We start from the raw sequence: 102,656 nt of genomic DNA on the forward strand, positions 1-102,656 counted from the left end.
AATGACTAACATTTGCATGAAAATATCTCCAAAAGGATCCAACAACACCAACCTCTTCAGTTCAGTAATTCAACTCAACAAAAAGATTAATTAAAGTGTTCTACTGATGTCTTATGCAAAGGTAGAGTCAGTGGCATTGTTTGTTGCAGCTTGTGAACACAACATCCAAATTGGGCCCCTCCTCCTGGGCTCACTGTCCCCGGAAGCACACACTCACTGCAGGTGAGTAGTGTGTAAGTTTCCTGCTTGTACATAAACTGCAATACCGCATGCTAGCACAAGCTAACCACCGATGTATGACATCTGCATGTCCAACAGAATGCAGGCCAATTCTGCAACCATGAGTGAGAGCCAACCCTCGTTTTTGAACAAGGTTTATCCGTGTAGCGTTTCGTCTCACCTCACTATGATTATATTTACGTTATAGCCGCTACTTCCACATCAATCATATTAGCTGGGGGTTGAATCACAAACAACAACTGAATTGTTTCCACTCCTAAACACACCTGCACACTGACATTGGCAGGGGGAAGCACATCCACTCCACACTCAGAAAACTAAAACATTAAAATGCAGGCAAAGGACAGGGCGTCTGGAGACACAGTCACCACTACAGATGTATGGAGGCCCACTCAAGTGATGATTGAGTAGCATTACTTTTGTCTAAAGTCTATATTTTATTTTTCAGGTAAAAGCTACTGTCTTAATAACGTTTAACCGTTTTGTAAGACTGGTTGTAGACGCTTCACTCATCACTGTGACTTGTACACTAACTCAGATTGGCCATCTTTGAAGGTGCGCAGGCATATACACTAGCTGAAGCTTATTTATAAAGCTCTTCTATGAAGGTAGATATGTTGCAAAATAGGAGAGTTTGTAGAATGTGATGTGAGAGTTTGTAGAATGTGATGTGAGAGTTTGTAGAATGTGCCACACTGAGCTCGGGAGAAGACCGTTTAGTTTTGCTGCTCCCACTGCATGGAACTTTCTCCAAAATGACTTGAAAATGGCAGAGCTCTTGAAGCCTTTGGCTCGATCTTAAAAGATAAAAAATGCGAGACAATTGGACGGTGCCTGTGTTTCTGAATTGTTCCCTGACAAGATTCTGCACTTTATCTGTAAATCAATTTGCACATTGTTACAGTTTTTTCCAATTGCTAACACATTAAAATGATATGCATAGCACAATTGTTTAAACTGACACACAGAGAGCAAAACCTCTTCTCAAGTCTCCAAAAGTCTAAACACATTTTCTGCTTTACACACATTTTGAAATTCAAAATGGCACTTTTTAAATGCACTGACCACGTTTCTCTGCATAAGACACAACAATCTGACATAAAGTCACAAGTTTGCCATTTCAAAACACTGCCATTCAAAATGACACTACATGAGCTAATTGGCCAATATATGTGCCACCTGGCCAAACACCTCAGTGGTTAACTGTTATCACTTCAATCAGGAAGTAAGAACTATGAAAAGACCACAGGTGAGCACCTTTTTTTTTACAACAGTGGAAGACGTTGAAGAGAGAGGAAGAGGAAGAGGGAGGGTGAGAATGAGAGGGGGAGGAAGAGTGTGAGGTAGGGGTAGAGCTGGTAGAGGAGTTCATGGCCAAAGAAGAAAACAACTTTCAAATGAAATCAGAGCAACCTTAGTTGATCGTGTCATCAACCATGGGCTGACAATGCCAATGACAGAGAGTGCAGCCCAACTTGAGCCGTTTTACTGTACTGGTATATGTAGCACTGACTTGTTTTGTGAAAAATAAAAAAATAAATGTTTCAACAGCATGTGTGTGTATCTGCAAATATTTCTGTGCATGTGAACAATCTGAAGAATTTTCTACAATTTGAACTATTTTAGTATTATGGCAAAGCATACTAAAGATGAGAGTGCTTTTCATTATGCCCAACAGTGTGTAGTTGGTTAGACACAAATCTGGTAATATGAATGAAGTGTGTGCCATTTGGTGCAAAAGTTTGATTTTGATAATGCTATATGTAGTTCTGGTTGCAGTGCTTCATTTTGCAGGATATATGAGGTATTTTGCAGTTTGGGTGTGTGGTTTTGTGAACCGTGTTAAGTATTTTGATTAAACCAGCCTAGTTTGCAAAATAGTGTTTCAGCAATTGGAAAAAACGAATTGTTGTTCTCTCTTAACTTATTGTTTGTAAACTGTCTCTTTATCATGTAATGCTTTTTATGACGTGTGCTGCTGCCCTCTTGGCCAGGTCACCCTTGTGAAAGAGATCCTGATCTCAATGGATTATTTATCTGGTTAAATAAAGGTTCAATAAAAATAAAAAAAGCATGTTTCTTTGTGTTGTAAAGTTGGGCATTTTAACAACGGGATCAAAGGTGAATGACTCATTAGAGACCGTCAGAAGAGGCAATTGGAGGAACAGCAGTTTTTAAAACTTCAACAATGTCTTTTCTTTTTGCTTACTTTTTATGTTGTTGTTTGTTGGCAAAAGTAAGTCAGGGGGAATGGTTTATATTTCATGAATTAAATGACCTACAGGACATTGCATTAGGTAATTATTTAGTCATCACTTATTGTACATTAACATTTAAGGATATAGCCTTGAACTTTACCTCAACCTGTGCACTTCCTTCCCAGAGTAAAGGGAATACAGCAGAGTAGGAGCCATTAAGGTGATCCACCACTCGTCCAGCCACACCTGCTTCAAGTGCCGTGTTGTGCAATCGGGTTACAATTGCATCTCCTCCAGACTTCTTGGGGTTACCTTGGAAGTCATACATTTTTATCAGAACTTCCAGCTGGTCTCCTACATGCCGCTCGTCTCCAACCCCCCCTGGGAGAATGGTGAAGGTGCTGTGGGCGGCATTACTTGTCTGATTCAATGAAAAAGGAACTGGCAGAGGAGGAGTTTCAGGCCAAGCAATGGACTCCAATATGAGACGTTCCTCCTCAGCTTCTGCAGAAGACGGTGGCTTGAAGGTGCAGAAGTTGTCAGGCACTGGAGAAGCAGTGTGGGGAGCAGTGTGGGGAGCAGTGGGAGGAGCAGTGGGAGGAGCAGTGGGAGGAGCAGTGGGAGGAGCAGTGTGGGGAGCAGTGGGAGGAGCAGTGGGAGGAGCAGTGGGGGGAGTAGAGGTCACTTTCTTGTTGATGATGGCAGAGTTTTCTTTATAATTTAGCTGGAAAGGAGTTGAAAAAGAAGGATGGTGACAAAGATGCATCAAACAAATTTACTAAAATAAAATAAACAAAAAAAAAGATGGAATATTTATCCAAATAAATTTGTATTATTAATAACTGTTTATTTTTAAAACTTTAATCTGCCGGAAGTCACTTAATTATTCTTAACTTGACCTAAGGACAATAGTCGTTTACATTTCTTGATCTTACAGCATGCTCTCCCCTTATGAACATTTCATTTACAAATGTACTCTTATTTACTCTTTTTAATGATCAAAGTTGTGTTTTAATTTTATCGAATTATATATTGTCTACTTTTCCCTCTCAAAGTTAGATGTTTCTGTATCTGGCACATTATTAATTTAATGGTGGATTATAGACATTTTATAAGACCAGGCCGATACAGGTAATAACTTTATTTCTATAGTTATGGCCTAAGCCTATATGTTATATATTTGTGACATCTAACAACAATCTAACAATCTACAATCTAACAACACCCACTGCCCCCCCCCATTCAAATATTTTTTAAAAACCCACAGAAATGACAAATTAAAGGCGTAGGCCTACCATAAAATATAAATGAACCAATGCAGGAATGTTTTCAGAGCCGTATCTACAGTGTGTTTACATGGACGGGACGGCTGGCCGGCTGCTCCCCTCACTCAGTATAAATCTACTGCATATAGCTCTGTTTACATTTGTCAATAATTCAGTTTACTTAGTCCGATCACTGTCCACTTATATCTCTAGTCTACTGTATCTATTTTGTATTTTAACTTTAGTGTTTAATTTGGTATTTTATATTTTTAGTTCAAAGTTTTTAGCCTTCTTTGTTATGCTCCTGCTCTGGGTGCCTTTGAATTGCCCCCAGGGGAAAAATAAAGTTTCTTGAAATCAATAGAATTGAATTTATCCTGCTTCATGGAATACCCCTCTGGTCCTCACAGTTATGACATTATTACCCTCCTGATGTCACTTGTTGATGAATAGCCAGCCTGTCTCCTCAATACAAACTCTTTCAATCGGCATATATGAAATAACTGTGCTGGAGACTGGGGCGCCCCACTGTCCATATTTTAGTAATTCATTGTAAGAAAGGCTAGAAGCAGAACCCAAGTAATCTCCATGTATAAACTTAAGGACTTGAGTGGACATACAAAATGTAATAATGAAGTAGACAGCTGATATCTGTGTGTTTTTATTTGTAGGGAGTAGATGAACACCTTCATTGTTGCACTTCTGAACAAACTTACATTTAATGGATTTTTTTACATATCACTTTCATTTCAACATAAATCTTACTTAACAACTATGGCTGTATTTTAAATTCAACTACTTTTTGTATGTATTTTCCATAGACTGTAAATATTACTGGACGAACCCTGACCCGTCTGTGACATGAGTCATGAAAATGAGTCCAATCGACGGCCGCATCCATATTGGATTTGCAGTCTCAACCTAACTTCGGATCAACCTAACGACAGCAGTAAGGCGGGACCAGCGGGACTTAACTCCGCCCATTCAGCTCGACGTTAGCAGTCCACTTGACAGCATCGCTAACAGCTAGGCTGCTATCATCAACTATTCCTGCTCGTCCTGAGAAAACTCTACAAACAGTAAGTTAACATTTAACTTTTATACAACACAGTTAAAACTAATTATATTCAACACAAATATTTAATTAAAGTCTTAAAACTACTCTAGTCTTTAAATATACAATCATGGTTATTAGTTATTTGTCAGAGCAGTTAGACTGTCGTTGTTAACAGAGAAATACATTAACAAAGTTTTATCCATAAACTGTAAATAAATATGAGACATCCAGAAGAAATCAATATTACAAAGCATACAGTTCATGTTACTGTTCTGACAAAAAGAGGAATGTCTGTGTCTTATATTTACTGATGTCAACAGCGATGAGGTGAACATGACAATTGAAAAATAATTATTTAGTATTTATAACAAAACATTTGTGTTCTATTGAACTCCGTGAAGTCATGGAGTCTGTGGACAGTGTCAGCTTCACACCAAAAAAAAAAAATAGTGTTTAAGACAGGTATCTATTATGATGAGTTGCAGCTACCTTGTTCAATATTATTCCTGCAGATGTGGCTCATAACAAAAAAACAGCCTGAGCTGTCACATGTAGTTAACTGTACATTTTGTCTGAGGCATTAATTGAACACCTTTGTATTTCTCCTATAGACACAGTGTGGATTATTGGTGACTGGTCCATCGAGGTTCCCAGAGAGCTGCAGAGACAGAGGAAGAAACCTGAGCCTCAACAACATCTGCATTTGTTGGTTCTTCTGAGGTGGACTTCAGTTGCTTCTCTTCAACAGCTCGCTGTGAGGGAGGTCTCCCCCGGATGGCCTGAGTGATGTCACCCACAGGCTGAGAGCTGGAGCTGAGACGGGTTTTAAACCTCTTGACAAACCGTTACACTGCGCCCGCCTGTCAAGCTGGTCAGCTACAAGCCTTATTGTGAATAACTCTTATCCTTCATCAAATCAAAACTGATGAGTCATCAAAACATTCACCCCCCGTACAGTGTGTGTCCATCGAGACATGAGCTAATCACACCTATTTGTTTGTTTTGTACCAAGCTGTAAACATGTTCATCTCTGCTATAAAAACAGATTTTTTTTAATGTTGTTTTTCAGATTAAATAAATATTTCTATATAAATGCACTCCTTTATGTCTACTTATGTGTATACATTTCAGATTTGAAATGACAAGACTAAAATGTGCATTAATGCTCAACTCAATAGCTAAGGGAAGGAAGTCTACTTTTACACAACTTCTTATTCTTTTGATAAATACTAATGTAATTAATTTCTGAAAGTGGGATGGAACAGAGTCATTGCAAAAATATGCCCTTAAACACAGCCCCATTCTTAAATCAAGATACATGGAGAGTAAATAAGATCAATAACTTGTGAATAAAAACACAGTTAAAAATGATTTAGAAATGTAGTCTTCCCTGATCAATATCACATAATATCAACTTCTCCCATCTAAACTGGACAAAGGGTTTTAAAATGGGAAGAAAATAGTTTGATTGCGAGTTGTTTGGAGGAGATCTAGTTTTATTTGAACAGCATGAATACAGTCTTCCAAAGTGCAAACCCTCCTCCTCCTCCTGAAGCCTGTGGAGCTCCTTCATGTACTGCTGTCTTATCTGCTGGCCATCTTCTCTCACCAGAACTTTGACTGTTGAAAAGTCATTCAGAAGAAGCTTGAGCATGTGACATGGATCCAGGAGAACATGGACTTTTAGTGAGAGGTCTTCAGGATGGCAAAGAAAGAGAAAATATCAGTTATTCATTAAATCATTTTTTTTGTTCTCATCTATTCTTCTGTATTCATCTGTGTGTAAGAGTACATTTATAAATTCAACAGTGTACTACCCAGACAACAAAGGTACAGTATTCAGGTAATCAACATCTATTCAAAGTTAAGAAGATAAACATTATTGTAATCATGCTGTTTTCAGCTCTCTCACTCACACAATGATATTCCACATCAAATTATCTCAGATTTTGTGAGGAAAAATTAAGCAGTTTATTGTGGATAGTACTTCATCTTAACATGAAACAAATATAACCTGAATTATTTAAATCATTAACAGGTCCCAACTCTCTGTGCTTTAGTACAGAACATACAGTAACTCATTTATTATTAACATGAGCTCAGTACATGGCTGTATTCTTCAAACTATTTCTTATACTTTATATCTATGTGCTTTATATATTATTTTCATTCCATATGTTATTTATATTTTATATTTCTACAGCTATATTCTGTGTATGAGTTCAGTGAAAATTAATCTGGTTATTAATATAGTTCTTAATGGTTACAGATGCTCTTACAAAGTGAATTTTTTTAAATTTGTTAACAGTTTGCTCAAATCTTAAGACACTACATCAACCATGTAACTTTAATGTCATCCTCTATAACCTACACAGCATATTAGGTTCAGTTCAGTTTATGTTACTGACGGATAATTACTACACAAAGTTTGTTTTTTAATGTCCACATTTACGTGGAGTATAACATTCATCATAACGTCAGATAACCATATTTACAGTCTGTGGTTAACCACCGAGCTGAACCGTTAGCTTCTAACATCACACAAACTCATTATTTTCAACATCTTAATAACAAACATTTCTAAACCATTGTAAATAATGAGCTACACAGTTAGTCGACTGGTTTACAAGCTAATGCTAAACAAGCTAGGTCCGTAAATATAAACACATGAGTAAGCAGTAAATATAACACTACTATATCACTTACCGAAAAAAACTGAAGCATCAACTTGTTGGATGGTCTGTTAACCGCACAGCAAGCCATGTATGTTGTCAGATATGTGTTAAACAAACTCTCCAAACGAAGTAAGAAAGAGGAGAACTCAGACGGATCAAGCTGTTAGCCTCCTGACCTGCTGACCGTGCAGAGCTGTCAATCAAATCTGACACAACCAAATATGGGCATAGTCGTTTTCCTTAATAGAATAAAATCCGATGAGTTATAAAAAAAATTCACCCCCCCCACAGTGTGAGGAGAAGGGGCCGTCAACTTCTCAGATATATCTCGTTTTTTGAACCAGGCTGTAAACATGTTGATTCCTGTGGTAAAAACGGGCTTTTTTGGCTGTGGGCTTATGGCACTTCCGGCGCTTCTGCAGCCAGCCTCAAGCGGAACCTCGAGGAACTGCAGTTTTTTGTACTTCCGCATAGGTTTCTTTTTTCGAGACCGGAGGTTGCCCCTTGGTATTTTCACGATAATGGGTAAAATATGCATTTTTCAAATCCTAAAACTTTTATTTGTTTATGGAAAGCATCTCGCGACCCCCCTTTCAGTGTCTCAGGAGCCCCCAGGGGGGCCCAATCCCCACTTTAGTACATTGAAAGACACTCAATGACCACCTTTAAAGTGTTACCAATAATCCCAGTTCTCACCTGCAGCAGGTCCATGTTTCTTAGTGTAAAGAACAACACGTACATAAGGAGGAGGATGACACAGGTCTTCACAAGTTTCATGTTGACATGGTTACTTATAAAACCTTTTAGCCACATGGTGAGTCCTCTGGTACTGGATTAAAACAACAAAAAGGGGAAACAGACTCTGTGTTAAGTTTATCATATGAATTCTTCTGGAAGTCACTTAACTCAGTCATAAAAACCTCTGAATATTTATAGTGTCATCATGTCTCACTACCAACATCAAACTAATCTAGTCACTCAAGAATGTGATAATTATATGTTACCAAACAGGTAGTGTACAACAAAACAACTTTTTGGTGCCAGAGGTTTGACAGGAACATAATTACAATGTTCATACTGATGGTCAAATTCTCACAATCAGGTGTGCCAAGGTTACATGGTCTTATGAAATGTACTGAAGTCACTTGAGGACAAAAGGTTGACTTAAGGTAGGGTTAGTTTACCTGCAGGCACGCAGTAATGGAGGCACGAAGGAAACATGTACATTTAGTCTAATCAGTCAATCAATCAATTTTTATTTGTATAACCTCAACTCATAACAAGTGTTATCTCGACACACTTTACAAAAAGCAGGTAAAAGAGCTTAATACCTAACTAAAGATTGTTTTGAAGTAGACATTTTAACTGGTACTATTTTGTTACTTTATACTTTAACACATTTACATTTCAGATTCTAATTCTATTCCATTTATTCCTCAATGTTTTCTCTTCAGTTTCACTTGTTACTTTGTAGATTAAAAAATCAATGATTCTAATAATCATGATGTATAATTTTAGACAACATTAAATTAAGCTGTTCATTAATGAAACTGTTCAAATAGCTCATGCTTACCGAATGACGACACTTATTTTTGAGCATTTAAATATATTTTGATGGCACTGTACTACCTCTAAATGGAGGACTATTTTTAACTAGATTTATCAAACTGAACATGTGCTTTTTAACTGATGGGATCATAGATTGATAAAGTATGATATATGACATGGGGTTTTATATCAGAGTTTGAACTCAAACAGTGAAGAGTATTTCCTATCCCTAAAGTATCCAGTAACAAAACAAGTAAATGTGAAGAAGCTTAAAGCATGCAGCATAAAAGAGGTACAGAAAACGTTAAAAAAAATACCTTCAAAGTGGACACTAATGGAAACATGTTGTTTTCTCAGCGTCTATAAAATTAAACATAAGTTTCACCCAAACAAAATAAAGAATATTACAGCTTACCTCAGAAGAGATTAATTTGGAGTGAACACAGTGGTGAAATCTCTGTGATGTGACGGAAATCCAAATTAAAAAAAGTAAACCTTTTACTCAGAAAACAAGACAACCTGTCATAACAAGAAGCGTCAAAAAAGTGATAAAGAAGCTTCATAAAGTCATCAAGGTTAGAAGTTCTGTTATCAAGACGAATGATGCCCTTCATAAGAATGTTGCCTCCCTACATTTAACAGTTGGTTGCAATAATATAAACGCCAGCTGAACAACAACTGAACAGATAAGAAACCAGTTTGACAGTAACTGAAGTACGGGCCTGAAGCATAAACTCTGCAAAAACAACGCATCTCCATTGAGTGCTGAAATATGTCAAGGTGGCGGAGACACCCATATGGAAAAGAAATAAAAATGTTTTACTAAATGTTTATATCTTTAATCTGAAACTTAATACACGCATGACAGCGATGGGCAATATTTCTGGTTTTCATGATTTCATGGCAGATTTTGTCATCTTTTCTTCATGGTTCCAATTAACTGATATGTAAAAATTGACCTGAGGGCCTCATTGAGGGTTGATGGGGGCCACCAGTTGCCCTCCCCTGTGCATGACAGTCAAACCACGTAAAAGATCCAGAATCCAGTTTTTTTTAATATGAAATGTATATAACTCTTTAAAAAACCTTTTTGAATCCTTCTGTGATCATCAACATCAGAAAATGATCTTGTTTCGTAACTTGCATACCTACCACATGTGCTTTATATTTCACAATCTGAAAACTCTGGCCAGAGCACTATTAAATCAGATCATATGTCATTGTTGAATTTTAGTTACAATATATTAATCACATCAGCACACAACAAACAGTAGCCTTTATTTAAGACTGATCATTACTACTTACTACATACATGATGCTCTATAATCCCTCAGCTATAAACAGACACCTCCTTACACAACATGATGAGAGCAGATGGTGAAAGGTTGAGAATGACATGTTAAGAACATCCTGAACCACAGGAATGTGGTCTCTCCACATGGTTCGTTTGACTGTATTGAAAGGTGAGACTGTTTAGAGCGGTGCTCGTTCATTGTTCAGGTGAAGGTATACGTGTTCTTGTATGAGGGGTTAAAGTTATACTGGGGAGATGACTGTACCACAGTCATTTGAAACAACTGTAATTAAACCTCATCAATTTAAACACATTGAACACATCCCTATCTGGACTGCACAAAGACTCAGCCACTCTGCTGCTTCTCTTTTTTATACCCAATCATGATACTCACCTTTTTCCTGTTAACCTTATTAACTGTGAGATGTTCCATCTCGCCTGGGCGAGGGTGTATGATGATTGAAAGACCCGAAACACCCGATGACCCCAGGTTACATCACTGATGATGTGTTCAGGAGCATCCACGAGATGTATTCTATCAATAGCTGTTACTGAAAGACTTTCTCAACTCTTTGTCCCCTTGTTGCAACTTTCAAAACTTTTTTTAAACATGCTTTCAGCCTCAAATTTAAAATAGGAGTCCATTTTTCAAACATTGATAGAATTTCTCAGATTCAACATTTGATATGTTGTCTTTGTGTAATTTTTTAATCAGATATGGTGTTTCAACCTTTTAAAAAAATAATCATCACCTTCTATTTTAATTTTAATTTTACACAGCATCCAAACTTTTAGGAATCAGGGTTGTAATAATTAACAGCATGAATAATCGACTTGAAAGATTATCTGCATTATTCACAACCTTGCAATGCCATTTGTTCTGCGTTATGAACCATTATGAGGCACTATGCACCCAGAAAGTATTTTCTGAAGATCAGACGAACGTTGAAAAAAGTCATCATACTTCCCTGATATCATCAAGTCCCGGTAGTAAAGTAATCCAACAGGATTAAAGCTATGGATAGGATCAAATCTTGAAATCAGGTTGTTTAAAAAAGAAAAGGAAAACATAATCAGATAAAACCAATCCAATCCTGTTTTGTTCACTGGTAAAACCTTCAGTTTTTGTTGTCTAAACTTCTGACTATATGATTTCTTTAATACAAAAACTCAGGATTATGGTGATACCAGCTGAATGCTGGATTCAGGCTGGATTACAAGAAAATGTCAACTATGACATTACATATCAAATGTGTTGCAGCTGAGAGGTTCTCTCAACTTGTGTGGATTGTGGCGCCCCCCTGTGGACAAAGTATGCAGTGTAAGGTCCTCTTTAGAGCACTGCTGAACCTTTTAGGCCAAACAATAGAATACTTGGGCTATAAAAGTCACTGCTAAAATCAGATTGAGCTAATTATGTTTTTTAATTTTAATTTTTAAACAAAGATGAAAGTGAGTTGGACTAGTGATCCTGGGTAGGTAAAAGTGAAAAAGAGTGAACTGGACTCCTGGATATGAAAAACAATTGGACTACCTAATCCAGATCATTCTTATCTGGATTCATTTGAAACAACTGGGCTCAGATAATTCTTAAAGGATAACATCTTGGGGATATGGAGGTAGAGTGAGGCAGATGGTTCAGGAGGTATTTCAAGTATCAAACACAACAAGGCACTTCATATTGACTGTACCAATAATTCTTTAAATGCAGAGTCAAATGTCACATTTTAAGAGTATTTTAATGTCCAACTGAATTTACATTTGACCTTTTAACTGATCAATAATGTAAAAATGTGTGACCCTTTATTTTTTTTTTACGTTGATGTTTTTTGTAAGCAGGGGTGTGTTCAGACTTTTTGTGACTGGGTTGGCCCAATTGGTGCAACAACGTATGCAGGGATGGCATCAAGTATGTGTGTATGTCATTTATGCACTTGCCCTGTCTGTCTCCAGTACACATTTTCTTTAATTACTACTTACAACATAGTATCATACAGATGTTATTTAATGTGTAATATTTCACGAGACTAACACAAATGAGTTGAAATTTCATCTTTTTAGCTTGAATCTTTAAGGACTAAATTTAGCTCCATTAAAATATAGAAAAAGCTCCTCACAGCTTGTTGCTTCACAACCCATCAAGTTGATATTTATACAGGCTTTATATTAAGTTTATTATATGTCCCACCTCTGAAAATTAGATTTAATTTAAAATGTGTTTAATTTAAACTGTTGAAATAGGTCATTCTTCCCAAATGACTACACTTAAGTTTGGGTATTAAAATATGTTTTGATGGCACTACTTCTTTCATATATAAAAATATAAATAGAGGACTATTTTTAACAAGATTTATCAAACTGGTCAGATGTCTGTAACAGATGTAACCATAGATAAAAAAGTAACCAGTAAGAAACCAAGTAAATGTCATGCAGAAGTACAAAGCAGAAGGAAAAGGGTAAAGGAAAACTTTACAAATGCCGACAAAGTAAACTCAAATGCCAACATGTTGTATTCACATCGGCTAAGACATTAGTGTTAGGCAGGGTAGGGTGCGCAGCATCCTCTAGGGACGCTACGAGGGGCACGGGCACTCGGGGGACAATGGTTATTAAATATGTTTAAAACCTCCTTAAAAACCACACCGCGGTATTTTGATAAAAGCCCTCTAAGACAGTTCAAAATTTGGATAAAAGGGTGACTGGACCACTGTGGCGGCGCTATTGTTAATTAAAAGCCTCCGGTGTCCAAGGGCCTCTGATAAAACCATCTGAGGAGCATCCAGACGACGGCCACTGCTAAATAATATATTAATAACACTTAAAGGAAATAAAAGTAATAAATAAATAAAGGAAAGATCTTAAAAGTGCCCTGAAATGAAGGAGTTAAAGCCGTCTTAAAGGTCTGCATATATAAAGTGCATTAAACAATAAAATAAGTGCTTTCAAAAGATAAGTCAATAAAACACACACAAACCCATCAAAGTAAAAATATATATGCCCTCACTTGTTTTAAAACAGCTAAAACCCAACATACAAATCAGAAAAGTAAGAGCTTCTTTTTTTTCTTTTTTTTAAAGGAATTATATAAATAAATATATAATTATGTAAAAAATAAATAAATAACTTAGGGATAAAAGTGCAATGCACCGTCACTGGACAACTCCAAGGCTTTATTAAAGGAGCTTAATACAATTTTTGGTTTAAGAGAAGGACTCTCCCCCGACGGGATCCCAAGTTAAAATAAAGTAGGAATAAGAAATTTAAGAGAAGGGCCACTCCTCCCTGCATGGATTTAAAAAGTGCTATGGCACAGAAGTGTGCCGTTAAAAGTGCTTTAAAAAGTGCTTTAAAACCTGATCTAAAATCATAAGTTAGTGTTTATATACAATGTTAGTGAAAACCTCTAAAATTAAAACATAAATACACATAAAATCCATAAAGTCCAATACAGGGGGAGAGCCGGGTGAAAGAAAGGATTTAAAAATATAAATTAAAGGGGAGAGAATAAAAGGGTTTCCCGCCAGCAGAGGGAGCCCCCCTGATAAAAGCCTATAAAAGAGAGGCCCCGGGAGACCAGAAGGTCAGCATTTCTAGATCCTAAAATCTTTATTAAAAAGAAGGAAGCGGATCCACCCTAGTATTTTTCATTTAGACCAGTTGGGTCTATAGTTTTAAGAGGGTGGATCCACTTCCTCTCCGCTGCTTGTCTCTGGACAGTGGTCCAGTCCATGTTGCTCTCCAGGCCCATGCTCTCAACATTGTGTTGGCCGTGGAGTTTAAAATGTTCATACAAGACACTGGTGTCATTCCCGCTGTTCATTTTATACTAGTGCTGTTTGATTCTTGCTGTAATGTCGTTCTTTGTCTCCCCCACATAGAGTCTGTGGCAGGCCTTACATCGGATGGTATAAACTGCATTAATTGTACTAGGTTTCAAGGCCTGCCACGGGTTTGTGCCGATTCTGGCGTAGGGGTTAAAAACGTGGGGGAGACGAATAAAACCAATGTCCGAGTCTCGAGATGTCGTCCAGGTACCGGAAATACAGGAGGGGTTTGATGGGGAGTTTGGTGAAGGCCGTTTCCTCCCAGTGGGCCAGGTAAATGTCAACAAATGCTGGTGCATATTTCTGTTTTATCTGATTTGACACCCCTGGTGCATCCTAATAATCCTGAAATCTGATTGGCTATTCCTTTGTCAGAGGCCAAAAAACTATTTTAAATGAAACTATTTGGGCTATTGAAGGCTGGTAGTAGTTAATTTTGCATTTCATTATAGTGCTTTTCATTTTGTCATTACTTGAGATTGTGACTTTGCACATACAGTACATATTTAAGAATTAAGCTTAAAAGATTTATATGTTTCTACCCTTTTACTGCAAAAAGATATACACAGGAATATGACATCTTTGTTTAAAGGCTTGAGCACCAACATGAAATCAAAACAAATGGCTGTTTGGCCACACCTCCTCCATGCTGTAGCCTCCCTCTCTACTCCAGCAACACACCTCCGAGTCCAACCCCCCTCAACTCACGTTCGCAAGGAGTCAAGTTTCAGCAGTGGATAACATTTCCCTTGTAAAGGCTTTCTTACGGAAAAATGTCAAGTGACGAGGTAAGTAAGACGTTTTTAGTAATGTCATTGTTAAAGCGTTATTTTTTATATCCCGAAGATATGCACCTGTGTTAGGAGCTATTTTTTGTATTCTACTCCAGAGTAGGCGGAAGTAATTTGTAGCTTGCAGTTTGCACTGCTACTGCTAGTTAGCCATCTTTTACCATTAGAATAATTTCGGTGATTGTAAAATGCTAGAAACAGCAATGAATAAGTGTTTTCACTTGAATCCCTCTGAATGTTTGCCATTTCTTTACAGTTTGAAGCAGTCTTCTAAAAATAAAAGATCATCATTTACAGACTAAATAAGCCAATCAATTTACATAAAAAACAATTAAAAAGCTGTTGATAAGTATTTATTGAAATAATACTCTGAACATTTAGACAAAAAATGCAGGGTCATGACTTTCCTCAAATTGCCAGGAGCAGTGCTGTAAGTGGCTTAGTGCACACTTTATTGACACTCTGGAAAACCAGGAAAACATTTTTTGCTGTACAGATCCAAAATGGAAGAAAAAGTACATGAAAGTATGACTGTGATGATTTTGGTGATCATAAGTGATTTGGATGTAAAGAGTTTACCTGATGTCTGCCTCTGTCATAGACCGTGAGCCCAGCAGTGGCAGCTACAATGTCTCTTCAGGAACCTTCTACAGCTGCGTCAGTCAGATCACCATCGGTAAGTGCACTTTGGGGAGGAAAAAAGTTAACATGAAAGGAAAATCTTTGTACATTTTGCTATTGACTTATATTTAAACTGTAATCTGTATCCGAAAGTTAAAGCATATGTAGAGTGATGTTATTTTGAATCTATTGATGCAGTTGAGTCTGTTTTGTAATTGTCATTGAAAATATGTAAGCTACTTTTTTCTAGCTCAATATGGTTAATAGACTTGAGCTTATATAGTGCTTTTCTAGTCTTCTGACTAAGCACTTTTACACTGCATGTCACACCTACACATTCACATCCATTCACACACTGATGGCAGTGGTTGCTATTTAGTGAAACCATCAGAAGTAACTAATCCCATTCATTTGCATTAATATGCCACCGATGAAGCAGCAGGAGCAATTTGGAGCTAAGTGTCTTACCCAAGGACAAATTGGACATGTTGCTGCAGGAGCTGTGGATTGAACCCTTGACCTTCTGGTTGAGAGGCAATGGCTCTACCAACTGAGCCACAGCCACCCCTATGTGTAATACATTTTGTTTTTCATCAAAAATTGTATCTGGTCAAATAAGGTCAGCAAAGTCAGTGATCTCTTTTTGAGTTCCTTTTTAAAGCAACTCTAAGGGGGAATTCAGTTTGGTGCGCTTTGGCTCCCATCCAAGGTCGCTGAGTGCAACTGCACTGTAGAGAACTTTTGTTACTTTATGGCTGAAAGCTGCTCTGTGAACTAGTGCTGTAAAGCTGTTTGCACTTTTCACCAGAACCTTGGACCGCTGCCAGTTACATAGTGCTGAAAACAGGGCACCCAGGCTCCTCTTGGAAATCTGGCCGCCACTGGCCGCAGCAGCCGAGAAACAAAACCAGCCTGTCAGCTGCAACCGTCTCCCGGCTATATTGCTGGCCGCCGCTGCCAGCTCAGCAGCCGAGACATAAGGCCTGCCTGTCGGCGGTGGTGAGGACGAGGAGCCGGGGCAAACTGGTAATGTCGGTGTTCTCACTGTTTGCCTATGGACACAGACATAGAGTCTGTTTTCTGCCAGGAATTTCCAAGATACCAATTCCTTCTGGAAGAAATCTCGGAATCAGTTGAGCAAACGGCCTTATGTGTTGAAGTTAATATGTCTGTAAACCTGACCTTAGTGGGAGTGGCCTGCGGTGCTGTGCATTCTGGGCCAAAAAGACACTTTCTGCCTTTTCTCTGCCAAGAAGGCACCAACTTTAAAATGTATTTCACATTTCTACTACATATATGACCCAATGTCAATACAGATTCATGTTTCAACGGGTGAAGTATCCCTTTAATAAAGTTGATATCCGTGCTGCAAGTGTTGCTGGAGCTTTTTGACCTCTTCAAGCCTTTCACTCTTCATGCACCTTGGTAGTTGGTGAAGGTGTGCCATAAAATCCTCTGCTTCTTTGTGGAAATGGGAATGCTATTCTCCATGTCAAATGTTATTGAACTATTAGACCGACTTTGAAAAGACTATTTTATGGTTAAAAAAGGTAAATATTGTCGCTTTAATCTCAGAGCCTTTTCTGATTTCTTTATTTTTTATTCCTTTAATGTGTTTCAACGTATTTGAGGCAGAAAAACTTCAAATCATAAAAGTTCTGATAAGTCCACTTTGATTGATCTAATTCTAACAAATGTTCCTCATAAATTCTGAGATGATTTAAGTGATCATTGTGTTGTTGCTACTTGCAGGGACACTAAAATCCCCAAATGTAAACCACGCATTATTTTCAAGAGGAATTAAAAAACATTTTAATGAACAAGCTTATCACCATGATTTGTCTTTGGTTAATTGGGGGCATATAGGTCTGTTGTCGGAAGTTGAGCTAACTTAGACATTCTTTAAGAAAAATTTTGTGAAAATTGTAAATAAACATGCTCCTATCAGGAATTGCAGGGTGAAGGGACGAGAAAACCCCTGGTTTTCCCCAGAGTTGTCAGATACCATCCATCACCATAATGTGGCATGGACCAAAGCCAGAAAAAGTGATTTTGCCTCTGACTGGTCTATTTTCAGGCAACTAAGGAACAAATGCACTTCTCTTATCAAAAATGCTAAATCAGAATATTACTTATCTGTCACAACTGAGAACCTCAATAATCCACAGACATTTTGGAAAGTGATTAAGTCTTTATCTGTAATTAAAAGTCCTCAGGCTCTTTGTCTTTGACATTTGTTCTAAAAGACTCGGTCCCAGTCTATGATAGAACTGAGGTCCTAAATTGCTTTAACAAGCATTTTGTATCATCTGGTTCTTTGTTTGACTCTACAGGAGCTGCCCTTGTGACTCCCTGCACAGACCCCCCAGGGTTTTCAGGAGAACCCTTTAATTTTGTACCTTTTACTATGTAGCAAGTGCATAAAGCCCTCAAAACATTAGATCACTGAAAACCCCCTGGACCTGACTTGATAGAGCCCTACTTTTTGAAAATAGCAGCTGATTTTGTAGCACAGCCTCTAACAATCCTTTTTAATCTCTCAATCGAAAACAAAGAAATTCCATCCCTCTGGAAGTCAGCTTTTGTTACCCCCTTATTAAAAGTAGGTGATCCAGCAGCTTTAACTAACTACAGGCCAATATCAAATTTGTGTGTCTTGTCAAAAATTCTTGGATCTCTTGTGTGTGATCAACTAAAAGAGTTTCTAACCTCAAATGAGCTCTCAAAACTGCAATCAGGCTTCAGGTAAAAGCACAGTACCATCACTGTGGCTACAAAAGTAATCAATGATATATTTGTTGCTTTTGATAAAAAGCAGTACTGTGCTTCACTTTTTATTGATTTGTCAAAAGCTTTTGACACTGTGGACCATGCTGTCTTAAAGCATAGGCTTCTTTGTTTGGGTTTGTCAGATTATGTAGATTCCTGGTTCACAAATTATTTGAGTGACAGGACTCAGTGTATTAAATATGATGGTCTGTGTTCTGAATTTGTGGTTTAATATTAGGACCCCTCCTGTTCATTATGTACATTCATGATTTAGAAAAAAATGTGTTAGACGCTGACATGCATTTTTATGCCGATGACACAATTATTTACTGTTTTGGATCAGCTCCTGCCAAAGCTGTTGAATCTCTGCAGAAAGTTTTTGGTGTGGTCCAGCACACACTCCTGCAGCTAAAACTAGTCCTCAACACTGACAAGACTAAACTAATATTGTTCTCAAACACTAAGAAAGTACCTCAAACTGTCCCCACAGTGTCCACTTTTGTGGGAAATGTCATAGAGGTGGTTCATATGTACAAATACCTTGGTGTCTTGCTTGATGACTCCCTCACCTTCCCCATATTGACAATCTTGTGAAAAAACTGAAACTTAAATTGGGTTTCTTCTTCTGAAACACATTTTGTTTCTCTTTTGAGGTGAAAAAGCGGCTTGTCAGTGCAACTTTTTTATCAATTTTAGATTATGGAGACCTGATGTATATGAATGCCTCAGCTAAATGTCTAAGTAAGATTGACGCTGTTAATCATGCTTCTCTGAGGTTTAAGATTAACTTTTACTAATCCCTGCAAGGGGAAATTTCTGTTTTTACACTCTGTAAGTCATGCAACACACACATAGGCTGAAATATACACAAATGCACAAACAGGATCCTATGGACATGCACTAATGGAGAGATGTTAAAGTGATGGAGCTGCCCACTGGCTGGAACACTGGTGCACTTTTATTTACAAGGCCATGCTTGGGCTACTGCCCTCCTACATCTGTAACCTAATCACACAGAGAAGTGTTGATTCTTACTGTTTCCGTTCAAATGATCAGTTGTTGCTGTCTGTTCCATTTGCCCACACAGAACTGGGAAAAAGGGCTTTCATCAACTCTGCTCCTTCTACATGGAACATGCTGCAAAAAGACTGGAAAACAACTGAACTGATTTCTTTGAATACTTTTAAATCCAGACTTAGAGCACTTAAGACCTCCTTTACTTGTAACTGTGTTTTATAATTTTAATTCCTAATTGTTTTTTATAATTTTAATTGCTGTCTGTATGTTGTGAGTGTAACTGTGTAACTTTTGCTGCCTCTTGGCCAGGACTCCCTTGAAAAAGAGGTTTTTAATCTCAATGGGACTTTCCTGGATAAATAAAGGTTAAATAAAAAATAAAAATAAAAAATGTGTGATCAGATGACAACACAAACTGGGAAAGCCTCTGGATAATGTTCCTCTAAAACCTTTGTCTCAGCAACTTCACAAGGAGATGGAGACAGGATGAGGGTTGATATCACCTTATCACCTGCCAAGTCATTTCCCAAAAGAAAAGTAACACCTTCCACTGGTAGCTCAGGTGTCACTCCCACCTTAGCATATCCAACAAAAATGTTCGTCCGAACAAACATCCTGTACAGAGGAAGAGCACTGTAACCACCTCCAAAACCTTTCACAGACACATAAACCCCTAAAGCAGCTGTTTCAGGAAGATCTACAGCACCCTCTACCACTAGAGACTGCCCTGAGGCGGTGTCCCTGAGGACCATAACAGAAGCCTCAGACATGTCATGAAGTCTTCTGTCCTGTTAGAGTGATTGCTAGGTTTATCACGCCATGACTCTTTATGAATAAGGACATAATTATCCGCAGCCTCAGCAGCCTTTGACACTGTTTTCACCTCAAGATCATTCAAGTAGGTCTACATGACCTTTGGCAGGCTCTGTTTGAACTGCTCCAGCACCATTACTTCGTGTTCTTAAGTTCTTAAAATCATACACCTCGCTGGCTCTCAGCCACTTATCAAACGCTGCTTCCTGTTGTCTTGCAAAATCTAGATAAGTCTGTCCTGGACGCGGTCTGTCGGTCCTGAACCGCTGTCTATAGGCCTCTGGAACCAACTCATAACATTTTAGGACAGCCTGTCGAACCACATCATAATCATCAATCTGACTCTTGTCTAGCACAACATATGCTTCCTGGGCCTTCCCTGTTAGGGAGCCCTGTATGAGTGTGACCCACTCCTTTTTTGGCCAGTTACGCTGCAAAGCGATCTTCTCGAACATTTCAAAAAAAGATTCCACCTTCTCAGGATCAAACTTTGGCATCAAAGACATACACTTATTAACATTAAAGACCTCTCGCTGCTCCTGACATCTACGATCCAAAGCAAGTTTAGCTCTCTCGACTTCAAGTTTTATTTTTTCAAGCTCTCTCTCTCTATTAATTCTCTCTTTTCATGCTCTCTTTGTTTCTCTTGTTCTTTCTCCTCTCGTTCTCGTTGCTCACACACTCTCTCTCGTTTTCTCTCCTCATGCTCTCTCTCTCGTTCTTTTCGCTCGCACTCTCTGGCTTTCTCCTCAGGGTTACAATTTACCAGTATACTCTGCATGAGTTCAGGCTTTTTAGCCTCCTCCGGAGCATCTAACTCCAAATATTCCATCAGTTTCCATAGTTTAGTTTTACCCAGTTTAGCCAACCGCGAACGTGTCACATCATTTTCCAAGAAGTCCTCTGGTTTAAACTCGGCCATGTTCACCCAAAAATTAGAACACAGTAAAGGCATAATAGGAGAAGGAACAAATCACAACACAAATGCAGTCTATTGACCTGCACAAAACCTTCAAGCTACTTACATGCCCATACAATGCCCAATACAAACCTATAACCAGCCGGGCGCCGGCAAACAAGTCACCACAGAGAATCGCTAACCGTACTAGCCTCCGCATCACCCGACTTAGCGTACACTTCCGCGACTACCCAACGAGACACACACACCAAATCGTATGAAAACACCTTGCAAACAACACAGGCTACGCTTCAGAGAGAGAGAGAGAGAGAGAGAGAGAGAGAGAGAGGTGTCAGGCCACAGCACAGTTTTCACTCGTTAAGGTTCATCACAGACAAAACCTGCTCACATGAATATATGTGTCTGTGATGGAAACACTGTCATCTTCAGGTATTTTAGTGCCAGGCATTATAAAATGATAAAATGTTTCCAGACGTGCGCTTCAGTCTGATCAACTCAGTGTTGAGTTCCACTTTTTCAACTGAGTAAAATCAGTTAAACGACTTTTAATATGAGCGTGGCAGTCAGTTCTTCTATGTGTCCATACTATCGATACTGATCTAACTCTGTTACTGACTTTTTACGTGCCATGAATCTGTGCCTTCTCCGTGTGTTATTCAAGGAAGCATTTTAGCGCTGCTCTGCGGCTAAACCAGCGGACCGCTATATGACCGGACAGCCTGTGTTACATCGTTTTCGGAGAGGAGGACATTTTCATTATTAATGACATATTTACAGTCTCATGAGAGCTGGTGATAAATGCGCAACAGCAGGCTACTGTATTTAGAAGGGATGAAACTGAAAAGTGATCAGCACAACACTTTCCTAAAAATTACCTAAAAATGAACCATCTGTAAATAAAATCAGATTTAAATCTTAAATGACTGATTTTACCATAATCAGAGTTTAAATACAGTAAGTCGGGAGATGCATTAGGCTATACGCCTGTGTACGCAATTTACACCCAGTCTGGATTATGTGGAGACGGTCTGGGCCGTTATTCATGACGAAGAGGAGTTATTTAAATCTGGACGAGCTGCTCTTTGTGGCTCACTCCAGGAAGGAAGCGTTGCGATTATCAGCCGAACTGTTGTTTTACATCAGTGAAAACAGGAGAAGCTGGTAAGACGCGTGGACAAAACTGAATACCGCCAGGATGCGTGCGCAGTGCAGCAGTTCCCCCGGAGTTAAGAACCACAGCTCTGATTAAATTCTGGCAACAAAACTCTGAGTGAATAAAACTACAGAAATACCTCTCCTTCAGTCTCTCTGAATTCTATGTCACGGTCACCTCTCTTTTTGTTCAGCCTGATTACTGAAACGTAATGCAGGAGCAGCTTGTGCGCTTGGCAACACGTTTTTTTATGTTACTCCCTGCTGAGAAAATAGTTGTAAGTGTCCAGTTTAATTAATTTTGTATCATCATATTACCTTTTTACCTTGCTAATTAAACAAAGGTTTTTCAAAATTCAATGAAAATATGTATTAAAAATGGTGGTAAAAAAAGATGGTGAAGAACACAGACAAAAATGTATGAACACTTTGAGTAGAACAAACCAAGGCCCACTATTTATTTAAACTTTTATGTCTACTATTGTTTTTTGTTAAATCAGTCTGCTCTGTTGCTTTTTATCACCTTTTAATCATTTATTTTTCTTTACATTTTTTCTCACTTTTCTTTTTTGTCGTAGAATGAGCTACCAGAAATATATATCCATGTCTGTGTAGAAAGCACTTCAACACATCTTGCAAACTACAAACTTATGCAAATCTATTTATGCTTGTTCTGACAGTTTTTTTTCTCTTTGTCTTTCTTAAAACAATCAAATAAAAAGTATCAAAAATAATTAAATACATTTAATTTATAAAGAAATTCTCATACATTTGTCTTTCAAAGATGTTCCCCTTCTTCCCAAAACGTCTCGCAGGCCGGATGAAACCTGCTGTCGGGCCGGATTCAGTCTGCGGGCCTTGATTTTAATACCTGTGTGATAGATGGTTTAAGATTGGGGTGTGAGAAAGATGAGCGTGAGCTTTGTAGAAGAGCACTGACAGGACATTCTGGGGTATGAGAGGGAGGTTTGGGCTGCAAAATCATTTATTTTTCTTTACATTTTTTCTCACTTTTCTTTTTTGTCGTAGAATGAGCTACCAGAAATATATATCCATGTCTGTGTAGAAAGCACTTCAACACATCTTGCAAACTACAAACTTATGCAAATCTATTTATGCTTGTTCTGACAGTTTTTTTTCTCTTTGTCTTTCTTAAAACAATCAAATAAAAAGTATCAAAAATAATTAAATACATTTAATTTATAAAGAAATTCTCAAACATTTGTCTTTCAAAGATGTTCCCCTTCTTCCCAAAACGTCTCGCAGGCCGGATGAAACCTGCTGTCGGGCCGGATTCAGTCTGCGGGCCTTGATTTTGATACCTGTGTGATAGATGGTTTAAGATTGGGGTGTGAGAAAGATGAGCGTGAGCTTTGTAGAAGAGCGCTGACAGGACATTCTGGGGTATGAGAGGGAGGTTTGGGCTGCAAAGATTCAACATTACAGTTTGGAGTCATGACCTCCCCAGTACCTTGATTCAACTGCTGTATGCTGCAAAGTTAACATGGTAGCTATAGAAACCAGTTCCTCCGAAAAGTAAGACTATGTCGACTATGATGGACAGATAATCATCCAGCTCAGACCTTCGTGAAGGAAAGGCTGAATAAATAGTGCATCTACATTGAAAAAGCTAGAGTGAACTCTGCTGAAGTTTTGTCTGAAAGACTGAAGGAAGAGTAGAGGAAACTATAATGGGATGGAAGGATGTATGTGCACAGAAATTTTGTGAAGCATGCGAACTCCAGGATATAAAGAAAGCTGTGATAGCTTGAGAGAGATATGAGATGTCAGATACAGAAGGAGCAGGCACAGGGGGTGATAAGCTCTGTCCCCTACAAGGGTAGCTGCCTCTGGACATAGTGACAGTTGAAGGGGGATTCAGGGATTGTCAGATCTTGGTGTCTTGCTGATGGTTGAGATGAGGCCTGGGATCCAATGGGAGTTGGGGAGATTTAATTTGGGTAGGGTGATATGACCTTTTCATACTTCTACTTCGTTTACAGCTAAGCTGCAAAAAGGACAGATTTAAAAATACTTTTTTACCTACTGCAATTGCACTTTATAACGACTCCCCTTTAAGTAAGGACAGAAGACATTTAAACTTTAGCCTGAGCTGCCTATATCAAACTGTATTTTGCACCTGTATATTTGCACACTTTTGCTTTTTTATAATAATTCTTTATTTATCTATCATACTATGCACTGGCAGAGCTAGTATTTTGTACTGTTATCTATGAGTAACAGCTACTTATGCACATGGACCATCCATACCACTTTTTTTATCCTGGCTATGTATTGTGGGCTCATGTTTTTTGTATGGGTGGGATATGTATGTATGTATGTATGTATGTATGTGTTGTGTTGTGTGTTTGTATGTATGCTGGCTGCTGGAACACCTAAATTTCCCTGCTGGGATGAATAAAGTATATCTTATCTTATTTATCTTCAATACTATCCCCCAGCCCTCTGCTCTCATAATGTTGAGAAATTCTACAATTCTACAATTCACTTAGCAGACGCTTTTATCCAAAGCGACGTACATCAGAGAGTAATTACAACACAAGCAAGGATCTAGAAAAAAGGGAACAATGTCAGTAAGAGCAAACGATCAGCTTTAAGTCCGATTGGACACACAGGTGCTGACAGGCATTGCACAGAGGCAAAGCACAACATTGGCGGCAGTTCTTGAGAGCTCTAATCAGTATAGAAACCATCTTAAAAGTTATCGTTATCAAACAAAAACCATCGTCACAACCATCATCATCATCAATAATATCGAGACCATCATCATTAAGTTAGTAGGTATTCATGAAAGAGCTGGGTCTTTAGCTTTTTCTTAAAGGTGCAGAGGGACTCTGCGGATCGAATGGAGTCATTCCACCTCCAGGGGGCAACAGAGGAGAAGAGTCTAGTCAGTGTCTTAGGACCCTGTTGTGAAGATTGGATCAGACGCCTTTCATTGGCAGAGCGTAGTGTGCAGGAGGGACTGTAGAGCTGGATGAGAGAATTAAAGTAAGGAGGAGCCGTTTTTGTCGCTGTTTTGTAAGCGAGCAGCAGAGTTTTAAATTTGATGCAAGCAGTAACTGGGAGCCAGTGTAGGGAGATGAACAGCGGAGTGACATGTGCTCTTTTAGGAAGGTTGAAGACCAGTCGTACTGCTGCATTTTGTATCATCTGCAGGGGTTTGATAGTGCATGTAGGAAGACCTGCCAGTAGAGAGTTGCAATAGTCCATGCGTGATATCACAAGAGCCTGTACCAGGAGCTGTGTAGCATGTTCTGACAGTTAGCTGGTCATCCATCATGACACCCAGGTTCCGGTGGGCATGAGTTTGGTTGTTCCAAGCTGGATATTGATCTGTGGTTGCATAGAGGGACTGGCTGGGATGACAAGGAGCTCAGTCTTTGAAAGATTGAGTTGAAGGTGCCGTTCATTCATCCATTTAGAGATATCAGCAAGGCATGACGAGATTCTTGCAGAGACTGTAACATCATCTGGCGGAAATGACAGGAAGAGCTGGGTATCATCAGCATAGCAATGGTATGAGAAGCCATGAGAGCGGATTATTGAACCAAGTGAGCTTGTGTATATGGAGAAGAGAAGGGGACCAAGCACTGACCCTTGAGGTACCCCTTTGGACACTTCTCCCTTCCACGACACTCTAAAGGATCGCCCAGAGAGGTAGGACATGAACCAGCAGAGGGCAGATCCTGAGATGCCAAGTTCAGAGAGCGTGGATAGGAGGATTTGATGGTTGACTGTGTCAAAGGCAGTAGACCGGTCTAGCAGTAATAGAACTGAGGACTGACCCGCAGCTCTGGCAGCTTGTAGCGATTCTGTTACTGACAGTAGTGCAGTTTCAGTAGAGTGGCCCCGCTTAAAACCTGACTGATTTGGGTCAAACAGATCGTTTATGGACAGGAACTCAGAGACTTGCTTAAAGACTGTGTGCTCAAGTATTTTTGATAGAAAGGGCAGAAGAGAAACCGGTCTGTAGTTTTCAACCTGGGCTGGGTTTAGTGTGTGTTTTTTTGAGCAGAGGGGTGACCCGAGCTTGCTTGAATGCAGTTGGGAACACACCCGTTGACAGAGAGGGGTTGATGATATGCTTAAGCGCAGCATTAAGCGGAGAGGAAATGGTCTGCATGAGGCTTGATGGTATTGGGTCCAGAGGACAGGTGGTGGGCCAAGAGTCTAGCACAAGCTTAGAGACTTCATCCTCAGTCAGAGAGGAGAATGAGTCGAGTGAGGAACTTTTGGTTGGTGCCTTTGGGCTGAGTTGGTCAGGTTCAGAAAACTGGTTACTGATGGTTGCAACCTTTTCAGTATAATACAGGGCAAACATGTCTGGTGTGAACAGATCAGAGGGTGGAGGAGGAGGTGGTTGAAGCAGTGAGTTAAAAGCAGAAAACATTTTTCTCATATCTGTGGCATTGCATATCTTGTTCTGATAATATGTTGTCTTGGCCGTTTTCAGGCTGGAGGAGAATGAGACAAGTCTTTGCTTATAGTCATTGAGGTTCATTGAGGTTCATTGAGGCTTATAGTCACTGATTCAAGATGGCGGCGCCCTGCTCGGCTGCGGCTGCAGTGGCTCGTGATAGCAACAGGAATATAATGGCAAATAACCCAGTCAGTTCTGATAATTTCACAGTAAACCTGCAGCGTAGTTACTCTAAAGTAATATACGACCGCCAGGCAATTTTAGTTTTAGGTAAATCAAACAGTTTCAGTCCGGTAGATGCGACTACTCTGGACCTTCTACGTAGCCTCGGAATACTACGCCGGCTACAACCAGCGGCCTGTGAAGCAGCGGAGCCTCGTACCAGCGGAGTCCGCCAGCGGTGGAGACGGAAGCGGTGTGACCGGAAGCAAAAACGGGGATGCCGAGCGGGGCTAACAACCAAGCTAAAAGCTAACCCGCACAGAACGCCGCTTCCTTCCATCATGCTTTCTAATGTCCGCTCCCTGGAGAACAAACTGGACTACCTGAAGCTGGATTTAACTGCAAAACGAGAGATGAGAGACTGCTGCGCCATATTTCTCACAGAAACGTGGCTGAAACCATCCGTTCCAGATGAGGCAGTTAGCATAGAGGGGCTAACATTATTTCGGTCGGATAGGAGCAGCTCTCTCACTGGTAAATCCCGAGGCGGCGGTGTTTGCATATACACCAACAACAACTGGTGCAACAACGGTGAGATAGTCTCAAGTCACTGCTCTCCTGATGTAGAACTACTGACTATAAAAAGCAGGCCTTTTTATTTACCCCGGGAATTCACTGTTTTGATCTTCACAGCAGTGTACATTCCTCCCAGTGCAAACACCAGAGAAGCCCTGAATGTTTTATACTGCTCCATCAGTGAACTGCAATCTACACATTCAGAGGGAGTTTTCATTGTGGCAGGGGACTTTAATCAGGCCAATATGAAAACTGTTTTTCCTCATTTCCATCAATATGTGGATTTTGCAACCAGGGGTGGGAGCACGCTGGACCTGGCCTACAGCAACATCAAGAAGGCATTCAAGGCTGCACCCCGCCCCCACCTTGGCTCCTCAGACCATCTCTCTGTGATGCTAATTCCAGCATACAAGCCCCTGCTGATCAGATCAGACCAGTTTGATAAATCTTGTTAAAAATAGTCCTCTATTTATATTTTTATATATGAAAGAAGTAGTGCCATCAAAACATATTTTAATGCCCAAACTTCACGTCATTTGGGAAGAATAACCTATTTCAACAGTTTAAATTAAACACATTTTAAATTAAATCAAATTTTCAGAGGTGGGACATATAATAAACTTAATATAAAGCCTGTATAAATATCAACTTGATGGGTTGTGAGGCAACAAGCTGTGAGGAGCTTTTTCTATATTTTAATGGAGCTAAATTTAGTCCTTAAAGATTCAAGCTGAAAAGATGATATTTAAACTCATTTGTGTTAGTCTCGTGAAATATTACACATTAAATAACATCTGTATGATACTATATTGTAAGTAGTAATTAAAGAAAATGTGTACTGGAGACAGACAGGGTAAATGCATAAGTGACATACACACATACTTGATGCCATCTCTGCATACGTTGTTGCACCAATTGGGCCAACCCAGTCACAAAAAGTCTGAACACACCCCTGCTTACAAAAAACATCAACGTAAAAAAAAATAAAGGGTCACACATTTTTACATTATTGAGCAGTTAAAAAGTCAAATGTAAATTCAGTTGGACATTAAAATACTCTTAAAATGTGACATTTGACTCTGCATTTAAAGAATTATTGGTACAGTCAATATGAAGTGCCTTGTTGTGTTTGATACTTGAAATACCTCCTCAACCTTCTGCCTCACTCTACCTCCATATCCCCAAGATGTTGTCCTTTAAGAATTATCTGAGCCCAGTTGTTTCAAATGAATCCAGATAAGAATGATCTGGATTAGGTAGTCCAATTTTTTTTTCATATCCAGGAGTCCAGTTCACTCTTTTTCACTTTTACCTACCCAGGATCACTAGCCCAACTCACTTTCATCCTTGTTTGAAAAAATAAAATAAATAAAAAATTAGCTCAATCTGATCTAAGCAGGGACTTTTATGGATGAACCAAAGTATTCTATAAAGGCCTAAAAGGTTCAGCAGTGCTCTAAATAGGACCTCACACTGCATACTTTGTCCACAGGGGGGCGCCACAATCCACACAAGTTGAGAGAACCTCTCAGCTTCAACACATTTGATATTTAATGTCATAGTTGACATTTTCTTGTAATCCATCCTGAATCCAGCACTCTGCTGGTATCACCATAATCCTGAGTTTTTGGATTAAAGAAATCCTAGTCAAAAATTTAGACAACAAAAACTGAAGGTTTTACCAGTGAACAAAACAGGATTGGATTGGTTTTATTTGATTATGTTTTCCTTTTCTCTTTTAAACAACCTGATTTCAAGATTTGATCCTATCCATAGCTTTAATCCTGTTGACTTGATGATATCAGGGAAGTATGATGACTTCTTTTAACGTTGATCTGATCTTCAGAAAATACTTTCTGGGTGCATAGTGCCTCATAATGGTTCATAACGCAGAACAAATGGCATTGCAAGGTTGTGAATCATGCAGATAACCTTTCAAGTCGAGTATTCATGCTGTTAATTATTACAACCCTGATTCCTAAAAGTTGGGATGCTGTGTAAAATTTAAATATAAATAAATTATTTTTTTTAAAGGTTGAAACACCATGCCTGGAGCTAGTGCTAGCTCTGGGGCTACGTGCTCCAACTCATCCCTCTGCACCCGCTTTCTCAGCCTGACACTTCGTACTATTGCTGTCCCCGCTTAGAGAGTCCGGGTCGAACTTGCTGCTCATCTCTTTGCTACAGTTTAAAATAACTCCCTGTCTTCAAACAATGACACTTCACCCACGGAGAGCCCTCTGCCCCGGGCCTGACAAGTTCAAAATCCTGGCGGACGGAAGTCCTGTAGTCAAGCCGAGCAACAGTGCCGGTAGCCGGGCAGCCAACTTAACAAAGCTACTGGTCAACCAGACCTCATTTCTCAAAGTTGTGTGTTTTTTCCCCCCTACATGTTATAAAGTCTTGTTTGTGCACAATAGAAAGTGGGGCATAGCCCCAGAGAAACGCTGCTCCGGTGGTGGTGGGATAATAAATCCATTTCCCTCACGCATCTGTGAGCGACCTGAACGGGGATTCAATGAGAGCAGCCTGGAGCAAAGCCCGCCACCATGTACGGTCCTCCCCGGAGTCAAACGGGACATGTACCGTTTTTAAACTATAACAACAAATTCATAGACCAAGCAAACTAAACTGAAAATAAGCCTTTTCTCTCTTTTGTATAAAAAAAAAACATAGATAATATATTAACAGCGGACTTCAGTTGTATCCGCTGATTCTCAAAACATATTCGATGGGAGTCTTAAAGAGATACGTTTAAAGATAAAGATAAAGATAAACTTTATTGATCCCCTGTGGGGGAAATTTGTGCATTACAGCAGCTCAAGAAAACAGGGGACGAGAAATAATTATTAAAAATAAAAATAGATGTTAAAAATCAAATCAAACATATTTACATCAGTTGAATAAATAAAAAATACAATAATGGAAAATTGCACAGTAACTACACTGGAAAGAGTTATTGTTATAAAAAAAACACACAGTGTGTAGCATGAGGTGGTGATGCTGTTAAAGAGTCTGATTAAACAGTCTGATGGCAGATGGAATGAAAGACCTGCAGTAGCGCTCTGTCTTGCAGGGTGGGTGTCTGAGTCTGCTGCTGAAGGAGCTGCTCAGGGTCCCCACAGTGTCATGCAGGGGGTGAGAGGGGTTGTCCATGATGGATGTCAGCTTCACTAACATCCTCCTCTGATCCTCTCACCTGATCAGCTGTTATGGAGAGGCCGTCGGAGGAGGAGGAAGAGGAGGAGGTTGTTGGGGGGTCGTCTGAGAAGGAGGAGGAGAGGGCTGTTGAGGGGGGTGGCAGGGTACTCAGGGTACTCAGATGGAGTGTCTGAAAAGCGGGCTGGTCTGCGCTCTGGTGGGTGGGGGTGGGGGGGTTGAAGAACAGATTCAGTTCATTTACCCACTCCCTGTCTCCTGCTTCAGGGCCCCTCCCACGCCTTCTGCTGTGACCTGAGATGTTATTCAGGCCCCTCCAGACTTCTCTTGCATTTTTATGTTGTAAATGCTCCTCCATCTTTGCTCGGTAGCTGGCTTTCCCCTTCTTGATTTTTTTTTTGAGCTCCTTCTGCACCCTCCTCAGCTCCTCTCTATCTCCAGCTCTAAAAACTCTTCTCTTTTCATTGAGCAGGGTTTTCAACTCAGGGGTAACCCAGGGTTTGTTGTTGGAGAAACATTGTATTTTTTGGTGGGTACAGTGTTCTTAACACAGAAGTAATCTGTGATGCAGTGGGTTAAACTGTCAATGTCCTCCCCATGTGGGCTGCACAGCACCTCCCAGTCAGTGATGTCGAAGCAGTCCTGCAGCGCCTCAGTGGCCTCCTTAGACCACTTCTTCACATACCTGGATGTGGGGGGTTGTTTTTTCACCATAGGTATGTAAATGGGCTGCAGTCTCACCAGGTTGTGGTCTGAGCGGCCCAGGGGGGGCAGGGGTGATGATCTGTATGCATCCTTGGTGTTTGCATGTATGGTGTTTGTAGTGGAAAAATACTGTCTGTCTGTCGCCCTCATTTGAACTTAAAAGACTTAGATGTTTGTGCGTCATTTAGCAATTAAAAACTGTTTCTCTCTATGGCCTTGGTCTGCATCTCCAACAGGTACGCTCCTCATTATCTGAGTACAGCATGATCCTAAATCAGTGCCCTCCTGACAAAGGAGTTTCTGTTCTGTTCCACCGTACCAGGTACCTTATAAAGAAGCTTGCATACAGTAGATAAATCACCAGGCAAACTAGAAGAAGCTGTAGCCACTAGGGCAAGCTGAAACCAATGACCATGTATTACTCATGTATATGCAAAATACCTACACCCTGTGAATGTATAAATATGCTCTGCAACCGGGACTGCCCCCGGTCTTTGATGCACTTGTGACTGATGTTACTTTTGTCACTGATTACCCCTTTTGCAAAACAACTCTTACTATATGCAATAAAATACACAAAGACAAAAGACTTTGACTTGAGATCTTTTATTACCAACAGAAAAATCCACAACAAGGGAACGGATGAGGAAGGAGGGAAGGGATGAGAAGTAGGGAAGGGAGGGTGGGTAGAAGGATCTGAGACAAATGGGATGTGGTGAGGTGACCAGGTGTGAAAAAGCTGTCAGGTAAATACAGGTGTGGTTTTGGGCGTGATCCTGCTCCTGAACCTAAGTAAATACATTAACGGCAGTGAACACCTGTTAGTGAGCAAAGTTCCTTTTTGTTATCTGTTGTTTGAGCTGGTGTTTTTATTCATTATCGTCCAGATCTTGTAGGGAGGAAAGTCTTATGAAGAGTAGCCGTCATCTTCATAATTGCACCTTGATCACTTTTTGAAGCTTGTTATGACAGGTTGTCTTGTTTTCTGAGTAAAAGGTTTACTTTTTTTAATTTGGATTTCCGTCACATCACAGAGATTTCACCACTGTGTTCACTCCAAATTAATCTCTTCTGAGGTAAGCTGTAATATTCTTTATTTTGTTTGGGTGAAACTTGTGTTTCATTTTATAGACGCTGAGAAAACAACATGTTTCCATTAGTGTCTACTTTGAAGGTACTTTTTTTAACGTTTTCTGTACCTCTTTTATGCTGCATGCTTTAAGCTTCTTGCTTCTGATTTTTGTTTTTAATTGAACCCCTGTATCACATTTACTTGTTTTGTTACTGGATACTTTAGGGATAGGAAATACTCTTCACTGTTTGAGTTCAAGCTCTGATATAAAACCCCATGTCATATATCATACTTTATCAATCTATGATCCCATCAGTTAAAAAGCACATGTTCAGTTTGATAAATTTAGAGGTAGTACAGTGCCATCAAAATATATTTAAATGCCCAAAAATAAGTGTATTCATTTGGGAAGCATGAGCTATTTTAACAGTTTCAATTAAATTACTGCAGACATGGTATCATATATGCTGAAGTTGGGAGAAACAGAGGTGATGAGGTTAATTTAATGTTATCTGAAATTATACAGATATTAAATTAAATTATATAGAATCATTGATTTTTTAATCGACAAAGTAACAAGTGAAACTGAAGAGAAAACATTGAGGAATAAATGGAATAGAATTAGAATCTGAAATGTAAATGTGTTAAAGTATAAAGTAACAAAATAGTACCAGTTAAAATGTCTACTTCAAAACAATCTTTAGTTAGGTATTAAGCTCTTTTACCTGCTTTTTGTAAAGTGTGTCGAGATAACACTTGTTATGAGTTGAGGTTATACAAATAAAAATTGATTGATTGATTGATTTGATTGATTAGGCTAAATGTACATGTTTCCTTCATGCCTCCATTACTGCGTGCCTGCAGGTAAACTAACCCTACCTTAAGTCAACAGTTTGTCCTCATGTGACTTCAGTACATTTCATAAGACCATGTAACCTTGGCACACCTGATTGTGAGAATTTGACCATCAGTATGAACATTGTAATTATGTTCCTGTCAAACCTCTAGCACCAAAAAGTTGTTTTGTTGTACACTACCTGTTTGGTAACATATAATTATCACATTCTCGATTGACTAGATTAGTTGGATGTTGGTAGTGAGACATGATGACACTATAAATATTCAGAGGTTTTTATGACTGAGTTAAGTGACTTCCAGAAGAATTCATATGATAAACTTAACACAGAGTCTGTTTCTCCTGTTGGTTGTTTTAATCCAGTACCAGAGGAGGACTCACCATGTGGCTAAAAGGTTTTATAAGTAACCATGTCAACATGAAACTTCTGAAGACCTGTGTCATCCTCCTCCTTGTGTATGTGTTGTTCTTTACACTAAGAAACATGGCCCTGCTGCAGGTGAGAACTGGGATTATTGGTAAAACTTTAAAGGTGGAATTTGTATGTTTTGAGTCTGATTACAGGAGACTATTTACAACAGTCTCTTTTCGATGTACTCTCAACAAGATAACATTAATCTTTTTGTTGCAAATAAACACTACAGGGGCTGGGGGGTGAGGGCACTAGCATGGGCCCTACTTGAAAATGATGCTCACCTGCTGCACCCCCAAAATCCTAACCAGCTTTTCACCTTGTCAAAGGTGGGACAGATGATAATATAACATTTAGGTGGGGAGCATTTTTAATTCAAATATTTCACTGCTTCATTCCATAAAGATTCAAATTAAGACATCAGACTTAAGACATGAAATGTTGAATTTATTTTTTTAAATTTTGTTAATAATAGTAATTCTGAAGTTACAGGAGTGTCCACTAGAGTGGACATCATGCAACTCTATAATGCAAAAAATGTTTATTTATTTATCTTATAGTGCATAAACAACGATAATAATTCTTCCCCTTTCAAAATCACATTTCCAATTTTCACATGTCAACTGGGGTGGAGAGATCCATTTAAATTTAAGTTTTGAATATAATAATATAAAGTGTTTGAGTTTTTGAGTGTTCCTGTTTAAAAAAGGAAAAACATGCTTAATGAGCTCAAACTACCTGCTCAGTTTTTGCCTTAAGGCTGTCTGAACAGCATTTAATGGGAGAAAATAAATTTAGAGTAACCAAAACCATCACAACATCAGTTATTTTCATGATGAGCAAAGTCTCAGTATTGCCATTGAAATGTAGCCGGCAATGCACGATGCCCAACTAGTGGACAGCCGATCAATCATGATTTTCTCCAAAACTAAAATCAATATTTGGATCTTTTCACAATAACATTGCTCCTTAGTTTTTACTTTATGTTAAGAAAAAAACATCACCTGCAAGTTATATGGACCATCTACATTTTGGCACACTTACAACAGCTGGCCAATGGATGACAGTGTATGGGCTGACTTGCTAAAGTCCACTGGAGTGGAAAACAGCTTTTGAATAGCTGTCCATTGTAGTGACCAGTATGTGTGAAAAGGATAATTATTGGTACAGTCAAAATGAGCTGCCTTGTTGATTTGATTTTGATTTGATTGATTTATTTGGAACATGTAAAAAATGAAAAACAAAATAATAAAATAGCTGTAATTAAAAATATGTAAAAAAATAAAGTGAATTCACAACATAAGAAAGATAAATCATAGTTCATTCGTTTTTGATGCCCGAAAAGGAGTAAGAAGAATGATTTAATCTACCCCTTTTAACTCAATTTAATTTGTATGAATTATACCATAATATATAATATTAAAAATTGTAATTACTTGTATACCATAATGTAACTATTCTCATTACCATAATTATTTACAGTGTGCCATTACCAGTAATAAAACCCACAAACTATACTAAAGTAAATCATAAACTAAATAATTACAAACACACCCCAGTGATTGTATTACCCTTCCTCATGTACTATATGTTGGAGGGTCAGGTTTTAACCATTTAATTGTGATACAGTTGAGAACTGCTGTTATCACTATTTCTAAAAGGTATTTAATAGCTCTACCATCAACCTATCGGTTTTAGGCCCAGTATTTCCTCATTCGATCTTTTGATGAAATATTGTTTCCAGAGCCTCAGAAACCTCCTCCCAAAATGTTTTTAATGTTCAAAATATGGGTATGGGTGCTGATTTGTCTACCACTATTTATCCAACATGTATCACAGTATGCTGAGACCATTTTAACCACTATTACTGGTGTCCGTAAGTATCTCATTATCTTCCACTTCAATTCCCTCCATGTATTAGAATTGGCTACAAGATGTGCTTCAGTTCATATTTCTAACATTTTTCCCTCTGGTATGTCTACATTAATTTCAGTTTCCCATCTTCCTTTTATCTGCATTGCAATTTTCAAAGTCATACCTGAAAATACATGATAAAAGTGCAGCCTTGATTTTATTCCCACAACATTTCTCAAAGAGGTTTTTAACACAGTTGGACCCAGTATTTTATCCATTATTAATAGTTCCTTGGCGGAAGGTGTAGTCCCCTCTGCTTTTAAACATGCTGTGGTCCAACCACTTTTAAAGAAACCCAACCTTGATCCCACTGATTTTAACAATTTTAGACCAATCTCAAAACTTCCATTTTTATCAAAAGTTTTAGAAAAGGTGGTTTCAACACAACTTTTATCTTTTATGACTGAAAATAACCTCTTTGAGAAATTCCAATCCGGTTTTAGAGCTTGTCACAGCACAGAGACTGCCCTCCTCAAGGTAACCAATGACCTTCTTTTAGCAACAGATAGAGGGGAGGGCACAATTTTAATTCTTTTAGATCTTAGCGCAGCTTTTGATACTGTTGATCACACAATTTTAACTGATCGTCTCAGACATTGGGTTGGTTTAAAGGGTACTGCACTTAGCTGGTTTTACTCTTATCTTTTAGAAAGAACCTTCGCGGTCACCATCGGTAACTACTCCTCCTCTACCTCTAACATTACCTGTGGTGTACCGCACGGTTCGGTTTTAGGTCCCATTTTATTCTCCATTTATATGCTGCCTCTTGGCCAAATAATTGAACGCCACAATGTCTCCTTTCACTGCTACGCAGACGACACACAGATATGCCTTCCTTTAAGACCTGAGGATGCTAGGAGTCTAGTTGCTGTCAGAAACTGCCTAAACGATATCAACTGCTGGATGGCGCAAAACTTTCTCCAACTGAACAATTCTAAATCTGAAATCATAATATTCAACCCGCCAAACACCACTCATATCTCAAAGAGCAGCCTCGGTCCCTTATTCACCAATGTCCAACCCACCGCCAGAAATCTAGGAATAACATTCGATTGCAATCTCACCTTTGAATCCCATATCAAAACAGTTGTCCGATCAAGCTTCTTCCATCTACGCACCATCTCCAAAATTAAAACAATCCTAACCCAACGAGACTTTGAAAAGATCATCCACGCCCTCATCTTCTCCCGACTTGACTACTGTAACTCCCTCTTTTCCGGAATCACAAATAAGTCACTGTCTCGCCTCCAGCTAGTCCAAAATGCAGCAGCTAGGCTTCTTACTAGTAACAGACGACATCAAATCACTCCAATTTTAGCTTCATTACACTGGCTTCCTGTACGTTTTAGAATCGATTTTAAGATTTTACTCATTACTTTTAAAGCACGGACAGGGCTGGCTCCAAGCTATATAACAGAGTTACTGACACCATATGAGCCAGCCCGCAGTCTTAGATCCTCGGGTGGGAGCCTCCTGGTCGTTCCAAAGTCGAGACTTAAAACTAAAGGTGACCGGGCCTTTTCAGTCAGGCCCCCTCGACTTTGGAACGACCTCCCTGAGGAGATAAGACTTGCAGATTCCCTCAATTCTTTTAAATCCCTTCTTAAAACATACTTTTACAGACTTGCTTTTATGTGATGTCGTCTTCTTAATGTCTTCTCTTACTGGTTTTACTATTTTTATCTTCTTCTACTTCTTACTGTCTTTTATTTATGGTCTTATCTCGTATTTATGCTCATATCTTAATCTCCTCTTGTGTTTTAACTTGGTAATTTCTTATCTTACTTACTTTGTCTATTTATGTTTCGTATTTATAGTTCATTTTTATTTTTATTAATATTATAATTTTGGGTTTTTTGATCCTTTAACCACTTGTTTTTATTTCTTTTACTGCGCTTACCTTCTCATTGCTTTTTATTTGCTTTTATCTCTTAGTTTCTTACATCTTTTTAAATCTTTGGTCCTCTTGGTCTCAGCTCATGTTGTTGGGTTCTTGTGTTCCTGGGTTCTTATGATGGTTCTTATGATGGTTCTTATGATGGTTGGGTTATATATGTCTGGTTGTGTATCGTGCACTTTGGGTTCTTTTCTGTTGAATTGTATTTAATTATTTTTGGTATTTTGCATCTGTTATATTCTTACTGTTGTTAATGTTTTTCTGTGTTTGGTTTAGTTTGCTTTGTTCTTGCTGTTTGTCAAAGCACTTTGTAAACCTGTGTTTTTAAAAGGTGCTATATAAATAAAGTTATTATTATTATTATTATTATTACTTGTAATTTTCTCACCCCCCATTTCCTGTTTGTGCTATAAACAGAAACTCCTCAATTCAAGGGGCTCCAAGATTTTATTCCATTCTTTATGCTTCGTGGAAAATGTCCTGAACTGTAAATATATAAAGAAATCAGTGTTAGGAAGTGTGAATTCCTATTTAACTGTTCAAATTTTAGACTTCTATCCCTGTGGAGTTGCTGTAGCTTAGTGAGTTCATATTCTGACCATTTCCTAAATCCTGCATCTGTATGGAAGGGAGTAAAACCCTTTATAAATTCAATGTAAGTTAGTCCCGAGATTGCAAACCAAAAGATGCTTTTACTTTCGTCCACATATTTGTGACTCTGGTCCATTTAACCATTTGAATGTCCCCTAATGGGACGTCTATGAAAGCTAAGGCCTGTGAGGGAATAACAAAGACTTTTTTCAATGCTGAGCCAGAGTGTGTCTGACGGCCAAATTCCACCAGCTTCCACTGTCTCAGCTCGGCCAGTCCGGAGCAATCCGTAGCAGTTACACAAGGCTTCTATTTTTGCCAGATGCCGGAGCACGGTGCATCAATTTACCACAGAAAAGATTGAGCGGGAGGGGAAGTCATTTTCCATTTAAAAATAAATTGTACTTAAATTTGATGGTGAAGACATGTTTGAAACAGTTGGAACAGTGGCAACAAAATAGTATAAAAGTTGCAAAATGCTTTAAATAACAGCTGATGGAACATCTTACAGTTAATAAGGTTAACAGGAAACAGGCGAGTAACATTTCTAGGTATGAAAAGAGCATCGCAGAGTGGCTTGTCTTTGTTAAGTCAAGATGTGGTGGATGTTTTCTTGTCCACTGACATCCACATATTAAATCCCTTGCAATCCTGTAACTTTTTTTCTTGTGTAGAGATCATGGCAATATATTTGAAAAATCTTCCATCCTCTTTTAGTTCAATTTAGTCCATTTGTTTGATACATTGTTGTAACCAGCCTTCTTTTTCGACCCCTTGCCAGATTAATTTTGAAGAAAACTCTATCATCTTCCTCAAGAAAGTGACCTCCGCTCCTTCCACCGGTCCTGTGTTGGCTCCTTACATGCCTGACAACTTCTGCACCATCAAGCCACTGTCTTCTGCAGATGCTAAAGAGGAACGTTTCATATTGGACTCCATTGCTTGGCCTGAGACTCCTCCTCTGCCAGCTCCTTTTTCATTGAATCAGACAAGTAATGCCGCCCACAGCACCTTTACCATTCTCCCAAGGAGGGGTGGAGGAGATTGGCATGTAGGAGACCAGCTGAAAGTTATTATACAAATGTACAACTTCCAAGGTAACCCCAAGAAGTCTGGAGGAGATGCAATTGTTGCCCGGTTGCACAACAGGGCACTTGAAGCAGGTGTGGCTGGACGAGTGGTGGATCTCCTTAATGGCTCCTACTCTGCTGTATTCTCTTTACTCTGGGAAGGAAGCGCACAGGTTGAGGTACAGTTCAAGGCTATATCCTTAAATGTTAATGTACAACAAGTAATGCCAAAAGAATTACCTATTGCAATGGTATTGTCCTGTAGGTAGTTTAATTCATGAAATCTAAACCATTCCCCCTGATTACTTTTGCTAACAAGCAACAACATTCAAAGTTAAAACGAAGACATTGTGGAAGTCTGCAGCGCTCCTGGTCCGAAGAAAATACAAGGAAAGAAAACTCTCTGTGCTCGACCAACTAGTTGCCGACTACGCACAAAGACTCTTAAAAACATGCTGTGGAAGCAGGGAAAGTGATACAGACCTGTCTTCGGAGGAAGGCCAGCACTTGAGAGACGAGGAGCAATGGGAGACTACAGTCTTTGATTCCCTGCTGTTATCCCCCAGTTCTACTCCAATGAGGGAATTGAGTCTGACTCCCCCCTACACTTTACACCTGGGCCACAGGCCTGAGTCTGTCCAACACACGGCTGGTCACAACACTCATAACACTTTATGTTTACACTTTTTAATGGTCTGATGCTCTACAGAACACTTTAGCCACTCTAAAATTGCCTATGGGCCAGAGATGGTGTCAGAATTGTTGGGTTAGATAGTTGCAAAACTAAGGGTCCGGATATTATGTTACGAGCCAATTTACAGAGTACTTGTTGCAGTGGCCTGGGATTAGAATCCACTCTTGGCCTTTTGCTGTATGTCACCCCCCACTTTCTCCTCCCAACATTTTCTGTCTGTCTTCAGCTGATATAACAGAGAGAAGAAAACAAGTTCTACTGGCCAGCTAGTGGAGAGTTTACCATATCAACCAATCTCTCTTAAGTTAAATAAATTAGCAACTTCAGTGGGCTGAAGCAAAAAAAAAAAATAGTTATGAACTATCTAATTATACAGGTACTGTACATGGGGTATTTCTTGTATGTATAACTTTAAACTTTTGTTCTTTGTTTTATGAGGTGACCCTTGTCCACTCAAGTGAGGCTGTCACAGTTCTACGTAGGCTAAACAGAGATCATCCTGATAGGGTTCGCTTCCAAAGCGTCTTCCGCTCAGGCTCAATCTCTGAATCTACCATCTGTAATGTTTGCCTACGCCAAACCAGCCAGCCACAGTGCAACTACACTGACCTCCATACAGGTGACCCGTGGTTCTGCTACAAGCCAAAGAATCTGAGCTGTGATGCCAGGTTTAACCACATGAAAACAGGATATGATAATGTACTCAAGACCGAAGAGTTGAAGCTCTTTCAAAGGTGATGAAGTTTAAAAAACTACTTTTTTCACTTGATGAATACATACAAATATTAGAGCTTACTATGTATCTCCTGATTTAAATATGTCTAGTTAATAACAACGGACATTTATGAGTAAATCTAAAGGTATTTATATATCTTTAAAGCCCAAATATGGAGGCAGAGTAACTTAATGCAATTAAATCTTTACCTTTTGGTAAATCATGTTTTGACAGTGATTATATTAGTGTGTGTAAAGTACAATATATAATGTGAATTTTTATACAGGAATGTCAACCTGAAAGTCTTCATTCCGGCTTCAGGACCTGCCAGTGTCACTGTGTTGCCACGAAGGAAAGGTAAGCATGATCTTTCCTACTCTCACCAATAAAAATCAAAACTGAATGAGCTTGAGACCTTGACAGTTAAAGTGACTTGTGAAAGAGTACATACAACCTTTTTTCAATTCTTCTCAGGGCAACCTGCAGTCAATCAAGACAGTGGGAAGTCTGGACTCTCTGGGTATTACTACCAGGGTGTGTGGAGATCACTAGGTGGCTTTAACGTTAACCAATTCAACAACGACTCTGCAATCAGCCAGTGTTTGAAAGGCAAGGTGGTCCACATGTATGGAGACTCAACCATCAGGCAGTGGTTTGAGTACCTCGACGCTTCGCTTCCAGGTATCTGTTCCACAGTTATTGTAGGCAAAATTTGGTTCATTAATATTGCAACTTAATCTGTTCCTTCTGTCACACTTGCAGAGGCTAAGGCAGTAAACCTGAACAGTCCGAAGCCAGCAGGACCTTACATGATATGGGAAAATGCAAACAAAATCATGGTAACGTACCGCATCCATGGTCTTCCTCTTCGGATTTCAATAATACCAACCAGTAAGGAGTGTTACGTTTCCAAAGAACTTGATACGCTGGTTGGTGGTACCAACACAGTTGTAGTTTTAGGAATCTGGGCCCATTTCAGCACTTTTCCAATTGAACTTTACATCAGACGGCTTCAGAGCATCCGCAGGGCAGTGGTCCGTCTGTTGAATAGGGCTCCTGGCACACTGGTGGTCATCAGAACTGGGACCCTCCAAGCTATGCACGTTGGTAATGTGATAAGCAACGGTGACTGGTTCTCGTTTCAGGTGGACAAGGTGCTCAGAGCCATGTTCAAAGGACTTAATGTCCAACTGGTGGATGCATGGGATATGGTTCTTGCTCACCACTTGCCACACAACATTCATCCAAAACGTCCCATCATTAAGAATATGGTTGATGTTCTATTGTCCTACATATGCCCACAAAAGAAGAGATAGCTGTTAATTTCATGAAGGAATTTTAACAATTCAGGAAAAATGCAGCTCTTGTCAATCAGTTTGAAGTCAAATAGCTCTAATAAAAACAGGCGTGTGAAGATTCACATTAACCCAAACAGCTCATTGAGCCAGGTACTTGGAAATTTGGAAATTTAAATACATCTGAGCTCAAGTCTAAATTTACCATACCACAATAAGCTAAATTTACCATTTAGTCCATTTACTCCATAGAATTGTATGAGAAGTTACTATCTACCCATTAACTAATGGCTAACTAGTAGTTAATTCCCCATTAACTATGCAACAATTTGTGTAGTTACATTATCTATTAAATTATAATTAGCTACTCTGGAACATGTAATGAAGAAGTATTCACCATCTACCCATTACTAAATACCCATGACATGAATTTATTCAGCCAATTTACATGAAAACTAAAAAACTAAACTAAAATAATCCATTATGCCATCCAACCTTTGGCTGCTCAATTGAAAAAGAAAAGTCAGGAGAATACCTCGGCTTGTGAGGGAGCGTCTCCTATTCACCTCATTCAATCATGTAACTATCTTATTAAACATTAAGTGGACTTTTTTTATTCAATGTGTTAATCAGCTAAAGTATGGATCCACTGTAGTCAAATTATTCATGAGCTTAATTTATTATGTGAGTAAATGTTTTGTTGCTTTGATTATTAATCATGTCCTCTCTGAGGTAAAATTTCTATTGACAAAGAAGCATAGCATGTTTCCTTGATGTCTGATGATATAGTTAGGTCATTTTTATGATTTAATTCAGGAAATATCCTACATATGGGACCTTGAACTTGATCCTAGCCTGAATGGTTGGATAATGGACTTTTTACCAATAGGTGGCAGTGCGTGACAGTAAATGGTGTTCTTTCTATCCTGATCTTTTCTTCCACCAGCTTGTTGTCTGTCAGCCCTTCTGTACATTATGTACACTAATGAGTGTTGCAGCATTTGTGTGTGTGTGCTGTTGTATGTGTACATATTTCATATTTTATATGCTGCAGCTGGATTGCTTCTACAGAGTTTCGTTGTATAAATTTACAATGACAATAAAGATCAATCAATCTATCAAAAACAGACACATTGGGAAATGTGTTGATGTTACTTTGATTGTCAGCCTTCTTGATGGGGGAGAGCAGGGTTATGAGGCAGTTGTGGATGACTTTATGGCTTGGCATGATCAATCTTTTCTTCATTTCAATGTGTCATAAATAAAACACATGATTATTGTTTCAAGCAAATTTTCACTTTAAATAAGTAGAACAATTTGTCCATGGAGTCAGTGTTTTTTCTTATTACAAGCAAAAAAAACTAACTCCATGGAGTTTCTTCTTATTTCAAGTGAAAATTTGCTTGAAACAAGCAAAACATGTGGAAATCAAATGACTTTTTAGGTGATGTGTCTTATTTTAAGTGTAATGAGATTTGTTTTGACTAGAAATAAGACAAATATTCTTGGTAAGATTTAGAGTTTTTGCAGTTGACAGCAGTGGTCACCAGCTTATTTGTACAACTTTAGATAGAGGTAAGACTGGTGGGGCGCTGGTGGTGCAATGGTTAGGGCGTGCGGCCCATGTATTGAGGCTGTCATCTCAAGCAGGCAGCCCAGGTTCACATCCCGCCCATGGCCTCCCTCCCGCATGTCGTTCCCCACTCTCTCTCCCTGGTTTACAACTCTATTCACTGTCCTATCACTCCATTAAAGGCACAAAAAGCCCAAAAATAAATCTTAAAAAAAAAGAGGTAAGACTGGTCCTTTAACTGTGGTTAGAAAAATGTATATATAGCACTTTGAATTTGACACTGACAACATAGAACAGTACTGGCAATATAAACTCTTCCAGGTTTGAAGATCTGTATAGCATTACAAACACTGTAATTTATGAAATATATCTTTATTGAAATATTAACTCAAGTGTGACTTTTTTTCCACAGTGCCTTCAGCTGTCATATTTGAATTTTAAAGAGATCATACATTTAAAAGAAAAAATCTACCTTCTTTTACTACAACGATGCATCTGCCCTCCACATGTAGAACTTGAGGATTATATAAAAGATGACGCTGCTAAAGTTCTGAGTGAGTGTGCACGCACAGTTTTCTTTTGCTGTCTAAGCAAACAAAGCCGTTTTAGGCCAAATCCATTACCTACAATCCACTCTTCAAATACCTCCATTCAGAGATGAATTCTGTTCTAAAATCTCCATAGTCTTTGTAGTTAGATGCCAGTTCCAAAGAACAACTGCAGGTGTGAGCCAAAGGTGCCCTTGCGAACTGTGGCTGTTCTGCTGTGAATGTGACTTTAATGGTCTTAGATAGGAACAAGTCAGACCCTGTGCAGTACCTGAGGAATAGGCCAAGCTCCTTCTCATCTCTTTTTCTTACAAATCTCAAGAGATGATTTGAGGTAGTTTGTTCTTCCAGTGACATAGATCCTGGTAACTTGATGGTTTTGGTAATGTTTCTTGCCTTGGGTTTGAGATCATCCAGAATGTTCTTCAGTCCTTCCCAACTCATGGATTGTCCAATAGACCTGGGAATTGGCTTCAAACACTTTATGATAAATGCTGGTTCTTGTACCATCTCTTTGTGGGCTATTTCCTCCACCAGACTTGGCAGATTTTCTTCAGTTGGGAGTACACAGCAGTTGTGACTGCTGAGTATGCTGAGGAGTTCATCCATATCTGCCCCTTTGAAGTTGCTAATTGCCTCAGTTAGCACATTCTTCTCAGTTGCGCTGATATAGTTGAAGAAAGCCTCTAGTAGATTGTCTGAACAGGAGAGAGATAGAGCCTCTGTAAGGAATGGAGGGGGAAGTTGGACTGGAAAGAACTGAAATTTCTGCCATCCAAAGGCCATGATGCGAGCAACAGCAGTCCACTCTTTCTCTTGGAATTTGTGGTGCAAAATTGGGATAAAAAAAACAAAAAACGTTCAGCATAAAACACTATACTCTTATCTTATCTGGCTTGTATCTATTGGGTTGTATTTATATCAAATGTGTTTTCCCCTCTAAATTAATCTAGTTTTTTGCAACAAACAATCTTCTCATAATGGTGGTACGCAGTCTAAAAAGTTTGAGAATCACTGTTGTAGTTGGTTCCACAGGTCTTTGATGCATAAAACATATCCCAGAAATCAGTGAGGCAGTCTCTGGTGACCCCACTCCCAACTCCAGCCTCAGCCTCGCCACGTTCAAACACACGCCTGATTGAAATATTAGCATCCAGGATGCAGTTGTCTGTAAATGCTTCAATCATGTCCACAAGACAGTGTGCTTTGCGGATCACAATGACTTGCTTCTCCACGATATTCTCTGGATTTTCAAAGAAATCAATGGCAATTGTGCTGGTGGAACTTAAAGCCTGCTCAGAATCCACAATGTGAATAATATCTTCTTCCATCTCAGCTACCACTACTTCTTCTATTTGATTTTCAAAGACTGTGTTTGCGCCGCTTTCTTGTTGGCTGTTAACTAGCCAGGAATCTGGACTTACTGTGGTCTTGACGTGTAGAGGTGAGTATATCAGAGTGTCATCAAGACCATCGACAAGTTCACAAGGCATGTTGGTGTCATATCCAAGTACAATAACTTCATCATCACTGGAAAGATCTATAAGAGGCTGGCCTGATGTTTGAGAAGAAGGAGTAGCTTGGAATGTTGAGGTAGTATTGGGACTGCTCCAAGAGAAAGGCCTACTGCCGTACCGAGGTCTTTTGACAGGAGTGGGGGAGAGCAGTGATGGATAAGGATGGAGATGTATGTGTAGCTGGCCCAAGTGTGTTGGATGTGTCAGGTGAAAAGGGCATGTCTGTTGTTGCATCACTAAGCTCAGAATCACTACAATGTTTTGGCTTTGTACAGAGGTATAGTCTGTGGATCTTGTAATTAGTTTGCGCTAACAAACTTCAAACTGTGACACTACCCTCAAGGGGCTCCTCAGAACCAATGACATAAAGTATGCACTCAAAGTCTTCTAATTTGCCTTTCGTCGATGTACCGTTGGGGAAAGTCAATGTACCGTTGGGGAAAAAAGTGTTTTCCCTTTTTCAAGTGTGGTGGATACAGTATCATCTTTGCTTACAACTATCTCTCTTGTCCACCCCCAGTAGGCATTCTTACTTGTTTGTACATAATCTTGGTAGTTCAACCAGCCAAGTTCTATTTTCATTGTCTTCTATTCAGCATTCTTATTTCCACGGAGTGTAGGTGTGACGCACACAAAAGGTGTTGTCACATTTTATGTTTATAACTGGTTTGTTTTATTTTATAAATAATATAAAGGTGCACTTTAATATGAGCCATGTTGGCCAGTGAAATATTTATTTGAAGAAGAGTTTCAATTTAGAATAAACTGCACATATCAGTGTTGCCAGTAGGAGGCAGTGTGGCGCTGTGCTTCTCCCTTGGACGCTCTTTGTTTGCAGACTCTCGTTGCTTCTTCATTATGCTGAGAGAAGCTGCACTGAGCAGAAGCACTGTCGTCTTCCTCATCTTTCTCCTGTTTACACAGGTTTGTGAAGCTTTTAAAACATGTCAACATGTAAGAATTTGGTTTAAAACTAAAAGCAAGTTAAGTCGAATTTGAAAGTATGTTTTAAGAATGGTTTTGTGAAGAAGCAGGGACTTTGTGTGTACTCTGTGTCAAGTGCAGTCTAAGATGGCGCTGCCGATTATATCGTCTTTTTGGTTATTTCAAAATTCTGTCAAATTTTTTGCTCCAGTACATTTCATTTAGGAATAAATATAGTTAAGTATAGTTAATATTATTATGTCAGTCTTTGGTTCATGCATGTTTTTGTTTGATACTAGCAATGTGCTAGTTTCTCTTACCTCATATTTTAAGTAAAGGTAAACTATCTCAGTTTAATGGCTGAATAAAGATTTATTGAGGTAATTTTCTACTATTCGCATTTGGAAGTATGGTGAATTGTGTACCTATGTTGTTTGTGGATTCTGTACAAAATGCTGTAATATGCTGTCATGCAGAGAAAATACAAGTCAGAAAAAAATACATTTATTTTGAATATTAACAAATAAATTATGCTGAGAGAAGCTGCACTGAGCAGAAGCACTGTCCTCTTCCTCATCTTTCTCCTGTTTACACAGGAACCTTATTTGTTTATGGGTCCCAGCCTGAGATGGTGGATGGAAGTTTCATCTTCTCTCTTAGTCTATTTATTAAAGTTTGTTTCCTTTACTCTGTATTGTTTGGCCTCAGCCATGTGTGCTGGACAAAGGACTCAGGCCTGTATCGCAGTTCTCAAGCCTGACTAGAGTTATTTTGGAGGGAACTAAACAAAGGAGTCTTAGCCCAGCACCCCCCAACAACAACTAACAAATAGGTGTGAGGGGTGGGGGGTGTCTGAATTCTCTATCCTCATTGGAGGAGAACTGAGGTAAACCCCCAGCAGTTCCAGTCTTTAAAAGCAATCGTCAGGCATTGCTTCTTTCTCTTCAAGTGTGGTCTGCCGACAGACACAAGAGGATACCCTTTTTGCACATGATGGACATCATGTCCACCAACATCCCCAAAATCAGGGGTGAGCAGACAATAAAAAAACAGACAATAGAGGGTGTATTAAAAGTATTTATCATGAAATAACCAATAAAAACAGCTATGTATCTAATCTAAAAAGTCTTTAAAATGTATACTTCGTTGCACTGAGGCTTTTCTGTCAGTCTTAAATTAAATGCAGCATACTGAATGAATACTCTATGTTGAAGCCAAATAGTTGATTTTGTGATTTAATGGATATTTTGCATTTGTTTATCAATTTTGAGTTGTTTATTTATTATTTAAATGAATTATTAATTAATGCCGAGTGGTTGAGGAAAGGACGGTGCGTAATACAAACTCCGCCCCACAATTGCACGAGCTAGAATGAATATCAGCTGTGCCCAGTCAGGGAACTGGTTTCCCAGGTATGCAGTCACACTGTTTTTAGACCGCAGCAAAGCAGCCACAAAATCTACACAAAAGAATCTATCGCCAGGTAACGCACCGGCCTGTGTCTCCTCCACCCCGGTAAGAAAGAATGCTAAAATTTTCTGTTAAGAAGAGGAAAAAACAACCTTAAAAACAAAGGAAAACTTGTGGTTAATTGGGCGTGTCTAGCAGCGCATATCCTGGAAACCTAATGAAAAGTATTGCACTTATACTCTACATAGCAAGAAATATGAAAAACTGCAGTTTTATTACAAACCTGGGCATGGAAAAATAAAGACCCAGAACATAAATCTAAGGCGTTCTTCCTGCTCGTCTGTTTCATATTTTTTACACACGAATGTTTAAAAAGTCCAAACGAAGAAATGTATTAAAAAAAACATCATTCTAATGAAATCCAAAATTCCAATTACATTTTTACCTAAGGAAAAAATGAAGCAGTGTTATGTTCTGCTTGTTTTCGAACATTTACAGTTTAGCTTACTGTACGTGGTAAAGTAAAGTGGTTTATTTAAAAAACACTTTTCTTTTTAAATCCATTCTAAATTGTATCCTCATGCTCAAGAAAAATTCTTCTTAAGCTAAGAAAGAAAAGCAAAGGGTTTTGTATTTTACAAAGGAAAGGCAGGAGTTCAGATCTGGACAAAGAGTCTGGGTAGAAAAACAAAAAAAGCAAGCTGGAGTCATCAGAGGGCCGTCCCAGACGCCAAGGTCTTACAACATTGACCTACCATAAGGAAGTCTGCAGTTTTTTTAACATTGATCTTTAAGTGGTGGTCGCACCACTCCACAAAGTCCTTCACAACAGGCCCGTGATCGACCTCTCCATCCTGGAGCAGACTGATTAGAACAGTATCGTCCGCAAACTTCAGGAGATGCCTGTTGTCATAGGTGCTTCTACAGTCGTTTGTATATAAAATATACAATAAAGGGGACAGGACACACCCCTGTGGTGAGCCTGTGGATAACAGCCGCTTCTCGGATAGGGCACCATTCGCCCTGACTGCCTGAGGCCTGCAAGTTAAAAAGTCCAAGATCCATTTCACCAACCCAGCATCAAGGTTAAAATTGGACAGCAGTTTCTTTGCTAAAATGTGGGTTGGATTGTATTAAAAGCTGAGGAGAAATCTACAAATAAATGCCTCGCATGTGTGTGTTTTTGTACCCTCAAGATGTTTATATAAATAGTTAAATAGAGTAATAGTGGCATCATCCACACCTCTGTTTGCCTGATATGCAAATTCAAGTTTCAAGCAGGCCCTGAACATGATTGGTCAGAACTCTTTTGACCATTTGTCAGAGTCAGAGCCACAGGCCTCAGGTCATTTAGCTCTTTTGGAGATTTGTTCTTAGCCACAAGTACAACAATAGAATCCTTCCACAGCTTGGGGACCTTGTGCACAGTAAGTGACAAGTTGAAAAGATCTGTAAAAACATCACATAACTGATCTGCACATACTTTAAGAAATTTGCCAGTGATCATATCTGGTCCGGGGCTTTACCTAATGTTACATTTAAAAATGGATCTGACAGAATGAACACTTATACTAGCGTTAGAAGGGGCCTGAGAGGTGGCAGCACCGTCACTAAACATGTCGAACAAGTCACCACATTTGTAAAATCATATTCATCATTAAAACGTAGATAAAAATCATTCAGTGCATTTGCAAGCTCTGTCTGTGATTTAAAACAGTCCATGTTCATCCACCCATTTTTCTTGTTGTCCTGGTCAGATCTGTCCTCCACCCTATTCTTATATTGGAGCTTAGCCCTCTTGATTTCATGTCTGGCCTCTTTCTTCGCTTCTGCTATCTCAACAACCCCACCATGCAGAAACATGTCCTGTTTCCTGTGCAGTGCATCCTTCACTGCTTTAATTAGCCTGGGTTTACTATTTGGAAACACCTTAACATGTTTTGTGGGGATGATTGAGTCTTTAAGATAAAGAATATAAGAGGCGATCACCTCAACCCTCTCATCAAGATCGGCAGAATCATCATTAAAAACATCCCAGTCTGTGCTTTCAAGCGCTCCCTTAAGTTCCTCAATAGCACTTTCAGTCCACATCTCCACTGTCCTTGTGACTACTATACCTCTTTTAAGGAGAGGTTTGTAGGTAGGGGTAAGAAGGATGGTGTTGTGATCAGAAGAGCCAAGAGGGGGCAGGGCAACCGACTTATATGCACCTTTGACTGAACCATAACACAGGTCAATAGTTCTGTTCAGTCTGGTGGGGCAAGAAATATACTGGTGAAAGTTGCTCAATGATTTCAAGTTATAGTGATTGAAATCGTCAAGGATGAAACAAGGTGCATCGGGAGAGAGGGACTGTAGTTTATGTGTAATTTTGTGAATAGTATTTACTGCATTCCTCGCGTTGGCTTTTGGAAGTATCTACACGATAGTAACGAATATTTGGGGAAATTTGCGGGGGAGATAGAAGGGGCACACAGATACAGACAGCAGTTCAATGTCCTCAGTGCACACAGTCTCTCTGACAGTGATGTTCTTGCACCACCGCTGATTTACATAGAGGCAAACACCTCCCCCTTGGGATTTCCCTATGACGTCAGGATTTCTGTCAAGCCTCACCGGTGTCCAAAAACCGCTGAGAGTTAGATCTGTGTCCAAGTCCGAGGAAGTAAGCCAGGTCTCGGTGAAAGCCATGATGCACGAGTCTCTGAATTTCTCCAGATGAATGATGTTGGCCTGGATCTCGTCAATCTTGTTTCTGATGGATTGGGCATTACAGAGCAGCATCGAGGGGAGGGGTATACGGTGGAGATTCAGAGGCTTGAGCCTCTGTCGGACACCACTCCGTCTCCCTCGTTTCCATACGTTCCCTTTGTTGTCCTTTTTGTTAAAATCATCCCGATGACGGGAGATATCCGCTGTTAAACAGTCTCTGGTAATTAGGTTGCGACAGTGGCTGCTGTCGATACCTTAGATCCAGTAAAAATCCCCGAGAATACTGAATCCGGCCCGTATGCGATCAAACAAACACTGAGCCACAGCCAACAAAGTCCATGTGATGATAAAGAATAAAAGCTCCATACCCAGAAGTGTGCGGCGAGCAGTGAGATATAAATCAGGTTGTTTCTGGTCGATTATACACTGACGACATTGGAAAACAGACGAATAAAGACAGACCACTACTGCTAGTCGCAACTCGCGCAGTGCCATACAGTGTCAAGTTTATGTGACCAGATTGGTTATACTGAAAGGCGGCTAAACGCATGTGCAGGAGTCAAGGTAACGTTGTGATGTCCCCAAACGTTGGACATGAGGTTGTTTGGTTTTTCGCAAAGTTTTAGCTGAGCGAGACTACGCACATGTGGTTACAGGTGAGTGAAATTGTTTTCCATCTGTTATGTTATGATGCAGGGATACTTCGTTTTATTAAGTACATTTAATTAAAACCAGTGAAATGTTGCTGCTACTATAGCAGTTGTATTTGCTAATCGGACTACTTTACTTGCTTATCCGTCTTCAAAGAAACCTCGCGTTTCAAGATGTTTTGACCCTGCTGTATTGTATTAACATTTGTTTTTGTTAATGTGTTTTCTATTCTTAAAAGTACACTAGATCTCTGCCTTTTGGCTGGATAGTGACTACTCTTCTCCCCATGGGAGATTCTCCAAAAAGCTTCTACTTCTTTTTACCTAAGTGCAGTGCTTGTGAATATGACATTAATGACGCTTCTGTCAATGTAGACAAGATTGAAGATTTTTATGTAAATTAATTGTGTACCCACACGTGTAAAACCTCTAATTTTGCAGTTGGCTACATCGCTTCTTGTAGGCAATCTAACCTTGTAATGTTTTTCACCAAAACATGTGATCGCTCAAGCCAGCTCAGCTGTCTAACGAGGTAATGGCTGCCATGCCTGCCCAAAAGGTCTTTACCGCACTCTCTACAGACGAGGCTACAGACACACTCTGCTTCACACTAGCCTCATCCCTGAGCAAACTCTGCCCTCTGGTGTCCAAACCCGCTCGCAAAACCCACCCTAGCCCATGGCTCACTGAAGTCATAAGAGAGCGAAGAGCAGGGCTGAGGGCAGCAGAGTGAAAATGGCAAAAGTCCAAACAGTCCGCTGACCTTAGACTTAGACTTAGACTTTCTTTATTGTCATTCAAACTTGTACTTTACAGTGCAGATAAGAACGAAATTTCGTTGCATTTGGCCCGTTGTAGTGCAGGATAAAAACAGCAGCATGTATTTACGTATAAAAAATAAAAAATAAGGTGCAGATATAAATAGATATAAAAAGAAAAACTATGGGTAAAAATACTATACAGATAAATATATTGCACGTTATATTGTGTTTTACAGTCCAGTGAGGTAGTCCTGTGTGGGGGTTTGAGGGGGAATGGAGGGATTATTTTTTCCTGTTCAAAAGTCTTATAGCCTGTGGGAAGAAGCTGTTACAGAACCTGGAAGTTCTGCTTCGAAGGCTGCGGAACCTCTTTTCAGAGTCCCCCACTTTCTATTGTGCACAAACAAGACTTTATAACATGTAGGGGGGAAAAAAACACACAACTTTGAGAAATGAGGTCTGGTTGACCGGTAGCTTTGTTAAGTTGGCTGCCCGGCTACCAGCACTGTTGCTCGGCTTGACTACAGGACTTCCGTCCGCCAGGATTTTGAACTTGTCAGGCCCGGGGCAGAGGGCTCTCTGTGGGTGAAGTGTCATTGTTTGAAGACAGGGAGTTATGTTAAACTGTAGCAAAGAGATGAGCAGCAAGTTCGACCCGGACTCTCTAAGCGGGGACGGCAATAGTACGAAGTGTCAGGCTGAGAAAGCAGGTGCAGAGGGATGAGTTGGAGCACGTAGCCCCAGAGCTAGCACTAGCTCCAGGCATGGTGTTTCAACCTTTAAAAAAAATAATCATCACCTTCTATTTTTATTTAAATTTTACACAGCATCCCAACTTTTAGGAATCAGGGTTGTAATAATTAACAGCATGAATACTCGACTTGAAAGGTTATCTGCATGATTCACAACCTTGCAATGCCACTTGTTCTGCATTATGAACCATTATGAGGCACTATGCACCCATAAAGTATTTTCTGAAGATCAGATCAATGTTAAAAGAAGTCATCATACTTCCCTGATATCATCAAGTCCCGGTAGTAAAGTAATCCAACAGGATTAAAGCTATGGATAGGATCAAATCTTGAAATCAGGTTGTTTAAAAAAGAAAAGGAAAACATAATCAGATAAAACCAATCCAATCCTGTTTTGTTCACTGGTAAAACCTTCAGTTGCAGAGATCTACCAGTCCACATAGTGAGCCATAGCCTTTACCGACAGCCTACAAACGCATTTAATACTCAAACAACAAACAGAAAATAATATGAGATATAATAAATGAGAGTTCTGTAAAAAATAATGCAATATCGACATACTTTTTTAAAAACTCTTATTTTAGGGTAGGCTACATTTTAATATTACGTTTGTATTTATATCACGTGTTTTTCCCTTAATTTTGTTTACAACAAACAACTTTAATCTGTGTGGAGATGTTCACAGACTACAGCAGGCTGCTGTGAGATGATTTTGCTTTTGTTAAATTAGCTGCAGACACGGTGAGAGTGAACGGAGTAAAGTCCAACCGACCGTTTGACCGGGTCACGTGTGTTCCCGCCTCGGTCCGTAAAGATCACGGATCAACTGTGTGCTGTAGCACTAAAAATAAAAAGTAAAAAGGTTCGCGTGGTGGCTGGCGCTCCAGTGCAAGTGTGTGTGTATGTGTGTGCGTTTGCGTTGTATGTTGGTGTGTCTCAGCGTGCCCCGCGATGCTCACAGTCATGACAGCAGAGAGGAGCAGAGAAAAGTAGCTGCAGCTACATCAAATGCGCTTAATACTCGTAGCATAGTTTCTATATATGACTTTTTGGTAAAACATTTACCCCCCCGGTTTTACCTGCACGTCCTTGCGCATGCCTGCACTCTCTCTTGCGCGCGCTCCCCCGCTCCCCCGCTCTCTCGCTCGCTCTCTCATGCACGCAGCAATTTCATGAATAAATGAAAAATTAAATACAAACAGGTCGGAAGTATACTTGGGCTCCCAACACAGGAATCGTGTGTGGGAAACACTCCAATGAGATGAAATTGAAATCACTTTTCTATTTTACAATTGTATTTTATATTGACTAAACATCTCGCGATCGACTGAGAATCAGTCAGCGATCTACCTGTCGATCGCGATCGACTGTTTGGGCACCCCTGTTTTAGGCCTTTATAGAATACTTTGGTTCATCCATAAAAGTCCCTGCTTAGATCAGATTGAGCTAATTTTTATTTTATTTTATTTTTTTCAAACAAGGATGAAAGTGAGTTGGGCTAGTGATCCTGGGTAGGTAAAAGTGAAAAAGAGTGAACTGGACTCCTGGATATGAAAAAAAAATTGGACTACCTAATCCAGATCATTCTTATCTGGATTCATTTGAAACAACTGGGCTCAGATAATTCTTAAAGGATAACATCTTGGGGATATGGAGGTAGAGTGAGGCAGATGGTTCAGGAGGTATTTCAAGTATCAAGTTTCAAGTTTCAAGTATTGCTTTGAGTAGATATTGATAGTGGGTCGTTGTCAGGCTTTGTTTGGACTGAGCACTTAAGTTTCATTCTCTGAGCATCAAGCGTCTGGCGCTTCAGCGTGGCCACAGAGCCCGGGCATACATGAGTACTGTTTTGCCTATTTTCTCTGGTCATCTGCTAAACGCAACATGTGCTACAAAGAAATCTATGTCATTCATGGGAACAGGAAAAGACACATCTGTCATAGACAACGAAATCTTAACAACTTGTCTCTGCTTAAGAAAGCCTCTTCTACCCACCCTTCATTTACTTTTGGCCTCTGGAACTGTCAATCTGCTGTGAATAAAACTGAATTCATCCAAGCACTTGCAAAAATGTCAGACATTCAGGCACTTGCCCTTACTGAAACCTGGATCCGCCCAGAAAATACAGTCACACCAGCTGCTCTTTCTGTTGACACAGTGTTCTCACACACACCCCGCTCTGTTGGACGTGGAGGAGGTACAGGTATCCTCATTTCTAATACCTGGAAATTCAATAAACTCTTCCCACTGACAACAACTCCTCATTTGAATATCACACAACCTTGGTTACTGCTCCTATTAAAATGTACATTGCTATCATTTACCGCCCACCAGGGTGTAATCTGAATGATTTTGTTGTGGAACTGGACATGGTACTCTCAGAAATCCCTGATGATGGAACACCACTGATTGTAATGGGAGACATGAATATACACACTGATAAAGCCCAGGCAACAGACTTCCTTGCTCTCCTATCCTCATTTGACCTCACACAGGTCCCAACTCCTCCTACCCACAAAGCTGGCAACACTCTTTATTTAATCCTGACTCGGAACTGCTCGACAGCAAACCTGACTGTCACCCCTCTGCATCTATCAGACCACTTCTTTATTCAATTCACAATCTCCTTGCCGGAACTCCCTCAGGCACACCCACAAATGGTGTCATGCCACCAAAACATGCGATCGCTCAAGCCAGCTCAGCTGTCTAACGAGGTAATGGCTGCCATGCCTGCCCAAAAGGTCTTTACCGCACTCTCTACAGACACACTCTGCTCCACACTAGCCTCATCTCTGAACAAGCGCTGCCCTCTGGTGTCCAAACCTGCTCGCAAAACCCACCCTTGCCCATGGCTCACTGAAGTCATAAGAGAGCAAAGAGCAGGGCTGAGGGCAGCAGAGAGAAAATGGCAAAAATCCAAACAGTCCGCTGACCTCAATGACTATAAGCAAAGACTTGTCTCATTCTCCTCCAGCCTGAAAACGGCCAAGACAACATATTATCAGAACAAGATATGCAATGCCACAGATACAAGAAAAAATGTTTTCTGCTTTTAACTCACTGCTTCAACCACCTCCTCCTCCACCCTCCGATCTGGTCACACCAGACATGTTTGCCTCGTATTTTACTGAAAACGTTGCAACCATCAGTAACCAGTTTTCTGAGCCTGACCAACTCAGCCCAAAGGCACCAACCAAAAGTTCCTCACTCGACTCATTGCTAGACCTGTCTGCTGCCTTTGACACAGTCAATCATCAAATCCTCCTATCCACACTCTCTGAACTTGGCATCTCAGGATCTGCCCTCTGCTGGTTCGTGTCCTACCTCTCTAGGCGATCCTTTAGAGTGTCGTGGAAGGGAGAAGTGTCCAAAGCGCACAGCTTATCCACAGGGGTACCTCAAGGGTCAGTGCTTGGTCCCCTTCTCTTCTCCATATACACAAGCTCACTTGGTTCAATAATCCGCTCTCATGGCTTCTCATAACACTGCTATGCTGACGATACCCAGCTCTTCCTGTCATTCCTGCCAGATGATGTTACAGTCTCTACAAGAATCTCATCATGCCTTGCTGATATCTCTAAATGGATGAATGAACGGCACCTTCAAAATCTTTCAAAGACTGAGCTACTTGTCATCCCAGCCAGTCCCTCTATGCAACCACAGATCAATATCCAGCTTGGAACAACCAAACTCATGCCCACAAAGTCTGCCCGGAACCTGGGTGTCATGATTGATGACCAGCTAACTTTTAAGGTTCAAGTAGCCTCGATTGCCCGGTCATGTTGATTTGCCCTGTACAACATCAGGAAGATCAGACCTTACCTGTCAGAACACGCTACACAGCTCCTGGTACGGGGTCTTGTGATATCACGCATCGATTATTGCAACTCTCTACTGGCAGGTCTTCCTACACGCACCATCAAACCTCTGCAAATGATACAAAATGCAGCAGCACGACTGGTCTTCAACCTTCCTAAAAGAGCACATGTCACTCCGCTGTTCATCTCCTTACACTGGCTCCCAGTTACTGCTCGCATCAAATTTAAAACTCTGCTGTTCGCTTACAAAACAGAGACAAAAACGGCTCCTCCTTACTTTAACTCTCTCATCCAGGTCTACACTCCCTCCCGCCCACTACGCTCTGCCAATGAAAGGCGTCTGATCCAACCTTCACAACAGGGTCCTAAGTCTCTGACTAGACTCTTCTCCTCTGTTGCGCCCCGGTGGTGGAATGAACTTCCAAACTCCATTCGATCTGCAGAGTCCCTCTGCACCTTTAAGAAAAAGCTAAAGACCCAGCTCTTTCATTAATACCTACTAACTTAATGATGATGGCTTCAATATCATTGATGATGATGATGATGGTTGTCACGATTGTTTTTGTTTGATAACGATGACTTATAAGATGGTTTCTATACTGATTAGAACTCTCAAGAACTGCCTCGGTGCAATGTCTGTCAGCACCTGTGTGTCCAATCGGACTCAAAGCTGATCGTTTGCTCTTAATGACATTGTTCCCTTTTTCTAGATCCTTGCTTGTATTGTACTTACTCTCTGATGTACGTCGCTTTGGATAAAAGCGTCTGCTAAGTGAATTGTAGAATTGTAGGTGATAGTAGGCTGACTTTGTAATTGTCTTAATGTGGCTTTTAAAATTGAGGTCTGAGTCCATCACTATGCCCAGATTTCTTGCCTGGTCTGTGGTTTTAAATCTTACTGACTGAAGCTGATTGCTGACTCTTAGACTTACACTCCTTTGCTCCAAAAACAACAACCTCAGTTTTGTCTTTGTTTAGCTGGAGAAAATGTTTGCACATCCACTCATTGATTTGTTCTATGCATTTACCCAGTGCTTTTATGGGACCATGGTTGCCTGGCGACATTGTAATATATATTTGTGTGTCGTCTGCGTAGTTATGATAACTTATTTTATTGTTTTTTATAATCTGAGCTAGTAGGAGCATGTAGAGGTTAAACAGAAGAGGCCCCAGGATGGAACCTTGGGGAACTCCACAAGTAATTTTTGTTTGCTCAGATTTGAAGTTACCTATAGACACAAAGAAGTCCCTGTCCTTTAAGTAGGATTCAAACCAGGTTTAGTACTGTGCCAGAAACTCCCACCAAGTTTTCCAGTCGGTCGAGTAATATATTGTGGTCAACTGTGTCGAATGCAGCACTGAGATCAAGTAAAACTAAGACTGAGGTTCTGCCACTGTCTGTGTTTAAATGGATGTCATTAAACACTTTAACCAGAGCTGTCTCAGTGCTGTGATATTGTCTAAAACCTGACTGGAAGACATTGAAACAGTCGCTCAATGTCAAGAAGTTATTTAACTGTTGAAAAACAGCTTTTTCGATTATTTTACTTAAAAAAGGAAGATTTGATATCGGCCTGTAATTGTTCATTATTGACTTGTCTAGATTGTTCTTTTTTAATAGTGGCTTGATGACTGCTGTTTTCAGGGCCTGTTGGAAGACACCTGAGAGAAGAGACAGGTTTACAATTTGTAACAGATCTGGAGCCATGACTTGGGAGACTTTTTTGAAAAAACCTGTTTGTAGAATATCAAGACAGCAGGAGGAGGAATTTATTTGTTGTGTAATTTACTCCAGGTTTTTAAAGTTAATTGGATTAAATTGTGTCATGGTGCTTAAGTTGGTTTTAAATGGACACAGCACGTATCCTGATCCTGATGATGAGTTCCTGACAGTTTGTCTAATTTTCTGGATTTTTTCAGTAAAGAAGGTGGAAAATGTATTACAGGCCCCGGTAGAATGAAATTCAGATGCTATTGACACAGGAGGGTTTGTTAGCCTGTCAACAGTAGCAAACAGGGCACAAGCATTATTATTGTTTCTGGTGATGATGTCAGAGAAGAAAGATTGCCTTGCATTCCTCAGTTGTGAATTAGAAGTGTGAAGTCTCTCTTTGTAGATGTCATAATGAATCTGGAGATTAGTTTTACGCCACCTGCGTTCAGCTTTTCGACAATCTCTTTTTCTGTTTCTTACCAGTGTTGAATTTCTCCATGGAGATTTTTTCTTACCAGAGACAACCTTCACCTTAGTGGGAGCAATGGAATCAATAACATTTGTGATTTGACTGAGCCCCAGGACAGGGCAGCTGTGGAAGAGAAAACCTGGTTAAATATTTCACTGGTGTTTTCAGTGATACACTGTTGTGTGATCACTTTTGTTTGAATACTTTTGTACACTGACATAGGACTCTCAAATAAAACACAGGAGTGATCAGGGAGGGCAACATCTGAAACAACAACCTTGGATATGTCCAAGCCCTTGGAGATGATTAAGTCCAGAGTGTGCCCTCTGTTGTGTGTGGGCTCTGTCACGTGCTGAGTCAGCCCAAAGCTATCAAGAGTGTGAAACAGTTCTTTAGTCCCTCTGTCCTGGGGGTTATCAACATGGATGTTAAAATCACCAACAATAATAACACAGTCAAAGTCAATACAGATCACAGACAGCAGTTCAGTGAAATCATCGAAAAAGTTTGCACAGTATTCAGGTGGCCTGTAAATATTTAGGAACATGGCTCTGGGGGTGGACTGAAGGGCCACATATTCAAAAGAAGCACAATTTCCAAAAGATAATTGCTTACATTGGAAGGAATCATTAAACAAAACTGCAACTCCTCCTCCTCCTCTCTTATGCACTCTAGCCTCGCTTACAAAACTGAAGTTGGGAGGGGTTGACTCGATAAGAACAGCTGCACTGTTATTTTGATCTAACCAAGTTTCAGTTAAAAACACAAAATCAAGCTTGTGCTCAGTAATAAAATCATTGATTAAAAATGATTTCCCTGCCAGTGATCTAATGTTTAGTAGAACCAGCTTTAGGGTCCTAGAAGCTTCATCTGCTAACATTTTTAGGACAGGTTGTGGCTCAAAAGGAATGGATGCTAAGTTTGACAAGTTTGCAAAATCACATAACTGCTTTTTTTGATTGAAGATTTATTTTGGGCTTTTTTCGTGCCTTTAATTCAGAGGGAGGACAGTGGATAGAGTCGGAAACCAGGGCGAGAGAGCGGGGAATGACATGCGGAGGTGTTGGTGTTGGTGAGGGGGTCGAAAATGGGTGGAGACCCCTCCTCTTGGTTCCGATGTCTCTCCTCTTTAGGTCTCTCTTCAGAAACTGGCAGACGTGATTCTTGACGAAGGTTTTCATCCCGCTGTGTTTTGTCTTTCTTGAAAGCTGTTTTCTTTTGTCTCTTGTCCTTGGCAGAGAGAACTGATGGTTGAGGCAGGGAGTAAAATAGGTTAGAGGTGAACAGTTTCACCCCTGACATGTTCAGGCAAAATCCATCTGCCTTAAAAGATGTCTGCGTTCCCAGAAAAATGTTAAAATTGTTAATAAAATTCACTGAATGGGCATTACATGCAGTTGTAAGCCAGTTATTCAGTGCCAACAACCTGCTGAATCTCTCCTCTGCTCTTCTGACTGGTGGTATGGGGCTGCTGATAAACACATCCACATCCAAGGGGCTGACCATCTTCGGCAGACCAGTGAAGTCCTGCTTCAAGACTTCAGATTGTTGTTTTGTGACATCATTTGACCCAATGTGCAGTATGACATACTTCACAGTCGGGTGTTCAGCCACAATATGCAAGATCCTTTCTGCTAAATCAGAGACCATATCTCTGGGAAAACAGAGTACTTCTGTGTTTTTACCGCACATCCTTTATACATCTTTAACAGCTAAGTCACCCACAATCAGAGTTTGAAGCCCAGGCTTTAGCTTTCCCTGTAGCCTTTTACTTTTTGATATGTTTTCAGTCCTTACCCTGGTGTCTGAGGATGGAGAACCAGATGAAGATCCAGGGCTCTGTAACAGAGGGGAATATCTGTTCTGTAGTTCCACATTCATTTGTGGGGGAGGTTTGTTCCTAACCTTCCCTTTCGCAGCTGTCCACGGCTGTGTCCCTCTTGATACAGGGGTTTAAGAGGCACTTTGCAGGGGAGGTAGTGCAGGCCAGCCGGTCACATCACATATCTCAGCTCGCTGTGCTCTGCCTGTTATACGTCCTCCCTTTTCCCAGAGAAATGATTTCTTCTTTGGCTTAGCACCAAGACAGTTCCAAGGAGGACTACCATTCGTAGACTTATTAGACAAAACAGAGCCCACCTTTGTCATTGTAGAGGTCTCTGTGCTCCTTAGCCGTGTGTTAGCTTGCTCTTGTCCACTATTCTGAGTTAGTGGTAATGTGGTGTCATTCCCGCACAGTCCGTTCACTTCTAGACGATTCATCTCTGTCTCCAGCACTGCAATTTTCTGACGAAGTTTGTGGTAATCGTCCTTGGAGAAGGGAGGCATCTTGTTGCTGATTAGCTTTAGCTGTGTACAGCGTTTCAAAGTACTGCGGCACAGGCTTGTGCTCTTGTCAGGCCACAGTCACAGTGTAGCGATGCAGAGGTAAATATGGCTAAAGAGTATTTAGAGTATCTATCAAAAAATACAGTCCTGAGGATTTGGAAATGTCCAGGACCGGCTGTCAATTAAATTAGGTTTAAAAAAAGAAGATATCAGCAAAAGAATGTAAGTAAAGCAGAGAGCAAGAAAAAAAGCGTCTGCACTGTAAGAAAGCAGGAAGTAAAAAAAAAGGGAACATCGATTTTTTTTTTAAACTACTTCAAAGTTTTCTCGCGATATGTCGTTGCTCCGCGAGATTTCCACTTGTTGCACGGAGCTCTTGCTTGGAGCTTCTTTTTTTTTAGTTTGCCACAACAGACTGGTATCACTATCTCTTGATTTTTCATGGCAAAATCTAACTCATTCACCTTATGCATTAAGGAAACACGATTATTTGAGTGCTCTTTATTTTCAAGTTGTAACTGCCTTAGGTTGAAAACATCATCGTGAAATCATGAAACTAGAAAACAGTTGCTTCATGGAAGACTATGGCCTCTTATTTATAGAGCAGTAGAAGTAGTTATCACAGCTACGTGATATAGTTTAACTCCTGGATGCAGCTTTTACCAAAAAAAAGCTACTAAGTAGAACTCCTTCAGACCTCACAGTGAATTCCTTTGCAACCAAAGCATTATTTACGTGTAAGATCCCGCCACTTTCCACAACTTCGGTAATAGATGATACCAAAGCATTATTTACGTGTAAGCTCTTTAAGACTTAGTCTGGTGATAAATTATGGATGTAACTTAAAGCAGCTCAAAGGCTGATATGGTTCCCCCAACTTTCCACAACTTCGGTAATAAATGATACCTGCAGCTTTACCTCTAAAGATAGAAGCACATGCGAGTGCTTATGCTGAGCAGACTCTCATTGGTCAGTGATAAATGCAGTTGCTTCTCTGTACTGTGGACTGTAGGTGTTAGATTAGAGAATTAGGACATGAGCGCTTTTCCACAGAAGTTCTCTTAATAGATGCATGAGCAGAAGTGTGTGCATTCAGTTCTCGGTCTGATGCAAAACTGCTAGGGGTGTCCTTCAAGTAGCGACTGCATTGCCACAGAGTCTTTTCCCTCTGCTGCAGAGTAATGATTTAACCTCTATCTCCCTTGATAACATGGAGTTCCAAATTAAGCCTCTAGTTTCCAGTGTCAAAGGCTATTTTTTTAATTGAGCACGGAACCTCAGTGATTGCAAGCTGTGTTTCTCACCAAGATATTCAGAAATATCAATACAATCTATATGTATATTTAATGCAGTGTGTACCATGAAACACTAGCAATGTTGTCTGAAACTTTAATTTGTCACAGTTGCTCCCATATATATATGTAAAGTTGTATACATCTTTAACTCCTATTTCATTATTTTGTTGTGAGGTTCAAACAAAATGTAGTGGCTTTTTTATCTGATTTGACACCCCTGGTGCATCCCTATAATCCTAAAATCTGATTGGCTATTCCTTTGTCAGAGGCCAAAAAACTATTTTAAATGAAACTATTTGGGCTATTGAAGGCTGGTAGTAGCTAATTTTGCATTTCAATATAGTGCTTTTCATTTTGTCATTACCGTATTTTCCGCACTATAAGGCGCACCGGATTATAAGGCGCACCTTCAATGAATGGCCTATTTTAGAACTCTTTTCATATATAGGGCGCACCGGATTATAAGGCGCATAGAATAGAACGTGTTTACAACTGAACAAGGCTGGGAGATATTGTGAATATATAAATATAAATACGTATAAAACGTAACGTATAAAACTACAAAAACAAAAGTACATAAGAATTATTTCTTTGACGTTTCTCTTAACTCTCGAAACGTAGTTTTATATGTAGTGCATTCACAATAACTCAACGTTGTTCAAACGTTAATGTGCATATTCACAATATCTCCCAGCCTTGTTCAGTTGTAAACACGTAAAAGAAACACAGTCTGATACCGCTAATTCAAACGTTAGTGCAGGGGTGCCCAAACAGTCGATCGCGATCGACAGGTAGATCGCTGACTGATTCTCAGTCGATCGCGAGATGTTTTGTCAATATAAAATACAATTGTAAAATAGAAAAGTGATTTCAATTTCATCTCATTGCACTGTTTCCCCACACATGATACCTGTGTTGGGAGCCCAAGTATACTTCCGACCTGTGTGTATTTAATTTTTCATTTATTCATGAAATTGCTGCATGCATGAGAGAGCAAGCGGCGGAGATAGAGAGAGAGAGAGAGAGAGAGAGAGAGAGAGAGCGCGCAAGAGAGAGTGCAGGCATGCGCAATGACGTGCAGGTAAAACCGGGGGGGTAAATGTTTTACCAAAAAGTCATATATAGAAACTATGCTACGAGTATTTGATGAAGCTGCAGCTACTTTTCTCTGCTCCTCTCTGCTGTCATGACTGTGAGCATCGCGGGGGACGAGACACACCAACAAACAGCGCAAACGCACACACACACACACTTGCACTGGAGCGCCAGCCACCACGCGAACCTTTTTACTTTTTACTTTTAGTGCTACAGCACACAGTTGATCCGTGATCCGTACGGACCGAGGTGGGAACACACGTGACCCGGTCAAACAGTCGGTTGGACTTTACTCCGTTCACTCTCACCGTGTCTGCAGCTAATTTAACAAAAGCAAAATCATCTCACAGCAGCCTGCTGTAGTCTGTAGTCTGCATTATTTTTTACAGAACTCTCATTTATTATTTTCTGTTTGTTGTGTGAGTATTAAATGCGTTTGTAGGCTGTTGGTAAAGGCTATGGCTCACTATGTGGACTGGTAGATCTCGGCAGACTGGTAACTTTAAAAGTAGATCTTGGTTCAAAAAAGGTTGGGCACCCCTGCGTTAGTGCATAACTCAACATTGTTCAGTTACGTATAACACGTAAAGCTCACTTTTTCAGTTCATTCCCCGTCCACGAATCCCTCGAATTCTTCTTCTTCAGTGTCCGAATTGAACAGTTGGGCGAGTACGGCATCCAACATGCCCGGCTCCCTCTCGTCATTATCCGAGTCAGTGTCGCTGAGCGCCGTGTACAACCAGTATGGATCAACCAATTAACCAATTGATCCATATATAAGGCGCTCCGGATTATAAGGCGCACTGTCGTTTTTTGAGAAAATTGAAGGCTTTTAAGTGCGCCTTATAGTGCGGAAAATACGGTACTTTAAATTGTGACTTTCCACATACATTTTTGAGAATTATGCTTAAAAGATTTATAAGTTGCTACCCTTTTACTGCAAAAAGATATACACAGGAATATGTCATCTTTCTTTAAGGTTAGCAGTAAATTACATACCAAAATTGCTGGGTTAAAAAAAAAACAAATCAGGTCAAATAAGGGCCAACTACCTGCTCGGTTTATTTTTACCACCCAAGATCTGTTACCTGTTTAACCCAGCCACATGTCATATATTCACCCAAGCTCCTTATTAATTTTAACTGTATTTCTGGTTTATTTCTACCCCAATGTTTGTTCATTTTATTTTTGAATGTTGGGTTACTTTTACCTCATCAATGGGTTTCTAATTTCTCATCTCTTCTTTGAGTAAATTAAGGCAATTCCTTCTTGTGTTTTTACGCACACATAAACACACATACTCTCAATAAGCACCAAACACTCTTTTGTCAGGCTTTAAGATATTAATTTAACAATGTTGTGTATAATTGTGTCATATAACGTCCTCTAGAGTGATGGGCTCATTGAGTTTTATTCACCATGTTCTGCTACATTGGATAACTCCATTTCTTTCTCTATAAATTGGTAGACCAAAGCACTAAAGCTGCCAGACTCATGGATTTTATCCCCTTAACTCCGACCAAGGTCAAGGGTTTTCCCCCTGTGTGGCTCGATGTGTGGAGCAGGGCACTAACATTGCAGGATTGGGGTTTTTATTCCTGTAACACTGCAGGGTCATGACTTTCCTCAAATTGCCAGGAGCAGTGCTGTAAGCGGCTTAGTGCACACTTTATTGACACTCTGCGAACCAGGAAAACATTTTTTGCTGTATACAGATCCAAAATGGAACAAAAAGTACATGAAAGTATGACTGTGATAATTTTGGTGATCATAAGTGATTTGGATGTAAAGAGTTTACCTGATGTCTGCCTCTGTCATAGACCGTGAGCCCAGCAGTGGCAGCTACAATGTCTCTTCAGGAACCTTCTACAGCTGCGTCAGTCAGATCACCATCGGTAAGTGCACTTTGGGGAGGAAAAAAGTTAACATGAAAGGAAAATCTTTGTACATTTTGCTATTGACTTATATTTAAACTGTAATCTGTATCCGAAAGTTAAAGCATATGTAGAGTGATGTTATTTTGAATCTATTGATGCAGTTGAGTCTGTTTTATAATTGTCATAGAAAATATGTGAGCTACTTTTTTCTAGCTCAATATGGTTAATGGACTTGAGCTTATATAGTGCTTTTCTAGTCTTCTGACTAAGCACTTTAACACTGCATGTCATACCTACACATTCACATCCATTCACACACTGATGGCAGTGGTTGCTATTTAGTGAAACTATCAGAAGTAACTAATCCCATTCATTTGCATTAATACACCACTGACAAAGCAGCGGGAGCAATTTGGAGTTAAGTGTCTTGCCCAAGGACAAATCGGACATGTTGCTGCTGGAGCTGTGGATTGAACCCTTGACCTTCTGGTTGAGAGATGATGACTCTACCAACTGAGCCACAGCCACCCCTATTTTGTTTTTCATCAAAAATTGTATCTGGTCAAATCAGGTCAGCAAAGTCAGTGATCTCTTTTTAAGTTCTTTTTAAAGCAACTCTAGAGGTGAATTCAGTTTGGTGCGCTTTGGCGCCCATCCAAGGTTGCTGAGTGCAACTGCACTGTAGAGAACTTTCGTTACTTTATGGCTGAAAGCTGCTTTGTGAACTAGTGCTGTAAAGCTGTTTGCACTTTTCACCAGAACCTTGGACCGCTGCCAAAGTTACATAGTGCTGAAAACAGGGCACCCAGGCTCCTTTTGGAAATCTGGCCGCTGGCGGCTGGCCGCCGGGACCGCCACTGGCCGCAGCAGCTGAGAAACAAAACCAGCCTGTCAGCAGCAACCGTCTCTCGGCTATATTGCTGGCCGCCGCTGCCAGCTCAGCAGCCGAGACATAAGGCCTGCCTGTCGGCGGCGGTGAGGATGAGGAGCCGGGGCCAGCTCGAGCTGGGGCGGACTGGTAGTGTCGGTGCTCTCACTGTTTGCCTATGGACACAGACATAGAGTCTGTTTTCTGCCAGGAATTTCCAAGATACCAATTCCTTCTGGAAGAAATCTCGGAATCAGTTGAGGAAACGGCCTTATGTGTTGAAGTTAATATGTCTGTAAACCTGACCTTAGTGGGAGTGGCCTGCAGTGCTGTGCATTCTGGGATTTGGTGTCTTTCATCCACATGAGCCAAAAAGACACTTTCTGCCTTTTCTCGGCCAAGAAGGCACCAACTTCAAAATGTATTTCACATTTCTACTCCATATATGACCCAATGTCAATACAGATTCATGTTTCAATGGGTGAAGTATCCCTTTAATAAAGTTGATCTTCGTGCTGCAAGTGTTGCTGGAGCTTTTTGAACTCTTCAAGCCTTTCACTCTTCATGCACCTTGTTAGTTGGTGAAGGTGTGCCATAAAATCCTCTGCTTTTTTTCAATTCCTTTGATGTGTTTCAATGTATTTGAGGCAGAAAAAAAAAAAACATTACTTACATTTCTTGATGGAGGCTTTCCTTTTACAAGCTCTTGACTTCTCACAGATTGCATTGAGGTTTACGATCACTGATTCATACAGCTTTTGCCTGAAACACATGGGCCCCAAACAGAGGGCTCCTTTACTCAGGGGAGACTCATGCCTACATAACATGGTTATCAAGAAGCCTCCTAACAGCAGGCCCTTCAGGCAAGCTTTGGGAAAGTGAGTACTTGTCAGTCACTTCACAAAATATATTTGGCTTATCATAGCACTGAAGGGCGGTGTTATGCAAAGCTCTAGTGAGAAAAAGAAGATATGACTTCACTGCCGGAGGATGATAAGTGTTGTTGCTAATGGACGGATGGTATTGACAAAGATAATGTTTGGGGTATCTGTACAGTACGGGTGTTACTCATGATATTTAACAAATTCCAACCTTCATAACAGCAACACCTCTGAGAACTTACTGAATGCATTGCGGAAAATGCGTGGGAATGCTGACCGCTGAAATGTTTTGCAAAACACTGCTGAATGAAGAAGAACCAACCAAACTGTAAGGCTGCAAAACTAGCGCCCACTTGAACACTCTCTGATTTGATGTTTTGAACTTTGCTAGAAAAGAGAGGGGATTGTGGCCCGTAAACACCACAACCTCTCGGCCTGAATGAGACACATACACTTAAAAAAGCCAAAACCAGCCCAAAAGCTTCCTTCTCAATGGTTGAATAAGCTTTCTGATGTTTGTTCAGCTTTCGAGAGAAATAAGCTACTGGGCGATCTCGTCCAGCCTCATCAGTTTGTAGGAGCACAGCTCCGACCCCAATGTCACAAGCATCTCAAGATTTCAACTAATACCATCCGTTGAAGATGCCTGGAATTACTTACTACTGCCTGAGCTTGTTGAAATAATTAATAAACATGCTCCCTGGACAACAATTAAAGTCAAGGGTTGACATTTACCTTGGATAAAAGGAGATCTTATACACTTATTCAAACAAAGAGACAAGGCTTGGAAAAAATACCGTGCAACAAATGATTCTTCCGACATGAATGCTTATAAAGAGCTGAGGAATAAATGTAAAACCAATACTAGAAATGCTAAGGCAAATTATTACAAAGACTGTCTGCCAACTGATTTTAAGAACCCAAAGCAATTTTGGAAGAGAATCAATAGTATAACAAATAAACCCACAAAAACTACTCGTATCAGAATAAACAATGAAACTGTCAGTGAACCATCATTAATTGCAGAGGCATTTAGCCCACACTTCTCTACAATTGGTAGCTCCCTGTCTGGTTATTCTCACTCTGACTTTACCCCGACTCAGAATAATTATAGACCTATCTCAATTATTAATTGCATAGCAAAAATATTTGTGTATATATATATATATATATATATATATATATACACATTATATATTATATATATAAATATATAATACCTCTCACAAGTCTGTTCTGACTGTCAAATTCATTTATATGCAGATGACACTGTAATATACTCCTCCAGTTCGGACATTTCACAAATTCAATATCATCTGATTTTAATCTAGTCCAAAAATGGTTCTCTGTCAATAAGCTTCTTCTGAATAAGAAAAAATAATATTTTATGTTGTTCTGCACTCGACCAGATTCTTTGACCTTAACAAAAAACTTGCATATTAATATCCTGGATGGAACAGCATTAGAAAAAGTAGATGAATTTAAATATGTGGGCCTTTGCCTAGATTCCCAGTTATCTTTCAAACCTCATATCAACTCAATTTCTAAGAAAATATATGGTCGTCTAAAATCACTTTATCGTTCTGTTGAATGTTTTTCACTGCAAGTCCGGAGAAGAATCGTGACACAATTGGTGCTGCCAATCTTTGATTATGCTGATGTTATCTATGGGAACACCTTAGATAACATCAGGGAAATCTTCAACCCCTCACTATCTTATATAACAGTCTCTGTAGATTTGTTCTGAGGTGTCCATATAGGACCCATCATTGCCTCATGTATGAGTACAGTATAGCCTAAGGCATACTGATCATCTATTTTTCTTCACACCAAGAATCAAGAAAGAAATTGGTCGCCGTGCATTTAAATTTAAAGCTCCATCAGATTGGAATAACCTACCTCGCTCACTTAGATCTATCACCTCTTTTCATATTTTTAAATCATCTCTACTTACTCATTGTCAAACATCCTGCTCTTGCTTTTGATTTTTTTTCTCTGTTGGACTTAGTTTGTCTGGACTTGCTCTCCTCTTGCTCGTGTACCTCATAGCTACATGTATGTACTGTTCTGTACCTTGTGCCTTAATGAGATGAGATTCAACTTTATTGTCATTACACATATACAAGTATAGAGTAACGAAATGAGGTTTGGCATCTCACCAGAAGTGCAAATAAGCAGAAAGTGCAAGAGTCTGTGCTATGTACAGTAATTGAGTGCAAGAGTCTGTGCTATGTACAGTAATTGCAAAATTTACAAATGTAGACAAGAAAGTGAATTATTAGGTAGATCTGGATGGCTGGATTAATGGGATGCAATAAATATAAATAAATGCTATAAATAAGTAATGCTACAAAATAAGTGTGTTCTTAGGATTATAATATACAGATTAAGATGCAGTGAGCATGCTATACTAATAATATACAGATTAAGGTGCAGTGAGCATGCTATACTAATAATATACAGATTAAGATGCAGTGAGCATGCTATACTAATAATATACAGAATAAGATGCAGTGAGCATGCTATACTAATAATATACAGATTAAGATGCAGTGAGCATGCTATACTAATAATATACAGATTAAGGTGCAGTGAGCATGCTATACTAATAATATACAGATTAAGATGCAGTGAGCATGCTATACTAATAATATACAGATTAAGATGCAGTGAGCATGTTATACTAGTTTACAGATAATATAAGAATATGGACATAATATGAACATACTATAATACAATAATACAGATGGATAATATGAGCATACTATAATACAATAATACAGATGGATGAGAGATGTGTGTGTGTGACCAGGAGGAGTGGTGGGGTGATGAAGGGTGTGAGGTGATATGGAGGGGAAAGGGGGGTCAGCAGGGTGCGGAGAGAGAGAGGGAGAGAGAGAGAGAGACAGAGTTCAGAGTTCGGGGGGTAGAGTTCAGTAGAGAAACAGCTCTGGGGAAAAAGCTGTTCCTCAGTCTGCTGGTTCTGGTCCGGAGGCTTCTGAAGCGCCTGCCGGAGGGCAGGAGGGTAAACAGTCTGTGGGCAGGGTGGGAGGAGTCTTTAAGGATGCCATGAGCTCGCCGCAGACAGCGTTTTCTTTGGACATCCTCAATGGCAGGAAGTGGACACCTTGTGATGCGCTGGGCGGTTTTTACCACCCGCTGTAGCGCCTTACGGTCTGCGACAGAGCAGTTTCCGTACCAGACTGAGACACTGCTGGTCAGGATGCTCTCGATCACACAGCGGTAGAAGTTCATCAGTACAGCTGAAGACAGGTGGTGTCTCTTCAGTGTCCTCAGGAAAAAGAGGCGTTGATGAGCCTTCTTAACCAGACTGGAGGTGTTAGTGGACCAGGAGAGGTCTTCTGTGATGTGGGTCCCCAGGAACTTGAAGCTGGAGACACGTTCAACAGCCATCCCGTTGATGTGAATGGGGTTGTGCGTGCTTCCTCTTTCTCTCCTGAAGTCCACGATGATCTCCTTCGTCTTGCTGGTGTTGAGGAGCAGGTTGTTGTCAGCACACCAGGCGGCCAGATGCTGTACCTCCTCCCTGTAGGCCGTGTCATCGTTGTTGCTGATGAGGCCAATCACCGCTGTATCGTCCGCAAACTTGATGATGGTGTTGGATCCATGTACAGGTCTGCAGTCGTGGGTGAAGAGGGAGTAGAGGAATGGGCTCAGCACACAGCCCTGTGGTACGCCTGTGTTGAGTGTGATGGTGGTGGAGCAGGTGTGTCCTGACCTAACATACTGGGGTCTGTTGGTCAGAAAGTCCATTATCCAGTGACGGAGGGAGGTGTTGAAGCCCAGGTCTCCGAGTTTAGTGTTTAACTTGGAGGGGATGACAGAGTTGAATGCTGAGCTAAAATCAACAAACAGCATTCGTGCGTATGTGTTGTTATTGTCCAGATGAGTGAGCACAGAGTGCAGCGCAGTGGAGACTGCATCCTCTGTACTCCTATTGCTGCGGTAGGCAAACTGGAATGGGTCCAGTGTGGGTGGGAGGCAGTTTTTCAGGTGTGCTAGGACCAGTCGCTCAAAGCACTTCATTATGATGGGTGTGAGTGCCACATCTGAGCCCGGGGGTGCCGTCTGGACCAGCAGCCTTTCGAGCGTTGATCCGGCTCAGTGCAGCGTGGACGTCTGTGGAGGTGAGTGAGAGGGGCTGGTTGTCTGCAGGAGGTCTGTTCGTGGTCTGTGTCTCTCTGTTGTCTCTATCGAAATGAGCATAAAAGTGATTTAGCTCGTTCAGGAAGGAGACATCTGTGGTTATCGGGGTGGAGTTTCTGGGTTTATAGTCACTGATGGCCTGGATGCCCTGCCACAAGCGTCTGGGGTCGGAGTTGGAGAAGTGTTCCTCAACCTTCAGCTAGCAGTGCTTGGCCTTGATGATGCCCCTCCTCAGGTTTGCCCTGGATACGCTGTAGGCCATTGCATCATCTGATCTGAAGGCGGTGTTGCGGGCCTTCAGCAGGAGACGCACCTCCTTGTTCATCCATGGCTTCTGATTTGGGTACGTGGTGATCTGCTTCCATGTTGTAACACTGTCGATGGTGGTGTTGATATAATCCAACACAGAAGAAGTGTAGGTGTCAATGTCTGTGTGAGAGCCCAAGGTAGCCTGAGAAGCAAACATACTCCAGTCTGTGTGATGGAACTTGTCCTGAAGTACAGAGTCTGTCCCCGCTGGCCACACTTTAATCGTTGTTACTGATGGCTTCACACGTTGGATGAGTGGGGAGTACTTGGGGATGAGGAACAAAGAAAGGTGGTCTGACTGTCCCAGGTGGGGGAGGGGGGTCGTGGTGTAGGCTTCTGCGATGTTTGTGTAAACATGGTCCAGAGTTTTGTTTCCTCTTGTATTGCAGGAAACATGCTGGTGAAATTTAGGGAGCACTGTCTTTAAGTTTGAGTGATTAAAATCACCTGCAACTATAAATGCAGCCTCCGGGTGAGCAGTCTGTTGTTTACTGATAGCGGTGTAAAGTTCCTTCATAGCAGCTTTAGCATCGGCATCAGGGGGGATGTAGGCTGCAGTTACAATAGTGGAGCTGAGCTCCCTTGGCTGATAGAAAGGTCTACATTTAACCATGAGAAACTCTATGTTAGCTGAGCAGTGTCTCCCAATAATGACAGAGTCTGTACACCAAGCTTTGTTAATATAAATGCACAGCCCTCCTCCTCTGGTCTTACCGGAGTCCTCTGCTATTCTGTCTGCTCGGTTTGTGTGGCGACCGGCTAGCTTGATAGCATCGTCCGGTACTCCGTTGTTTAGCCATGTTTCCGTGAAGATCATGACATTACAGTCCATAATTCTCTTACTGTGGATGATGCGAAGTCGTAACTCGTCCATTTTGTTCACCAAAGACCGCACATTAACGAGGAAAATGCTGGGTAACGGGAGACGGTGCGGTGTTAGCTTTAGCTTAGCCCTTATACCTCCGCGCTTCCCCCGCCTTTGTTTACGGTCTCGACGCCGCCTGCGAGCACTTCCGCCCGGCCGGGTAGAGTGCGTAGCCTCGGGTGTTTTGGCGATCTCAGGGATGAGTTGAAGATTGTTGATTAATGTTGCGTACACTATGTGTGTATGTACTGTATAGTGTGTATGGATATATATATCTATATATATATATAGATATATATATATATGCAGAGGTTTTCCTTTCTTTCTTTCGTTTTTTATTATTATTATTGTTATTTTTTTCTTGAGTGATTGTGAGTGTGTGTGTGTGTTTGTGGTGTGGGTGTCTCTGTGTTTAAATGTTTGGTATTATGTTTTGGATTTACCTTTTATTTTGATTTTGTATTATGATGATTCATTTATGTTTTGTAAGGACCCCCTTGAAAATGAGATGATGCATCTCAAGGGGCTATCCTTGAAATAAATTACAAATTACAAATCTATGGCAAGTTGAAAAGGTGCATCAAAGTTCGGAGCAAGCAGCACAGGTTTACATGCCACGACGGCTTTCAACCCTCCGAAAGAACGCTCACAGGCATCTGTCCACACAAACTTCACATCTTTCTTCAAAATGTTAGTCAATGGTTCAGCAACCACAGCAAAGTTGGGGACAAATCTTCTGTAAAACCCACACATGCCTAGCACTCTCATGACATCGAGTCGGTTTCTCGGTACCGGAAGATCGAGGATTGCCTCCACTTTTGCACGACGGGGCATTACTTTCCCTTGACCCACCTGATGCCCAAGATATGTTACTTGTCCCTTCCCAAACTCACATTTAGGTAAATTGACCTGCCTCTTGTAACCTTTCAAAGAGCTGCCGTAGCTAGCTGTATGAAGTGCTCTTCTCATGAGCTACTGTACACGACCACATCATCAATATAAGTAACCACAGAGCTCAACCCCTAAGTGATGGTATTCATCATCCGCTGAAAAGTAGCGGGAGCATTTTTCATGCCAAACGGAAGAACATTGCAAATATACAGACCATCCGGTGTCACAAAGGCTGAAATCTCCCTAGCCTGTGGAGTCAGAGGCACCTGCCAATAGTCTTTCAGTAGGTCTAACTTAGAAACAACCTCGGCTCCTCTGATCCTGTCTATGCAGTCTTCAAGTCTGGGAATTGGGAAGGCATCAGCCTTAGTCCGCTGGTTCACTTTCCTGTAGTCAATACAAGGTCTCGACGTATTATCAGATTTTGGAACAAGTAGCACTGGAGAACTCCACTCACTCTGCCCATGCTCTACCACCCCAATGCTCAACATATAAGACAACTCTTCCCTCAAACACTCCAATTTAGAGGGTACTAACCTGTACGGATGTTGTTTGATTGGAGCCGCACTGCCCACATCCACATTGTGCACCGCTAGAGACGTGCACCCTGGGACATCCTGGAACAGGGGGGGAGAACTCGGCCAACAGAGCTTTCATCTGACTCTGACACTCTGCAGGTAGATGCCCAAGTTGGTCATCAAGCGACTTAAGAGCCTCAGATTTTCTCAGCCGGAACCCAACAGTTTCCGCTTCCTCACTGACATCTTCAGCAACCAGCCCACACTGGGACCACGTGACCGACCCAGATACAGCTTTAACAGGTTTATATGGCACAGTCTCGTCTTTCTCCTGCCTTCGGGAGTGCTGATAACATAGTTTTTGTCTCCTACCCTCTTCACAACAGTATAGGGACCACAGAATGACGCACTTAGACCAAATGCACGCTGCGGCACCAACGCAAGAACCTGGTCCCCGATGGCATAATGCCGGTCAACAGCCTTTTGGTCAAACTGACCCTTCATACGCATCTGCAACTAATGCAAATTCTCCCTGGCAACCCGACAAGCTGACCACAACTGATCTTTAAATTCAGACACATACTGCAACATAGTGGTATCCGATTTGGGTTAAAGCAACTGTTCCTTGAACAACTTCAGGGGACCTCTAACCTCATGGCCAAACACCAGCTCAAACGGCGTAAATCCAGTGGACTCACTCACTGAATCTCTCATGGCAAGAAGCAAAAACGGAAGGGAAACATCCCAATCCCCAGGAAATTGAATGCCGTAAATCTTCAACATTGTTTTTAGGGTCTGATGAGCCCGTTCAAGAGCCCCTTGAGAGTGTGGATGATAAGCTGAGGAAACTGCTTGTGTGATACCAAGTTCGACCATCACATCCTGAAAAACTCCAGACACAAAATTTGTTCCCTGATCATGCTGCATCTGCTTTGGCAAACCAAACTGGGAAAATAAACCTATGATGGCCTCTATGATGGTTCTGGCTTTAATATTTCTTAAAGGGACAGCTTCAGGGAAACGGGTAGTGACATCCATGATGGTCAAAAGGAACTCATTGCCTTTCCTAGTCTTAGGCAAAGGGCCAACACAGTCTATAACCACTTTAGAAAAGGGCTCTTCGACCACCAGCACAGGGGCCAATGGAGCTACAAAATAAAGCTAAAATAGCTTTTTTTTATTAAAAAAGTATTAAAAATAATTAAATACATTTAAGTTATAAAGAAAATCTCATACGTTTGTTTTTTAAAGATGTTCCCCTTCTTCCCAAATTGTCTCGCTGGCCGGATGGAACCTGCTGTCGGGCCGGATTCGGCCTGCGGGCCTTGATTTTGATACCTGTGTGATAGACGGTTTAAGATTGGGGTGTGAGAAAGATGAGCGTGAGCTTTGTAGAAGAGCGCTGACAGGACATTCTGGGGTATGAGAGGGAGGTTTGGGTTGCACAGATTCAACATTACAGTTTGGAGTCATGACCTCCCCAGTACCTTGATTCAACTGCTGAATGCTGCAAAGTTAACATGGTAGCTATAGAAACCAGTTCCTCTGAAAAGTAAAGCTCTGTCGACTATGATGGACAGATAGTCATCCAGCTCAGACCTTCGTGAAGGAAAGGCTGAATAAATAGTGCATCTATATTGAAAAAGCTAGAGTGAACTCTACTGTAGTTTTGTCTGAAAGACTGAAGGAAGAGTAGAGGAAACTATAATGGGATGGAAGGATGTATGTGCACAGGAATTTTGTGAAGCATGCAACCTCCAGGATATAAAGAAAGCTGTGATAGCTTGAGAAAGATATGAGATGTCAGATACAGAAGGAGCAGGCACAGGGGGTGATAAGCTCTGTCCCCTACAAGGGTAGCTGCCTCTGGACATAGTGGCAGTTGAAGGGGGATTCAGGGATTGTCAGAGGCGAGCAGCGGTCCAGTTCCTGATGTGGACTTGATCTAGTGGAGGAAGAGGAAGACATCGCAAGCAGTGATGTGTAGAAGGCTACTGCACAGTGAGAGTGGTGAGGAGAGGCTTGGTTCCGATTCTTGAGGCTATGCCTGTGGTGTGTTTGATCTTGGTGTCTTGCTGATGGTCGAGATGAGGCCTGGGATCCAATGGGAGTTGGGGAAATTTAATTTGGGTAGTTTGAATGGAGATGGCAGGGCTGCTGTATGCTGACCATGGACCACAAACGGCTCTGCTTGGGTGCTGGACTGGGGTCTGACTGCTTGACCATGGGTGCATAATAATAACCTGTTGAAAAAATGTTCGAGTTATGGTACTGGAGTTTGGAATCCATGATGAACATTTCGATTTTACTGAACTGAAACAAGCAGGGAGAAATGGGATGGCTTGAATAAAAAGGCTTGTCAGGTGATTAAACCTAATATACACACGCCATATAAATTTAACAACCCGCTCCAAATGTAACATGTTTGTTGAGGAGAAAATTATTTCAGAATACAGTGCAGTAACAGGGAAACATTACTTTTGAGTGAGCAATGCCAGCTCCTTCACATCTGGTTTGATCTGCTGTCTGTTGAGAGATCTATTGCTGTTGCCGTTTTAAAAATGTTATAGTTCTTTATGACTGGCAGGAGTTACACGGAAAATGTAAAACTGGCAGGACTGTCACCTGTTCAAAGCACTATGTTGTTACAATGTTACAATTCACTTACCCCAAGGACACATCGGACATGTTGCTCAGCTGGGGATTGAGCCCTTGACCTTTCAGTTGAGAGGCGACGACTCTACCAACTGAGTTACAGCCGCCACATGTTCTTAACTGATATGACCTTTTCATACTTCTTCAATACTATCCCCCAGCTCTCATCTTGTTGAGAAAGGAGATGTTCAGTCATTAATGCAAGACAAACTCCTTTTTTATAATGTGCTTACACTGTAAAAAAAAAAGTTTGAACTTTGAGTGTTGAACTCAGAACACTTTTTACAAAAATGTCTATTCATCATAAAAAACTTAACTAGTCAAATTAATTTTGTGACAAAGTGGGTGACACGCTCTTCTCTTATTCACCATTTAAATCATTTAAGTCTTCATTTATCAATTTATATTATTCTTTACAGTTGTGTATTTTGCTATAATTAATTTTTGCTTTGGTAACATTGCAGCAATTACAATCGTGTTTGTTTGTGTTAGCATTAAGTTAACGTTCACATCAAAGTATTAATTAATTATAGACAGTTAATAATTATTAGCGAACACTAGTGATGTTACGTTTGACACCGAGGCTTTGAAGCGTGTGTCGAGTAGGAGGGGCATTTCTAGCCGAGGCCCCGTATCGAGGCTCGTGTCATTGTCAGAGAATTGTCATCGATGACAAACGAGGCCGCACTTCGAGTAGAACTTTGTCATTGATTTGTTTGTGTTTCGGGTTGTAGATAAAAGGAAGCGGAACTCACTTGTCATGTCTCCTTGTTAGTTTGCGTTAGTTGGTTGTTGAGAGTTGGAGTTTTGGTTCTATTTTTTTTGGAGAAATGGAGCCTGTGAGAAAGAGGAAAACGTCTCCTGTTTGGGAGCATTTTGAGTTATCATCTCCCAATAAGGTAAATGTTAAAAAACATTAAAACAAAACATTTGTTCAGCAGTTCCAGGAACTGAACCCGAGCCTCTATGACAACATGGCGCTGCCATAACCATTATGCTACAAAGCTTTCATGTATTGCCATGCTGAATCGCTTCCATTAGTTGATTCTATTTCTGTCATTATCATCATTATCTGTGTTTATTATCGATGGCTTATTATTTTGATTTGAAGGTGAAGTGCTTGGTGTGCTTCAAGGATCTTTCTTTCAATCTTCCTTTTTTCCTGGACTTGTAGTTAACATAGGTCCTCAAACTTGTTGAACAATAGATTTATATATATTGTTGTTTCATAGGCTATATCTTGATAGGAAATCATAAAAAAATAAGATGACTGAATGATAATATGATTGTATTAACTAAGGTATGTCATAAAGTAATATCATGTGAATCCTTATTGGTTACCGCAGTAGTACAATTTGCTATAACATGTCAGTAATGCAATGGCATGTGATGTGATCAATAATAATTTGGCTGCTCTAAATAGTTTTGACCAGTAGGTGTCACTAGTGTACACTGTGTTAAATGAGGCCTCGAGTAATGAATCTATTTGCAATACAATTGGCTTGAAAGCCTCATTGCTTCACAAAGCCTCATTTCGCCATCACTAACAGTTAATATTCATTAGCGAACACACATTCTTGGTTAAGTTTAGTCATTTTTATTTACTTAAATTATAATTGTCTCTTATCCATACTTACCTTTGTTTGTTCTTTTGTTCAGTTCCCCATGTGGTCCCATGCAGCTAAAAGGGTCTGGCTCAGCACTTCCTGGTTAGTTATAAGATTGATGATGTCATCGCTGACATCACTGGGGCAGACCAACTGAAGGGGTGTTATTTCTGAGAAATGTTTTCTTTCTAATAATTTCTTTCACATTTAAGTTACTGGTAGAATATCATGTCATTATTTAAAGTTCATTTAGTTGAGTAAATGATCTGAGGTTAATTTAAGGTTTTTCTTTTAATTTCTTTGCTTTGAAAGAAAAGTGTAAACCTGCTATTTAAATTGTGCTGCACCCAGCTGCAGTTGTTTTGTTAATGGGGACGTCTATAAAGCCAGGAGGCATTTAGTCTTGCAGGAGGAGAAGTGAGGATGTACTGTAGTGATGGCGAAATGAGGCTTTGTAGCCAATTGTATCACAAATAGATTAATTACTCGAGGCCTCATTTAACACAGTGTACACTAGTGATGGCTGATTGAGGCTTTGTTGAAGCTTCGAGACTTGATTGGTTCATTACTCGAGGCTTCAATGACACAGTGCTAGAGGAAGACATCTAGTGGTCAATAAAATGAATTGCAATCAAGACATTTTACTTATTGGTCCATAGATTGTTTAGAATTTGATTCGCCATGCACATTCCTGTTCGATTGGTTTAAAGCTGACACTTGTCACCCTTGTGAAAGAGGTCTTGATCTCAATGGGTCATTACCTGGTTAAATAAAGGTTAAATAAAAAAATAATCATCACCAGAAATGTCATTAGTCATTCCTTATTCATAATATAATAAAAAATAAATAGACTGCTGCTGGTGCTGGAGGACGAGGCTGAGGTGGTGCTTGAGAAGTGGATGGCTGCTGCTGCTGGGCATTGTTTCTATTGATGATTTATGTACATTCTGAAATGAGACGCTCTTTGACACCAGCAGCCACTCTCTGACTGGTGAATCCAAAGGTTTTGAAGCATGGATCCACCAGTGTAGCGACTGCCAGTGAACTCTCTTTTTCTTTATCTTGTAATCTGTCCACCAAGCACCTGATCAGGTTATGTGCCAGATATCATCCCATGGGGGTGATGGTCTGTGAATATAGTTGCTCTGTTGTATGATTCATCACACGGTAGAGGGGGATGACCTTTGATTCCAAAACTATCTTCTCCTCCTACAGCTAAACAGTTGCCACCTGGAATGCAGCCAGCAGCTGAAATGACAGGAAAATACATATTGTCTGAATGCATAAACTATGTGGTGAACTTGACATAATTTTTTCTCTGGTTTTCTATTACATACCTTGATGCATTCCCCTGTGTTTTCATGTTGCTGGTTGGTCAGAGGAGTCAGGTCTGTGTTTAGCCCATACACACATTATACTGATAGGAAAATTATGGGGAACATAGATTAGACTAAATGGACCCCATATAAGGCATTTCTGACATTTTTTTAAAAATACCACCCACTAGTGTTGGAGAGCTGAAAAGTGACATATACATCACATTGGGCATTTATGGTATATTCTTTTCCACATTTTACAGTAAATCAACTTGATGGTTTTTTCACTTTATAACATTGATTTGTCTATTTATTTGTATTTGTACAACATATTTCAAAATTATAACTTTACTTATCTGGTTAAACCATATTTTTTTTGTTTTCCAACCAAAAAAATATAAGACTACCTCATATTGGAGGTCTTCTAAACAAGTTACTGTTACTGTATATGACTGAAAAACAGTCAGACTTAAGTAAGTTTAGAAACTATAACTTTCATATTATCACACCAAGTTTGAATCAGCCTTATCAGCATTTGTGGCAGTTGAACTGTGACAAAATGGTCATATTACTACAATATTATAACAATTTATTTTTGCAGTGAAGCAGTGACACACATTAGAGGGTGGTGGTTGCATTGATTTGGCAGAATTTGCAAAAGCCACACTTTTCCCATTTCCCAGGCCAGTCTACAAACTGGTCAATGTGAACATTTTCAGCAAAAACAACACCAACTTTCTTGGGAGGTACATTTATATAGTAATTCATCTTTAGATAGGCTAGAAGCAGAGCAGAATAAAAATAATTTCCATGTATGGACTTTATGACTGAGTGGCCTTAAAGAACTTAAAAAAACACACAGGTGTGTTCATGTTTATGTGTAAAGAGCAGCAGACACCTACACTGTTGACTGCTGTCATGTGGTTTTATTTGAAATCTAACTACTTAAGTATCTATTTTTACAAAAATGGGCTAAACAAACAATTTTAAATGATTTTACTTTTATATTAGTTCTTTGAAAGGCATCTCGCTACCCCCCTTCTGTGGCTGGCAACCCCCTGGGGTGTCCCAACTGTTTGATCTAAATCACTTAATTCACTACTTTCTGAATCAGACTCGCTTGACTAATTATATTATATGAATTTGTTGCTGGTAGTGTTATCAAGTCTTCAGGGTCCTAATTTGAGCTAACTTCACGTTGCTCATACTTTTACCGTCATCTCCATGAATAACTGACAATTTATCCTTAGCTCTGAACTGCTCAAAGTTATTAATTGGAAACATGTATTGTATTCCTTCATTTTATTAATTTAATCAATATGACATGTTTTTTATGTAAATTTTAAAATCAAAATCCTTTGGATTGAACAATATAACATATAGTTCATTAAATATCATTAGATCAGCTTAATTAACTGAAAGGATTATTAAAATATGTTTTATTGTGACATATATGTCACATGATGTTTTACGTGACTATTTTCAGGTTAAAGGCCTGACGTGACACATACGCCACAAGAGAAAGAGAAGAAGAGTCAAAGGAGAAAGAAGACAGAAAGAAAACAAAAAAAAACAACAAAACAAAAAAAAACACAAAAAAAAACCTAGGTGGTGCTCCCCTAAGTGACTGTCAGTCCGATTGTCTTGATCCCAAAGTTTCAATACAGTTCCTTCCTACCATAATATGTTGACCATTTAGACCATCTCTTTTCAGATGGTTTTGAGTTCCCCCTCATTTTATAAGTTAAACTTTCCATCTGATATATTTGTTGAATAAGTTAAACTTTCCATCTGATATATTTGTTGAATTGTTTCTCCATTTCTATATCAAGGGGCATGTTTTTTGAAGCCAACTTCTTAACTCATATTGATCGTTTTCATTATGAATGTTGTCCACTGTTTTACCTAACAATATAAAGTCTGTGTTTAAGTGAATGGCGTCATTGAAAATGGTTTTGACTTCTCTCTGAATATTGTTCTAGAACACTTTTAATAATGGACAGGACCAAATAATTTGACCAAAATTGACACAAGACTCGCCACATTCCCTCCAGCAGTTTGGCAATATTTTATTATTATACCTAGCTTGTTGCACTTGTGTTATAAAATAACGTGATTGTATTTTCCATGCATATTCTCTCGAGTAAGGAGATATAGTGGTTGAGTGCACATTCCGATTCATTTCCTTCCGGGTATCATCAGATTTGTGTGAATTAAGTTCTTCCTCCCATCTTAGCTTTGCCCATGTATCTTCAAAATTTTGACTATTTTCTAAAATATTATACACAGTTGAAATTTGATGTGGTACACTAACATTATTAAAGTTCTTTACCAAAAATTGCACAAGTGGATGGAGAGCACTGCTAGTCTTCCTCCCTGTTTCACTGTTCTGCGTGTAACTTCTCAGTTGCAAATATTGGAAGAAGTGGGAGTGTGGTAAATCATAATATGTCCTTAGAGATTCAAATGGTATAACTCCGTTTTCATCTAAACATTGTCCAAATATGGTCAGTCCCTTTTGTACCCATGTATTAAAGACTGTATCCTGTTTATTAGGACTAAATTCAGGATCTTCTTTTATTTCTCTCAGTACAATGAAGTCCTCTTTCATTTTGCATTTTTTTTTAAATTATGTGCCAAGTCTTTAAGGTGTTTCTTATTTATGCATTGTTGATTACTTGTGTCCTACTTTTAGTCTTTGTACAGAAGGGTATTGTTTTTATTGAAACATGGCAACATGTGTTTTTCTATGGATCTCCACCTTGCTTCAGAGTTATCATTTAGCCAGGTGCTTATTGATTGTATTTGAGCTGCATAGAAATAGTGCTTTAGGTTAGGGACAATGAGTCCCCCTTTTTCTTAAGACATTTTCAACTTCTGCATTTTAACTTGTTTTTTTCTCATCGCACGTTAACTCAGGTGCCTTTTGACCCAAGTTACGCGCTTAGCTTTTCCCTTTAGTATTGACCACACATCTTTCAGAACCTTATTTTTGTTATTCTCAAACTGACTAGAATTGACCATTTCAGTGAGAGTTAACGACTGTTCATTTTTAAAGGACGTTGTTTGGACCTGCTTTGAGCAGCTGAGAGACGGACCCAATGGACAACGACTGGACCGCTGTGCCATCCATTACCCCACTTCACTCATCAACTCCGACCACATTTGCTACGGCTCTCACCGTGGACCGCCGGCATCCTCGATCCGAAAGAACTTGACGAGTGGTACCATTCGGCAGAGTTCTACCGAACGTGACTCAGAGTAAGGAGCGTTCTGATTAAGCATTGGGTGTGTGGAAGCAAAGCTTGTCGTATCCAAATCAAAGCCTCTAAATCAACTTTTATAACAAATTAATTAAGTCCCCTTTTTTATAAATCCTTACCTAGTTAAATCACTCAAACGATACCGTGTTTTACCCCGTTACTCTAACATAAGAAAATCACCATATCAAACTTAGAAATCAAGAATTAACATTCTCTTATTTACGTTGTCATGTCAGTATCACTGTTGCAATTATATTCTTTGCATATTTACTTTATTCATATATCTTGTTCACCATTTTCTATATTAAAGAGCCCATATTATGCCCTTTTTGGAGTTTGTATATTTAATCTATGTACCTACTTTTGTACGTTCATAATAGCTAAAGTCCGAAAAAAGTGCCTTTTTTCATACTGCTCCTCCTTGCTCCCTCTACGCTCTGAGTTCCGTCAGCTACGCTCTGCTGAGCCCCCACTGTTAGACCCCACGTGGGCCAAGTCTGCTCTGATTGGTCTGCCGATCCGCTCTGTCGTTATTGGTCAGTTGCTCAGCACACGTCTCGGAAATTTCAACATGAGCTGCAAGGCTTGCCACAACGAGCCAATGGGCTTAGATCAGTGATCTCACGCTGACAATGACGTCGGACTGACAAATGTTTATCGAGGGGGCCTAGAACTGAGCGTTACATGTGGCTAATGCTACAGCTAACAGGAGAACGTAGGAGAAGCCGCGTTTCCGTGGACTTTGAATTTTTGCACATAGATGTGCCTAAGCATGCACGGGACACTTGGAAAACACACTAAAGGGCATATAAAACCAGCAAAAGCATAATATGGGACCTTTAAACTTTACACATAAAAATTCTGTAATTTGTCTGTGTATTTTTCTGGTTTTAAACTACTTGAGAACTTACTCTGATAATATGAGACAGATTCATTTATTAATTCATTACTATAATTAAGGTTAATAGTCTTGTGCTTATTCTTAAAGCTGGTGCCCCGTATTATAATTGTATACGCTACAAGTGCCTCAGCATGGACGAGGTGTTGTTGCTGTATGACAGCCTCGAATCAAACAGCACACACTGGACCTGTGAAACAATCAGTCAGCAAAGTCAATCATAATTTGAATGCATTCATATGTAATTTTCCACCCCATTGAAATTTGGCATTGGCTACTACAGGCATGTACATCAAGGACAACAATTGTGTAATTATGTTTTCTACAGCGACATCATTGTACTTGAGGGCTTGCCCTTAAGGGGGTTTCCAGGGTAAATAGGCTACAAGTGAAATCAAAATAACACTGGTAATTACCTTATTATCCGGGTCTATCTATCTACACTGATTCTCTACAAAATACGTAATCTGATACAACACTACTAACTCTTTAAGCAACCAACAGCAACAACAGCGAAAAAACCAACCTACTCTCGAAAAAAATTCAAATGAACCACACTAAATAGGGATAGCCTACCCCGGAACATACTTGAGTATGTTCCGGGGTAGGGGATTGGGGTAATCACCAATCAGGTGATTCGTATGACATTCGAAGCCTTAAACTGCTTCGAATGTCACTAGTCAAGTGACCAAACCATGCCTCGGCACAGTGGTTCGACAAATTTGCTTCAAGAGCAGAGGACAGTCACTTACTGTATGCTTATTTACCATGTATTGCAATTGCAATGTGGTTAGCCTTTTGTTGTTCTGTTAGCATGTGGTTGCAGTATGTATTTGAAGTAACAGGGTGTACTGAAGTTACTATGTGTAACATTAGCATTAGCCTTGTTATTAAGTGTTATGTATTGCTTCTGATGTAGCATAGCATGTAGCCTAGCATGTAGCATAGCATGTAGCATAGCATATAGCTTAGCATTAGCGACAACCAAGAGTGGCAGTAGCTCAGTCTGTTGGGACTTGGGTTGGGAATCGGAGGGGTTGCCAGTTCAAGTCCCCGGACCAAGTCCGGAAATTGATCTGGTAGCTGGAGAGGCATCAGTCCACTTCCTGAGCACCGCCGAGGTGCCCTTGAGCAAGGCACCGAACCTGAAACTGCTCTGGAGAGCTTGCTGTGGGCAGCCCACTCACTCTGAGACCTCATTATTAATGCATGTCCAGAGGATCCTGTTTGTGCATGTTTGTGTATTTCGGCCTATGTTTGTGTAGCATGTAAATTAGACCATCTAGGTCTTTTATGCATTTAGACAGAGATCATTCTTTATTAATAAAACACTTTTTTTTTGTTTGAAAAATCTGTTAACAATTGGTTCTGTTTCATTTTTCATGAGGTAATTTCTAAGGTACTGACTTTTCAACTACTTTTATTTCCCTCTAAATGAATACACAATGCGATTAACAATAAGTTCATATTCAAACCATTATTACTCTTCATAAGCATTTTAAGCTCCCCATTTCCCTATTATGGTAATCTCTTCTCGTTGTACTTAGGGATTGCAGGCAGTTTGAGCATGGATGGACCAGCATGCGATATTTCTATTTCTCAAAAAAAGAGGGCGTATTCAGGCCGTGCACGAAAGTTCAACACAACAAACATGTTTTTTTACATGACCAAAATTATCATTTTAATCATGATTTATAAAAATAAAAATATAAAGTCCTTCAGAGGTCTGATAAAAACATACACATGATCAAACATAAGCAGTCCTAACTGTTTCATCATACTGTTACTAACGTTAATATTAGACTGATCAGTCTATTATCATGCCTAACTGTTACTGCTAATAAAACACATACTTTCAAGCCCAATACTGTTTCAGCAGTTGGCTGTTAAACATGAATCTGGTTTTGCTCAAGGTTTCGGTTTGTAAAAAGACAGTTTTTCCTTGCCACTGTAACTTCACTAAATGTTGCTAAGTGCTGTGATGGATTACTATTGGGTCTTTGCAGATAACACAGAGTTTACCTGCTATACTGTAACACAATGTAAAAAAGAGTGAGGTCTTTAACCTGCTCATAACAAATGCACATCTATTAGCCCTATTTGGTGCATATGTAGGACAAGATAATGACAATCATATTCTTAACAATAGGACGGCCTGGGTGAATGTTGTGAGGCAGGTGGTGGGCCAGAGTCATCTCCCAAGCGTCCACTAGTCGAACATTAAGTCCTTTGAACACAGCTCTTAGCACCTTGTCCAGCTGTAGTGTGTACCAGTCACTGTAGTTTAACGATACAGAAGGTGTTAAACCTCTGAGGTTTGCAGTCCTGATGACCACCAACGTGTCTGGAGCCCTGTTCAACAGACGAATCACCGCCCTGCGGATGCTCTGAAGCCGTCTGATGTAGAGCTCAATTGGGAAAGGGCTGAAGTGGGCCCAGATGCTAAAAACTACAACTGTGTTGGTACCACCTACCAACCCGTCAATTTCATTGGAAATGTAACGCAGCTCACTGGTTGGGACGTAGATAAAACTAAGAGGAGGACCATGGACACGGTATGTTACCAAGATGTTTTTTGCATTGTCCCATATCATGTAAGGTCCAGTTTTCTTCGGACTATTCCGGTTAATCTCATTAGCATCTGAAAGTATGACAGAAGGAACAAGTTTAGCTGTTATATAAATAATATTAAACTGTCACCTGAAATGAATGTGTATTAACTACCTGGAAGTGAAGCATCAAGGTACTCAAACCACTGCCTGACGGTGGAGTCTCCATACATGTGGACCGCCTTTCCTTTCAGACACTGACTGATGGCAGAGGAGTTGTTGAATTGGTAGACTTTGGTGCCACCAAGTGATCGCCACACACCATGGAAGTAATACCCAGAGAGTCCAGACTTCCCACTGCCTTGATCGACCTCAGGTTGCCCTAAGAAATATTGATCAAAATAACCTTTAAGTTATTAAAGTCATTGTTTTAAAATATATTGTCAACAGATCCCATAAAAAACCCAAAACAAGGTCTCTCCTTGACCTTGCTTATTTCACTTGAGACTTAAGATGACATCATGTATGACCATAGACTGTAAATATTACTGGACGAACCCTGACCCCTTTGTGACATAGGCAGAAAATGAGTCCAATCGACGGCCGCATCCATATTGGATTTGCAGTCTCAACCTATTATTATAAAATAATTATTTAGTATTTATTACAAGACATTTGTTTTCTATTGAACCCTGTGAAGTCATGGAGTCTGTGGACAGTGTCAGCTTCACACCAAAAACTTTTTTAGAAAAAATAGTGTTTAAGACTGGCATCTATTATTATGAGTTGCAGCTACCTTGTTCAATATTATTCCTGCAGATGTGGCTCATAACAAAAAAACAGCCTGAGCTGTCACATGTAGTTAACTGTACATTTTGTCTGAGGCATTAATTGAACACCTTTGTATTTCTCCTATAGACACAGTGTGGATTATTGGTGACTGGTCCGTCGAGGTTCCCAGAGAGCTGCAGAGACAGAGGAAGAAACCTGAGCCTCAACAACATCTGTATTTGTTGGTTCTTCTGGGGTGGACTTCAGTTGCTTCTCTTCAACAACTCGCTGTGAGGGAGGTCTCCCCCGGATGGCCTGAGCGATGTCACCCACAGGCTGAGAGCTGAGGCGGGTTTTAAGCCTCTTGACAAACCGTTACACTGCGCCCGCCTGTCAAGCTGGTCAGCTACAAGCCTTAGTGTGAATAACTCTTATCCTTCATCAAATCAAAACTGATGAGTCATCAAAACATTCACCCCCCCGTAGAGTGTGTGTCCATTTAGACATGAGCTAATCACACCTATTTGTTTGTTTTGTACCAAGCTGTAAACATGTTAATCTCTGCTGTAAAAACAGATTTTTTTTAATGTTGTTTTTCAGATTAAATAAATATTTCTATATAAATGCACTCCTTTATGTCTACTTATGAGTATACATTTCAGATTTGAAATGACAAGACTAAAATGTGCATTAATGCTAAACTCAATAGCTTAGGGAAGGAAGTCTACTTTTACACAACTTCTTATTCTTTCGACATTTTCTTTTACCAAATACTAATGTAGTTCATTTCTGAAAGTGGGATGGAACAGAGTCATTGCAAAAATATGCCCTTAAACACAGCCCCATTCTTAAATCAAGATACATGGAGAGTAAATAAGATCAATAACTTGTGAATAAAAACACAGTTAAAAATGATTTAGAAATGTAGTCTTCCCTGATCAATATCACATAATATCAACTTCTCCCATCTAAACTGGACAAAGGGTTTTAAAATGGGAAGAAAATGGTTTGATTGCAAGTTGTTTGGAGGAGATCTAGTTTTATTTGAACAGCATGAATACAGTCTTCCAAAGTGCAAACCCTCCTCCTCCTCCTGAAGCCTGTGGAGCTCCTTCATGTACTGCTGTCTTATCTGCTGGCCATCTTCTCTCAGCAGAACTTCGACTGTTGAAAAGTCATTCAGAAGAAGCTCGAGCATGTGACATGGATCCAGGAGAACATGGACTTTTAGTGAGGGGTCTTCAGGATGACAAAGAAAGAGAGAAAATATCAGTTATTCATTAAATCATTTTTTTTATTCTCATCTATTTTTCTGTATTCATCTGTGTGTAAGATTACATTTATAAATTCAACAGTGTACTACCCAGACAACAAAGGTACAGTATTCAGGTAATCAACATCTATTCAAAGTTAAGAAGATAAACATTATTGTAATCGTGCTATTTTCAGCTCTCTCACTCACACAATGATATTCCACATCAAATTGTCTCAGATTTTGTGTGAGGAAAAATTAAGCAGTTTATTGTGGATAGTACTTCATCTTAACATGAAACAAATATAACCTGAATTATTTAAATCATTAACAGGTCCCAACTCTCTGTGCTTTCGTACCCAACATACAGTAACTCATTTATTATTAACATGAGCTCAGTACATGGCTGTATTCTTCAAACTATTTCTTATACTTTATATCTATGTGCTTTAAATCTTATTTTCATACATATTTCATATGTTATTGATATTTCTACTGCTATATTCTGTGTATGAGTTCAGTGAAAATTAATATGGTTATTAATATAGTTCTTAATGGTTACAGATGCTCTTACAAAGTGATTTTTTTTAAATTTGTTAACAGTTTGCTCAAATCTTAAGACACTACATCAACCATGTAACTTTAATGTCATCCTCTATAACCTACACAGCACATTAGGTTCAGTTCAGTTTATGTTACTGACGGATAATTACTACACAAAGTTTGTTTTTAATGTCCACATTTACGTGGAGTATAACATTCATCATAACGTCAGATAACAACTGAGGTGAACCTTTAGCTTCTAACATCACACAAACTCATTTTCAACATCTTAACAACAAACATTTCTAAACCATTGACCGTAAATAATGTAAATAATGAGCTACACAGTTCGTCGACTGGTTTACAAGCTAATGCTAAACAAGCTAGGTCCGTAAATATAAATACCGACACACAAGTATGCAGTAAATATAACACTACTATATCACTTACCGAAGAAAACTGAAGCATCAACTTGTTGGATGGTCTGTTAACCGCACAGCAAGCCATGTATGTTGTCAGATATGTGTTAAACAAACTCTCCAAACGAAGTAAGAAAGAGGAGAAATCAGACGGATCAAGCTGTTAGCCTCCTGACCTGCTGACCTGACAGATGCAGCGCGCAGAGCTGTCAATCAAATCTGACACAACCAAATATGGGCATAGCCCTTTTCCTTGATAGAATAAAATATCGACATACTTTTTTTAAAACTCTTATTTTAGGGTAGGCTACATTTTAATATTAAGTTTGTATTTATATCACATATGTTTTCCCCTTAATTTTGTTTCCAACAAACAACTTTAATCTGTGTGGAGATGTTCACAGACTACAGCAGGCTGCTGTGAGATGATGTTGCTTTTGTTAAATTAGCTGCAGACACGGTGAGAGTGAACGGAGTAAAGTCCAACCGACTGTTTGACCGGGTCACGTGTGTTCCCGCCTCGGTCCGTACGGATCACGGATCAACTGTGTGCTGTAGCACTAAAAGTAAAAAGTAAAAAGGTTTGCGTGGTGGCTGGCGCTCCAGTGCAAGTGTGTGTGTATGTGTGTGTGTGTGTGTGTGTGTGTGTGTGTGTGTGTGTGTGTGTGTGTGTGTGTGTGAGAGAGTGTGTGTGTGTGTGTGTGTGCGTTTGCGCTGTTTGTTGGTGTGTCTCGTCCCCCGCGATGCTCACAGTCATGACAGCAGAGAGGAGCAGAGAAAAGTAGCTGCAGCTACATCAAATGCGCTTAATACTCGTAGCATAGTTTCTATATATGACTTTTTGGTAAAACATTTACCCCCCCCGGTTTTACCTGCACGTCCTTGCGCATGCCTGCACTCTCTCTTGCGCGCACGCTCTCTCTCTCTCTCTCTCTCTCTCACTCCCCCGCTCGCTCTCTCGCTCGCTCTCTCATGCACGCAGCAATTTCATGAATAAATTAAAAATTAAATACAAACAGGTCGGAAGTATTCTTGGGCTCCCCACACAGGTATCGTGTGTGGGAAACACTGCAGTGAGATGAAATTGAAATCACTTTTCTATTTTACAATTGTATTTTATATTGACTAAACATCTCGCGATCGACTGAGAATCAGTCAGCGATCTACCTGTCGATCGCGATCGACTGTTTGGGCACCCCTGGTCTAGAGTGTTTCTCACAGGATTTTATGAGGCTATGGCAGGAGGACACAGAACCACCTAGGGGGTTCCGGGGGCAAGTTCTATTTTAGATGTGGCTGTGGCTCAGTTGGTAGAGACATCATCTCTCAAGCGCAAGGTCGATTGTTTGTCCCTAGCTCCTGCAGCAACATGTCTGATGTGTCTTTGGTCAAGACACTTAACCCCTTCGTCAGCGCCATATGAATGGGATTAGTTACTTCTGATAATGTCACTACATAGCAACCTTTGCCGTCAGGGTGTGGATAGGTGTGACATGCAGTGTGAAAGCGCTTTGAGTAGTCAGAAGACTAGAAAAGCGCTATATAAGTCCATTTAACAATTTTGTGCTGCTGTAGTAATTAAACAGAAATTGTAAATGGACTTGAGCTTATATATGACTACTAGCGCAGTGGTTAAATCTTCATATTGCAAATAAATTGACACAGAAAGGCTGTGACCTAAAGACACTTATCTGACATTTAAATAAACAGTGTGTTGGCTATGTTATTCTTATTTTGTCCAGTCCTGACTGAAACAGCTTTATACTCATGTAAACATGATGTAAACACGGCTCCAACAACAACACAGCCAGCAGGACTCTGCTTCTCACTAATAGACAGTCATGACTCAGAGAGACATTTACAGAGGACATACTTGATTTCTACTTTATTTATGTGTAAATTGTCGCACAGATCTTGGTGAATGAGGCCTTTTAGTAAATTAAAAGACACTGTTGAAAATAGTACCCTTTAATCTGACTCACAAAAAAACATTGTTGCCACTTATCCCAGTTCTCACCTGCAGCAGGTCCATGTTTCTTAATACAAAGAACAACACAGTCAGAAGGAGAAGGATGACACAGGTCTTCAGAAGTTTCATGTTGACATGGTTACTTATAAAACCTTTTAGCCACATGGTGAGTCCTCTGGTACTGGATTAAAACAACAAAAAGGGGAAACAGACTCTGTGTTAAATTTATCATATGAATTCTTCTGGAAGTCACTTAACTCAGTCATAAAAACCTCTGAATATTTATAGTGTCATCATAGCTTTCAACATCAAACTAATCTTGTCAATCGAGAATGTTATAATTATATGTTACCAAACAGGTAGTGTACAACAAAACAACTTTTTGGTGCTTGAGGTTTGACAGGAACATAATTACAATGTTCATACTGATGGTCAAATTCTCACAATCAGGTGTGCCAAGGTTACATGGTCTTATGAAATGTACTGAAGTCACATGAGGACAAAATGTTGACTTAAGATAGGGTTAGTATACCTGCAGGCACGCAGCAATGGAGGCACGAAGGAAACATGTACATTTAGTCTAATCAATCAATCAATCAATCATTTTTTATTTGTATAACCACAACTCATAACAAGTGTTATCTCGACACACTTTACAAAAAGCAGGTAAAAGAGCTTAATACCTAACTAAAGATTGTTTTGAAGTAGACATTTTAACTGGTACTATTTTGTTACTTTATACTTTAACACATTTACATTTCAGATTCTAATTCTATTCCATTTATTCCTCAATGTTTTTTCTTCAGTTTCACGTGTTACTTTGTCGATTAAAAAATCAATGATTCTAAAAATCATGATGTATAATTTTAGACAACATTAAATTAAGCTCATCAACTCTGTGTCTCACAGCTTCAGCATATATGATACCATGTCTACAGTAATTTAATTGAAACTATTCAAATAGCTCATGCTTACTGAATGACAACACTTATTTTTGGGCATTTAAATATATTTTGATGGCACTGTACTACCTCTGAATGGAGGACTATTTTTAACTAGATTTATCAAACTGAACATGTGCTTTTTAACTGATGGGATCATAGATTGATAAAGTATGATATATGACATGGGGTTTTATATCAGAGCTTGAACTCAAACAGTGAAGAGTATTTCCTATCCCTAAAGTATCCAGTAACAAAACAAGTAAATGTGATACAGGGGTTCAATTAAAAACAAAAATCAGAAGCAAGAAGCTTAAAGCATGCAGCATAAAAGAGGTACAGAAAACGTTAAAAGAAATACCTTGAAAGTAGACACTAATGGAAACATGTTGTTTTCTCAGCGTCTATAAAATGAAACACAAGTTTCACCCAAACAAAATAAAGAATATTACAGCTTACCTCAGAAGAGATTAATTTGGAGTGAACACAGTGGTGAAATCTCTGTGATGTGACGGCAATCCAAATTAAAAAAAGTAAACCTTTTACTCAGAAAACAAGACAACCTGTCATAACAAGAAGCGCCAAAAAAGTGATAAAGAAGCTTCATAAAGTCATCGAGGTTAGAAGTTCTATTATCAAGACGAATGATGCCCTTCATAAGAATGTTGCCTCCTTACATTTAACAGTGGGTTGCAATAACATAAACGCCAGCTGAACAACTGAACAGATGAAAACCAGTTTGACAGTAACTGATGTATGGGCCTGAAGCATAAACTTTGTATAAACTCTGCAAAAACAATGGATCTCCATTGAGTGCTGAAATATGTCAAGGTGGCGGAGACACCCATATGGGATGGTGTCACGGCTCTGGCTGTGATCCTGTTTCTCTGTGTATCCCTTGTGTCCCCTCCCCCTCTGTGTGTGTGTGTGTGTGTGTGTGTGTGTGTGTGTGTGTGTGTGTGTGTGTCTGTGTGTGTGTGTGTGTGTGTGTGTGTGTGTGTGTGTGTGTCTGTGTGTGTGTGTGTGTGTGTGTGTGTGTGTGTGTGTGTGTGTGTGTGTGTCTCTGTCTCTGGAGGGCGTGGCTTCAATCAAACACCTGGTGACTACTCACACCTGCAACTCATTCAATTTTGCTGTGTCTGTTTGTCTAAATACAAACCGTAACAGATGGGCAATATTTCTGGTTTTCATAATTTTATGGCAGATTTTGTTTTCAGTTTTCTTCATGTTTCCAATTAATTGATATGTAAAAATTGACCTGAGGGTTGATGGGGGCCACCAATTGCCCACCCCTGCGCATGACAGTCACACTACTCAAAAAGAGACTTAGGGTGCGTTCCAATTGTCCCTCCTATCTCCTTTCACTATCCACTTTACCTTAACCCCGCGAAAACGTCATGAGGTCAAGGAAAGATGTTAGGAGAATTAATAAAGGACTTAGGGAAAGGCGATCTCGTTGCTCTGACAATCTGACCGCATCAGACATAGGCGACATCATTAAATGCAACGGGCCGGTGGAGGTTAATGACGTGGGTCTGCCGTGTTGAAACTACAATGTTCTGAAAATGGACTACAAAAAACGCATCTAAAAAACTTTCCCCTGTGCCTTCTTACTGGTGAAATAATCCTAATCACCACAAGGTTGGGATTAAAATAAAAGCAATATAGACCACCAGGCTACAAGTGCTTGAGGTTTTCCAGGAATATAGTTTACATGTTCACACTAAGGCTATTAAACATTTAAAATTAAAATTTTTGATAAATTGCTAAATTTCAATAGTCATTCGCGATGAATCACATTTTTAATCGTATGTTTGAAATTTCACATCAGATAATGAAAATAAATTGTTAGGCTTTTATTTTGAAGTTATATAATGTCTTTAGCTGAGAGTACTTGCTGTTTGAATTCAACCCTGATTTTATTTTGATATAAAGTAATGTTGGGACCCGGCCATGTGTGCTGGACAAAGGACTCAGGCCTGTATTCCCTTTTTAAAGCCTGACTAGAGTTTTTTTCGAGGGAACTAGACAAAGGAGTCTTAGGGCGCGGTCACACTGGCCATCTGTACCATGCTGTACTCAAGCACGATTGGCCCCCCGCTGTACCATTCCCACGCTGGCCGGCCTGCGGTCATACTGGCCAGGACTATCCGTGCTTAAGCACGATTACCTCTTGTACATAATGTTGTAATACCACACACGCATGCTTTATGTTATTATGAAGCGTGCGAGAGAAAGAGAGAGAGAGATAGAAAAAAGGGACGCGCACACCGGAGAACAACACAGAGAACATGACAGCTGCTTTGTGGCTTCTATTGAGTCATTTTAGTCAGATACAGCCATAAATTAATAAAAAATAAAATAGACGCGCGGCCGAGTCCGCCAGCGAGTCCACAGCCGCACATCGGAGAATACAGAGAATATGACAGCTACTTTGTGTCTTATATCGAGTCATGTTACTCAGATACAGCCATGAAACTGTGGATTTCTCCATAATGAAGGCTGTCAGCATTGTGTGCCCGCGTGCTCGTGCATGAAGTGTACCGTGTCAAAGCACACCTCTCCGAAGTGTGCCAATGTCTCCGATCATTTCTGGAAACACTTCACTAAATCCTACCTACCATTAGAGGTGGGCGATATGGAAAAAATACCATATCTGTTAAAAAGGCCAGCTCCGCTTGGACTGTTCCAAAAAAAAAACCTCTAAAAGTGGTAGATTCCGGCTCCGTAGTGTCTGGCACAGTGTTCGAAAGAGAAGAGAGTTTACAGTTTAAGTTGCAAGAGTGCTTGAGTAAGAAAAGGGTGTTACTTTGTTCAATTCGACATATTGTGTGCGTCCATTGAAATGTAAGTAAATTTAATAGTTTATCGGTGCTAATTATAATTTCTAGAGGTAAATGTATATCCCTTTGATGTTAATGAAGACCAATTAAGATGAAGTGAGTTGATGCAGCCACGGTTTTTGTTGATTGTTTAGTACACCTTTCTTTCATTATTTCTCATGTTAAGCATGTTTTTGATTGATTGATTGATTAAATTTATTTCAGACATATCAAATAAAATCAAACATATCAAAAATACAAAACAAAATGAAAAGCACGAAAATACAATAAACAAAAAACAATGTTCAAATTATTTCATAAAAAAAGAAAAAGAAAAAGCAAATTACATAAATTCAATTGATATGCCTGAAAAGGAGTAGGAAGAAGTATAAAACTTATTTAATCCTACCCCTTTTCCACAGCTCAATCATTAATATTTATTAAATTATATTAACTTCCTGTGTTCCTTATAATCTCTCTATATATACAATCTATCCATATACAATTTGCTATATTATATTTAAGATACTATATTTGATATTTACAATCCAATGATTTTCCATACATATATATACAACTTGATATACTATGATTTTTTATAATTTATGTATTTATACAATCCATGTATCTATATCTATATATACATATCTATTTGTACAATATGATGTACTATATTTACATTTTATATATTATACAATCCTTATATCTATACAGTATGTTTACAATTATACATTTGATACAATCTATATCTATATCTATAGATATAGATATAGTATAGTATACATTAACATACACCTGTGTATAGAAAACTTGTAAACCCAATTATTATTGTTATTGGGTGTATTGTACATGTAATGTAGCAATAATATTTTACACATGATTTGGTTGCAACAGACAGTTAACACATTCGTACACTTGTGTTTTATTAGGAGTAGGTCATTTAGTTTAATATTCTAAAAGGAATGACTGAGTTTAACACTTTGTATATGTTTCTCTTGTTTATTTCCATTTTCAGAAACCACACACACTCACAAGCACCCATACACAGATATGAAGAGAGATACATTCACACATTCATGCAAATGTGTATGAACACCTTGTCAAGCAGCAAGTTAAATAAACCGTTATACCTGGAACCTGTGACTCCTGCGTGATTTAACCAGTCACACCAGTGGTGGTTGGATTTTTCCGGAACCCAGGTTTTGAGAGAAGCCTCAGTCAGCTGATCTTTCTTTTAATATAACTTTTTGTTTTGGCAAACTCACAATCACGATTTCACCAGAAACGTTTTTTCCCTCAATTTGATCAATATTTATGCACAACTCGAAGGTTTTCTGCACCACATTGAAATTATGATTGAATAATGTTTCCTAGTTTTGTGTTCATCAGGAAAGAGCATTGATGCATTTATTTAAAAACATAACAAAAAACACATGAACTTCAAGTTCTTGTGAATCTGTGCTATTTCAGCCCTGCATAATTTCTACAGCTATAGCTTTATATAGGCTAAGCAGACTTTGTTTGTAGACTGTGTTGTTTTGTATGACATTATTGGACTAACTTTAGTTTAGTTTATATTTAATCAAACATAATACAGAATGTGTTCTTTCTGTGACACATGATCAAAGTAAGTTTTACTGAAAGAAGAGTTTAATTCATAGAGGGGGCGAGACATCGTTGATTGACAGACAGACAGTCACCATGGTTACTCACTTTCACCTGCCTGCTGCTTTGTAACATTGTTTAGCCTAATCCCTATAAATTTGGTTATCACAACAGGTGAGCTTCGGGTGGAGGGGCTTGATAGTAACTTTTAAAAACCGAGAGAGAGCAGTTAACACCGACAGCAATATATTTTACACCGGGGTTATATCTCCCATCACTGACTCTCTTTCCGGCTCGTTAAATGGTTTCTTGTGTCGCTTTCCGAGATGTAAACTTAACTGTGCAAACTATGCAGATAAATTAACTGTTGCTCACGGTGTGTGTGTTTGGAAAAATATCCGAACAGTTGCATATAAGATATATATGTATAAGATACATAGATAGATAGAAGCTTTATTGTCATTGTATAAAAAAACACAACAAAACTTTTGCAGCAATCCTGTACAGCAGCGTTTGCAAAATAGGTTCACATACAAATATATTTGTAGTTATGTACATTTGAGTAAATGATGAGTGAGTAGATAATAAACAGTGTGGTGGCTGAATGAATATCCAAGTATTTATGTGCAGTGCCTGGGTAAGTGGACATATATAGAGAGATATAGGACGAATAAGTTATATTGCAGTTATATTATATATAATAAATATGTATAGTTATTATTGTACAGTGAATGAATGAATAAATACAAGAGATATAATAAATAAAACAGATATAGAGCAGTGATTGAATGAATAAATAGACAGTTAAAGTGCAGTGACTGAGTAAATCAATAAACAACAGTTTTAAAGCAGTGTATCAAAAGTTATTGCACAAGAAAGTAGTGGACAGTTCGCAGCAGTAAGGTAATTATTGCACAGTTTATGGGTTAAGGAGTTTGTCCACAGCTCTGGGATAGAAGCTGTTTCTTAGTCTGTTTGTTCGTGTTAGGATGGTCCTGAGTCTGCCTGAGGGAAGGGTGTTGAACAGACAGTGTCCATCGCTGGGCTTTCTTTATTATGTGTGAGGTGTTCAGGATCCAGCTCAGAGTCCTCTGAGAGGTGAACTCTCAGGAACTTGAAGTTGGCGACACGTTCCACCTCTTCCTGGTTTATGTGCAGACTGTTGTGGAGTGTTTTTTGTTTTTTTCTGTAGTCGATAATTATATCCTTGGTTTTCTTTGTGTTGAGTTGCAGGTTGTTGTTTTCACACCACACAGAGAACGTTTGGACCTCCTCTCTGCAGGCCGCCTCGTTGTTGTTGGAGATCAGTCCTACAATGGTGGTGTCGTCTGCAAATTTGAAGAAGGTGTTGGAGGTGGGTGTGCAGTCATGGGTGTATAGGGAGTAGAGGATTGGACTGAGGACGCAGCTCTAGGGTACACCGGTGTTGAGGATGATGGTGGAGGAGATGCTGTCTCCCAGCCTGATGTTGAGGTCTGTTGGTTAGAAAGTCATGGATCCACAGACAGAGGGGAGTTCCGAACTGCAATGTGTGCAGTTTGCTGACCAGTTTGCTGAGCTGGATGGAGTTGAATGTAGAGCTGAAGTCGTAGGTGTTAGGCTGTTCCAGGTGGGTTAGGGCAGTGTGCAGTGCGAGTGAGAGGGCAGTGTGCAGTGCGAGTGAGATGGCATCGTCTGTGGATCTGTTGGCCTTTTAAGTGAACTGGTGTTGATCAAAACCAGAGGGAATTGCAGGATTTGATGTGTGACAGTACCAGTCTCTCCATGCATTTCATGATTACTGGAGTCAGGGCAACTAGCCGGAAATCATTGAGGCTTGAGATTGCCGATGTTTTGGGCACTGGGACAATTGTTGCTGTTTTCAGGCAGGTGGGGACTGTGGCTTGTTGTAGTGACTTGTTGAAGATTGGTGTGAAGACTGCAGCAAGCTGGTCTGCACAAGCTTCAGCGCTCGTCCAGGGACTCCGTCTGGCCCTGCTGCTTTGCTGCAGTCTATGCTGAGGAGGGCCCCCTTCGCCTGACGAGTCTGCAGGATGAGTGGCTGGTCGGGGGGGGGTTTCTTTGTTAGTGTTGTCCTCAAAGCGAGCAAAGAATGAGTTGGGCTGGTCTGGGAGGGAGGTGTAGATGGGGGTGGGGGTGTTGTGGCTTTGTTTGTAGTCTGTAATGTTCCTGATGCCTTTCCACATGGAGCGGTGGTTGTTGTCATTGAAGTTGGCCTCAATCTGCTGCTTGTATTGTAATTTAGCAGTTTTGATGCCCCTGTTTAAGTCTGCTCTTGCTCTGCTGTCTTTGTCCCTTGATCTGAATGCTGCATTCCTGGCTTTGAGCAGCACTCCCACGCTGTTGTTGAACCAGGGTTTTTGGTTGGGAAATACTTTGACCTGCTTCTTCGTGTTCACATTGTCCATGCAGAAGTTAATGTAAGACAGTACTGATGAGGTGTGGAGCTTGATGTCTGGTTCCTCAAAGAGCTCCCACATGGTGTCCTCGAAGCAGACCTGGAGTGCAGAAGAGGCCTCCTCACTCCAGACCTGCACTGTCTTTATTGTGGGTTTTGATCTGCTGATGAGGGGTTTGTAGGCTGGTGTCAGGAACAGGGATAGGTGATCAGATTGTCCAAGATGGGGGGATGAGTGTGCCCTATATGCACCAGGGATGTTTGTAAATACCTGGTCAAGTGTCCTGCTGGTCATTGTTGTAATGTCCACATTTAGTAAAATCTTGGCATTACAGATTTAGGATTGGAGTGATTGAAGTCTTCTGCCACAATAAAGATGCCATCTGGGTGTTTCTTTTGCTCTCTGGTGATGTTGTCATGCAGTATGCTCATGGCTAGTTTGGCGTTAGCCCGGGGGTGAACATATACTGCTGCAATGAACACTGTGGTGAATTCTCTTGGCAGGTGAAAGGGTCTGCATCTGAGCATTAAAAACTCCAGATTTGGGCAGCAGAGTCTCTGGGTTACGGTTACAAACAGACACCTCCTTACTCAACATGATGAGAGCATATGGTGAAAGATTGAGAATGACATCTGAACTACAGGAATGTGGTCTCTCAACATGGTTCGTTTGACTATAGTGAAAGGTGAGACTGTAAGTACTTAAACCTCTTTTTAAAAAGCCTACTCTTGATTCGATAACATTAGCTAACTGTAGACTTATATCTAGCCTTCCTTTTATCTCAATTAAATGACTTTACATCTACTGGAATATTTCTGATTTTGCGTTTGGATCATCATTTGTTTTTTGGGCCCTTAAGTGTCCCCTGAACTGGAGATCATGAATTGATGTGTGCTGGAAATTTCTGTAATGAGAGATTGTTTAATAAAAGATCTTTGAGTCATTCAGTTGTATTTGTTGGCATTTTATTATTCCTTTTGCAAATAGGAAGAGCAAATGTACAGATTGAAAGATAAGTCTTCAGCATAGCCCAGAGAAGGGCAGTCCGACTCCACGCTATATAGACATTCAGTTACAAAGTTATGACGCACCCACTGTGGCTATGCTAAGATAAGAAAGAAACCTGATAAGGACAGTTCTTGGTGCGGATCCAGGGAGGATCTGTAATTATAATCTTCGTGTGCATCACTAACAGTCTAGTACATTTCCAGGAGACAATACATTTCCTGTTACATTTGTTTTTTAGAATTGCATGTTTAGGCTTTTGTTGTTTTGGTGTGCTCTCAACCAGGAACTTGATGTTTACTTGTTGATTCAGAGCTCACGTCATAATGATGATTGGTTGCAGGCTTGTAGCCACTGATGCTGGGTGCAGCACAACTCAAATAGTGGGTTTACACTTTTCTCTTGAAGCAAAGAAATCAAAATAAACCCTTAAATTAACCTCAGATCATTTACTAAACCAAATTAACTTTCAATAATTAAGTGATATTGCACCAGTAACTTAAATATAAAAGAAACGATTAGAAAGAAAACATTTCTCAGAATTAAAACCCCTTCAGTTGGTCTGCCCCAGTGATGTCAGCAATAATATCATCAATCTGAAATTGTCGACTCCCTATTGGAAAAAGAGGTCAAAGAAGAATTCATGATCAGTCCATTTGACAATCCCCCATTTCCAGTATTCAGAGTCAGTCATAGCCACCAGGAAATACTATGTAAAATAGAGGCCCACAAAGCTCACACATTCCATCAACAGTGTCATTTCTTGTCCTGACTTCTCTATTCAATATGCATCTTTTATCACACCCCCTCAAACACGGAAATCCAGTTGGAAAGTCAATATGAAATGTTCAGTCTACATGGTACTATGCAACCCTGCTGGATTTCCACCTACCTGGGCTTCTCCACCGAACCCTGCGGGGGGCCTTTTCCCGTCCCACTACGCACCGTTTGAAGCCGAACTACACTCTGGCTTCGCGGCGATCTGCAGCAAATCATCCTCCCTCACCTGCTTCCTTGCAACGAGCGGATCCTGCTGTCTCCGGCCCCATTCCTCCACTAGGCCGAGGTGCCGGTCGTTTTTGCCGCATCCTCAGTCTCCACACATGGCTGCAGTCTACCTGGGCAGTCCATAATAGTCCTGCTTTCATTGATCATTTTAACCTCTTTTGGAATCGCCCCTCCTTTTATGGGAGAGATGGAATATCATCCTAGCAGTTTGGGTGTACATACTTTGACACAGTCACAACCCCATCCTGAAAAATGCTCACCACCTCCCTCATGTGGCATTCTCTGTCAACTACCAGCTGTTAGCCCTATACTCCCTTATGTCTAAATACAACAACATTTGATACACATGTTGTAATCAACAATAGGCCTTAAAAAATAACATCAGTATGCCTACAGCCCCTAGGATCTGTACCTTAGTCCCTATAGAGACCACCCCCTCTAGCCACCAAAGTATCCCTGTGGAATTGGCTCTCTTGAACGTAAGGTCTCTCTCCAAAAAATATTTAATTCTGAACGATTTTATTTCCTCCAAGAATCTAGACGTTTTATTTTTAACTGAGACCTGGCTGTTACCTGGCGACCACAGCCAGATGCTTGAGCTATGTCCTACTAATTACAACTACTTCAGCTCACCCAGAGCAAGTGGTCGAGGTGGTGGTCTAGCTGTTGTCTTGTTTTAATTGTTGCCCTATTTCAACAGATTTGAGGCCTCAATGTTTAAAATCTGCTGCACTTCACCCACTGTTTAAAGAGTAACTAAACCTCATATTTTCAGCTGTACTGCTCTACCCTGGAATTTCAAAAAATGCTTTTAGAATGTCAATGTATCAACTTGGAGAGGGAGGGGGGCACGGGGGTAAACTCGCCCACTCACTCCTTTCGCACCTTTATCAGCCGCAACATGATACGATGTTTGCCCCACACACACAAATACACACACACACTTGACTCCCCACAGTTCACTGAGTCGGGTGACCAGGGTTTTATAGATTTGGTGACGTAGTAATTCACTCCTACGTAGTACTGTACTCCACACAGCCGTTAGAGTTTTTCAAACGGAAGGGCAGACACTCTGCACATTTCTAACACAATATTTCAAATTTCAATACTTTGTACTCAAATGTCGAGATTGGGACTTGGATTGATCCATAACACTACTTAATACTCAGATACAGAGGTTTATAGTTGAAAAAAGTGGTTTCAGGGTTTAGTCACTCTTTAATGATCTACCACTCGCCTTGACACAATGGTAGTTTTTTTTGTTTTGTTTTTTAACTTGAGCTTTATTTCAAAGTTGCTTTGTTCATTTCAATCATATCAAGTATATGTACAAAAACAAACAAAATATGGGTCATACAGCAGGTGGAAAAACAAAACATAAGACACTGATAATCTTTTATCTGGTCAGTTCATAAATGTACCACATGCACAGGTATCTCTCAAAACTTCAATTCAGCCAATACTTAATACCCCATATGTTTAAGCATATGCATCCTCATAGTCTTGACTTCCTCTGTCCAACACCTATTGCATGTAGAAAGTACATTCCCAGTGCCCATCTAATTGAGTTATGCAGTTGTGATCTTAATCTATCTTTGCAAATGAAGTAGTACCGGTTCCCATTTATTTTTTTAACCTTTCCCTCCATTGTTGTACAGTAGGTGGCTTTACATTTCTCCACAACACCGTAATAATTTTTTGCAACACACAGTAAATATGTCTGTTTTTTTTGTGTTTATTTCTTCTTGAGTGTTCCCCAGTATAAAAAAAATGCTGGTTCTAATGACAAATCAAGCCCCAGAATTTTTGTGGTCTCTGCCTGAATATGTCTCCATTTATTCAATTTGGGACAATCCCAGATTTTATGAGTATGGTCTCCTATCTTCCCGCACTCTCTCCAGTAAAGCTCAGATGTGTTGCTGTATCTCGCCATCACGGGAGTGGTTT

The 102,656-nt window shown here is 40.0% G+C and overlaps 1 protein-coding gene and 4 long non-coding RNA genes across 9 annotated transcripts; 3 read left to right on the top strand and 2 right to left on the bottom strand.

Moving 5' to 3' along the window:
- The first annotated feature begins 4,354 nt into the window (after window positions 1-4,354).
- LOC136177631 (uncharacterized) lies at window positions 4,355-6,456 on the top strand. Its single transcript, XR_010665124.1, has 2 exons — window positions 4,355-4,782; window positions 5,372-6,456. It is a non-coding gene; the product is annotated as an uncharacterized lncRNA (long non-coding RNA).
- Window positions 6,457-14,814: 8,358 nt separating this feature from the next.
- On the top strand, window positions 14,815-17,261 carry LOC136177654 (uncharacterized). The gene is made up of 3 exons (XR_010665162.1): window positions 14,815-14,889; window positions 15,494-15,568; window positions 16,322-17,261. It is a non-coding gene; the product is annotated as an uncharacterized lncRNA (long non-coding RNA).
- LOC114922075 (uncharacterized) lies at window positions 15,230-23,511 on the bottom strand. Its single transcript, XR_010665161.1, has 4 exons — window positions 23,404-23,511; window positions 22,953-23,054; window positions 15,472-15,577; window positions 15,230-15,380 (listed from the first exon to the last, which is right to left on the bottom strand). It is a non-coding gene; the product is annotated as an uncharacterized lncRNA (long non-coding RNA).
- Window positions 23,512-27,040: 3,529 nt separating this feature from the next.
- LOC110004475 (NXPE family member 3) lies at window positions 27,041-87,115 on the top strand. 5 transcript variants are annotated; one of them, XM_065951430.1, is made up of 10 exons: window positions 32,066-32,305; window positions 33,521-33,656; window positions 38,753-39,220; window positions 40,174-40,469; window positions 40,737-40,807; window positions 40,925-41,131; window positions 41,213-41,289; window positions 65,132-65,206; window positions 82,324-82,526; window positions 86,894-87,115. In XM_065951430.1, the coding sequence occupies exons 2-10, from the start codon at window positions 33,540-33,542 to the stop codon at window positions 86,913-86,915; spliced, it is 1,536 nt and encodes a 511-aa protein (XP_065807502.1). In that variant the 5' UTR covers window positions 32,066-32,305; window positions 33,521-33,539; the 3' UTR covers window positions 86,916-87,115. The 5 variants fall into 5 exon arrangements, with proteins under 5 accessions (XP_065807505.1, XP_065807502.1, XP_065807501.1 ...); XM_065951431.1 differs by lacking the exons at window positions 65,132-65,206; window positions 82,324-82,526; window positions 86,894-87,115 and adding an exon at window positions 35,409-35,445 and having other exon boundaries at window positions 32,106-32,305; window positions 41,213-42,874; XM_065951429.1 differs by lacking the exons at window positions 65,132-65,206; window positions 82,324-82,526; window positions 86,894-87,115 and having other exon boundaries at window positions 32,104-32,305; window positions 41,213-42,874.
- Window positions 86,697-89,144, bottom strand: LOC136177650 (uncharacterized). The gene is made up of 2 exons (XR_010665157.1): window positions 88,992-89,144; window positions 86,697-87,985 (listed from the first exon to the last, which is right to left on the bottom strand). It is a non-coding gene; the product is annotated as an uncharacterized lncRNA (long non-coding RNA).
- Between the last annotated feature and the right edge of the window lie 13,512 nt (window positions 89,145-102,656).

The sequence above is a fragment of the Labrus bergylta genome, chromosome 23 (genome assembly GCF_963930695.1).
Source record: "Labrus bergylta chromosome 23, fLabBer1.1, whole genome shotgun sequence".
Lineage (NCBI taxonomy): Eukaryota > Metazoa > Chordata > Actinopteri > Labriformes > Labridae > Labrus > Labrus bergylta.

What these genes read in the sequence shown, in the direction of transcription:
- LOC110004475 (XM_065951429.1), top strand. Translation starts at nt 33,540, where the DNA reads ATGTGGCTAAAAGGTTTTATAAGTAACCATGTCAACATGAAACTTCTG. An exon ending in GAAACATGGCCCTGCTGCAG is followed by an intron (nt 33,657 to 38,752) that starts GTGAGAACTGGG and finishes ACCCCTTGCCAG; the next exon opens with ATTAATTTTGAAGAAAACTC. An exon ending in TGTGTTGCCACGAAGGAAAG is followed by an intron (nt 40,808 to 40,924) that starts GTAAGCATGATC and finishes AATTCTTCTCAG; the next exon opens with GGCAACCTGCAGTCAATCAA.